Below are 125970 nucleotides of genomic sequence, written 5' to 3'. Positions count from 1 at the left end.
TTTCATAGTGGAACAAAATAAATTTTGTGGAACAAAATAGAAAACTGTATCAGGAACATTAATACAATGGTGTCCTTAAATTAAATCTAATTGTCAAACAATTTTTTCAGTCTACATTTAAATATTCCCAATTTATTTCACACACAACAAGAAAATATGGTATTTATTTAAACAATAGAAATCACAATCAGTCCTCGCCAAGGGATTGCTTATAAGCATGTTTTGTATTGGAATTTTCTTTATTTACACAAATGAGGCTTAATCTAATTAAATATGCATACAATTGCATTTCTAATAAACCAACTAAACAAAAACAAATAGAATCTTTGTTTTTGTTCAATCAGGCAAAGATTCGTATTAAAAAATATTTTTTATACCAGTATGAAATGCATCACTAATCCAACATTAAAAGTGATTTGAAATTTCTGTGTAATAGTTAAACTTCCGAACAGGGATAGGAATAAACAATAAAACAGGTCGTCTCTGATGAGCAAAGAATAAAAGCTAACCAGTTTAAAGAGCTATCTGATTTGATATATTTCGGAAAATAGATTAATGGAGTAAATCAGAATAATGACTTGTAAACAAAACAAATATTGCTTTTCTTTATCAATGAGTTAGTAGTAGTTAGTTCCACGTGCATAGCTTGCTTGTGCATACTGTATTTCCTGCAATTGTTGGCTTGACTTCAGCTGTTTTTCAATTCTGCTGGTGAAAAAACAGGCTCAGCCCAGCAACCCACTGTACAACCGCACACCCAACCCCTTCCCTCTCTCTCTTTCTTACTAGCCTTAGTGTCTCGCCTTACCCTCCTCCAAAAAGAGAACACATTTGTCCTGCACTCAGTGTTTTCATTAGGAAAAGAGGCGAAGTGTAGAGTGAAAAAGGAAGAGGCGCTACACTGAGCTACCTACTATAGGCCGCAAACATTTTTTGGGTAAGTTCCTCTCCCTGTTTCTCCCCCTCATTTTCACTCCATTACCTTTTCACTCATAAACGTTCTTTGCTAACTCTAGTATATTCTGGTATTGCCTGTGTTTATGATTTTACTGTAACCTGCCTTTCTTCTCTAGCTGGCCTGTGTATTTACTCAGAGCCATGGCCTACCGGTTCATCTGTGTTGCTCTCTTTCTCCTTCTTATTGGTCACATGTTGGCAGGTAAGAGCCGTGACTGGGTGAGAGTGAAAATGTATAAGAGGAGGATGGGGAAGGGTAAACATTTTCATAAGAGACTGCATGAATTTAAAATTAGAATAAGCTAAACAGTCTACACACTTACCTCTTAGTACAAATGATTTAACAGTCTGTGAAGAAGTTCCTGGAAGTTTTAGCAGTAATAGATAAAAAGTTAATGGTAAAGGTTCAAGTAGGCAAATATTGGATGCACAAAATCTATGCGTGCATGTACTGTTTTTACATGACAGAGCATCTGGTTTTGATTTGGCTTGTTCTCTTCTGAATGACAGAGCAGCAAAACCTTGCAAGAGACAAGACATTTCACACATCAGACAAAATCCGTCACTACAGCTATTACAGCACATTTACAGTTAAAGCTCATAATTTGGATTTAATGTAATTTTCTTTGTTATCTGTGACAAGAAACATGTACCATGTAAGATGATAGTGCCTTGAAACTTTCCTGGAGGAGAAATCCAACATAATTGGTCAAATGTGTGTGATCTCATTTCATAAGAATGAGAACAGAAAAAAGTCATAGGCAAATTGAGACGCTCTAGCTCTCACTTACTTTGTCTTTCTGTTTGTATTAATCAAGGAAATATCCCAAGAGGCACAGATAGTTGAGATTTACTAATAAGTTGGAGATTTTTCTTGGTTTTTTCCTTTTTTTTTGGAGCAGCTGTTCAGGCAAAAAGCTACAGAACAAGAACCTCCATATTTTTTTTATAACTACACCCTGAGAGTTTAATTCTGCTTTCTACATTATAAACAGTTGGATTCAAAATCTCTAGTGAAAGAGACCTCTAGTAAAAATGCTTCAGTTTTACATTGAAATGTTATACAAACAATGTTCTTTACAAATTGTATTATCAACAAAAAACATGAGTAAAATTATAAATATTTACATGCATTTCAGAATATCTTGATGAATAATGATCATAATCATGTAGAAAATGAATTTGCATTGCATACTGAACAATACTGAAGTGACATGCGAGATAAGATGATCCAATTCTCTCATGTATCTAGAGTGTACAATGTTATCTGTTAAACCACAGTACCTTGAATCTGTTTGGTCTGAAGGTTTTGGGGTGGTAACAGCATAACAGCACTCAATAATTAATTATTCATCATGATCATAATGTCTGATGATCCATGTTTAAACAAATGATAACAAGGCCAAATATGTGCTTACATTGAAATAATGAGCTTTTTGCAAGAAATAATAAGAAATGAAAACGTTGTTATAAAACTTAGTCTACATTTTTATAACCTCAAGTTTGAGATGTTCTGTTTGAAGATAATTTTACAGATTTTTAGCATTTACAGTATGTCTGGAAAGATGCAAAATTGAATGCCAACAAAATAATACAATTCAAATCTTTTAACAAGAAAAAGAATATAGCAAGTAAATAATCTTTTATTTTGTTTAAAATAACTTATTACTCAAAACACAAATATTTGGTCAATCTGACTATAATGAAGTTATGTTCACTCCCAAAGATGCTATTTTTTGCATTTCATAATCTTAATTAATCTAATTTTAGTTGTAAATAAATAAGATGTAAAGGTAGTAAAAATGTGGTTTTAGACTTTTGTGCCACACTGAATCAGTGATTTTCCTTCAATAAAGCATACAGTATGTGCCCTGTTTCATATGACGAATTCTTTTTTTTTTTTTTTTTTTGATCACATGACTAAGAACACCCAACTACATCCACAACCTTTTTACCATGTCCTTGCTTTAATTGTCTTTCACTGCTTATAAATCACCATTCCAGCCAGAGATAACTGAATCTAATTTATTAGAAAATAATTTATTATTAGAAATATATTAGCAGCACTGTAATCTGAGATATTTGTTTGGCATCGAATCAGTGTTCGTCTTTTCTACTTTAGATGGTTGAATCCAGCAGAGGCAGCAGCTGGTGATGTGAGCATTCTTCTGACCTCATGAGCCTGAGCCACCTGTGTTCATACATTTTCTCATGTCTTAAATACAGGACACGGCTATATTTAATAGTTATGTTTTAATTCTGCTTAATTTGCAAGTCACCTTAGTAGTGGTGGTTGATACTGAGCATAGCGAACTGTTTATCAGCTCAGATCTGTTTAACACAATATCACAATACACAATGTTAAATAGAAAGGGTGCAGAAACCCAAGTTAATTGTATTGTCCAAGCCATAGTATGAATAGCAAGAACAGAAAAACTCAAGATTAAAACAATACCTGCCAGACAGGAAAACAAAGTTTTAGGCAATGCATTAAATTCAAACCTACCCACCTCAACGCTTTTTTTTTCTTAACACAAAAGAGACATGATGTAAAGTGGAATAACATGAGCTATAGATGAAATGTGGTCCAAACATTGTTATGGGTCTAATGGGACAAGAGGTTATATTTACATTTCCTTCAGCCAACTTACGCTGTTAAGAGAGAAAACTGCTCTCATGTGAGTTGTAATTTGTGAGTTGGATTTATGTCATTTTCTTCTCTCAGCGTGTGGAAGGCAGTGTCAGGACTGTAATTCAGTGATGTCATGGAAACACTCAGTGTGGCAGCATGACATCTGGCTCAGCTTGTGTAGCCCTCCTGGTGTGTTTATGAGTGAAAATGCTGTAGCAGGAAACTGTATGCAAACATACAGCTTGCTTTCTTCAATCTTTTTATGTAGCACCAAGATTAATACTTTAAAGTTTCCAAAACAAAGAAATGACTGATATGGAATATTATTAAAGTGCAAATACTGCCATTGTGCCTAATCACCTGCTGCTGTGGAAATAATGCGCATTACCTTTTGTAGTCATTGTTGAATGTTGAGGTCATGAGAGATCATAAGAAAATCTAAAGCGAGACAAGAAAAATGCATTTCCTACCTAATTCTACTAAATTTACAATTTGATCTTTGGCCTTTAGACTTTTATTTTTAGTCTAACCTTTAATGCAGCTTTTTGACTTACCTCGATTTATACATTGATTTATTTGTTTGTTTGTTTGAATAATGTTTTTTCATAAATATTAAAATGTTAATTCACTCATTTTGTTTGTCAATTTTGTCATGGTTATTCTATAATTCACTATTGATGTGGGATACTTTTACAGAGAGATCAAAAGAAATAAATAGAGAAAATGTACTTATTTTGACTCGGATACAGGGTTTTTTTTGTCATGTTTTATTACAGTATTTAAATTCCTAATCAGGTCTGTGACAAAGCTGTGATGAACCACAAGGTTACAACCTGTTACACATTCTCTTAATGTTTTCCTTTTGTGTCTGTCCGATATATAAACACATGAGCTTTTCTATATCTATATATGACATTACCTGCAAGAAAAAGGAAGTCAATAAAATAGGGTTTGTTTGCTTTGAGCAATGATGATGATGATTTGCATTCTGTTTGTGATACAGTTCCTGAGATTGATCCTGAAAGCAGAAAAGATCACACAGCACCCTGCAAGGAAAACAGCAACAGCAACCTTAATGACAGACTGGATGCAGTGGAAAAGGTGATCTGTATACTTCTCTGAATTTCTCTCTTAGTCTCTTAAGTGCAAATTATTAATTAATTATTATATTATATTATATTATATTATATTATATTATATTATATTATATTATATTATATTATATTATGATACAATTATTATGCAGGGTTAATGAATGATCTTTAATAACCCATATTTCTAGCAGAAGAAGATTTTAGATTAATCATTGCTTTTATTGCCTGGTTTACTGTAAATATAAATCACTCTTTTTCTTTAGTTGTTCTGTGCTGATGTTGCCTCTGGCTGACTCATTACGCATAATCTTTCATAAAATTTTTTATCTGGATTTCTGTAAAGCTGCACTTTGAAAATGTTTATTGTTAACAACAATTTACAACCATCACTGAACCCAACTGAACTATTTTCTTTTATAAATAGCAAGAAGTGACAGTAAAGCAGGCTGACATGGCAACTAAACAAACTAGAATTTCCTTTCATATTCTACTTTAGAAATATATAAAAAATATGCAACATTAATTTTGAACATATGCTTAATTTTTACCATATCGGTTTCAATATTTGAGCAAGCATAAAAGAGAATAAAGCATGCCAAATAAAATAAATATTAGATTTTTAGATCTTGTGCTATGAAACAAGTATAAACAATTGGAGACCCTGTCTCCAATAAATGTTGCTGTATACCATCAAGTAGCTCCAGGTAATGGTGAAGACTCTGGTGCTCTCTCTATGTTTCTGTCTTTCTCTCTCTAATGGAATATGAGAGAAGTCACCCTTTTATATTCTTCAGCTTTCTCTCTATCTCCAGTCTTCTGTCCATTCTTTCAACTGATGACTCATCTTTGTTTCTCTCTAGCTCACTTGTCCTTGCCTCTCAACTTGTTAATCTTCTTTTTTTGATTTATGTTGTTGTTTGGTTCACTTTCTCCCATATTTTTGTAATTCTTCAATGCTTTACATCATATGATTTATGTCTCTCTACAGCCTCTTGTTGAAATACATCACTTTCTTTGACCTTGTGTTTAGAATTCTTCTATAAATAAAGTCCACTTCTGCTTCTGTAAATTTCTTCTTTTTGTCTATCTTCACATCTGCGTTTTTATTGTAATTTAAAATCTCTGTGCTCTTCCACATGTGCTGCTCTGAATTTGTCTCCAGCGTGTCGAGGAGACGGTACAAAAGCTGGAGGCTGAGCTCGCTGTGCTGCTCGATACCATCCAGGCCCCTGAATGGAGCTCCTTCCTGAACATTGACACTACTGGACCTGCAGTAGACATACTTGATGAAAGCAATATTCCTTCACAATTCTGAGGTCAAGAAAGACAGAAACTAAAAGGTACAAGACTGAAAGAGCTGTTGACTGTGATCTAAATGATACTCGTTTCAGGTTTACAGGATAATGCTGAAGTATGAAAGAGTGTTTGATATGAATGTTTTGAGGAACTGCTGGTGCAGATGGAGATTAGATTGAGTGTGAACTAATCTGGGTCTGAAGACAATGTAAGACAAAGTAAGAAGAAAGAACCATTATACAAAATATTACATATTTAATATGCAATCCTCTCCAAAAGTATCAGAATGGCAAGGTTTATTGTTTTTTACTATAGGACGAGGTTATTTAAGTTTGACATAAAAAAAAATGAATATGAGATGATGGGTTTCATTCCCTGATATTTGCAGGTAGATGTGTGGAATCCTGTTTGCAAATATGTTTTATTGAAGATTCTTACATTTATTTTAAAAAGTAATATTTGTGTAATATAATAATAATATAATTAATAATAAAGAATTATGTTTATATTTGACTAGAGTCTATTTGTTACTCAACATTTAAAGCACAGGGTCTCACCTTTTTTAATCACAGATTTTTCTTTTCTATCCCTACACTCCAGTGATCAGTCAGTTTGCATGGTACTCATGTAGTACTGCTCTGGACCACAAAGACCAGACTGGCTGTGATTGGCTGGGTAGATTCAGTGCCATTTCCCTCCAGACTCTGCTACTCCAGTCTACAGTATTCTTTCAAGACCAAACTAGAATCCAAGGACTTTCCTTTCTTTCAATGCTCTCACTTCTTCTTTTACAAGCTTTTCCTTCTTGTTTCTTTAATAGAATTTTGAAGTGACCTTGAACATGAGGAGGATGCTTTATGAATAGAAATTATTATAACATACAGAGAATGCATTAACGTATCTAACTGAAGAAAATATTAATCATGTCAGAAGAAAACTAAAGACAAACACATATTTAAGTCAATTTGATTCTTTGATTTCTTATGAACAGTCAGAGCCAGTTCCCTTAAACATTTTATTATTATTTTCAGTATCATTAAAACAAACTATGAGATGCCAAATTTTTTAACAGAGTCTATTGATACATATCATGCCATCCACAATTATTTAGAGACGATGCTTTGTAATAGAGTCGAACATCTTCAGCTGATAACGTAGTCCTAGAGTATGAAAATTGGATGGCAATACAGAGCACTGATGTCACTGGTGAAGATGTCAGCATCATCCTGAAGCTTAAGAGTTCTTTTTTTTTTTCCTTTTAGTGGTAAGCATTACAAAGCAACATAGCTACAACCCTATGCTGCCTTCTCCCAAAACACCCCATTCTAGTTTCTGTAAATAGGGTTCATGCAAAAAAATAAAAATAAAAAATAAAATAATGTTTATGTATGCTATGATATCAGTATAGTAATTAATAACTTACAGTGAATGTCCACTTGAGGCTAACAACAGAATTTATTTTTAATTCCAGAAACATTCCATGTTTTGTTTTTTACTTACCACAATAAATGCTTCTTTACAAATTATTACATTGGTCCTATGCACTACTTTCACACTCCCACACATATACACACACACATGCACACACACACACACACACACACACACACACACACACACACACAGATTACGCAAATTAAACACACACATACTCGCATACCAGAAAGAGACAAATGCAAACATACAGGCACTCATTTTTAGTTAGAAATAGCTATGCAAATGGTACAAAAGCTTTGGCGTTTTTTTTTTTTGTGTGTGTGTTTTTTTGCCTACAAGTTGTGCCTGCACACTTGGAAATCAAAGTCACTGTATGAAGATATAACTTCATACATCTTTTTATTCTATTACAACTATTTCAATTAGATATTTTATTTGTATTTTTGTAAATACTTAAGTTGGATATGCTGCACCCACATAAAACTGTGGAGGAAAGGTCCTGGTCCTAGCTATGTTTTACATTATTATACAACACAAAGTTTTAAACGGTGTTGTATAAGTATGTAGAATGCTACCCAACATGTCAATGCAGCTCGATGGAATTAATTTAAAACAATGGTGTATTTATATACTATTTAATGAAATGCTACTTTAAAGAAAAGCCTCATCCGGCCCACTAGGGGGAGTGCTTCAATGCAGAATGTAGACCCCAATGGGTCACCTAAATTGCTATTTTTAAGAGTATTTATATATTTTTAATTGACAAACAAAATCTTAAACTGGCATCCTATAGAGGTCAATAAAGCTTATTCCCCTGGTGAAGTGAAACTCATCAGTAGGTCCTAAGCAGCAGGAATGGAAGAGCACTAGAGTAGTGAACTGAACACAATGAACGCACACTATGTGTGTGACCTACACTGAACATCAACTCTTTCTGGAACTAACATCTTACATGATAAACACTAACAGTCAGAAGGAGAAACACAGATCAAAGAGCCAATCACTGAACTGAGTGCTGGCCAGAAGCAGCAAGTTTATCAAGACAGAGATACAGAAATAACCAAGCCATTAACATTAACACCTTAACAACTTCTGACATAAGGTTAAGGAAGTCTCTGAAGTTAGATTTTTTTTCAATGTATTTACTTGACATACCATGAACATTTTTTTTCCCCAGACATTCAAGAACATGACAGTTGTAGTCCCATGGTCACTCAAGTCATTTCTGTAAGAGTGACAATTTTAAATCTGGCTCTTTTTTATTTAGTTGCCAAGCAATTAATCCCAGATAGCAGATGATTCCAGGCCAAATGTTGGGTTTAGGCACATTAGAGTCAGATATGACAATGGGAAGTGTGTTGTAATCCAAAAGTGGGTTTGTAAACAGCCACTTTTAAGGTTTTCCTGGCATTTGTCTGAATGGGAAAAAACCCACTGCAATAAACTAGATCTAAAGCTTGTGCAGTGTTTCAGTTTTGGACCAAAAGTGGCCCAAATGCGCTATATCATGCCTGAGATACTGTACGGTGTCATTGTGTTTGAATGTGTGCTGGATGAAAGAGGTATGTGTGTGGGTGGGCACTGGATCATCACTCACTTGCTATCTGGGAATTAGATCTATAGAAATGAACTGAATGCTTAATGACTAGTAAATAGCAGGCCACTTTCAGAGGGAGCAGCTGAAAGAGCAAACATAGCAAGTCTAAAGTTCAGAGTGTTTTTACCTATTCATAATTAATACAGAAACGGCATTCTCATTTGGCCGCCCTTGTCATGGTAACATTCTTACGGCAGAGTCCTACTGCTCTGTGTTGTCTTCATGCGTTCTTGGTGCGGCTTGTTAGTTCTAAAATGTCTACTTTACATCATGCTGTACAGATAATGTTGCATAGAAGATTGAGCTTACTCTAGAGGTCATGTAGAGAAAGAGAAAATGGAGGCCATGTCGTAATGCTCGTATGGGCAGAGCCCAACCGTGCTGAGATGAATGAAACTGGGATGGAGAAAGAGAAGATGTTTTTGGAGCCCTAATGGGGTGCACATTTTTTGTGCCAGGTGCAGTTAGGGCTTTATAGGCATGGTGAGCGCAGTGACACCTAAGAGACCAGCAGGAGGTGCTGTGCCTGTAGATCTATGAGCTGCCTGGAGATGAGCACACCGAGCCGCACATGCTCAGTTTGGAGGTCTCGGGTTCGGGCTCGGTTTCTTCATCCTCTGTCCCACCCTCTGCCTCTTCTCCCTCTCGGTCAGGGTCGCCTTCTCCTTCAACTTCTCCCTCTGCCCCCTCTCCTTCTCCCACCATGCAGCCTTCCTCCTGTCTCCTCTTCAGCCTGACACATCAAACACAAAAGTGCAATTACTGGCTGAACATTACAGTATAGTGTAAAGTGAACAAAGTCCACTTTTGCATGTGCATTTACAAACAAAAAAGTATGAAATATTTTACATACGCTCTGTGACAGAGATATTACATGGAATGGATAAGGAGCCATAAATAATGGGGCAGAGCTAAAAATAGACATAGTAACAAATTGCAGGAGAGAGGGTGTGTTAGCAGAATATGCAGCCTCTACTAAATTATAAACCAGGTATAATTTATAGCAGACACAGTGTCTGCATTGTAGCACACAGATTCTCCTGCCAATAAACAAGTGCTCTATGCTTACTATATATAATATATAATTAAGGGTGGATTTATTTAAAAGAAGTAGGTTCTAAGCTATATAGAGTGGTACTCTCAAATCTTTCAATGGAAAATCTTTTAGGTGTAAATGTGCAAATAGTTACCTTAAAAACAAATGTCGTACTTTTAATTAGCTTATAAAACTACACTACCCAAGTAAAGACCCATACTAATGGTACAGAAATGTACCCTTAAGGTCCAACCTGGTAATAAAGAAAGTTCCAATTCAGTACCTTTTGTTTGAGAATGTGCTTTTGTTTAAACAGAAAGCATAAGAGGAAACAAAAACGCAATCAAGAAGATTATACCTCTGCAAACAAAAGATGCTAAGTGCTGCGGGAAGCTTAATGAATGCATCACACAAGTTTGTTTCTTAACATCAGCCATCTTGAAAAGTATTAAACACACAGTCTCACTTTTCTCGGTTGAAGATCACAAACTCTTGCTGCACGACTTCAAGGCACTCCTGTAGATAGTCATTCTCCTGCAGAAAGCACAAAGCAGACACAGGTCAGCCTGACACACATCAAACCAGCAGCATGTACAAAACCAATCAGCACTTTCCCAGATTACAGCAGCCTCGTTCTCGCTTCACAATGCTCTCTTTACAATGCTTTTGTAGAGTACAGACTGAGACCAGTGTTTAGCTTGTTTTTTGCTTGACGTAGGCTATAAATAACATCTCGTATATCTAAAAGTGCCAGAGGGCTTAACAGCAGTAGTGAAAGCTTCATAATTTAATCATCTAGGTAATCATGGAGGATCATCTGCTCCAGAGGCTGAGAAAGTCTTGCTAGTGAAGCTATCTGTACTCCTACATTAGCTTGCATATCAGGATATACTGGCTACATTTAATAAAATGGAGATCTATTTACTTGATGATAGAGTCTATAAATAGTCAGGACTGTAATATCATTGAGAAGATATGCAGCAATAGGAAAATAGGGCTGCTCATGATAAATTTATTCACAGTCCAGGGATTATGGTAATTTTTTCCCACCTTTTATTTTCCCCTCAATATAGCCACATGCCAATTCCCTTCCCACTGCCAGCTAATACAACAGCTACAATCCAGGGAAGAAGATAGATAACATTTGCTTCCTTCAAGGCTTCCTTTCGTTTAGCACACATGGAGGAAAGCAATACCAACCTTCTTCTGAATATAGTAGCTTTAGGAATAGCTCTAATGCCACTAAGATTTACAGCTGACAGGAAGCATGTAGCACAACCAGTTGGGCTACAGACCACAGTTGGCATTGAAATTGTTGGAATTCAGAATCACAAGCTCCTGATGGTTTTGAAATAAACATTTAGATTCATTTTCAAATGTACATTATTGCCTATAAGAGAAGTTTTTATTGTCAAGCAAATATACAGACATCTAAATTAAACTTTTAATGGAGCGAGTTGATTCAAGAGATGACACTTCAAAAGTACAGCCAGGTCAGAGGTCATGCTAACTCACAGATTGGGAATCCTTGCTGTTGTCTCTTGATCTGTTCTTGGCCAGACGCTTTTTCTTCTTATGTAGCGGACGAGATTCTAAAATCATCTCTTCCAGCTCAAAGGTGGGGTCACAATGCAGGCGCCCTTTCTGTGTTCACCCACACACAACAGACAAACCAGACTGTGATGAAGAATAATAAAAAGCAATTGATTCTTCAAAAACATGAATTTATAAACCTTGAAGTATGAAGATTTAGTCATCTTATTGAGTTTGTGCCCAACTGTGTAGGTAGAGCATAATTTTTTTGTACAGTGTTTGTGTTTATGTCTGGCTATCGTGTGAGCTGTGTACTGTGTGGATGTAATGTGCGGATGTGTTTAATCGGCTCCTACATTTGGAACAAATCCAGCCTCCATCTTCTTCTCGTAGACAGCATCCCAGTTTACATCTGAGAGGTAGGGGGCTGTTTGCATGTGGGCAAGGCTGCAGAATCGATGCTCTGGATTTACTGTCAATAGCTGAAAATAAACACATCAAGCTCAATTTTTTTCTTCTATTTTTCCTGCCTACACAAACACATTGACACACAAAGGTCATACATGGCCAGTCAGAAGCTTTGAATAAACTTTATTTCTTTCTATTGGAAACAAAGATACATTAGATACACAATAAGGCATTAGGGACCCTTCATGACAAGTAAAACAAAGACTTAGGTGGGTCCCCCCACGATTATTTTAGGAACAATATATGAATTACACAACAACTCTGGACCCCCTCATAGTATGGACATGGAGTTAGTGGTGACCCAGAGTGGTGGTGTGTATATTTATTGTAGGGCAAGGTTAAAGTTGGTCTAGGGTTTGGGGTTGCATTGGATTTAGGCTACACTAGGGTTGGAGTTAGTAAAGCATAAATAAAGAATATAAAACACACCAACAATTCAATCAACCAATCAACCAACCAATCATTCACATTTTAATAAAAAAATTTATTGAAATTTGATTGTTTAATAAATTGTTTTTATTGTTTATTTATTGTTACTTCACTTAAAAAATTTCACATCAGCTTACACCGAACTACAAAATCTTGAATGACCTTTCTGCAGTTTTTTTGAGAAAAAAGGGGGTCACTGGATTGAGCTCTGGGTTACTGATCGAAAAGTTAGTATTATAGTTCAAGCCCCAGCCCCGCTAAGCTGCCACTGTTGAGCCCAGTGATGCTAAAAAATGACTGACATGTGCCCTAACCCCAGCTTTCTAACAAGAAATATAGAAGAAAACATTTAACTCTGCTGTAATATATATTTGACAAGTTAAACTTTTTTCTTTCCTCTTTCTATTTGGCCTGATTGAGAGAAAAAACGCAGCTAGCATTCTTAGCGCTATCATTTTCTTTTGTTTAGCCCTTTAAGGAAGATTTAGTCTTTTAAGCTTTAGACTTTAGTGTTTAGCAATATTTTATAGCTCTCTTCACTGTTCTATTAGATAACTCTTGCCATTTCTGCACAGCAGCCATCACACCTAGGAAATTCTAATATCTACCTAGATTTATTCTAGCCTGTATTTATCACACCTAAACAAACATGAATTGTAAAACATTTTATAGCTATGTGTTATCAACATGCTCATTTGTGTGTGTAAATGACTGGAATTACTATTAATGTATTCCTCCAATGTTGGAAAGTAGAAGTAGAATTTCAAGTAGTTTATTATTAGACTGAAATGACTTAAAATATTAATTTTATGAAATATTTTATTAAGTCACTCTCTGACTTTGTCGGACAAGGAAGTTTTGACCAAAGAGGTTTTTAGTTCTTTTCTCACTGTACTTAAATTCATGTTTGTGGTAATTGCATGTCTGCTGCAGACAAAGTGGTTAAGGGTTATGATTAAAAAACACTGGATTAAATGAACAAATGAAATAAATATGTACAATGTTATATCAAGGAAACATGCGCTCTGAACCATCTTCCAAAAAAGTGGCTTTAGAGCTCTTCCATGACATGTCTTCCTTTTGATATGCAAATAACAAACGTCACTTCTTGCCAATTCACAGCCATTCAACTCAATCTGTCACCACTGGCATTAGTCAGACAGTCTTCAGGGCCAATTAGTTTTAAATAAGAGAGCTGGAGTGATAGAGCTGAGAGATAACATGGGCCCATCTGTCTGGGGAGTGATCATAAAAAGCTATTCTGTTATTAACGGGCAGATAGAGTTATAAAAGGATGACAGCTTTCCAGGCTTATCGGGAGATACTTTATTGCACTCAAATCGCTTAGAGACGTGATTCTCAGCCCATCTGATGGGTTGCGCTATGTTATCAGGAAAATCATATCTGAGCAATTTTTGGACATGTTGCTGCTGCTGTATCCTCAGAAGGCTGAGACTGTCTTCACACAGTCCAGACAGAAGCAATCGATCTACACAGGTATGGACAAGAGAAGTGGACAACCCAGCAAAAGTGCTAAGACAGAACCTGAGACCCAGTTATAAAGGAATTCAGTAAGTGTGTGTGTGTGTGTGTGTGTGTGTGTGTGTGTGTGTGTGTGTATAAAACCTCTCCAGCACCATGGACATCTCTTTGTTTCTAACACATTCAGGTTGACCCCTTCATATTCGCTTGCACATTCTCATTATTTTTGTGCCACATTCCCTCTCTTTGTTGCTTCCTGTTTCTTTTTCCAATGCCCCATTCTCCATCTCTCTCTCTCTCTCTCTCTCTCTTCAGCTTTCTATTCACAGCCTGATTATGTATTGTATTTCTCCTTTTTTAGGTCTGGTCACCTTCGCCCATTCCTTTCCCATTATACATTAGTCTTCCAACTCTCCAGCTTTCCATCATCGCTTGCTTGGGCTCAGCCTCACTCCTACATTGCCTCATTATGTTCCTCCTTTCTGTCTCTGTGAGTTTTAAACCCACTCGCTCTCTGCTGTGTACTGTGCGCTAACCTCCTCCGTCCTCACATCCAATTAGCTTTTCCTCTCTCCGTTTATTTCCACACAGCCTTTAACAAATCTTCCCCCTGTTTATTCATCACCCCCTCACACTTACACCTTTACATCGTTAATAAAAAAATACATTGCTACTTACTTTTCCAGTACCTCTCCCTCCGCTAACGTGACTTCTCAAATGTTTTATTTTGTGTCAACATCTCTCTCAAAAGACTTATTTATGCTCTCTCTCTCTCTCTCTCTCTCTCTCTCTCTCTCTCTCTCTCTCTCTTTATCTCTCTCTCCCTCCCTCCCTCCTATCTCTCTATCTATCTCTCACTCACCTTACGCAGCAGGGAGATGAGGTCTTTGTGCCAGGAGTTACAGTACTGCACGCTGACTGTGCTGAAGAGCTGCATTAGAGACTCCACTGAGTTGTTGGCATGGATGTCATATGGCCTCTAAATGATAGTATTAAAAAGAGAGACACATCAACATAGAGCTAATAAAAGGTCAAATGTTCAAAATGTCCCTCAAATGTGCAAATAAATAAAATCTGTTATTTAATGTCATTAAAAAGTCCAACTAAGCACATATTCTTTAATTTGTGCCATTTAAATTGATTACTCAATTTAATCAATAAGTATATTGTAATAAAAAGTATATTGTATTCATTTGATTTATTTAATTTTATTTTTATTACATTTTTTAAAATATTATTTTATATATTATTTATCCAAGTAGGCATTTTATTTAAAATTGTTTAAAAAATTTAAAATGTTTATGTTTACAAATGTTATGAAAAAAAAAAAATAATATTGTGTTAATAAAAAAACGACAAGTAATTTCATGTTTTTTTATTTCTTCCCGGTAAATGTGCTGAAAATGATTCAAACCATGACTTAAAACCATGAATTTTGTGTACAGTGACAACAAATTATCTCTCAAATCAAAACAAAAGTAGCATTAATGTCCTGAGTTCAGTTCCTGTTTGACAGTTTAAGGCTAGTATATAAGTAGTGGAAAGCAATCACAGAGAGAAACAGAACAAAATGAATGTGCTGGAGCAATATAACTACCATTATATGAACTGGGGGAGGGAGGCTCTTTTAACTCCACTTACCCATCCTCGCAGGACCTCAAATATGGTGACCCCTAATGACCACCAGTCCACTTCAAACGCATAGCCAGTGCCACCACTTACAAACGACTGGAAAATCTCAGGAGCTGTAAAGGACAAGTCTGACTGTAACTTTGTAGCTTATATTTGATTGAAATATGTAAATAAAATAGCATCATATGAACAAAATATTTCAGTGATAGAGAAATAAAAAAAAAATAAAAAAATGTAATTGCTCATAGAGGATTTTGTACCCATATATGGCTTGGTTCCAGCTAAAGCCGTTGCTCTTTCTCCGTCTTTGATAATTGTAGCAATATTGAAGTCAGTCAGATGGGCATGACCTAAGGCACGACACAGTACCAGTTTAAAGCACTCCCACTCAACAACTGTTCAGGACATTCAAACCTTCTATTACACTGGTTGAATAAAGACAGATCCTTTTTAATGGATTTTCATTTTAATTGCATCTCTAGGGCAATGTGTGAACCACTTGCTGATACAGGCAGGCAAAATACTAAGAGAAAAATTCATACAGTATTTGTATTTGTAGTGTATAAAAATATAGACAAGTTATTAGTTTAATTGGAACAACTTGTCCTTGAATTTGTCTCTGAAGTATTATGGGCTGGATGACCTTAGCATGGCTTACAGTACAGAGACAGACTGTGTTACCGTCGCCATGCCTCCCAGCCTGCGGGATTGCATCTCCTACATGTTACCTTGGACCACTTCCATATGTCTACCAAGAGGTTTAGCAAAACTCCCGGATGAAGGCACTCCTTACCTTGTTCATCCAGAAGAATATTGTCTGGTTTAATATCCCTGCAAAGAAAACACAGGAAAAACATTACTCTTACATATTACACATTACATACAAAAGCTTTTGATCACTTGCATTTTTTGCAGGATTAAGCGTTATTTCATCAGTGCAATGATGATAATTACATGGAGAAAAAGAAATGTGATCAATGACCTGTGGATAGAAATATGTCTAGTTTTTCATTGTTGTGTCACCAAAAAAGGCAGGTACTATATACCATGCAAAAAATATGCAATTTTAGAGGGTTTGCTATTTCAGTTAGGCTTTATCAAAACATACAGGCCTACACTAATCCCTGTATAAGACTTTTGCTGACAATGAATATATCTACCCTGCAGGGACAAACTAATAAAACAAAGTGCTTCTACTTGGATATGCTTTTCTTTTGCGAGTGCAGTAAATATTTGTGTGTGTGCACGTGTGTGTGCGTGTGTGTGTGCTTGTGTGCTTGTGTGTGTTATGAGTTATAAAACTAAAGTGCCTTGTTGCCCTTTCCTGGTGCGAATGTTTATCTCTGAGGGGGCCTTCATAGATTTCTCTACGCCTGCTAATTGCCTGGGACACACATGCATGCTTCTAGCACACAAACATCTCACTGTGGGGTCTCAGGAACACATTGCCAACACACCTCACCATGCTACCCACACGTGCACATGCATACACAGACACACTACAGTACTTCCAACACAACTAATTAAGACAATGGTCCCACACTGCTGATAGTCAGCCAAGATAATTAGATTCATGAACACAGGATTAATATTATCCTGCTTCCTTATACCTATTCGACAGTTCACATACACACACAATTATTGTAGAATATCTGGAAAACTAAATCTTTGTGCATGCATTAAAAAAAACAAAAAAACAAAATGTTTTTGGGGAACAAGATGGTAGTCTGGAAATATAGTTTAATAAACAGAAATGCTTATATTCTTTTTAGTATGTTTAATCATTCATTCAGTTATTTTCTTTAGTAGCTGCTTTATACTTTATTCAAAATGAAACCATGAAAAACTACCCAATCTATAACATAACAAAACCCAGACTCACTAAACATTTTATTTTGTGAAAATATCTTTGATTTATCAAATATAATTTATTGTAAAAAATATAATAAATGTTTATTATAGTGATATATAGTTAAAACTTTTCTTCTCTGTAGATAGAAATGCTTAGACTAAATTTACAATACAACTAGATTTAAGAATTTTACTATTTTATTCCTGTTATTCAGTAATAAAGATATTGATACTACAGTGGATATAAAAAGTCTAAATGCACTTATGAAACTGTAGGTTTTTGGAAAATATAAAGACAGTAATAACAACATGTCAAAATGGCAGACTTGTTACATTTGTAATGTGATCTAAAAAAAAAAATCCAGAGGAAAAAAAAGGAAAATTCAACAATTAGGAACATTTAAATAAAAAACCCACAGCACCCTGACTGCATAAGTCTGCACACCCTTTCATAATGAGAGCTTGAACTGTCCTCAGAGTTCAACTGTCACATTCAAAATTAGGCATGTAGGTAAATGTCATGCTCCTGCCACCAATTAAAGTGATTCTGATTAAAACCATATAAAAGTCAGCTGTTGCTATAGTATATATTTACTTGAATGTTTGGGGTTGTATTCTAAGAGCCATGAGCCAAAAACAGTTGCCATAGAAACCGTAAGCCTTAATTGTAGAAAGATTCCAATCAGGAGAGGGATATAAAAAAAATATCAAAGACACTGAATGTGCCATGGAACACTTTTAAAGTGGAGAAAATGTGGTACCACAGGGAAATTCAGGATGACCCTCCAAAGTTGATGAGATTATGAGGAGAAAATTGATCAGGGAGGCTACCAAGAGGCCAACAACATCACTGAAAGAACAATAGGAATTTCTGAAGATACTGGTCACTCCTTGCATGTCACTACCATCTCCTGTCTCAAGTCTGGGCTGTGGGATAGGGCGGCAATTCGGAAGCCATTTATTATTCTTAAAGTAGATAATGCTAGCCCGTCTGATTGATGTGAAAATATTGTGGGTAAATGTGTTATGTAACATTTTGGCCATAATTCTAATTCTAGGTATGTTTGGCATAAATCATTCGAGGAAGAGCTGCTGCTCTTCAGCTGTGCTAGTGGCATTTGTAAAGATATATGTGAAAATGTATAGTTTCAATACAAACCCTTCTGTTCCTTGTCAAAAAAAGTGAGAACTAAGAGGAATTTCATATTTCAACATGACAATGACCCAAAGCACACATCAAAATCAACAAAAACATGATAATCAAAGTTCTGGAATATATCATTAAAGATGTAACAAGTCTGACATTTATGTTGTTAATTTTGTCTATATATTTTAAAAACCTGCAATTTTAATAAGGGTGTGTGGACTTTTTATATCCACTTTAAATAAACAATATAAGTCTTTACCGGGGGATTTTGCAATGTCTTCAGGTCTGACTATATCCACCACATTTCCTTCTTCTGCCAAAATATTTTTCGTTACGTTGCTAAATGTCAAAGGATTTCGCAGCACATCAGAAATCTGACAGGGAGAAAATTGTTCAAAGCAAAGGCATCAAAAATCCCATAATCCCTTAACACTGGGCCAGAATGAAAATATGGTATATTATCTTTTTTTCATTATTATTATTTTGTTTTAGGAATATTTTGCATGGACTAATTTTACCACTTTGGGCAACATGACATGGCAGCTAGTACTGTTGCTAGGAGACACATCTCCTCTAGTTGGTGCAACAAAATAATTGCACTGTGAAACTGATTTCCTGTCAGGAGTCCAGAGTGTGGAACAGAACAGCACACACTCTGGGGACTACCGTATGGAGTCTACGGAGCCCAAATGCAGCCTGCTGGACACCACGAGTATCCCACAGGAACAGCTCATGAAGGGAGATTCAAGAGATGGCAAGAAACATAATAATCTCTACTGGTCTGATACTAATTTCAGTTTTGTCGATTTATAAAGACATAAATAAAAGGAGAATGCTTTGTTGCTGTGATTGCAATGTTGATGGTTAAATATTGGCCCAAGCTGTGAAGTTTCTGCTGCCATATAATATGCACAGCAAATTGTCTTTGTGGCTGTTTCTGAAAGGTCATGATGATATCAGCAGGATAACCTAGTATGCCCAGTAAGGGTGAATCCCTGCTGGCAAGACATACTTAAGAAAATCAGCTCTGGCAGCTCTGTCTTATACAATAGGGTTAAGTAAAAGATAATAACACATATGATACATCACATAATAATAAATACAGTACCATTATATACTTTTAGAATAATCAATCTTATGATTCCTCACATAATAGTTAAAACCAAATAGTTAAATATCTGAGTTAAGTAATTCTTTGTAATTCTTTCTTCAGATTTACTAGTAGCAAACCTAAACACACATTGTATACTGTTAAAATGTGAGGTAATTAATTTTCCAAAAACTTTAAATTGAATCTATGTCTGCGACACCAACATACTGTACTGTGTTAAGTAGTGCACATTCCTTTTTTTCCATACACAAATGGGGTATGAGAATCAGAATCAGGATTAATGACCAAGTATGTTAAAAGTAAATTCATTCAATCATCTTCAGTAAGCTCTTTTTAGGTCAGACCCACAATAGATCTCAAGCCTACTTTGGGAACAATGGGTCACACCATAGACCTTTACCTGGACCAGTCCATTTTAAAGCACCATATATAGATATACACACATTAATTTACACATATGGGCAATTTATCATAGTAGATCTACCTATGGGAATGTTTTGGACAGTGGTCAGAAAATAGAGGGCCTATAGGAACACACATGGGACCTAAACTTGGGATCAAACTCTGGAGCTGTGAAGTGGCAAAGCTCTTTATTGCCATATGCACAACAAGTACAGTGACTTAAAGTATAGTCACATGTTTTACCTCAAGGCTACATAATGTAGAAATACACACACTTATTTGTTCATATATAAATAGTTAAACAGGGCAGAACAGTGGCATAACACAAACTAAAAAGAATAAATGAATTCATAGTACAACAGACTCTTAGCCTTGGCTCTAACTTTGTTTCTGGAATAGCTAAAGCTTTAGTTAATTCACTGTCCTGGCTTGCACTTCACCCCACAATACAACAGATGGATGACTGTAATTACAATCTTGCACAGCATCCACATCTTTCAAAATGAAGAGTAATAAAAGGGAATCAGTACTAGAGCACTAATAATGTTTGACACCAATTATAAATCCAGACTGGCCTTCAGTAAATGACCGACAAGGGCTTTGGGCTGTTTTACAGTGCTAACTTTGAGAGAAATGCAATAGACTGGTTGCAATGTTTCTGGGCCTGAAGGTAACAGAGCTACAATGGGGGAAAAAGACACAGCCTTACATAATGTAGCTGATGGTTGATAGATTGTTGAAGCTCATGGTGAATCTAAACCCACTGCATTTATCTGTAGATGTGTGTAGTCAGGGTCACCCCTGAGTCAAAGTCTATAGAAGAAGCAGCATTGCCTGAGTGACAGACAGGGATTAGAACTAATCAATGAGACTGTCAGGTTGGTGGCAGAATAATAGATGTATATTCTCTAATAGTCTCATGCGGTAGCTGGAAGTCGGGTATGCATTGTCAGAACTGCCAAGCTATTCTCCAAGACAATATTTAAATTCATCACAGGTCTTAAAATCCCTTTTTGTCAAAGAGAGTACAGATGTCAAAACCAGGGGCTGTCACAGAGCCTGTGTGTGTGTGTATGTGGAAAAAGAATGTCCCAAGCTTGTCCAATTCAGGCTATTGCGTAGTATGTTTCTGTTCTATGAATTATTAATGCAAAACACTGGCCAAGGTATGGCAAAGTTCACCAAAATATATTCTGACAAATCACATTTTCATGCAGCAGCCATCAGTTTTTTTTTTTCAGTATAAATGAGATGCTCAGGAAGGCCAAGTCAATGTGACTGGTTTCATTATGCAAAATAATATCATGCCAATGCTGATATGACTGAGTGAAATGTGAGCATGCATACCGAATTGCAGACAATGCTTCAGGGATCAGCAGCAGTTAAAAACCACCCTAAAGTCATAACCAATACCAACAGCCTAAATGTGTCTAACATGCCTTGCCAAAGTATTCTAAGCAAAACTGCTTTACCTCTGCCAACTTAAATAAAGACCATTGGTGAGCCATATTTTTCATGTATTGCCGCAGTTTTTTGGAATGATGATTGCGCTTTGACTCTACATTTTGGGTTAATGGTTTTGAACCACTTTAGTATAGCGTTTTGCTCCTTTTTTGTTCAAAGTTGAACCTCCACCCCAGTTTAAGTTTCTTGCAGATTATAACAGGTTTTCTTCTGGCAATGCCTCTGTATTTGGCAAATAACCACCTTCCCCTGCCCAGCAGATTAAAACTAGTCCTTCAGCATGGTGCTAACACCACCACCACCACCACAATGAGCAGTGTTTGTTTTACAAACAGTTTACATTACAATACACAGTTGTAACACTACAAAATAAAGAAAAATTTAAAGCTGGTCAAATCCAAATGCAGGGCATTAAAATGATCCCAATGGCAAATTGTAATTTACAGGGATGAAGGTCTCTTTTTAGTCAGTAAGAATCTGCAGAGGTTGGTTGTCTTGTCATTGCAGTTTAAGTCATGATTAATGGCCACTTAATCACACATTTTTATCTGTGCTAAATGTAGCTTAAATTAGTACATTTCAAGTTTTTAATACTCAAATCAACATGGATGTGGATGCTTTATGCAAATGTTTATTTTTTGTGAAACCAAACTCAACATAGAGCATGAAGACAAAATATTTGTCTAAATGTTTTAAAGTAGTTACAGTGTTTTAAATGACGTAAATCATCAGGACACCAAACTTTTGCTATGTTTCCACATGGACGGTTTTAATTGTTGTGTGCATCATGGCGGATTTCGGTACTTGATTTGAGACTTGGCACAAAACAAATGTCTAGTGATTAAAAAAATTTTTTATAATAATGCTGACACGTTTTTTAAAAATGCAATCTAGTTGATTTCTCAGACCAGCACAATTTCTGTATCAGTCAAAAAAGATAAGGGCACAGCTGAAATCTCACGTCAAATATACCCCCTAGTGGTTTATTAACACACCTGTGTATGATGTGCTGGCTCTGCAGGTAGTCCAGTGCCAGGGTCATCTCACACAGATAGAGCTTAACCGCATCCTCTGTGAACTGGACATTTTGCTGCAAGTGATACCTCAAATCTCCTCCCAGTAACAGGTCTACTACCATGAACATGTCCTCCTCATCCTGGAAGGAATACCTGGGACACAAGGGTCAGAGGTCACAGAGCTCAGTCACACCCCAATAAGAACAAGTAATATGTACTTACTCAAAGCGAATGCAAAAGGTCATGCATCACAAATAACATGCACGAGGTGTTGCAGAAAAAACAACATTAAAATATTTAGAAACATGCCGATTAACATAGTATAGATTAACAGAAACAGTTCTAAAAAAACTGGACATATTATGATTTTGATAAGTATCAATGCAGATTTTACAGCATTTACAGTGTTGTTTTACTGGACACCAGAACTCCTGCTATTTTTTGATCAATGTTAGGCAAGTTAAAGATGACAGTGTTCTTGTCGTGCAGCGCATAGCATAGACTAGGTAGTCACATGGATTACCAAATTGCATTGGAGTAATGGGAATAATATCAATAATAATAATAATAATATCATGGTTGACATACCACATCAGAACTGATGAAAAGCGTATATTATATATGTATTTTGCTTTGTCACCAGTTTGACTGATTATATATATATATATAGAATATGGGCTTAGAAAAGCTTCACAACATCAGCATTTAAGAATTACATTATAGTCATGTCTCACTTGATTATCATCACATAAATGGTGATCAAACATCAGACATCAGACCACTTTGCAGCAGAAATAACATATCAAATAATTTCTGATCAGCACTCCAGGAAACCAGAGTAAATGTAATACTTTTCAGCTGTGACTTAAATTAAACACACCACACCTTAATAAAAACAAAGGTACATGTACAGCACTCAGCAAACAACTGTGTTTATGCTAGCTCTCATGTTTCTTCTCAAGCTGAACAAATCCAGAATTTTCATATTCAGATAGAACAAATCAAGACTTTAAGCAAGAGTGTTAGAAACCTTCGCCAAAAGTACAACAGACGGAGAACTTCGAATCTTCAGCTGGCTTTTTTCTTGACTAAAGCCTGGATTTGTTCAGCCTGGCCATGATACAATGCTTGAACATTGTTAGTGTATTAATATTCCTTATCTATATCATAAAAGTCAACTCATTGTCATGTTTCTCAAACGATTCCTAAACAATATTTGGTAGGAAGCATTAACTTGCTAAAAGGAGCCATTGCCATTAAGTAAGGGGTGTACTTGGTTTCCAATAATTTTTAGATAGTGGTACATTTTAAAGTTACATCCACATAAAAGCCAAGTTCCTCAGCCTTTTGAGAAGTATACTCTTATACTGATTTCCCTGAACAGAAATCTACTTTATTATTATTTTCATTTTTGCATGCATCTTCACCACAAATTAAGCCATAATATTTTATATTCTGCTCACCCCGATGAAAAAATTTGCTCAAGACTTTATTTTGAGATTCCTCTCGGAATAAAGATTCAGGAGCATCCCAGATATTTGGCACCCAGTATCTCATTATAAATTACTTAAGCTTGCGTACAAATGTATTAAGCTTGCGTACATTCTGCTACAGCAAATAGTTCTTCAAGAACTTGATCTAAGCATAACATTCACAAGTTCTTCTTTGCAGAAAAGTAGCCTAGAAGGGATAGAAAAGTAAATACAAATATTTTCATGTTGTTATTTATGTTGCTTAAGGTTGAAATGTCAAAATACTTTATAGGCATAGAATCTAGAATCAAACACCTATGCACATGTGCTCGCACACACACAACGTATCATCGTATATGTAAAGAGAGTTCAGGTCTACAAAAAACGTTTCAAGAATATTTTGGACTAAAGCTTTTTTTTATCAGTTATGCAGAAAATAAATGGAGGCTCTTTTCCTCAGATTATCTAGCATTATGAAAGATATTAGGGTTTATAGTTCAGGAACAATCAACATGTCTATAAAACATATCAGCTGCACCCAGCCAGCCAAAGCCATAAAGCCGACCCTATAAAACTCCCTAGCTAGCCACCATCTAGCATAAAGCCAGCTCTATAAAATACATCAGCTAGATACAATAATACTGACCATTACAGCCCACACAGACATTCACTATAATAAAGCCTTTTCATCAAAGCAGTGGCAACATGAAAACATTTGGACAACACAAAGTTACAGCAACTACATTATTGAATAAATGGTTTAAGAGAAACTAAATTGGATAAATGGATCATTTATCCTGAGCTATAAAGATGCTTTATATGTTAAATTGGACTTGGCTCTATATAACACATTTTGAGCATTTATAATTTACTTTGTATGTCTATTTATAAAAACAATATTGTAAATACTGCCTCTCAAACTCTCATCAGGTACATTAAACCATCCACCAATCATCAGTATTCATAAGCAGAACATTATTGTTTTGTAATAATTACTAGTGTGACAAATCATTTTCTAAATATTGCTACTGCATGTAAATGTAAATCTGACAAGATTTTAGGATGAAGAGAAGAAAAATATTGCATCTTAAGCCAAAAATGAATCTTTATAATATAGCATTTAATACAATACTGTATAACAGCATACTGTAAGTAATGAAAGTTCAAGGTCTAGCTCTTAAACTGTAGCCCCAGTTGTAAGTCTATTAGCTCACTTTAGAGAATTCCATACATCAAACCAAAGATTTATTGCCTAGATCACACTTTACCCCCTGCTTAAAGTCAATTAGATTACCCCATTGCTATAGGCCAACAACTGCTGCCATATATTTCTCTTCATTAGGACAGGGAGCCATATAAAATGTATAAAAAAAGACTTTGGAGTCAGCAATGCAATGTTAAATTGGTCTAGTACATTAGCTAGTTAAAAGCAGGCATGATTAAGGGACAGAAGTTACTACATAAGTAAAATGTATTATTTTGGAACCTACTGCTGTCTTAATTTGTACACTGATTTTACTTAATGCATTAAAAACAAAACACACTAAATCAATTATGTGCAATTGCACTGACCTGTTTCCTTAACATGATGCTGAGAAGATTAAACTGTGCCTACATTCAATTTAGAGAACAGCTAGAAAATTGCCAGAAAAAGACATTACCCAATACTTATGGAGTGTTTTGTCTTTGGCTGAAAAATAAATTTGGCAGTGTTTTGATGAATAAATAATCAATTCTTTCAACTGTTTGTATTTTTCATGTCTTAGATGGCAAAGAGGCTTTCCAGATGATTAAGGAAACAGTGTTAATTGTGTCAAATGAAAAGAAAGAATTCAAAGATTTTTGGACTATTTTCCATAAATCTATAAAATATATATAAAATGGAAAATAATAAAATAAAAAAAACTATTCATCCTAATTGAAAGCCTGTCTTTAAATCCCATGCAACACATTCATTTTTCAACTGATTTTATTTGTTTATCTGTGTAAGAAATTTACAGATCAACTGTTTTCAGTTACTTTAATAGATAAATAATCAGAATTTTGATATTTTGATATTAAGCTTTCAAACCAGGCCATTTATTCAAAGAGAAGCACTAATCTGGAGAAGAATAAAAAATACCATCTCAAACGTGCTGAACATAAATCAGCGCTAAGTTCAGTCTATAATAAAGAAGTAGAAAATAGATGAAAATAAATAAACAATATCAAAGTCTAGCTGCCTCTTTGAACATCAATTCAAATCAAGTCAAGTGGCTCTTATTGTCATTTCAACCATATACATTTGGCACAGTACACAGTGAAATGAAATGTTCTCCCAGGTCCAAGATAACACATAAAACAATATAAAGTTACATAAGACAACTTAGATATAAGCAGACCTACATAGGAGACTACATAAAGTACACATGTGCAAACAGCACAACACAGAACAATACAATAATTGGAATAATTCATAATTATAATCTAAAAAAACAGATTATAATGTATCAAAGAAATGAAACAAGGCCCTCTGAAAACATGGTCAGAGTCAGAAAGATAAAGCATGATTAGACAAAACAAGACAATGGATCAATGTGAAATATAGACAAACTAGTCATGGCCTAAACACCAAACAAGTGTACACAATGTGTGAAACAATCCAATTACGAGATGAGGGGCAGAGACAGGACCAAATCAAAAACCAAAACAAACACTAGCACATGGTGCTTGTCGCTATGGAAACTGCAATGTGAGAAGGGGCATGTGTGACACGTTACTGTGACACCGACTGCCACTCTGACTCATTTGCTGATGTCAGTAGCTGTAACTGAAAGCAATGCTCAGAGATTCTTTTGTCAGGACGATTAAACTAGAAAAGAAGTTTGTCCTTCAACAAAGAATAGTATGGGGAAAAAGCTACTCTAAATTATGTCTTTCAGTGGCCCAGTTAGATTCCTGATTTAACCTCATCAATTGTCTGTGGCGAGCGCTCAAAATTGCTTTTCACTACTGCCCCTCCTACAGAAGCAGAATTGAATAAAGAGTAATGAGCCAAAACTTCTCTGAAACGCTTGTAATATCTGTGCAAGATTGCTGGTGTCATGTAACATGGTTATTCCTATATTGTGGTGTTAATTAGCAACAACATAATATTGTTTTAGATTTGTACACAAAGCTAAGGGCCTGAGATGCCCGATTCTTCATTTGGAGAAATTTGTAGTTATTTGTATGTGGCTGTTTTTAGCCATCAATTACTGAGCTATTTTTCGCTCTGCTGAGGTTCACGTGTTTTTTTGCTGTCATCCCACCCACATAAAGAAAGCCAACATAGCTCTAATGAACAGCTACGATCTGGAGCCAAACAGCTACAGCATAACTTTTCAAATCTAGTCTTATAGTCTTAAAAACTATTAAAATCATAAAAAATAAATTTACCTATTAAATGGAAATTTTTGCTATTAAAAAATACATGCAAACAACTATCTTATATTATTATAAATAATACTCAGACAAAGAAAAGACAGACTGAAAATCATATTATTGCTTTAACACAAAATAAACAAAGTATAGAATATACTGTATGTTAAAACATTAATATTAGTATGTTAGTACATTATACATAAATAAACCTAAGCAAAACCAACATCATGAATAAATAAAAAACATGGAAAGCCATACATTCTTCAAAAAAGTGAGACAATACAAATGCTAATTACAGCAATTGTGATTTAGATATGATCAGAGACATGTGACCAATAATTTGAGGGTACAGTAGCTGCTGAGAAATAAAGACGCTGTCCATAATCCTAACACAATGCAAGGCCTTTTTGAGTTCTTTGGGCTTGTTTGGAGTTGTCTTCTTCCCAGAGAGTCTCAACATGTAAAAAATATCGTAAAATATAAATCACATTTATCTTTTATTTCCTATTTTAAGATTAAAATAAACCACATGAGACAATGAAATGTAATTTTCACTGACACAAGCTTGTAGTTATAATTCATCTATTGACAAATAATTGCGCTTCCTTCTAAAATAAATGCTTAAAATGTACTATGCAGAAAATAGTGTACTTGTAGAAATAGCTTAAAATAAGATTAATAATCATATTTATTTTACTGTAATCCTATAATAGGAAGCAAACTGACTAGATTTAAGATATTTCCATTTTGTAATTGGTTTTTTTTGCAATGCACACAACCCTCACTATCAACATGATGAGCTGAATTTTAAAACAAGTGTTTTTTTTATTTGTCTAACCAGATTATATTGCTTCAGGGGAGTTCTGATTTCCTAAATGCATTTAGATGGGCATATTTTGTTTTCCTTTTGTAGCAAAGCAGTTTTGTGTGGGGTGTATGTGAGAACACTTTTCAGATAGATTTTTCGTTCTCTTGTGCCTTTTTAACCAACACATAAAAATCTTACACGGCACACTTCCAGGGACAATTAAACAATTAAACGTATAGTGTATGTATTGTGTCCCCTGCATAGTGTTAAAGCAAATACAGGTTCTGTTTATCAATCTGCTCCTTTTGTAGGAGGCTTCTTCATGTGTGAAATCTGCGCAATTCAATTCTGTCATTATGTATTTCAGAATGACATCTGGAAAATTTAACATCTTAATATCTTACTTATAAATGTGTTTGAGGAGCTTTTGCTGTCCAATAACACAACTTCAAATTATCAAAATGTACATAACATCTATACACTATATAGACAAAAGTATTACAGTACGACACCTATCTTCTTGCCATATGTGGTGCTTCCTCAGACTGTTACCACAATGTTGGAGGCACACTACTGTATACATCTTTGGATAGAGTAGCATTACATTTTCTCCTCACCATATCCCAACATGTGCCCAACTTGTGCCCTTTGCACAAAGTGAGCTTTATGATTATAGTTTACATGGGTTGTAAGGGAAGATTTTGAGTTGATTGCTATAGACATCTGACCACAACCCTGAACAACCCCTCCCTCTACATCAATACCTTACTTTACTAATGCCCTTGTGGGAAGGAATGAGAACAAATCTCCACAACCACACTACAGAATCTGCTGAAACATCTCCCCAGAAGAGTGGATTACACTATAAAAGCAAATGGGGACTAAATGTTGGATGTGATGTTTAAAAAGCACACATGAATCCTATGGTCAGGTGTCCACAAACGTTTGTTTTTTATAGTGTATTTAGCACATGCATACACAGATCATATCAACCAGGGGTCTGCAGTCTAATACTTACGTGATCTGAAAAACATGAGAGCCTAAAAGCATCTTTGCTCTTAATCACAGTAAGAGCAGACAGGAGGAGGACAAACGATGGTGGCCGTTGACTATAAACTAAATCCTTCAAAGTGACCTGCACATCCTCACATTAAAGACAATATGAAAAAATTAATTGTGTCCTTTTCAGTTAAAAAGAGCATGACTAGACTGAAGTGGCCATGACATTTATTTAGGTCTAGGTTAAGAGTGGGTCAGGAATACATTTCTCCAAAATCATTGCCAATTGTCTTCAGGCACAGTAATACAAATTTGACCTCATCTACAAGGGCCATCACCAAGGTAATGTTTTACCAGCTAATAAGCATTTGGGCACATGTTTTATAAAGCAAAAAATAAATGATGTGTCATTTATTTTGACACAATGATGTGTCAAATATGGGACATAAAGACAAGAAATAAGCCACATATTTATCCTGGTTCCCCATGTTGGTGTAATGAGTATAATGAGGAAACATGTTGCACATACAAGCTTTATGTTCAAACCATCGTTGACTAAGTATAATTTAAATGTATATTTTTTTATATAATTTATAGCACACCGAAATAGGAACTATGTGACTTAGTCCACTTTTGTATACTTAATTTAAGATATGTATTACATGCCTATTTTGATGTATTACAATCACACAGCTTACATGTTCAAAATGGATCATTTATTCAAAATTGTGTTCTGCAAAACTGCATGAAAGGACTACACAGTTCTCAATGTGAACAAAACTTTAAAAAGTCAGGATTCAACATTTTCAAATCTAGTGGGGAAATCAAACTGTCAACGTTTATGGATCATCACGCTCTAGTCTGTTCTCTAACAAATCCCTTATGTGCTTGCTTACATTTAAAGGTTTACAAATAAGTGGGGTAATCAGGGACAGTGTGAGGCTTAAAGGACACAATATTGTTCGAGCAAATTTCTAGGTCAGGCTTAGAGACAGTCAAGAGGGTCTGAAGGGATGTAGTGAGGGGTCTTCTCTAGCAAGATACAGAGAGAGAAAAAGAGAGAGAGAGATATGGAGAAAGAAAGGGGGAGAGAGAGGAGAGAGGAGAGAGAGAGAGAGAGGGGGCTACTGGGCTGGAAAGAGTTTGAGAGGCAGACTGAAATAATAAGGACATGATGACAAATGAGCATGGGATGGGGGTGCAGAGAAAGTGAGAGAGAGAAAGAAAAGAGAGAGGGAAAGAAAGAGAAAGAAAAAGGGGAAAAAAGTAAATGTGATAGAGAGACAGAGAGAGGGCATTGCATTTGCCTGGAATATGCGCAGTGCCCCAGAAAACAGTCAGAGGAAGCTTGGCAATGGGCAGAGACGAGCAACTCGATCAGACCACACATGCACGCACCCACGGGCACACACACACACACACACAAAATAATTCCTTTTGGTCTTGCCCTCACAGTACTGTAAGAGGTTTCCCCTCCCACTTCCATCTCTCCTCTGGCCTTATTCTACAAGGTGCACTTCTAAAGCATCGTCCTGAATGATCTTCAAAACTAAAGTAGCCACTGCAAAGATATTAAATGCTGCAGAATTGAGGGCAGTGTCCTCTATGAAGAGCACATACACTACCTGATTGACCAGATCAGGTGTCCACACCATCCTTAACATAAAAATATATGACACAAATATACAGTATACCCTGTGTTACTCTCCACTAAAATAAACAGTAAATTTTATCTGACTAATACCATTTAAGATATCAGAACAGCTAACAAAAGGCTTAATGTATTTATCTTAAAGTATTTGCACAAATGGGCCACAGTTAAAGAAAAATATCATATGTAGTTATTGTAAAATATTTATGATATGCTCAGTGATTTTGTTGCAAATATGTTGGCTGGTCCTGTATTTCCATTATTCCCTTAAAAAAAGTTAGTGGACGTCAGAGATGACAAAAGTACATCACATCCTTCACTTAAGTAGAAGTAACTAACTAAAGTAGAAGACTAACCCATGTTTTAAAATACTCTGGTAAAAGGTAAAGTATTGACTATACTTTTTCACTCAAGATAAGGTGAAGAAGTTTGGGCTCTCTAAAAAATAGCCATTACTATTAACTGTTTTAGTGTCATGCTGGTAACTGGACCTCACATCATATTAATATTAGGGCTGTCAATCAATTAAAATATTTAATCGCCATTAATCACATGATTCCCATGAGTTACCTTACGATTAATCACAACTTAATAGCACATTTGTATATGTTCTTAATGTACCTTAAATTAATACTTTTTAAGTTTTAAATACTCAAATTAATATGGCCATGGACAAATATTGATGCTTTATGCAAATATATGTTTATTATTAGTGAAAACAAACATAATATAGAGCATAAAGACAAAATATTCTCGTTAATATTTTAAAGAAATAATGGCGTTTTAAATTACGGTTAATAAGTAAAGTACATGTCCTGCACCACCCTCACGTACTTCTCTGACACACCTGACTTCCTCATACAATATCACAACTCCTGTCTTAGCACCCTGATCACTAATTAACACATTTCTATGTGCATACTTTACTGCTCTAACTTGCAGCACATCATTCCCAGCTCAGTCCCTCTGCCTGGCCAATCGCTACAAATCCTTTTCTCCTTCTTTAGAGTCCAACTTCTCATACAGGTCCTCATATGTCTTTTCCTTAGCTTTTGCTTAATCCCTCTTCACCTGCTTCTGCATCTCCTTGTACTCCTGCCTACTTTTCTCATCTTTATGCTGATCCCAATTCTGTTTCACCAACCTCTTTCTCCTTTTGCTTTTCTACACTTCCTTATTTCACAATTATTTCTTTTTGTTTCTTCTGTCTCCCTTTATCACTTCTGCAGTAGTTTCCCAATCATCCAGCACCTCTTCACCACCACCAAGCCCCTGTCTGACCTCTTCCCTGAATCTCATACTACAGTCTTCCTCCTTTAGTTTTCACCATCTTATTCTTCTTTCTGTCTTCACACTCCTCCTCTTCTTTTTCACCTCCAAAGCCATCCTACAGACCACCATCCGATGCTGTCTAGTTACACTGTCCCCTGCCAACACCTTACAGTCTCCAATCTCCTTCAGGTTGCATCTCCTGCACAAAATATAGTCCACCTGTGTAATGTATATGTATAAGTCACACTGTGCTCCTCCTTCTTTTTAAAATAGTATTTACCACTGCCATTTTCATCCTTTTAGCAAAATCTACCATTATCTTCCCGTCCACATTTCTCTCCTTAAGGCCATAGATACCCCTCACCTCCTCATCACCTTTGTTCCCTTCACCAACATGGCAATTAAAGTCTGCCTCAATCAAAATCTTTTATTTCTAGGTTCACCTTCTACCAATTTATCTAACTCACTCCAGAATTTATCCTTCTCCATCAGCTCGAAACCCACTTGTGGAGCATAAGAATTTATGACATTTATAATCACCCCTTCAACTTTCAGCTTCACATTCATCACCCTATCAGAAACTCTCTTCAGCTCCACTACACTCTTACTGTACTTTTCCTTCAGGGTCTATTTCTCTTTCCATCCATACAATGGTTTTTAACCAACCTCCAAAAATCTACTTAAGTACAATAACAAAGTATTTGTACGTTGTTACTTCCAACCTCTGGTGGATGTGTGCCAGTCTAATGTCGAGAGAGGACATTGCAAATGCAATTACAATGACATTTAATAGGAGGTGATAACTAAGATTTTGCTGTTAGCTCTAAAACTAACAAACTAAAATGAAAAAAGAGTGTTGGACAGACTAAAGAACTAAAGCTTGTCTGTATCATTCTCCTAAGGTATATGTTTAGCAAGGGCTCAGGTTCCATTATCAACATGCAGTTGAACTGCATTGCTGGTAATGTAGGAGAATATTAACCAAGGTTAAAAGCAAACATCAGCCCAAACATGAAGTGTTTAGGCATGAATTTCTTAAAGCACATATCAGCCAAAACGTGAACTGTTCTGAACCCTTTTTCTGGCAGAATTAATACCCTCACCCTGCACCTATTCATGCTATTAGTCTGCCAGCCTGCTCAGTCCTATCAATACCAGTCTCAGGATTGTCACTGACATTCACTGACTCACACTGTGTTTGTGTGTGTATGTGTTTGTGTGTATGTGTGTAAGGGTACACACATGATGACACATTCAATGTGAATCCTACTGATGACTCACCCAGGGAAAACATTAAAAGCTCTTAAAGGGAAATATCACAATACAGGAATGTGCATGCACATGCACACGTATTAATTATATTACCACTTATTACATGGATTTTGGATTTATACCATATATGTTGCAGTTTTGGTTCAGAAAATTACTCAGACCTTCCACAGTTTTGCACACATTATTGTGGATTTAATTTTAAATGGATATTGTAGAAATGTTTGCACATTTAGTACAAATATGAACATAAGAAAAACAGTTAAAAAAAATACATGTATGTAATCTGTGTAAGTATACAGACCCTTGGTTAAGGCACTCCACTTTAAGGTCAGGTGCATCTTGATTATGTTGATTATCTTGATAATGGTGAGCCATGCAAAACATGATCTGGCCAAACTCATTAATTGTTGTTGGTAGCTTAGTGGTTACCATTTTGGACTTCTGATCAGATGATTTAAAATCCTTATACCGTCAACTTTAAACAAGTTGCTCACTTTCTAAAAATAAGAAAAACTTAAGTTGATCTGGCTAAGGGTGGCTGCCAGATGCCATATTTGTAATTGGGATAAAAGGAGGTGGCCAATCACCAATCTAATCACCAATCACCAATCTAATCTAATTAGGCTTAATGATAGACTGGCTAAATATCTTTCACTCCTGAATAAAAGGCATATGTCAAATACTTAAAAAATCGGAATTATCTGCTGTGATAAGACAAAAATTTTATTTTCTGGCTTAACGTTTAGCAAAACCAGTCTACTTCTAAGATACTGGCAACAACCATAACTATAGTGAAGCATGCAATGCAAAGATGCCACGCAAATCTCTCTAGACTGCACACAACTTCAGATAGTATAAGCTTCACCTTTAGAGGCTCAGTGGACAAACCTGACAATTACAGAATCTACGAAGAAGAATGTCAGAAACAAGCCAAAACCAGGTACACTATTTGTAAAGAATTATCCAAAAGTAAATCAACAAAATGCTGAAAGATTAACAAAGAGATTTTAGTTATTGATTTTTAATAAATCTACAAAAAAGTCACTTTGTCTTTATGGGTTATTGCTACAAATGTGAAAGGGAAAGTTTATAGGACTGTGTTGAGGCCTGCAATGTTGTATGGTTTAGAGACAGTGGCAGTGAGTAAAAGACAGGAGGTGGAGCTGGAGGTAGCAGAGCTGAAGATGTTGAGATTTTCTTTGGGAGTGACGACGATGGACAGGATTAGAAATGAGTTTATTAGAGGGACAGCTCATGTAGGGTGTTCTGGTACAAAGTGAGAGAGGTGAGATTGTGATGGTTTGGACATGTGCATGGGGTTTATCGGTAGAAGAATGCTGAGGATGGAGCCGCCAGGAAGGAGGAAAAGAGGAAGGCCAAGTAGGAGGTTTATGTATGTGGTGAGGAAAACATGCAGGTAGTTGGTTTTGAAATAGGCAGATGTAGAGGACAGAGTAGTATGGAGACAGATGATCCACTGTGGCGACCCCTAAAGGGAGCAGCCAAAAGAAGAAGAAGGTTATTGACACAAATTATAAAAGATTTTAAATTTCAAAATAAAATCTATGTCTCAATTTAAATGTATAACAGAATTACTCTGAATTTAATGTTATTTGTTTTATTGCTACTTATAATTATTTTCCTGTTGGTAGATCAAGAAAGTCATGAGCCTTTTGGCTTGCTTATGATTATAAACTCTGTGGCCATGTAGTCTGTACCAGTGGCTTATAAGTTTGCTGTGTTTTGTGGTGTTATCTGGCACAGGCCACATTCATTCACTTGAAGATGTACCGAGTGTTGACTTTGCAGATTTCTGCCCTGGCTATTAACTTCATGTCAAATTAAAAAAAAATGCACTCGTACAGGAATAACAAACATGTGCTATGTTAACTAAATACAGTATGTTTTCAGATATACAAACATCAAAGCTATCAAAATCTTGTCACATTCAAAACAATATCTGAGTCTGATGGAGTGGTTGATTAGGAGCTATAGAAATTCTTATATATTCATCAAAACATGCTGTTTTAGAACAACCTGCGACACCCTGTTACGTCTAGGAGTGGTGTAAATGGATACAGTAATTATAGCTTTCGGCATGCTTGACATTTTCAGGGCTTACGTTGTGTTTTTCTTGCAATGGAAAAGAGACACAGCCTGGTCTCCCTGCCTGAAATATAATAAAGCTTCTCTGAGGTGAGCACGTGGAACCTTTTCAAAGCAGTGTCTGTGTTCAAAGCTGCAGATAAAACAAGCTGGAATAAAAAGCACCAGGGAAAGATATGCTGCTTAAGTGCAGCCTGTGCAAAATGCAAATACTGTTTCTAAATGCATCCTCTGGGAAAGGTGGTATACACACTTTTAGGCATTCCAACTAACTATATGCCATTCAGAAATGATACTGGTCTCATTTTCAACATTGTGTTGGATTTAAATGTAGATAGTTTACACAATCACAGAAAAAAAGTGTGTGCTTGCATAAAATGTGGCCACAGTTATCCCAGAGACATCACCCTGAATCTAAAAATAAAGTGTACTTTGTCTTTACTGGCTGTGTCCCAGTGGAAAAAAGTCAGAGGTTATTGGTTAAAAAAAAAAAGTAACATTTGGTAAAGTTGTCTCACTTTGCTAATAATACAATAAAAAAGCATACAACCAGTCAATATAAAAAAAACATACTACATGCCCATTGCCATGTCATTTTGCATCTCTATTCAGATGTTCAGACTTAAGATAGCAGACAGTGGTGACTCAATGGTTAAGGATTTGGGTTACTGAGCAGAAGGTCTAAGGCTGAAGCCCCAGCACTGCCAGGATACTGTACAGGTACTGTATCATGGCTGAACCTGCTCCGGCACCAGCTTACTAACAAGCTGGGAAATGTAAAAAAATGAATTTGTCTTTAATGTATATGTGACAAAATAAATTATTCTTTTAAAATGCATTGTGTTTAAAGGAACACTAAAGGAAGAGCCTGTATTTGTAATTTAATATTGAAAATTTAACATCAAACATCTTTTATTTTTTAGCAGTGATGATCATGGATGTTCCCTCTTCAGATCTTCTAGTGGTCAATTTCCATGAGGGTCGCTGTGTGAACGCAAACCAGTTCATAGCATTCCCAATAAAAAGTTAACTTTTCTATATAATCAGTCACATCACTTGGGACATTAAACCTCCACATCTACAGAGGTCCTCCACTGAACATTAACTCACCAATCAAATGCTGCTTGTTTATAAAACAAAATGCTGGTCCATGTGATTTCTTTGCCTTTTTTTAAACACTGTTGTATTACTGAACTTTTTTTTCACTGCTTTGATGCCTTGTTTAACTGTTTCTCAATTTGATATTTGGGCTATTCATGGAATTACCATTGTGACATGATAGATATTTCACTGCATGCAAAATGCAAAATGGAGAAAGCAATGATTATATGATTATATCATCCTGTTCTATATAATCCAGCTGTGAAAAAATATTAAATCAACATTAACAACTGGATAGTATCTGTACAAACAAATTGTATATTTTTCCATTGATGTATGAGTAGTGTGATTGCAGCCTTAGGCTTTGATTACTAAATGATTAAAATGTTCAGCATTAAAGAAAAAGTGCTAGTATAATCCATGCCACAGCTGTGGAAAAAGATGGATAATTCAACTCTGGACAATCTTTCACAGATGTGTAGCACTCAGCAAAGTTCACACCCCAACTATTTCTCAAAATCTATGGAAAACAAAATATCTGAAACTAACTACCGTAATTTCCGCACTACAAAGCGCACCCATATATAAACCGCAGATGAATTTGACAAAGATTTTTATTTTAAACATAAATAAGCCGCACCGTCTATAAGCCGCAGGTGTCTATATTGAAATGAATAACCTTTACACAGGCTTTAACGAAAGACAGTATCTGTTACACAGTGTATCGGGTGAAATATGTTGCGCTTCCTTTTGGAGCATAGCGGTATTTTGGGAATAGCCTGGCGCCACATTTTTCCGCTATTACTGCATGTGTGGAGACCGAGGCATATGTCCTTATTATTTTCTGGTGCTCAGTTCTAAGTTTCTTTGACTAACCCGTACCGCTGTTGCCAAGAATAATAAAAAAGCATGAGTTTTGGAAACCTGTCAGTGCTTATATGATTTCTGTTGCAACTGGAGTTAGGGAGCTCTCCCATGACCCAGACTCAACGCGCTACAACGGCTTGTATCTAAACAGTAGCCGACCAAGTAAGTCATTGTTCACTGTTTTCCTCCTTCCTTTCACAACAATTTAATTATAATCGCATTATAAAAAAATTAAATGGCCTGAATTAGCTAGGAAAAGTCTAGGGACAGATGTTATTTAGTGGCATTGTGTTTTTATTCTCATCTACATGACGCTAGCATAGGAGCAATGCTAAGTGTGGTAAGCAAAAAGCATTTTTCTTAAACCCCTAAAAATATATTTAATATTATAAAAATGTATTCAACACGCTGATATCAAACTGAGAGCCTCATATCAAAGGATGCAATATTTCCTTTCAACTGGGAAACCTGCATTATCAAACCATGGACTTGCCAGAAACATACACTCTCATTTCTGCTGCTCTCCATTCCATTTCACTCTTTCTTCCTAATCATTAAGCAGACTTTATAGAAGAGCTGCATTGAGAATGTAGGATTGAATTGCATATAAATCATTTTTGTACTGCCTGAAGCTTCATTTCATTTTCTTAGATCCTGAGCCAACTCTATCTATCTATCTATCTATCTATCTATCTATCTATCTATCTATCTATCTATCTATCTATCTATCTATCTATCTATCTGTCTGAAGGGACAATACTATAGAAACAAAACTTGGACATATTTTAAAGTAGTCAATGTGCAGCTTGTATAGCAGTAAATATTTACTGTCCTCCGAAATGAACTCAACATACAGCCATTATTGTCAAAATAACTGCCAACAAAAGTGAGTACATCCTAAGTTAACATGTTAAAACTGTGTCTGAAATGTTAATATTTTGTGTGAGCATCATTGTTATCTAGCACTGCCTTAATCCTTTTGGGCATTGAATTCACCAGAGCTGCACAGGTTGTTGCTGGAATCCTCTTCCACCCCTCCATAATGACATCATGGAGCTGCTGGATATTAGACTCATGGTGCTTCTCTTCACCTTCCGCTTGAGGATGCTCCACAGGTGCTTAATAGGTTCAGATTAGCCACACATGCCTGACACCATCTGAGCCAAACAAGTTTATCTTAGTCTCATCAGACCACAGGACATTGTTCCAGTAATTCATGCTCTTGGACAGGTTGTATTCAGCAAACTGTTTGCAGGCTTTCTTGTAAGCCAGCTGCAGAAGAGGCTTCCTTTTGGGGCGATGACCATGCAAGCTGACTTGTTACAGTGTGCAGCATATGGTATGAGCACTGACAAGTGGCAGCACTCAGCTTCTGCACCTGACGCACAGCACAAGGACTTAACTTGTTTGAGAAAACCTTGTGAGGCCTGTTCCAAATGGAACCCGTTTTGGAAAACCTTTGTATGACCCTGGCCACTGCACTGTAACTCGGTTTTAGGGTGTTACCGATCTTTTTATTGCCTCGGCCATCTTTGTGTAGAGCAACAATTCTAATTCTCAAATCCTCAGAGAGTTCTTTGCAATGAGGTGCCATGTCGAACATCCAGTGGTCAGTATTAACGAATTGTATTCAAAGCACCAAATCTTAACTGCTCTAATGCAAGATACACAAATTTGTATGGTCCTGTCAACCAGAAAAAAACATGAACATGATGAAAAGGACATTTGCGTTTGCATGTTTAAACAACGTACAGCCGTTATCACTTAGGGTGTACTCACTGTTGGTCCCAGCTATTTAGATAATGGCTGTATGTTGAGTTATTTTTTGCTATGCAAGCTGTGCAGTTACTACTTTAAAATGTATCCGGTTCATTTTTATACAATTGTCCCTTGAAAAGATCTACTAAAATGGTTGCTGAAATGTGAGATACTATATATAGTACACACACACACACACACACACATATATATGATATAATATTAATAAATGGTTATCTGATAGAGACATGTTTTAGTCATCAGACTGTCAGTAAGAAAAAGTAAGAAAAAAGTAAGAAAGAAGTGTTTCCTTGCCAGAATTGCTATAAAAAGAATTTAACTTAAGTCATAAGGCAGTAATAATTTCAATTATAAAGGAATAAAAACCAGCACATCAGTTGAACTTGCAATGCCATAACCTCGTTACACTTCAGTACCTTTTTCAATATGCACTTGCAAAACTGAGCATAATGCTCTATTTAAACATCGCTAGATGTTATCTGGATTAAATCATGAGGTAATGCATCACAACACAATCCCTGTAATCAAGCCATGCTGCTGGTTTACAGTGAGGCTAGCATGATTAATAGACCCCAGAAAAGTTACATTAAACTCCTAAGAAGCTGACAGGATGCTAGGTAACAAACCGACTGACAGGTTTTCGAAGCCGTTCAAAAAGTTGAGTTTCGCAAAATATTTTTCAGAATTTGTCTGACAGCACGAAAAGCTGTATGTTTGAGCAGGAGGCAGTAAGAGGGTGGTCAGTCAAGCAGGTAGTGCAAATGCTTCTTTCAGTTTAGTCTGAGAGGAAAGACAGGTGGATGTTTGATTACAGAAATGTCTGTCTGTGTACCAGCTGCGTCTGTGCACCAATGCTGATGGGTTCGCAGTGCCAATCAGCCAGGTCTATCCATATGGTTTGTGGGATTGGGTGGCATTTAAAAAAAAAAAGGGGTGGGGGGTTTGGGGGGTTGAAATGTGTGCCCCTCATAAATACATGCAAACAGATGGAAAATTCCTCACTGCTGCCATGCTCAGAATTAATGTCATAAGGGTGGATATTATAATATTAATGAACATGTTTTTTGGGGGGTTTTTGCATGCAATGTTTTTTTAGCCAGGTGTCGATAGGCTTAATTCAAATTTTGTTTTTCTTAATGCTCTTGTAAGACTTGCCATCAGCAAGTGCATATTCGTAAAGTATTTAAAAGATAAATGCCTACCTCTTGAGCTTTAATGGCAATGTGCTATGGATGAACAACTTCAGTGGATGAGAAAAAGCTTAAGTGGTCTGGGGGTCTTGGGAAAAACTAAATACATTTCCCACTGTAGTGAAGAAATCCAATAAAATGCGCAAGAAAAAGAGCAGTGATGTAAAAATGGTTGTAGAAAATTAGAAAAAGTGTCTTATCACTTTTAATTAAAACATAAAATAAACATTCCAAAAGTCAAATGCAGGTAAAAATGGATATTTAAAAAGGCTACACACCCCTGTTGAAAATGGTGTTTTTTTGTGTTGTGTAAAAAAAGTAAAACCAAGATAAACCATGTGAGAACTTTTTACAACCTCAGTGCAAATATCTTTTGTTGTTGAGTAAAATGGGTAAAAAAACAATATTGATGCATCAAAAATCCTATGCACAGCCAGCTTTAGGTCATCAACAGATTTAGATGTACAGTATCTAGTTGTGGACTTTAGTTAGTTCATTCAAAAACGTTGATCTGCTTTTAGTTCAGCCATCCCTTTGTTGATTTTGATATATGATATTGGTGAATGATTGGTTTATTTTCCTAAAAGACACCTGATTGTTTTACAAACTGAATGGAATTTGTAGCTATTGATGTTTTCATCTACCATAATGAAAGCCCCAGTTCTGGCTGAAGAATAGCAGCTTTAAGTTATAATGCTGCCTTCTGCACCTTGATTTTTTTTTTTTTTTTGTGATATGCTTTTATTTCTGCACCAAACATACCTTTTGGAATAATGGTATTATTATTCCTTTTGAAATCAAACATGAAAATTCAAACATGAAAAATATGAGAGATTGTTGTTGCATGCAGAGAGTACTCAGATAATCTTGTCAGATAATCCTGCAGGTCCATTAATATTGCATATGGCCTCTTGTCAATATTTGTGCATAAGTGGAAGTGCTCATATATACAATTAGGTTAGTTTATTTTCCCCTAAAACATTTCTAATTGTTTTTCACTTAATTTTTATACATTGTAATTTCTCATGCTTTCTGAAATGCTTTATCTTGCCTTTATTTTTTACTCAATACAGTAAACACTAGCAAATTCCATTTCAAATTCTCTTTGAAAGTGAAACCTTCTGTTGTAAGGTTCTGCATACAACATTTAAAGGCTTCCACAGAGAGATAAAAAAATTTAGATCCTAGATGGAAACAACTTCTAAGAAGTCTAAGGTTTTGCCATCAAAAAATGGAACCTAGAATGAAAGACATAATAGAATAAAAGGTTTAGCCATTCTAGAATAACTGAAGCGATTTGAAAACCACAAAATAAAAATAAGTTTTTACTTGTTTTGTAATTGCAAAGGATTTGGTTCTTTGGCAACATGTTCATAAGTAATTTCTGTTTTAGTGCATTTCTTTTACGTCTGTCCTGTCATTAGTTCATAATCTAATCAACGTTGTCTGTTTTGCACATGTGATTAATCTGTATATGTACTGTTTAATTTATTGTTATTGTTTGGTTCCAAGCACTGCGTTTCCATCTGCCTGTGTCTCTTTGTGCTGACCCATGCCACCTTACTTAACTTGCGACTTGTAAGGGTGACTGGTACATTTAATTGTGAAAGTTTTGAGATTATAAAGGTTGTGTTTTTCTCAACTTTAGCAAACTGGGCAGGTTATTTTTAAATATGTTTTGAGGCTTCAAACAGTTCACCCACAGATTGAAGCAGGGGCTTAAATAAAATAATTAACAAATTGCCTGTACATGCCATGCATGAGACAATAATCATAAAATCTCACTTTAATACAAATGATGTCATTGTACTTGGTATTTAGGGAGCATACATCTGGTGAGACCACCAGCATGTGCCTGTGTTCTAAACTCTGACTATTAGTTTCTAGTTTGATCTTAAAACCAAGATTGAGGTAACATATATGATCTAGACTTTTTCCCCCCACATAGTATAGTAATGGTTTGAAAAGATATTGTAGGAGAGCGATCGGTTTGGGAGGTGGGGAAGGAAGAACAGTGGGGACGTCGACCAGTTTGACAGAACCAGATTCTTTATTTAATTTTCTCTTTCACACACGCACGTCTCTCCGTGTCTCTCTCTCTCCAGGCGCCCTTCTGTCACTCCTCTTATGATGAATGGTTATATGGATAGAACTACCTTACCGATACATTAACTAATATTAACTGTACTTTTAGGTTGCACAAGTCAGTGCAATCTTAGTGCCAGTCCCAAGCCCGGATAAATAGGGAGCGTTGTGTTAGGAAGGGCATCCAGCGTAAAACGTGTGCCAAAGCTAATATGCGGATCGCGAATCAGAATTTCATACTGGATCGGTTGAGGCCTGGGTTGAGAGTGGTGCAGGACATGTATGAGCACAGTGTGACAGCAGTGAAGTGTGCGGTAGAAACGACAGACTGGTTTAAGGTAGAGGTTGGATTGCATCAAGGATCGGCTCTGAGCCCTTTCCTGTTTGCAGTGGTGATGGACAAGTTGACGGACGAATTCAGATAGGAGTCTCTGTGATCTATGATGTTTGCAGATGATATTGTGATTTGTGGTGAGAGTAGGGAGCAGGTTGAGAAGAGCCTGGAGAGGTGGAGGTATGTGCTGGAGAAAAGGGGAATGAAAGTCAGTAGGAGTAAGACAGAGTACTTGTGTGTGAATGAGAGGGAGGGCAGTGGAGTGGTGTGGTTGCAGGGAGAAGAGGTGGTGAAGGTGGAGGAGTTCAGGTACCTGGGGTCAACAGTGCAAAGTAATGAAGAGTGTGTTAGAGAAGTGAAGAAAAGAGTGCAGGCTTGGTGGAGAAGAGTGGCAGGAGTGATTTGTGATAGAAGGGTGTCTGCAAGAGTGAAAGGGAAAGTTTATAGGACTTTGGTGAGACCTGCGATGTTGTATGATTTAGAGACAGTGGCATTGACTAAAAGACAGGAGGCAGAGCTAGAAGTGGTAGAGTTGAAGATGCTGAGCTTTTCATTGGGAGTGACAAGGATGAACAGGATTAGAAATTAGTTTATTAGAGGGACAGTGCATGTAGGACGTTTTGGAGACAAGGTAAGGAAAGCACGATTGAGATGGTTTGGACATGTGCAGAGGAGGGACATGGGGTATATCGGTAGAAGAATGCTGTTGATGAAGCCTCCAGGAAGGAGGAAAAGAGGAAGAACAAGGTGGAGGTTTATAGATGTGGTGAGGAAAGACATGCAGGTAGTTGGTTTGAAAGAGGCAGATGTAGAGGACTGGGAGAAATCACTAGGAGACTTTTTATCCTTACACAAAGTCACAGTCAAACTGTTCATCTGGATGAGACCATCAGTGGCATTCTACATTTATGGACAGCAGGCTAATGGCCCATGCCAATTTGCATGTATTCTGCAATGTTGGCTAAATGTAGGCATGTCTGTCTGAACTGTCAGTCCAAAATCTTTAAAGCTTTCACATTTTGAGTTATATATTTCTGTACTATGTATATATGGACAGCTTCATATCACAATACAATCTGATTTATGTTGCCATTATTTTGAGGATTGCTCTTCTGGCTGGTCGTCCAGCTGGCAACAGCCAATCAGATTGGTGCTACTGAAGCCAGAACTGAATACTGCGATTCACCTGACAGTTTACTATCACTGCCATCATCTTTATGGATTTAGCATAATTTGTGCCTAATTAGCATCATTTTAACAAGAGTGATTTTGGTTACAATCATACCCTGAACGGCGTTTAATTGCAGTATTGAATTGTTGTATGATTGCTCCATTCACTTTTGCTTCAAAAGCCCATGTAACCGTAATTAGAAAAAAAAAAAAACACAAATAATTATAAAACTTACTGAGACCATGCCATTGAAATGAAGTTTCACATTAAAATTGTATGAGACAGGAGAGAACCATACGACAATGCCAGGTTGTAGAGGTTACAGGGAGTAAATGTTTTATAATTATAATGATTTTCAGATTCACTGCACTTCATTATTAACAACTGGCAGCTATGTGTGTTTGTAGTACTGATGCACAAGTACTGAGAAAGCTTAAGTATTTTGCCTTGGAATATAAGTAATCACATTAGTGTAGTGTGTAGTCTGGAGTAGAGAGAGGGGTGAAGATATATGATGAGGTAAACAGTATGTAGTGTTGCTCAGTCTCTGTCAACAGCAAAATGACTATTAGCTGACCGTGAACACACGCGATGACTCTGTGATCTCAGACAGACGGACACACACTCACACACACTCACACACACACACACACACACACACACACACACACACACACACACACACACACGCACAAACACACACCTTTTAGTCCAAGCACCTCTGTGTTCCAAATCACAACAAAACAATCAACCATTATTAAATCTTGCTAATACCAGGGCTCATAATATATTTTTATAAATTGTAAGACTATTACTGTTTTATCATTCTACCGGTGCTCAGATTTTTAACAGCAGTTAACTACATTTAAATAAAACCATGGCCCACGGACTCAAATACAATCTCTTAGTTTGTTCATTGCATAAGAAAATTCCAAGAATGAGATTCATAAATTTGCCCTAGAAGCAAAAAAAGCACTAGCAGGAGAGTTAATTTGCGAGAGCTAGAATGAAGGTGATTTAATGGATACAAACATGCATATTTTATATTTAGCTTTTGGAAGCACTTATGCAGACAGGACAGACAGAGAACCATCATTCTGCATGCAGTACATAAAATAATTGAGGAAAAAACACAGGATAGTCACCAGAGGTTGACTAAAAAAACATGTTCAATGTCCTGTAGGATCTCTAGCTCTCTAAAGACGTTTCGGACCTCATCTCGCTCTATGCATTGCTGCTTGTTCATGTACTTCATGGCGTACATCTTCTCTGTGTCCCGCTTCTGCACAATACACACCTGCAAAGGAAAGCACACAGACATACATAGACAGAGTGAGACAATGTTACAAAGCTTGAAAGATATACCCAGCCATGAACTTTCTTTAGATGTTTGTATTGCCATTATCCTTTTTAGATATTTAGATTTTAAATTTTAAGATGCTAGATCTTCACGAATGCATTTTCCTTCAGTCAGAAGTGTTACTTCATTGGTGCCAAATATGTCATTATACAACAAATACAAAAAAAGAAAGAAAAAAGATCTGCTAGTAATGATCCATTTTTTTTGGAAGTGTGAAATTTAATCCACCTACAAATGTACATGGTTTTGGTACAATGTAAATTGACAAATGGTTTTATAATGTTTTATTCCTCTACAACAACAAAAAAAACTCTTGAATATAAAAATTGTTTCCAAAGCATTTGTACAGAAATATTGATATTTATATCTCTTTTGTGAGTTATGTCTTATGATTATTATTCTGATTAATTAATGTCTAGCATTAATGCAAATGAATATGATACCGGGTATAGCAACACAATCTCTCCTTCACTGTGAAAAAATATGGGAGGTAAAAAAAAAATCTATCAACAGCACTAGCTACACTAGCATTCCACACAATGAAGGATGATCATGAGTTAAAGAACAGGCATTGTTCAGTCAGGACAAGCTGTTCAGGGTTTGTGACAGGTTCCCTGGGGGTGCCAGATGTTTCCCTCAGATCATATGAGCATAAAATGTAAAGAACATTTTAAAAAATGTCTTTTTAATCTCATTGTTCTTGTGCTGCAAAACATAGGAGATTGCGATTTTGACAGGTAGTGTTACTACTACGCAGCTCCAGGGTTACTGGTTTGATCTCACATTACTGACATTGTGGGAGTTTTCTCTGGTCTCATCTCTAAATCTAAAAAACATGTTGGGAGGTGGATTGGCTACGCTATATTGCCCCAGGCTACTAATTTGTGTGAATGGTATGTTGTGTCTCGTGACTGACCGGTGTCCAATCCAGTGATGTGCTCCAGATTAATCACAACTTTGACCAGATTAAATCGGTTAATGACTGAATAAATACTTCTGTAATTTGAAGGCCCCATTCCATTGTTTATACACACATGCTGATTCTTATACACTATATGGCCAAACAAATGTGGACACCTGACCATCACACCCATATCTGGTTGTTCTACAAAATAATGCCAAAATTCTTGCAATTGTATATTAGTCCTTGTATGCTTTAGTAATTGCCCTACACTGGAACTAATAGGCCCAAGAACTAGAGTGCTGAAAGACTTTTCAGAAGGGTGGTGGTTGTTTTCACTCCATATAAATGTCCACAATTTGCCAAAGAAATGTCCTACAAGCACATTTGTTTGTGATGATAAGGTATCCAACACCTTATAGACAATGTAACAGTGTTTATACTGTAGTGATGCACATCAAGAACTAGAAAATAAAAGAACAAGGCCTATATTCACTGTCCCTGTCTCACATCCTGTTTTAATTTAGTCATGATTTATTTACAGCTGGTTCTGTCCCTGTCACCCATGATTTGTTTTCAGAGTTGTATATTTGGGTTTTGGTTTTCATGATAAAAACAAAAAGTGCTGTTGTGCTGCATCTAGAATGAATTTGGGGTCACAAGAAAACATTTAAAAAAGTATGTCAAGGCTTAACCAAGCCTGCAGATACTCTGCTTAATATATCTGCTGCTTGGAGGGGGCATCTTCTTGAGAGCTCAGGCAAGTTCTGCCCTCTATCTTTAAATTAGTTCACAGAGGTTAGGATAAAGATTATACATGAACTTGGATTGTGAGGCCATGTATGTTGCAACCTCATCCCCCACAGAGTTATTTATATTCTAGCACTTCAGTGGTGCCGGCTAAAATAGGGAAATGCCAAATAAACAACTTCTGGTTAGCATTCTGGGTGATCTCATCTCAACACTGTCTTTGCAGTTATATAAAGTGACCATAAGAGGCAATCTAAAATAAGCTTTGTCTTTCATTACCAGCTGAAAATGCACTAAATACACCAGGTTTAATAATCTAAGTTAGCCCTGCACCTCCTCAGAGGAAAGCTTCAATGTTTTGTTTCATTGTTGTTTCCTTGCCAACATTGAATTGTGGTCATTTTAAGTGCCACAGCTGAGCATTCCCTCCCCTTAGTGCCAAACTCATCAGTCTAACACTCTCTCTCTCTTTCTTGCACTCATCTTGCAGATAGAGCATTCCCTGTGGTGTGTCAGCAGAAGAGTTTCTATGTGAAAGATCAAATCCTTGCATGTTGAATCCACAAGAAAACATAATAAGGGCTGCTTGCTTCTCAACTGTAGCAGATGAGCCACACTATCATGTTTCACACTCCTCTGTGCCTGCTTGGCTAGCGATCAGGCAGTGAACTCTGGAGACAAAGACAGGTACAGAGGAAGGAAGGCACGCAGATGTTAGAAGATTATTTTAAGGGCTGCTTACAGGTTTAGTACAGCATAGCAATTCATCTAAAATTTACATTTTAGAAAAACACACAAATGTTTAATAGAAATACAAATGCTTATGCTGTACATTTAAAGGGATAGTGTTATTTTTCAACCTTTATCTCTGTATACAGAGCATGATCTCCAAAAATAGGGATTTTGACACTTCTTTCTTCAGCATTTCCTGTATTAACAAAATAACTGAAAACATGTTTACTTAAATCTTGCTCAGAATTCAAAGTTCTTCATTGTGATAATCAGATAGAAACTACAGAGACAGTGGCTAGAGATTAAGCTGCAAAGAAATGCATAAGTATTGGTTTAATACAAGGGAAATGCTATCAAGACAGAAGCTACTCCATGAGGAGTAAACCCATATGAACTGTATGTCAGACCTGATTCAGTAAAAGATGCGGAAAGGAAGAAACAGTGAGGGGGAGACTGGTGGAGAGAGACTGGGGAGAGTGAGAAATGAAATGAGGCTAAGGGAGACAAAGGGGGGAGGGGGTGACCTCAGAGAGGGACAGAGACAGAGACAGGAAGACAAAGAGAGAGATAGGGAAAGTGAGAGGGAGGCTGAGAAGAGGAGATAGAGAGACAGTGATGGGAAGAAGAAGACAAAGAGAAGGAGATGTAGAAATTAGATGGAAAGAGAGAACAAGAGAGTGAGTGAGAATGTGGACCTGTTTGGTAGTGATAGCTTTAGTTTCCTCATTAAAGTTATCCAGATGGCCTTTTTCCTGCATTAAACCCGAAGTGACAGCAGGAAATCTATTAGTATCACAAAATCAAACTAGTTAATTGCCTCTTTCCCTTTCTCATCTGGCAGAAACAGACCTGCACAGCCAATGTCAAATGTGCTTTCTCCCTCTGCTAAGTTATTTAGTCCAGTTGTAAGCTAGACATTCTTTTTGTTTGTTTATCACATCTTTCACTGTGTTCAGGACCAGCATTGCACGATACTGTCCTTCTGCTGAGTCAAATGGAAATGGCAATCTGACATAAAAAAGATATCATGAGTAACAAAATGAAGTGTTGGTTTCTGTTCCACTGTGACATTTGTTCTGATACTTCTGCCATTTACGAAGGGTCTAAATATCACACGGCTGGTTGTATCATTATATGGCTATGTCTACTGTTTATTTCGCTTGAGGTTGTAGAAACAGCACAAACACATTTGAAGAAAAATTCGATTATTTTTGTCTCGCTGCTACATTCACTGCCAAGACTATTGTTTTCTTTTTATATAATGTATGTTCAGTTTGACAGCGTTGCCATGCCTACATTTTAAAAAGCATTCTAAAATTAGCTGAGTACTCTAGCACAATAGCATTTTAATATTTTAACGGTATATCATGCAATACATTGCAATACGGCACCATTAAAAACACAACGTTTCCCATGACATCGGTTTGAAGGTAGGCCAGAGCAAGACTGCTCTGGAAACACTGATGTTATGAATACTCACTACTGTCTCAAAACCAGACTGTTCTAAAAAGACATGCACTGATTCTATTTTGAGCACACTGACAACTCCATGTTCATGCAGCTTCTTTTTTCCCATTTAGTTTTTTCAGCATTTGACGTATTCTGCTGTTTACTTCTTACATCTGCAAAAAGAAGGCGGTAGTTATTGTGGGAATGTGCCAGGAGAGCTCCTAAAAACATAAAGTGCATTTTTTGACACAAAAGCAAAGAGGGAAGTGGAGATTCATATATGGTCCTACCACCAAAACCCATTTTTTTCACCTTCAGATGGATCAGTGCTGAATTATTATTCTCTCACTTCCATCAGACTGCAAGTCTGCAAGTCAAGTTGAGATTGCAAGTAAGTGGACCAAGACCATGTCTTTCAAACATTCTTATTCTTGGATGTTTTTGTATGAGCGTTTGTCATGTTTGGCAATAAAGTACTTTGTCTGGTTGAATACAAATTTTATTACAGCCTTCACATCACTTTTTTTTGCATTCTCTATTCTCTTTTTTTAAACCTGAATTCCCCGCTTATCTTGCAATTCTCTGTATGCCTTTTCTTCAATTTCACTGTCCACCCATCTCCTCTCCTACAACCTATTGCTGTCCTCCTACAGAGGGTTACACAGCAGAATCCAGAGTTAATTAACCTCAGATTATTGCATTTCATATTTCCAGGCATTTAGGACCTGGCACACAGGAAGTCTGCAGTCCAGCAGGAGGGAGAGCAATCAGATGTTCAGTACTGCACTCCTGATGAGACCCACTTTCCTCTATGCTGCAGAGCTCAGAGATCCACTCAGAGACTCACACTGTAGCCTTGAACACATCTAGGAGCTGGCCTGGAGTCAGCGGTTCCTTTCTTTACAAGCATTGAAACAGGTCTTAGATCTGCAGTGCTTTGTGATTACAGAGGTTTGGGTCTCATCAGGACTCACTACACTCAGGGCATGGATGAAAGGAGCTGCACAGAAAAAGGAGCCAGTTAAACAAAAATTATTCAGTTTTTACACTGCTAGCAATGTCTACAATCTTCTTAAAATTGGTTTAAAGAAATAGCTTTAAAAAAAGATCACCACTATCCTATAACTTTTTTTTTTTGGCACACATCTTTATTACGCAAATGGGGTCTGTTAAATTAAAGTTCAATTTATTTTCAATTTATTATTTAACCAAGATGGCATTTTTAAAATGTAAAACTTTAAAATTTCGATAAGCACAAATGTTAATAATAATAATAATAAATAATACTGTATAATAATGTAATGCAAAAACAAGCAATTTAATGTTTTGCATATATATATATATATATATATATATATATATATATATATATATATATATATATATATATATATATATATAAACAGTGAGGAAAATAAGTATTTGAACACCCTGCTATTTTGCAAGTTCTCCCACTTAGAAATCATGGAGGAGTCTGAAATTGTCATCGTGGGTGCATGTCCACTGTGAGAGACATAATCTACAAAAAAAAATCCAGAAATCACAATATATGACTTTTAAACTATTTATTTGTATGATACAGCTGCAAATAAGTATTTGAACACCTGTCTATCAGCTAGAATTCTGACCCTCAAAGACCTGTTAGTCTGCCTTTAAAATGTCCACCTCCACTACATTTATTATCCTAAATTAGATGCACCTGTTTGAGGTTGTTAGCTGCATAAAGACACCTGTCCACCCCATACAATCAGTAAGAAACTACTAACATGGCCAAGACCAAAGAGCTGTCCAAAGACACTAGAGACTAAATTGTACACCTCCACAAGGCTGTAAAGGTCTACGGGGAAATTGCCAAGCAGCTTGGTGAAAAAAGGTCCACTGTTGGAGCAATCATTAGAAAATGGAAGAAGCTAAACATGACTGTCAATCTGCCTCGGACTGGGGCTCCATGCAAGATCTCACCTCGTAGGGTCTCAATGATCCTAAAGGAAGGTGAGAAATCAGCCCAGAACTACACGGGAGGAGCTGGTCAATGACCTGAAAAGAGCTGGGACCACCGTTTCCAAGGTTACTGTTGGTAATACACTAAGACGTCATGGTTTGAAATTATGCATGGCACAGAAGGTTCCCCTGCTTAAACGAGCACATTTCCAGGCACGTTTTAAGTTTGCCAATGACCATTTGGATGATCCAGAGGAGTCATGGGAGAAAGTCATGTGGTCAGATGAGACCAAAATAGAACTTTTGGGTCATAATTTCACTAAACGTGTTTGGAGGAAGAAGAATGATGAGTACCATCCCAAGAACACCATCCCTACTGTGAAGCATGGGGGTGGTAGCATCATGCTTTGAGGGTGTTTTTCTGCACATGGGACAGGGCGACTGCACTGTATTAAGGAGAGGATGACCGGGGCCATGTATTGCGAGATTTTGGGGAACAACCTCCTTCCCTCAGTTAGAGCATTGAAGATGGGTCGAGGCTTTGTCTTCCAACATGACAATGACCCGAAGCACACAGCCAGCATAACCAAGGAGTGGCTCTGTAAGAAGCATATCAAGGTTCTGGCATGGCCTAGCCAGTCTCCAGACCTAAACCCATTAGCGAATCTTTAGAGGGAGTTTAAACTCCGTGTTTCTCAGCGACAGGCCAGAAACCTGACTGATCTAGAGAAGATCTGTGTGGAGGAGTGGGCCAAAATCCCTCCTGCAGTGTGTGCAAACCTGGTGAAAAACTACAGGAAACGTTTAACCTCTGTAATTGCAAACATAGGCTACTGTACCAAATATTAACATTGACTTTCTCAGGTGTTCAAATACTTATTTGCAGCTGTATTATACAAATAAATAGTGTACATTGTGCACAATCACATACATTCTGATTTCTGGATTTTTTTTTTAGATTATGTCTATCACAGTGGACATGCACCTACGATGACAATTTCAGACCCCTCCATGATTTCTAAGTGGGAGAACTTGCAAAATAGCAGGGTGTTCAAATACTTATTTTCCTCACTGTATATATATATATATATATATATATATATATATATATATATATATATATATATATATATATATATATATTCACATATCCACATTTGAGGTTAATAGCTTAAACATGTATTCCAGTTATTCTTTGTCACTTGAAGTAATTAGTTGAATCAGATGTAGCAGTGTAGGCTTTCTGGGAAAGTTCTCCTTCAGCAGGAGGTTTGGGGATAAATGATTCAGTATATTAATCTATCATGCAGTGATGCTAAAGCTACATTAATCTACCAAGCAGTCACAGCAAGTGGAAGGCTGTAAAATGGATTAATATGATTCACCATTTGAGCCCCTGCCTGGCCCAGTGGTGATCTAGCAATCTCTGAGGCAATTCACCCCAGACAACTCTGACAAAAACAATGCCTCAGGATGGCATTCTCATCTCCTCTAACACAGATAAACACCTTCCCTATTAGCTGCAACACTGCTTTGGACATTAAACAGGTAGCTGGTTCTGTTCAAAGTGATCTCATCATCCATTTACAAACAAAATTGGAGGATAAAAATGATGTCTAGAGAACGATGCCTAACATTATTGAATTTACTCTGAACTCTGGAGCTGGATAATGAGAGGCTGTGTATTGCTCACAAATTCTAGGACATTTCCAGGTAACCTGTGCATTTGCCACAAGTTTCCAAATGTTTTTTTGGTGCACTAGTGGCATCAACATTAATATATAATCGTTCTTAAAATGTAATGTCACTATACTAAGGACTGAATGCAGGATTGACAACATTCATGTTTACTTGAGATCAATCATAGTGCTAGCAGTAATGTGAAAATAATCTATTTTTTAGCAGTACATATTCTGTTGTTTGGGTCTGTTCCTCTCTCAGGCAGATGGATGCACAGTGAGCCACTACTTGAGATAACGATCACAAATAGAAAAATCATTGTGCAAAAACCTAGGGTGCATGCTAAATTTATTCCACTGGTAAACAATCATTATGAACACCTGCTTTTCAGCCCCAAATACAGATTAGATAAAACAATCAAGAGCCGACTGATTGGATACAAAGGAGTTTGCCAGTTCACACACCACAGGAAGGCTAATGATGGCTTTTTTGCAAACAGAGCCAATGAGTACCAGCCAGTCAACAGACTTCACATGAACTCCAAACACAAGAATGCCATTTTGTACAGATGTATGTGATAGACATATGGACAACAACTGTAATCTGAGGCCACCAGGTGCAAAGCCTGCTTATCTTCCTCCCAAAAAAATACAGCAGAGCTGACAGCTTTGGCTGAATGATGCATCACACCATCATCCTGGCCATGGAAAATACTCTCCTGCATGCTAAATGATAGGGTTGTAGTCAGCATCCATGAACCTGCTTCAGATAAAGGAAGTAAACATCTTAAAATATTTCAATAGCAGTCTTATTCCCTTTCATTTTGAGCTTTTTCATTTTTAGATATTTTTTGAATGCATAAGACACCATATTGTCCCTACGCTGAATGCTGCCATGCATACGTGATCCAGCATTAGAAAACACCTAATGAATGTATTATTAAACATGGACAGGAATCCAAAGAAGGGCCAAAATGCAAGACAAATGCAAGAGAAATCATACATACATATATAAAAAAACTGTTAGTATGCAGATGGTTCATAGCACGTCACAAAGGGCCTGCAAATAAGCCATAAGTGCTTCTATTTATGAAAAATACAAATGAAGGCATAAGTAAGAGAATCAGCAGAATCCATCCAGACACGTCAAATCTCTCTGAGAAAGAGATGACCAAACAAGAAACATATTAGTTATCTGTTCTAAAAGGTGATGCCTGGAGGAGGAATAAACAGAACCACTTACTCACTCACTGCATTGGGTCCCAGTGAAAATTAGAAGAAGTTGGACACTAAGAAAGGAGAAAAGGATCCATACCGATTGGCCAGGCAGAGGGACCGAGCTGGGAAGGATGTGCTGCAAATTAGCACAATAAAGGATAGAGATGGAAATGTGTTGACTAGTGAAGAGAGTGTGTTAAGAATATGGAAGCAGTATTGTAAGCAGCTGTTGAATGAGGAAAAGATTTTTAAGCATAAGGGAGATGTGCAGACCGGCAGTAACTACAGGGGAATGAAGTTGATCAGTCACACCATGAAGTTATGGGAAAGAGTAATGGAAGCCAGGCTGAGAGAAAAGGTGACCATCTGAGAGCACTATGGACAGCATATTTGCTTTGAGGATGTTAATAGAAAAGTATAGAGAAGGTCCGAAGGAGTTGCATTGTGTCTTTGTGAATTTAGAGAAAGCGTACAACAGCATGCCAAGAGAGGAGTTGTGGGATTGTTTGAGGAAGTCAGGTGTGTAAGAGAAGTATGTGAGGGTGGTGCATGACATGTATGAAGACAGTGTGACAGCAGTGAAGTGTGCAGTAGGAACAACAGACTGGTTGAAGGTGGAGGTTGGACTGCATCAAGGATCGGCTATGAGTCCTTTCCTGTTTGCAGTGGTGATGGACTGGTTGACAGACGAAGTCAGATAGGAGTCTCCGTGGACTATGATGTTCACTGATGATATTATGATTTGTGCTGAGAGTAGAGAGCAGGTTGAGCATGTAGGACACCAGGAGGAAGAAAAGAGGAAGTCAAAGGAGGAGGTTTATGAATGTGGTGAAAGAAGACATGCAGGTAGTTGGTTTGAATAAGGCAGATGTAGAGGACAGGGGGTATGGAGACGGATGATTCGCTGTGGCGACCCCTAATGGGAGAAGCCAAAAGAAGAAGAAGAAAAAAGTTCTAACAGGTGATGCATTCCACCATTTAATTTGACACCTTTACTCCATCTTCCTCTCACTTTTCTTCTTACTCTCATCCTATCTCTGGCTCACACTCACCTTTTGGCATCAGAATGTTTTATTTACATATGAATGATTTATGGACATTGCAGAGAAACGGTGAAAATAAAAGCATACATATTAAATGTATACTGGCTATAAATTATATTAATACTGGATATATATTTGAAATTATTTGTGTCTTTCTATCAGGTGGTGGAGCGTTTCAAGAGTTTTAATTATAGGACACAAAAAAATTCAATAGAGGAGCAATGTGAAAAAATATATAAGTAGAATTTAAGTGTTAACAGAGTTTACTAAGCAAAGAAGAACAATTAGCCAAAGAACCGAAAATCATGATTGTAAGCATGAATTCTATCTAAGCAAGTGATACAGGCTTGATATCACATGTACAAGACACTGAGCGTGTAATTCATGCTGTAATGGTAGAATGAGTGCTTTTATATTTTTAATGAATGCAGAATGACTTTTTCGTGGCTGTGATTACTGTAATGAAGTCCAGGTGTGAGCAATCAGCATGGAAGTGAAAGTGTACATGATAGAGTTGTAGTCTCTGGTGGCCATGTTTGTAGGCTGCTCTGTGCTATTTGTAATGTGAGTCAATGCCAAATCTGGCATTTACTTCATTTCTGCATTCATTTTGGAAAAAAAAATAGAACATGTAATTTCAATATAAGTTCATAAAACTGCATCTCAGTGTTCCTGAGAACCCACAAATATGTAATGAAAAAGACTGCTCACATCAAAGAATGATTTGATCTTTTTTGTTTATTGCATATCAACATAATTTTTTTATTCATTTATTCATTCTCAGTAACGCTTTTATACTGGTCAGCATTTCGTAGATCTAGAATCTCAGGAACATTGGGTGCAAGGCTATCTTGTGGGTATCTAGGTGATGAGCGGGAGGACAAAGACAGAAGAAAAATATGCTCTGAAACACTGCACTAAGATTCAGTAAATTTTTCATTGAATTATTTTAAAAAATACTTTCTTTGCAGATTTTAATTTACTTTTCTTCCCAGATTAGCTTTTCTTTAGTCACAATCACAGAAAATTGCTTTAAGACACAGGATCTGTCTATTATATATTTAAGTACACTGAATATTTATTTTATTGGGTGAATAATTAGCACTCATTCGATAACAGACTTTTAACATGTGATTTTAAAGGAACAAACGGTAGCTTTGAGTCTAAGGGTGAGTGGGATTGTGGGAAGCTCAGTTTTCAAAAATACATAGTCAGGATGCATCAATGCTCCTTATGATGATTGGTGGACCATTTATAAGAGGTGGAACCTAATAATCTAGAACTATGTTATATGTAAATACTGTAAATAATCTAAAAGTATAAAGTACTGTTGAATTATATGAACAAATCTTTTGCTATTCGTTTATAGCTAGGCTATTTATTTTCATGACTATGAAAATTGTAGATTCACACTGAAGGCATCAAGGGCTATTTGACCAAGAAGGAGAGTGATGGGGTGCTGCGCCAGATGACCTGGCCTCCACAGTCACCGGACCTGAACCCAATCGAGATGGTTTGGGGTGAGCTGGACCGCAGAGTGAAGGCAAAAGGGCCAACAAGTGCCAAGCATCTCTCGGGGAACACATTCAAGACTGTTGGAAGACCATTTCAGGTGACTACCTCTTGAAGCTCATCAAGAGAATGCCAACAGTGTGCAAAGCAGTAATCAAAGCAAAAGGTGGCTACTTTGAAGAACCTAGAATATGACATTTTTCAGTTGTTTCACACTTTTTTGTTATGTATATAATTCCATATATAATTCCACATGTGTTAATTCATAGTTTTGATGCCTTCAGTGTAAATCTACAATTTTCATGGTCATGAAAATAAAGAAAACTCTTTGAATGAGAAGGTGTGTCCAAACTTTTGGTCTGTACTATATATATATATATATATATATATATATATATATATATATATATATATATATATATATATATCAAATTTTTCTGTGTGTGATTGAACAGCTATTAGATTTTGAAAGGCATGTCTTCCCTTGATGAGTGATTGAGCAAAGATGGGATTATGGTGTGCTACAGGCAGCTTCTTTCTGTCAAAACAACTTATACATTAAAACTCTTCAAATACTCTTCTGATGGAACGATTAATATTTTACACAGTACAGTTGAGCACTTCATTGCATACTCTGTAATATGTTATTATATAGAGGGAGGGAACGCTAAAGAGAAATCTCTCTCTCTCTCTCTCTCTCTCTCTCTCTCTCGCTCTCTCTTCCATGGTAGACATTTTAAATAGGAACATAAGACTGTGGGAAAGAGCTGCACATTTGTAAGAAGCTACAATCCCCTTTTTTAATCATTATCTTTTATTAAATTTTATAGAAGCAATCTATCGTGTACATCTCTTTAATTTATGTAGTCGATTTCATATTCAGAATTTTCATGAATTCAAACACTTTCCCATAAGTTGCTTGTTAAAAAAAAAACTTTTTAACTAGATATTTAAACATGATTATCATGTCTGCCTCAGTTCCTTCTAGAACACAACATTAGAGAACAGGAACACACATTCTGATTAAACTAAGTGTGGCAGTTACTGAAAGTACTTTCACATTATGCTTCAAAGCATGCTGGTCATGATTATGAATGAGTGGCCTGCAGTGTTTGGCGAGCCTGCTGGCTTTTTTGAGCCTTCTTTATCCCCTTGGTTCTGCTATACTTAGCAGCACTATTCATTGTTGTCACATTGCGCTCCTCGTGGGATGAACCGGCCCAGTGAAATAAGGCTGTTGTGCCGCGTTAGATCTAGTAGAGTCAGAAAAACGAAAGAATTTTTTTTCTGGGTCAAGGAACTGCTGAGTTTGGGCAGAGATCTCTAAAGTAAAAAAACACTTGAGACAGGAATATGATAACATATGAGTGTGCAGTAGTTTCTTCTTTTAAGTTAAGTTCAGGTCACATCATTTGGAAGTGACTGTAAACTTTTATTTATAGTTTTATATATATATATATATATATATATATATATATATATATATATATATATATATATATATAATATAATATAATAAAATGGACATATCTTTACCATAATTTACCTCAACCATTTAAATAATATATAACTGTACAATATTTTATAGAATAGTTGCTTTCTGTTTTCATCAAACTTTTTCATATTTTTCAAATTTTTCACATTTTTGGGACCACTTCTTTAAAATAAAATCCAGCTAATTGAGACAATTATAATACCTCCAAGCAGTTAAAACCTCTTTTTTTTTATAATTGTGTGGCTGACATAACTTTTATTTAATGGAGTTAAAAAAATAATAACCTCATATTAAAACAGTAAAAAAATTATTATTCTTGATTCAATAAAGGCAGACACACAACAGCACAGCTGAATAGGTACAGGAAATGATGTGAATCCCATATGAGTTAATTTAAATTTTTAAGCCCCAGTGTGCTTGTCAGCTGCAAAGAGAAATAATTTCCTCTGATTTAATTTGTCTTTTTCCTCAGGCAGTAGAAATGAGTGTTTCTAGGTCTCAGTTGCATTTTGCAAAGCAGTGAGGCATAGCATCAATCCAAACTCTCTCTCACACACACACACACACACACACACACACACACACACACACACACACACATTACTACTGATATGAAATTTTTACATCTCCAGCCTGAAGTGACCTAAACTTACTCTAAAAAAAGAAATAGCATATAAATGGAGAGAAATTTAACAAAGTTTGAAAGCATTATCTGATGATGCTGTATTTTTCATTTTCTTCACAATAGACATCTCTGAAAAGGCCTCAGACACTGTTATTATAAATATTTCTAATATGCCTCTTATATACACAGTGCATCAGCCGCCTGTCACTTCTGAATGTATCTTCTATGTGTTATGTAACTTCACAATAGTGTGTTGTGCAAGTGTGTTTCTGCATTAAAACATGGGTTTGTTTAGTTTGATTTACAAACAATGTAATTTTCATCAGATATTAACCTGTGAGCATTTAAGAAAAACACAACAAAGGCTTATATAACCACAATGTTCACACAAAACATGTCAGTCCCCTTTCAGGAACTTGAGCTGCGTCAACAATGCTTTGTTTAAGTTCTGGATCATGTGTGTAATCTGTCAAATGGAAAGGCGCAACGTCACAGGCGGGGTGACTTCATGACCAGGAAGCTATAAAAAAGCACATGCGGAAGCGCTCTCTTTTGTGGCCGCATGTCTATGCAGACCCTCAGTTCCCGCAGAGTGATCTTCAAGAAGGGCCCTCTTCCTTCTCGTGGCTCTGGCAAAGCGGTGTCTCATGTCGTGGGGTTCACAGTTCGATCTGGCAGAGTGTTTTGTGACGGGGTGTGTTTTGAAACAAAAACAGCATCCGCCGAGTAAGCTGGACGAACGCTTTTTGCGATCTACGTCAGTGCCTTCGTGCTGAGGTTTGCCTTTTTCACTGAAGTGTCAGGTCCTGGAGCAGCCCATACTCGGTCCGCCTCTTCAGTCATAATGTTTCCCTTTACACTTATGTAGTAGGACTGAAAGTTTGGTTATTGAATGTTGCCCTGGGTTGCAGAGACGCTCGCTCGCCATTTCTCCCTAGGTGCTGCACCGTCCCTCAAGGCCCCGGCACTGCCCACCAAACCGCTTCGAACTTCCTTGGCCTTGGTGGGCAAGGCTTACACAGTGGTTAGTCAAGCCACTGGCTGCCTGCACATTATTCAAACCAATCAGGCTGACCTGCTGCAGGAGTTGGATGAGGGAGCTAGCACGGGCACTGATGATATGCGAGAGCTTTGGCTCTGGCTCTCAGGGCTACTAAAGAGATGCTAGGGCCATTGCCGAACTATGTCAACCCTGGTGGCCACAGAGAGGCTTCTCTGGCTCAACCTATCAGATCTTCCTGACAGGGACAGAGCATTTCTACTGGACGCCACGTAGTCGACAGGTTTTAGGAGGCGAAATAGCAGCCAGTGGTGTTCCAACGCTACCTCCCTCGCCGCTCCCACAGGGCTGCTCGGTGGGCGCAGCCCCAGCCCAGCACAAGCGGGCGCCGTGAAACCCACAGACAGAGCATCGCCACTCGTACTCCCCCTTCCAAAAACAGTAGCGTTGCTCTAGGCTAAAGCCCAAAAAGCTGATGGATCTGAGGACCATCGAGTGTCTTGCCGCCTCTCATGAGGTCCCTAGAGCAGCTGCAGGGCACTGCATACCAGAGATCAGTCTCGAGAAACTGGTTTCCTTAAGAGACTATCTGGCAGCCTGAAAACGCATGCCAGATGTATCTCAATGGGTCCTGAACACTGTATGGAGAGGCTACTCGAGTCAGTTTGGGTCTCGTCCCCCCTGGTTTGACGGGGTGTGTCCCAATCTGGTGGGACACGAGCAGGCTCTGGTGTTGGAACAAGAAGTACACACAGTCTCTTAAGGAAGGAGGCCATCAAGATGGTCCCTCTGCTAGACAGAGAGTCCAGGTTCTACAGCCAGTATTTCATAGTTCCCAAGTAGGATGGGGGGTTGTGTCCCATTTTGGATTTACGTCAGCTGACTATTTAAACTCAGGTTCAAGTTGCTCACCCTAAAACAGGTTGTGTCTCAAATCACATCCGAGGACTGCGTCGTCGGAGCTCCTTGTCGTCGTGTAACGCTAATGATGGATGTTTCCTTCACGGGCTGGGTCATTAGTAACAGCTCCGCCCAAGGTCTTTGGAGCAGGCCCCATCTAATCTGGCATATCAACTTCCTAGAGATGCTAGCTGTGCTTCTGGATGCACTTTCTTTCAGACCTGAGAGACCTGGAATTCCTTCAGGAAAAGTTCACTGCAGGGTTGTCTCCTTTAACACTGAAATGTCACGTATCTGCTATTGCAGCTTATCATGCTCTGCTTGCTGAGCAGTCGATGTGCAGAGACCTGTTAGTGACAGATTTCCTCTGAATCCTTGGGTGCGACCTAGAGTGCCTGTGTGGGACCTGGCTGCCATTCTGGAGGCCCAGTCTAACCCTCCCTTTGAGCTCTTGCCCGAGGTGCCCTTGAGATTTCTTACAGATGAGACTGTTTTTCTTCTGGCTATCTCCTCCAACAGGAGGCACAGGAGACAACCTGTGAACTTGAGCCCTTCCGATCCAGAGTCCAGTTCCTTAAACACTGAGCTACCACCTTCCCACACTAAAGAGCATTATATATATTTGATGGCCCATTATTATCACAACTGACAGCATGCCTGAAAGAATGAAAACAAATGGAACTCAATGACAAGCCCATTAACATGGATACCTTCACCTCCAACACGTCTTGTCCTTCTTGGTAGTAATTTATATTCCTGAATTATATGTCAAACAGTTAAGCCAAAAAAATTTAGCTAGCCAGAACATTTACTTTGAGTTTTTGAATAAGAATATGAATGAATTTTTTAACTGTTCAGATCAATAAAAAACATCTAATTTGTTCATCTACAGTATTTTTGCTAAAGGCACAGAACAAAACCTGGACATACAGCAATATTAAAGAAAGCATTTTAATATTGCTGCAATATAGAATAGAAAGATAAGCACTTTACATTGCTTTAAAATTATCAAAACCCACAGCCAGGCCAAACATATTTTTATTATAGTTGTAGCAATCTAATACTAAATGATGCCCTATATTAATATTGAATATTAATATTGAATATTCCACATCCTTTAGGAACTCTTAAAAACCACTACATGCTACCACTTCAAAGATTCCAACCACACCCACCCAGCAGGTCAAGTTCAACAGGTAAGTACTCAGACTTACCTGAACCCCCTTTTACTAATCACCATTTAATACCTTTCAGCTTGGTTTGTTTACTTCATTGTTTGTCTTTATTGCTCTTCGATTTGTATTTTTTAACCTTTTAGTTAATATTGATTTCCTATATATGACTTTTGATCTGTTTTCTCATTTTTTCCCCTTGAATTTTCCAATGCTGTTGACACTCTGTTGAATGAATAGCTCTTTTGAGTTTTTTTAATTGCTAAATGCTGGCTATTTCCCTTTGATTTTTCAGCCTGACATTTTACATTTCTTGTTTTGATTTGCTGTTTTTATAAATGAACTATTATCCATTACAACACTTCTTCATCTCTGCTGGCCTGTCAAAGTCTGACAGCATCTGACACATTTCGAGCGGATCCAGTGATGTATTTAATGCTGTGAATGCGTAAAACTGCACTCAAGTTGTTTTAAAGCACACACCCATCTTGCCTGATGTGTAAAAGAGAGTAATGAAAACTTAAATTATGTAGTTCTTGGGAATTGACTCAGATTTCTAAATCCATTGCAGTACCCACTATACTTTATAAACCTTTTTCTTCAATATTTCATATATACAGATACACTCACCACCATGTTGGGAAGACCTGAACAACTGGTTAATTCGTGAACTTTTCCAATCAGCCAATCCAGACATCAATTTTCAGTGGTACAGGTGTTCATATTAAAGTGAATGGTGAGTGTACTGTAGATAATGCCGGCGAATGGGTCTTCGGGGGATAGTTTTTTATCACTTCCTTTTTTCACCACATCACATCAGAAATCTCATGCTGGTTGCTCAGAAATGTTTCAAAGGACAGAGTGCTGCTTTACTACTCTCATGTGTACTTAAAAAGTAATTTCACTACCATAACTGACAGAATGGCAATGTGATCTGCCCAGTTTACTTCTCAATCGCAGGAGCAGAGATAAGCCATGGCTGTGGAATCCACAGCAGGGACACAACATGCCCCATACATCACAGCAGGGTGGAAAAACACACCCACTGCTAAGTGATGTGCTGTGAGTGATGGCTGAATGGTGGGAAGAGAAGAGGAAGGATGAGCATGAGGGAGGGATGCATAAACACACCTCACATGCTGAGAGGAGCCCTTTTATCACCACAGGCAAACATGGCAACCTGTACCGCTTAAAATGTGCACATGTACAAAAACAAATATACAGTAAGTATATGAATACACACACAATGGAACTTACTCACTCAAATGTAATTTTTCCCTGACCCCTTTACTTTTTTAAATTTTGTTATTTTTTATTTTATCATTAAAATGTTATATTAAAATATTAAAATTAACATATATATATATATATATATATCACACATGTACATAAGTATTCAGACACAGTACTCAGTACTTAGTTGAAGTACCTTTGGCAACAATTACAGCCTCTAATCTTTTTGGGTATGGCTCAACAAGCTTTGCATATCTGCCAAATCTTCTCAAGCATGGATACATGAAGACCGTCGGTGGACAGACACTTACAGGTCTCTCCTGAGATGTTAAATAGGGATCAAGTCAGGCTTTGTGATGCGCACTCTTAAACTTTCAGTGTTATCCCTAAGCCCTCTCCGATGTTGTCTTGGCTGTTCGCTTAGGGGTGTTGTCATGTAGGAAGGTAAACTTTCAGCCCAGACTGACATCTCATGTGCTGTGGAACAAGGTTTTTATAGAGGATATCACAAATTGCTCTATTCTGCTTTTCCTCAACCCTGACAAGTTGCCAAGTCCCTGCTGCAGAAAATCGCCCCCAGAGCATGATGCTACCACCATCATGCTTCACGTTTGAGGTAGATTTTAGCAGGTGATGAGTGGTGGCTTATTTTCTCTAGACATAAGGTTTAGAATTAAGGTCAAATAGTTCAATCTTGGTTTCATCAAACCAGAAAATCTTGTTTACACAGACTGATAGTTTTCTGGGGGCCTTTTGGCAAACTCGAAGTGGGCTTCATGGGTTTTGCACTGAGCAGAGGTTTCTGTCTAGCAGTAAAGTAAAGCCCAGATTGGTGGACGGCTACAGTGGTGGCTGTCCTTCGGAAACTTCACAGAGGATCTCCTTAGCTCAGTTAGATTGACCATAGGGTTATTGGTCACCCCTTTTACTAAAAGCCTTCTCGATTGTTTGTCTGGATGACTAGCTCTTAGAAGACTCCAGGTTGTGCCACACTTCTTCCATTTGAGAATTATGGAGACCACTTTACTCTTGAAAATCTTCAGTGCAGCAGAAATTTGTAGCCTTCCCCAGATCTATAACTTGCAATAATCCTGTCTATGAGCACTGTAGGCAGTTCCTTTGACCTTGTGGCTTGGTTTTTGTTCTGATACGAATTGTCAGCTGTGAGGCCTTCTATAGAGATGTGTGTGCCTTTCAAAATCATCTCCAATAAATACAATTTTCTACAGTTCTACTTTAATCAAGGTCGAGTAACATCTCAGCAATATTGGTACTGTATCAGGTTGCAAAATAACACCTTCATAAGGGGGTCTGAATACTTTCAGAATGTGCACACACACACACACACACACACACACACACACACACACACTATATATATATATATATATATATATATATATATATATATATATATATATATATATATATATACACACACCCTGTCAGATGTTCCTGAAAGGGGAAGCGACAAAGCTTCTATTTATCATGTGGCTGCATTTCTCCTCTTCTGGCTCAATAAACCCTTTTCATCAAGGATGATATGAATTATGTAACACTTTGCTACATAAACACTAGCATAAATATGCAAACATGTCTCATGTCTAAATGGTTGGGCACATATGCTGTACAACCTTTTATATGGTCACAGAGTTTAAGCCCTGTCTCCTTTGTCTAGCTCCACATCAGTACAACTACTGTCTGAGTCATAGCACTCTGGATCACCTGTGGACACAACCAGGCACATTTCATGCTGACTCATGCCCAGGGATAAAGTATGTAGGTGCCATCAACTCACTCTGGTAACCTCCCAATTACAAGTTTCTGATTCTGGGTGACTGACACACATTTGTGTGGAGGCCTGGGAAAGCCTTACACATGGTCATTTTTTATATAGTTATAAAAAATATCAGTTATACTGATCTGTTTAATATAAATGTAAATGTTTATGTAAACTTTTGACTCAGTGAAAATCTAATATAATATATGGAAGGAAATTCCAGGCAATATTTGAAATTTATTGCAAATTGTATAATGCATTATTGCCGTTTGTGTTTTCGATTCCGCAAAAGCACAGTGACTGTCAAATTTCAAATGAAAAAGCAAAGTCCATTTGCAACTGTATTTTCCGTGTCTTACATAACACGTTATGACCATGTCATATTTAATTATCAATATTAATTACCACATTAGCTTTTTCACTTTCTCTGCGTATGCAGTCTGCCAAAATGGAATCGCAATTCTTTTGCATTAGAATTTCCAAAGCCTTGCACGGTTGCATTTGCAGTTGCGATGCCTTGCACTGAAAGTTGTCAGTCAAGTGTCAGGGGTGGGACTATATTATTGTTGTATTGGGAAGTGACGCCACTCACAGTTGAGAGCCAACAGGGGAAGTGCCAGAAATAAGATGATTTTGAAACGGTTTTGAATGTTTTGAACAGTGGAAGTAGTCAGTGAAATTGTGGAGGACATATGATGCTCATGCAGCAAGATAATGACAGTTCATACTCTACATGGATTAAGGTAAATACAGTTTTCATAAGTGTATAAGCAATTGACTCTTCGCAAAGAGCTGGATTGACAGGCATTTTTTTAATTCCGGCATGTCTTGTCGGACATAGCAACAGTAACTAAGGAGGGCGATGGGGTCAGTTGCTCATACAAAAAAGACCTCTTATGAAAATAAACATTTCCTCTAACATAAATTGGAAAAAAAAAATGTTTGCATATCTCTTGCTTGGTTGTATGTACTGTAAACATTTGGTCTCAAATATGTCTATCTTTATATCAGATTTTATTTATAGCCCAGTGACTGACAGCAGTCATTAAACCTCTGAACAGAATTCATTATAATTGCATTATAACCCAGTATTGGAGTCCTCAACAATTCTGATCTCCTTAGATTGCCAGCTAAATCAAGCAAGCACCCTGTCTACCACCACATTTAATCTATTTATAAAAAAACAACATAGTTACCCTTTATTATAAATGTATGCTGGAACACAAGCAATCACTTTAAAAATCAGCATCATCCCCACACTTTCTCTCTCTCATTTCCTGAGGTAAATGACAATCATGACAATTAACAAACAGGAGCCTCATCATTGCTTGACTCGACTGTTCACTCAGTTCTTCAAATGATCACTGATCACTTAATTAATTCTCTACTTAGTTCATTTTTAATTCTTAACATTTACAGTGTTTATAACCCCTGTGTATATCTTTATATCAACTATAAACAAACTGCTTGCATATGTCCATTTTGCTACACACTGTGACAAACAGCTTGCTCAAAGCATGACATTTGCTGCCTGGAACAAGCATATTTATCTAACAAGATAGCAGTTACAAGATCTTTAGTTACAGACACGTGTTTATAGTCACGTTTGTCTAGCATAAAAGAAACCAACAAATCTATATATGCAATGTTTTTCTTTCATATGCACATAAATTACCAGCTCATTTTTTTCATGATGGGTAATGACTTGATGGCATTAATAAGTATATTTTCTGATCACACTTTTAAAATATCCTGTTGACTGGTGTCAATCAGTTATTTATGTACACATTTAAACTGACTTATCATTAAGCAGAAAAACCTCTGTGAACGTGTACAAATCTATGACCACAGCCTCAGTATACTTACTCCCTAATTCCTCAGATCACTCTTTTGGATCATTACCATGGCCTGGTCCTGTTTTAAAGAAACACAATTACAATACAATGGCCTGAAGGGAAAAACGATGGAGCTGGACTGAAAATTAAAATGCATTGAAATCGTTATGTACTCCATCATGTTTGCTGACATGCTGTTCCAAACAGGCCACTCACTTCATAAACAATTTTGTAAGAAAGCATGAAGAAAAATACAAAGAAAACAGACTGGGAAGAGAAAGACAGAGAGAATGCATAAAAAGGGGAAGGGAAGAAAATTAAACATTCTCTAATAATGCAGAGAAGCAACAGAATCATTCATATTATTACATTCCCATGATTCTTAAAAAAAAAAAAAACACACAAAAACACTCTGCCAGCGGTTTGCCAGTGGAGGGCGGAGCCAGACAGAACGAGCAGCAAGAAACATCTGCAGTTGATGAGACTAATCAGTGCACTCTGTTTCAGTCCGGCGATGCCAATAAAGAGGAGCGAGACACCAGCCTCGGGGAGAGACACGAAGCAGAGAAGAGCAGAGCGGTCGCTCACCGCTGGCACACATACCTTTTATATTAAACATTAAACAATCATTATGAAGTTAATGATTCTTGTGTAAAAAAACAAAACAAAAAAAAAAAACAAGGATACAAAGCAAGATTTTTATTATATTATATTATATTTTAATTATATTATATTATTGAATAGTAGTTGAATCTCTGCTTTTTGCTGAGGGAAACACATTGAGTGAAAACTAACAACAATAGATAAAAGTAGCATTTGCATCACAAAAAAGTGCTGTCTCTAATTTGCATAAAATAAAGAACTGCACATCCCTCCTGGGTTGCACTAACAATACATAACACAACAGTTCACCCTATTATTATTAAGGATCATATTTAGCATTCAGCGGAATTCTTACTCACCCACTGAGGACAAGCACAATATCAGTTAAAACAAAACAAATATACAAATGGCAAAAAAAAAATCCAGTGATATTAATTAACCATGATGGTTCAGATTAATCGAAAATCCTAATGTAATTACACAAGGCCCAGTTAAGCAGGCCATCTCATTCAGATAACGAGAACACTGAAGTAATTAGACACTGAAACTCCCAGAGAGATGAGCCATAGTGACATTCTGCCAACAGCACAGATCTCAGTCTGTCTCTGTATGTGCAACTGACATAAAGAGAACACTGAGTCATAGTGGGTCTGCCCCCAAATCCCCCAGCATTCTTTTCCAGCATCTTGAGATGACAACAGTGAGGAATATAGTGGAACTCACCATCCTGTATTTTCACAATTAATCAGCATTAACAAATTCCATATACTAAGTAATATAAATTATATACTGGAAATATACCTTATACATACGTTATAACCACTGACCAAAAATTGTACAGGTTTACTGTGTGTCACCAAAACTCCACAAGACCACAGAAGGTGTGCTGTGGTATCTGCTACCAAGACAATAGTAACAGTTCCTTTAAATACCGTAAGATGTTCATTCAGATTGAGATCCGAGAAATTAAAAAGCCACCTGAACTTGAATTCTTTTGCAGTGTTACAGGGCATATTTTGTTGAAAAGGGAAAATGCCATTACTGAATACTGTTGCAATTAAATCTGGGTACTTGGACTGTTACCATGTTTAGGTAGGTGGTACATGTCCACTACAAAGCCTACAAATGCACTGTGTGTTTTGACACCTTATCTTTATTGCATTCTCTTTTTCAGCTATTTTTGCTTGTAGCAGCTCCTCAGTGTGATCAGGCCAGACAGGAAAGCCTTTGCACCCATGCTAATCAGCCTCGGGTGTTATGACTTTGTTACTGCTTCACCGACCGGTTCACCTTTCTTTAGACCAATTTTTGTAGGCACTAACCACAGGATATAAACATAACAGGACATAACAGGGACACCCTACAAAAATGGCTGTTTAGTTTTTGTTGCTTAAATCCTACATTTTTCCTGATTCATCTTATCTATAACTAACATCTATAACATATATCTATCTATAACTAATCATTAATAGAACTTAATATAGCTAAACCTTTACAAATGTGAGTTTTTATAATACTCATGTCCTAGCTAATGAGGGAATGTTCATTGTCTACACTGAATTTTTTAATACATCATATACACTGTACATATACAGTGTATAAATATACTCTGTGTGTGCGTGTGGTAAAAGCCAGACATTAGCTAAAGGCTTATAATTATAAGACACATGCTTATCCTAACTTACTGCTGTGTATTATCTTTTCCTCTCACAGTCTTTGTATTGGCACCAATGGTAACTATAAACACCAGTTTTCTTTCTTTTTTGACAAGCTGTAAGGTTCCATTGTTTCCTAATTGCATACTATTACTGAGTGGTCATTATTCTAGTGTCTATAGCCTACCCATTTCAAAAATAAAAAAAAATAGCTTAGGATAACTGTAGCTGCTTCACTATAGTCCATAACAGTGGCTACTGTTCACTAACTTTCCTTATACAAAAGAGAAAATCATACAGAAAATGAAATGGGTGGATCTTGGACTAAGTATGTAAATTAACTGGATATTGCCATGCTTACCTTCCCAAAGCTGCCTTTTCCAATGGCTCTGAGAATCTGGAAGTGATCAAAATTCACTGTAAGATAAAAAGAGGAAAACTCATAAATATAAAATTTGAATGTATTTTGAGTTTTTATTTTGGTACAACCTAGCATATAAAAGGTTACTTGTGATTTACTCCAATGACTCCTACATTTTTTACTGACCCCAAGTGACCTCTGTATTTTCCAGCCATGTATTCTTTTTTTTAATTATTATTTATCATATTATTTATTTTAACTCAATTATTAGCAGTATAAACAATCACAATTTAAAAAACACAAAATCTGGTCCACATGCTTGACAATCCTCCTGATATTAAAAAGAATTTAATAGACAAAACGGCTTTCTGATTTCATATTTACCTGTCAGTGTGTTTAAACAACAGATCGATATCACATGATCTGTATAGATATTACATTTCCATTAGAGAAACTAAGATCAGCATTAACATTTGGTAGAAATTCAATTTCAGGAGTCTTACTATTTGGTACGTTTTTACAAGGATACTTTTTGACCTGAAATGTTATTATATCTTTATATAATAAATATATTTATTATATTATAAATATCTTTATATATTTTAGTCTACATAATAAATGATGTGAAAGCTAACAGGCTTTTACTGCAGTACATGGTGCCAGAGTGCGATGATTTCTCAGAATTTCCTATATAAGAAAGTAACGCTACTGCAGTGCAGAAGAAATTTTATATAAGTGCATGGTGAGTGATGTGAAAAATATCAGGTGTGCATCAACTTGACATAACAGTGCTAAAACCAAACTGTTTAATTAAATGCCTACCTATTTGACTGAAAGGAGAAGGTGTAAATTGTAATAATCTAACATTAAAGTAATAAACATTCAAGCGTTCAAGTACTGCTGTATGGTTTACTTTTGTGTACTATATATACTTTCTTTGCATATATCACCAGATACCTCTCATGGAAAGGATGCACAAATTATTAGTAAGAACTGTACACAAAAATGACTCATTAGAATTGTTTAAATGCGCTACACTTAAGGTTTCATCATGCACAAAATATATCTAATTGTTTTTAGATACAGTATATTTGCCTATTTTGCCCATTTGCCTTACTGGTAGATGTGTTTGTTCTGTGTTAATATCTCACAAGCAACCTGTGTTCTAAACCGTTAGCTCTAAATACAGTGGGTATTGTAACTCAGATGTTATAGAAGTACTTCGGTGACCCTCAGAAACTTGTGAGCAATCAGACAGCGGTGTCAGTGGAAGAGTCCCTCTGGGTCCATGCTCCATATCTCGTTAAGCCATGCACCATCCTGTTACTTCTCAATTACACTGATTTATAATCAGTATTGTTTTAAGAGCACATATTTCGTGTGCTCCTCTCCCCTCATGCTTTTTAAAATCAACTAAACATTTTCTTCTTTATTTAAATCAATATTAAATGCGTTGTTTGCCTGGCTCTACTGCAGAGACAGGATTTCAACAGAAGCAAGCACTGAAATGAGAAGCCCGACTTTAAAGAGGATGTATTACAATTCTGTATGCTTCTCTTTTCTCTTTTATCTTAGAGGTCACTGCTTTAAGGCATCAATCTCAATAATACTCATTAATCTGACCTTTTAACTCTGCCAAAAGAACCAGGTCCTTCTTATTCTGGGGCAGGAATACAGTATGTTGTATAATGTTTATTTTACACGACTGGTTCCTAATGTCTTATTGAATTAGTACATTGTCATATCTAATGCTGCAAAACATCATATGTGGTTCCAACATCCCCTGCAAATGCTGGACTAATCTTAAATTGCCTATAGATTTGCTTGTGTAAAATATTGTGCTGAACTGCAGGTAATAAAAACCTAAGAAATATGCCCAGGTGATACAGGCTACCTAATGAGGCATTATGCATTCTTTTAATAGTAAATGGCTCCTGTGTCTTACAAACAGCACACGTGTCTTGGTAAACTACAGTTCCACATAGTAAAGATGTATAGCTGTCTGTAAAAGGAATCTATTTTGTGTCGCAAAACTTCGACCTTTTTGTTTGTATGGATCATTTCTTTCATTTTGAGACTTTTCATTTCACTGATGCACAATGCCTCACAGTGTACATTTAAAAAAATATATAAAATAGAGGAGGACTTGTTCGCTGTGTTCAAGAACAAAAACAGATACATTCCAGCCCTTACATTTTCACTATTTATTAAATTGAATATTTTGAATAATACAGCTTACCAATGACTTTACATAAGATAATAATAATATATTTAATTAGATATTATAGATATATATTAAAGATAATAATATCTTTATGTAAAACATCTTCATGCAACAGCATTTAGATTTCAGTGACCCACAGGGGACCAAAGTTAGACTGCTAAGAAGCTTTGTTGTAATAGCTGAAATACAAAATCAGCATTGTAAAGCAATTTGACATTTTAATATTTTACAGTTTTTTAAATATACATTTGTAAACAGTAAACATACAATATATTAGATTTTTGAGTGCAGGGACAAATACTCTACAGGACCCTTAGAGACATTTTGGGTTAAGGGCTTTGCTCAAATGTTAGCTACGGTAGCGATCTGTCAGTCCTGGGATTTGAAATCCTTTTCCAAGCACAGAATCAAACAGAATCTTTTAATCACTGAGATATAACTGACGGAGAGAAAACTAAGAAGAGTATTGGTAGTTAAAATCAAGATCGTTTGGGAAACTATTCAGACTCCTTTATATTTATAAGATATATTAGAGATGGATTAATTAAATCTACACACAATCATCGAAAATATTTTTTTAGCAACATTGAGCATCTTTATGCAAAAGTGTTAAACAGCAAAAACTGAAATATAAATTTAAATACAAAAGACTTATTGCAAGCACTTAAAAGACTTGAAAAAAAAAACCCAATCTGGTCCTCTGAACTTAAATTACTGAAGGGCAAAAACCAGGTACTGGTAATACGATTACCTACCAATACCATCCTTATTATGACACTACAAGGTGCCACTAAGCAACAGAGCTGGGGTGAAATCATCCAGTGTGGTTGAGCTTGAAAGGATCTGACAGAAATGGGAGAACCACCAAAGATCTAAGGCTTAAAGCTTCGATTACTGCCAAACATGCTTTTTAAAAGAACGCATTACTATATATACTTTTCTCCTGCACATTTTAGAGTGGCCTTTTAAGGCACACCTGTGCAATAATCATGCTGTCTAATCAGCATCTTGATATGCCACACCTGTGAGGTGGATGGATTATCTCAGCAAAGGAGAAGTGTTTAAAAACACAGATGTAGACAGATTTGTGAACAATATTTGAGAGAAAAGGCCTTTTGTGTACTTGGAAAAAGTCTTAGATCTCTGAGTTCAGCTAAAACAAAAGTGTTGCGTTTATAATTTTGTTCAGTATAAAATACACTGGCCAATTCCATTACATGCTCCATCGCTATCTGAGCTTCTATATTTCCATAATCAGGTAAATGCACTTCTTATACGAATTTAAAATGCATGGATGCTTGGCATAGTTGGCGAGTATCAGGTTCCAACCCTGCCGCTAAAAAACATCAGATCCTGCTGATTTTGCACCACTGTGTTACTGTTCAGAGGAAAACTGTGTGAAAAGGCTGAGGCTGCTGGTTACTGGCATGACTCCTACTGGGTTAAAGCCAAAGTGGGTTTGAATACAAGCATCAATTTCAACAGGACGCTAATGGGGGGGTCATCGCAGAGTGCTTACTAATGGAAGCTGCTGGGAAAGTTCTCACTGTGAAACAAATGCAGGGATGTAATTTGTCTAGAGGATCAGATTTATTACACAGGCACAAATCTGCATAAGGAGGATGCAATGGTAGATCATATGTCATTTGACTCAATCTTTTAAAATAAAAGCCCTTATAACTAGATAAAGCAGGGTAAATAAAGCTATATTAGTCTGTATTCAAAATGAATACAAAAATTGCATTTCTAATTTTGGGTATTGAACAAATTTTATAGATGATAGAAGAAAACGGTGTTCCTCTTATTTGTAAGTGAAGAATTAACAGAAAGCTTGACTCAGTTAAGTCCTTTTAATGATAGGCCAGAGTTCAACTTTCAGATCATTAAATGTTATACCCAGCACAAGTGTATCTTGAATAATACAGAGTAAATATGTTCTGACACCTTCTTTGATGCTGAAATTCAAGGAACAAATCTATATTGTGCATGATAGAGATAAATTACATTTCATTAAGTGAAGAAGGCATCTGAGCATCCATCAGCTTTATATAAAATATATAAAGTATTTACTGTAAGATGGAGATTTATACGCTCTGCCTGTGTCCATTTGAGTTTACTCAAGGTGCTCTGGTTTCCACCCATTCCCCGAAACATTCTGGTAAACATCCTTTGCGTACTATGTTACCCCTAGTTGAGGAAGAGTATATGCCATGCGTGCCTTGTGTTGGACTGGTGTTTCATCCAGTTTGTGCCCTGGGCTGCACCAGAACAGGCTCTAAATCTACTACATTCCCTGGCCAAGATTAAATCAAATAAATTATTGAAAAAAATAAATAAATTAATGATTAGGAAGGCTTTTGACCTGTAAAATAATTTGGCATTAGATATCTCCAGTTATCTTCTTCTTGTCATAGATCCAATGGATTCATTTAAATTAATCTAAAACAAAATGCGCTTGATTTAAATGTTTTCTTGTCTCTGCTCTTCTGGTCTCTGCTTTCGATTTCGAAAATGTGGTTCAGAACGGAGCTCCATGGATAAGTTTGTTTTGTTTCTGGAGGCACAATGAACTTTCAGGTGCTTAGATCCAAAGCTGGCACAGAGGATACAGTCAATTCTGATAGCACTTCTGTACACTGCTTTGGACTCACTATTGGTGCTTTGCCATTTTATCTTCATAAACAGTTAAATGTATGTGAGACGCATATCAAGTACAAAGCTAAAATAAACATCAGACATCAGAGACATCTGTAAATGTCACCTCTTCATTCCCCTGGCTCCTGATCAGGATCTGATTCTGCATTTTAAACACATTCAAACATGAATCTGTTTAAACCATTTGTTAAAGTGCAGGTGTAAAACCTTATAATAATATTTTGAGAGACCAGTTACCCTGCTTAAATGTGAAAATAGGCTGTATACCTTCCATTAAATATTTAACATGTAATGTCTGTTTTCTTTTACGGCAGAAGCCTATGTGGTTTAACTTGGGCTTTCATCCTAAAAAATATATTTTGGCTTAAGTGTATTAGGACTTATTAGATTTATTATAAGCACTAGAAATGTTTTCTTATTGCATAGGCTACCTATCCATGAGACATCAAACATGGATCAGAGCACAGGCAGACAGCAACAAACTACGGTCATCCATATATGTAAGATGGGAACAAACAAGTCAGGGTCAAAATAAGGAAAAATCAAACTACAAAACAAGGCACATAGAGAATACAAGATAACATCTGATGAGGCTTTACAACAAAACAATTAGAAAAATACAACTGGGTATACACTGACAAGCTAACCAGTGAAAAACACAGAACAGGTGAACACAACTAGATATCTCACTAATGTCAAGACTGGGGGTGAAAACAGGACTAGAAACAAAAACCCATGATGTGAAAAAATAAGCAACATGAAAGCAACACTTATCACACTGCAATATGCAATGAAATAGGACTTTCTTGACATTAAGCATCACCTAAGCCTTTTATAACAGTGCAATCATAATATATTGGGGGAAAAAATCCATAAATATTTGAATTGAGTGCTGGTGGTCCATTTGCATTCAAAATTATTATAAAAAAATAAAACACCATTGTAATATATTTTCACTTGTTTACTATATCAAACCTGTATATAAGCCAAATGAATTACTTTAATAACTACAGTGTGTTTGGAAGAAAAGAGAGATAGAGAGAGATATAACCAGATCATAGTAATATGTTTCTCTGTAAAAAAAGAAATATTCCTAACTTGGTTAAGGTACTGCCATAACAATAAAAACGTGCACACAGTTTTTGAGATTACCTTGACATAGAGCATTTTCATAACCGAACCATCGACAGATGTTGCTGCTTATTTGTTCTTGCTGTTTGTGTGCTAAGCTATTAAAACCACACTATCTCTGGGGAAAGTAAACATGTTGCAATGCTTCTGGAACATTCTGAATAATTCTGTAACACTGTTTAATCGGAGACTAAAATGAGTTATGCAACATTAATGGGAACTGCCTGTTTGTTTCACTAAACACAACTCCCTTGACACCAACATCGTTTGCTGTGAATACAGTTGCATTCAGTTACACTAGAATGTTGTTTGGAAGAGCTCATGTCCTAACATAACCGACTTTACAAGATAAAAAAAAATAATAATAATAATAATAATAATGTCCACAATCTCCTGTATTGTATTAAATCATATGACCAGACTTAGAGTGGAGAATTGGTATTACGGACATTACGCCAAACTGTGCAGAAGTATCTCATGTTAATAACCGTAAAAAGAAAAGTTTTGGACAGATTCCAAAAACATTTGCTTTAATGAGCTTCGGCTTCCAACTGCTTGACTCATGAAACTATTTGCAGCCCAAATATGAACGATCTTTGAGGGGAAAGAGCCCACAGCTTGAAAGCCCACATAGGAAGTCATTACAAACTATCCAGGGAGGGAGATGGCGAGCTATGTTCTACCCTGAAGCTTATTCTGACTAATGATAATGGCCACATCAGGTCATGCTCCCTCCTCCCTGTACAAACAGACACACACACCATCAAGCAGAAAACAGCTCTCAGAGCTACACGAAGCTGCCAATTTCCCTTGCTCCTCATTCCCTGTTCATCTTTTATACAGGTCATGCACCGAGAACCATGAGACAAGAAATCAAATGCAGCATTTTTGCCATGCAGTAATTAAAGCAAGGGTCTGACAAGCTTAAAAGAAGAGTAGTGTGTTGTTGTTTCTTTTGGGTTTTTTTTATCAGATAATGAGTATCAACAGTAAATATTGTCTGATTTGTCCGATTTACAGAACATTGACAGATTAGATAACACCTAAGAGTGTCTAGTTCAGCAAAGAAGAACATGGCTCCTGTGGTGAGGATGTTCTAATGAGTACAGTATGTGCTGTTTTTTTGCATTTCTGGCAGGTGCTTCGAATATAAAACATTTAAGAAGTACTGGGAACTGTGGAAGCGAGAACAAAGCAGAGCACTTTCTAATGTCTTCCTGACAGCACTAATAAATGTTCCCTTCCAGAAAGCACATCCCTCTTAAAATAGGCAGAGTTCTACAAAACCGGACTAAAAATCAATCAGCGAGCACCTGGTGAGAAAATTAGTGCCAGGCAGTATAGCTTGAAAGACAATGTATACCATGGTACAGCATACCACCTGTGAGAGTGTTTCATATGACATAATAGCATTCTATTAATATCAATATGATTTACATACATTATTTATCATGTTATCTTGGTATTTTAATATAAGGTATGTGTTTGTGTGCATGTGTGAAAAAGAATGTCACATGTCTGGTTCATTCTCAGACAGTCAGAAAGTGTAAGGATTGTCACTGAATAAATGTGCTGGGAGGTGCAGTCATATTTGTCATTAATTATGCATACTGAGGTGATGTAATTTACATAAGCTCTTCGTTATTAATCACAGTCCTGAGCAAAAATGCCCACAGATACAAAAGTGTGTCATGCCAGTGCATGATGGGTAATCTGAATGCAGTGACTCGTGAACATTCAGCCTGGCTCACATGCATTTGTGGTGCTCTGATGCTTAGATGAACACAGAAAAATGGCATGCAGCTGCAAAGAAAAATCATTTGCATTAATGAATCAATCTATAATTCAGTTTTTAAACAAGTGATTCAGTTTTTTTTTACAAGCTATATTATATTAAAGAAGAATCCTTTTACTATATATATGCAGTACAGTGGCCAGGGTCATACAGAGGTTTTCCAAGACGGGTTCCACTCAGAACAGGCCTTTTAAGGGTCCATCAAAGAAGTTGAGTCCTTATGCTGTGCGTTAGGTGCAAAAGCTGCTTAAAAAAACAGATGCATGAGGTTGCAGAAAGGGAAGGTCGACAGCCGCACACTACAACAAGTCGGTTTGCATGGCGGTCTTCAAAGGAGAAACCTCTTCTGAAGCTGGCTCACAAGAAAGCACACAAACAGTTTGCTGAAGACAACCTGTCCAAGAGCATAAATTACTGGAACCTTGTCCTGTGGTCTGACAAGTCTAAGATAAACTTGTTTGGCTCAGATGGTTTCCAGTATGTGTGGTGATTTCCTGGTGATTAGTACCGAGAAAACTGTCGTGCCTACAATCAAGCATGGTGGTGGTAGCATCATGGTCTGGGGCTGCATAAGTGCTGCTGGTGCTGGGAAGCTGCGGTTCATTGAGGGAAAATGTACTGTGACATTTTGAAGCAGAACATAATGCTCTCCCTTCAGAAACTGTGCCGAATTTTCCGACATAAGGGATCCAAGCAACAACCAGTGCAGCTATTTAGACAACAATGGCTATATGTTGAGTTATTTTCAGAGGACAGTAAATCTGTACTACTAAACAAGCTGCACACTGACTACTCAGAAATATATCTAAGTTTCATTTCTATAGTATTTCCCCTAAAAAAGATCTACTCAAAATGGTTGCTGAAATGTGAGGGTTGTACTATATAGAATTTTTTTAGAGTATATATATATATATATATATATATATATATATATATATATATATATATATATATATATATATATATATGTGTGTGTGTGTGTGTGTGTGTGTGTGTGTGTGTGTGTGTGTGTGTATATATATATATATATATATATATATATATATATATATATATTTCTTTATTTCTTTATTTTTATTAAAGTTTTTTCAGTATAATGTGAAATCTGCTACAATGAGACCATTATTACGATGATTACTGAGTGGTTTAATAAAGCAATGCAATTGTCTCAGCATTGTTAATATCAGATATTATCTTGATAATTCCACAGATTTGTTTGTACTTTAAAAAGGACACACAGTCTGATGCAACACTTGAAAAATGCTTGGCAAATAAAACTTCATGGGCGAAAGTCCAATCAATCTGGCATAACTAACGCTTTGTCAAATGCCGTTGCTGAGGTCTTTTCTCAAAGTAAGCTCAGCCATTGCTATTTTCTTTTTAAAAAAGTTTTCTTTCTTTCTTTTTAATAGTTTTTTCTTTTTCTTTTTGCTCCAGTATTGCATGTCGCTTGCCTTTTTAACAGAAAATAACCATGAATAAGTAAAAAATGTCTTATACAGTAAAATACAGTGTCATATCTTTTCTAATATATCTGTCCCACATTTCATTAGACAATGTCCAGTGTTTTAAAGCCAAACAAGTTTAGTTTCCATGGAAACATAAGATGGTAAAAGACTACAGTCACCAGAATGTGGAAAACATTATCTAGTTGACCCTGGATTCACGAAAAAGACAGAATGTAATTATCAAATTTTCATATACAATATTTCTCTGTCTGTACTCTAGAGCTTATGATTAACATGTTTTGAAATGAACTTTCAAACGATCAGATTTTCCTGCTGAATTGAAATATATTAGAACTGTTTTGCTAAATCTGCTGTGGCATACTGTTTATTTGTTATTTATAATTACAAACACTAAAAATGTCTGTAATACAACAGATCAGAGTGTTTAGTCATTTGGCTGGTGTTACAGTAAGGACATGTAAAGGTTCCTACAATCAGACATTAAAGTGTCTGTAGTTGCATCAGTATATTGTATGACTCAAAACATATGTACATGCTGGAGATTATTATACAGGGACGTGGTAGCTTAGTAGTTAGGATGTTAGAAGGTCATTAAGTTGCAATTATATTTTTTGGGGGTATTGTCTAGGTGTGTGTTTTTTTCAATACAGCCTCACTAATTAGGAACAGTGTCTGTCCATGACACTATATTTGAATTAGCTGTTCAACTGCATTTAAAGCAAGATAAGCCTCCATCTGTTTTCCACCTAAAAAGGGGAAAGGTTCAACCTTAAGTCTACAAAAGACAACAAAGGAGCTGGTGAAAGAGACACCAGGTACCAGATATATAAATACAGACGCTAACCATGTTCCGAACGACCATTTGTACCATGAATTTGTTTGTAAGTTGTTCCTGTGTTTGTTATTGACTACGCATATCTCCTGATTATGTAAAAGTTATAAATATTATCAAATAAACAATAAAATATACTAAAACAAATCAAAATAATCGAAATGCTGTATACGATATTTTGTATTTAGTAATAAAAAATTATAAAAATTAATTGGAAAAAAATGTTACTTAAAAAAATTCATTCGCCCTGTTCAGTGTTCATCATGTACACTCGTTACGGCCGACAACTAGCTAGCGGCGGCTCTCCTCCGTTTAAATTGTTTTTATTTTGAACAATTTTCACTTTGAGGACAGGTTTGTTTGTATCCACAAAAATTCGTAAAGGGGGAAGAGTCTGTACGACATAACACTGGCCCTAAAATGCAACCCTATGCCTGCTGATTTAAATTTACAGCATTTGACAGATGCCCTTATCCAGAGCAACTTACAACTGAGCAGGGGAGGGTTAAGGGCCTTATTTAAGGACCCAGCAGTGGCAGCTTGGTGGTGGGATTTGAACTTGTGACCTTCTGATCCAAATGCCAACACCTTAACCACTGAGCCACCACCTCCCTACATGCTGACCACCTCCCTATATGCTGATCACCTGCAAGCTGCAGTCTGGCTTTTTTAGGCCAGTCTATAGTTTGCAGGTGATCATCAGGACAAAGACCTAGACAGGACAAGGATCATGTAAAACATACTAGCTTTTCTGCTAATTAGAATCAAAGCAATTGATTCGACTCAACAATCAGTAACTGTCAATTACACTATATTTAAAACTGTTGTTCCACTGCAGTCAAACCAAGACATCCCAAGCCTCCCATTCCCCCCCCCCATCCCCCCAAAAGACTATATGTCTGAGAGTTCTGTGTACTCAAATTACTATCATCAGCTAACACTGATTTCTCCTTGTGTGTGCTGAAGAACAATACGGTTTAATGGCTGGCCTTCAGACCACACACTCTTTTCGAATTTGGGTAGGGACGCAATCAAGATGATCAGTCATTTTCTCCCTGAATCGTTAATGATGCTTGGAATTAAAATGTCAACATGAATACAGAGATCAGCAGCATCACACGGCATTTATTAAAACAATAAGGCAGAGGATAATTGTCAGCTCTGTGTTTATTACATAAACATTCAAGTGTGATCGCTTTATTTTAATGTCAGTGTGAAAAAAGGATCAGGTTACCGAATATTAAATGCTGAATATTGTAGCTGAACTGTATGAGAGTGCTGGTGTTTGTAGTTTGGTCTCTGCAGTAGATTTTATTCGCATGTGCAGTTATTGATATACTTTCCTAATGATTTTAAACATGTGTGATTAGTTGTTATACTTCAAATCGGCTTTTCTTAAGCTCATCTTTTTAAAAAAGTTCCTTTATTTCCTTTATATTATATTAATCCTATAGAGTTTCTTAATTTTTGAAAGAGCTCCTAACAAAATAGACATCTGTGATCAGTGAGCATGATCAAAAACGCATGCTTTATTTTCCAGTGTTCCCCTGACCCATCGACGTTGCATGGCTGATTGCATTAGAATAGGCCAGTGTGTTATGGGAGTGAGTCAGATCGATAAAGGACACGTAGCAGATGGGTTTTTCATTTAAAGATAGCTCATGTATTTCAGCTTTACTGTGTGTTTTAGAGCCCAAGTTGACAGAATAACTGTGCTAATTTTTCTGCACAGCCTAGTAGTGTCTGTTTATTTTAGGAACTGTGGACCATACATACATTCACCAATGGAAAGCTCTATAATCAGGTTTCACTGCTTCTGTCTTCACTGGAAAATGTCTACTCCCTTTTGTTGGTAGTGCACAGCCTTTGTTTTTCTGCAATTAGTGCTTTGGGAGGCTGAAAGACTCTTTAATGTTATAGCACTCAGCCATGAACGTGAGTAAGTACATCCTGATATCATTGTGCAGGAAACCATTCTAGCACATTTTCTATCACCCCTCATCTTTGGTGCTTGTAAGCTGTTTTTACTCATGTCTTCAGAAATATATATCAAGATCTATGAAACAAGAACATTTCAATAATACTTTCATGATTCATATTTAGATTAAAACTCATTTACACTTATTTATGTATTTATTTGTCAATCACTTAAACAATACAGAAATTCTGGTTCGACAGACTCAACAGCAAGTGCAAAATACTAAGATAAATATAACAGAATAAAAGCCATATACTGTACACACAAAGGTGTATATAGGAACACCTGTATACTTTCTCATTCATACACATATCCAACCAGCTAATCATGATGCATATACAGGCCATAAGATTCAGTTAATGTTCACATTAAACATCTGAACAAGGAAAAAGTGTGATTTCTGTGACTATAACCGTCGTATGGTTGATGGTGCCAGATGGGCTGATTTGAGTATTTCATAAACTGCTGATCTTCTGGGATTTTCATGCAGCCTTGAGTTGCACTTGCACATGCATATAACCATGCACTCATACAGTCACATAAGCACATTTACATGACTGCAATGGTTTAATTAATCGCACATATAATAATTTAATTGGTTTAGTCTATTGTGCATGCATTTATTACACTAGTTGTGGTGTACTGCCTATGTATTTATTGCACTAGGTAGGTGTTTTGAACATGCATTTACTGCACTATTAAAATGCACTGCACATGCATTTACTGCAGTGGTTCAGTATATTGCACATGCATTTTCTTGGATTGGTTAAGTGTACTGTGCATGTATTATTGCAATAGTTGAGTGTTTTGCACATGCATTTACTGCACTAATAAAGAGCTTTTGCACATGCATTTATTGTACTGGTTTAGTATATTGCACATGCATGTATTGCATTGGTGCAGTGTATTGGACATTTATTATTGCACAGTTTAGTGAACTGCATATGCACTTATCACAAATGTTTGTACTGCACATGTAATTATTGCACTTGTTAAATGCAGTAATTATCTACACTATTTTTTCCCTAAAAAGTTCCAGCAAGTACACCAACAATAATTTGATTTGTCGAACTATAGTATAGCGATATGTTCCAGGTTGAACCCTTTAAGGGACCATTTTAGGAGTACTGAGAATAATAATCAGGATTTCAAATAAATAATTGCACTAATCCATACAATTTCATAATCCCTCTTTCAGTCTTATTGTAGTTTATAGAACTGTATTGGGCTCTCTACAGTTGCTGCAGCATGTTTGGCCCTCCTGTTCTCCTGACGACATGTGCAATATAGAGTGTCATCATGCTCTCAACCTTCACATCCGATCTCCTAGACAGATCCTTGTTTACTGCTGTAGGGGTAACAGAGCACAGCATACAGATGCATCAGGAATGTGAGAGTGAATGAGTGTGTGCAAGCTGTTAACATCAGTGGCAGCTTTTTGTAGCTGTTGACAAGCTTTCTGAACCAGGAGGCTATGCCAGGAGTATTTACCATATTTATTTCTCAATAGTTCACTACACCTCTTATACAGATGATTCCCTGACAACGACAAAAGACTCTAATAGAAACAAAATAGAAATTAGAAAAACACATGCGCATCTCTTTTATTCTAGTCCTTAGAAAGCAATGAAAATTTTAATGTAAATATATAAATATGAATATGTAGTAAATATGTGGTTTAACATCCTTTCAGTGCATATAATCAACATTTATTTATGTATAATTTATTTTAAATTTTACATATAAATTTAAACAATAAAATATGTTTAGAAACCAAATGTACTAGAAAAATTCAAATTAAATATTTTTTTTTATTTTTGCAGCATTTGCTGGTTCAACTTTGGCCCATTCTTTTTACCAAATCTAATATAATTTCTCAAGATTACTAGGTTCTGAGAGACTTTCAATTTCAATGAATAAAGCCAATATCAGTGGCAGGCCAAGCATTTTACACCTAGGCCTTCAGTGGTGTCTTGCCTGAATCAACCCACCTCTCAATTGCATAATGACTCCATGGCAATAAAACTCTTCAATATTACATAAAAATGCAGTATAACAGAGTTCCAAATCACAAACAGGTATCTCACGCAGTGAGAATGAATGCCATTACTGAACCAAGAAACCCAACTAACACAATTTAACAAATCTTACTTCACTGCAGCCACAGCTGTGCCACCCACATACATCATCTTTTACCAAAGCATCAATATTAACCTCATTTGAATTCCACTTTGAGGACAGTTGAAGTCCTATTGGCTAAACAAAACAGCCTTCAAGCAGCATAAACCTTGTTCATTTTTGAAGGCCTCATGAAAGATTTTGGCCCTGACAACATGTACGGGCTAAAATCTGATTAAATTGAAACTCGAACGTAAACATACAAGAAAAACTATTGGGGATCCTTATATATATATATATATATATATATATATATATATATATATATATATATATATATATATATATATATATATATAATGATCCCCAATATATATATTAATGGATGAATTTAATTAAAACTAGAGTTAGTGATTCTGCTAGAGTTTAGGCCAGCAGAGAACAGAGAAGGCCTTGACAGCCTGCCACTGGCCAATACATTGGTTAGGTCATTCAAAAACTGTTACCTTTTTTAAAAAGCTAGTCTTAAGTCAATTTTACTATATGGTTGGAGCAGCCTTCACCCAGATTTGCTTCCTTGTCCAATGGGATGAAATTTTTTCTAATATGTCTGTTTCTATATCACTCCATTTATGTTCTCTTTAATTCAGTAGTGGACAAAGTACACAAATCATGTACTTGAGTAAAAGTGGAGATACAGTAGGTAAAATATTACTCCAGAAAGGTGCTCCCTTTAAACTTTTACTTGAGTAAAAGTACAAAAGTATTTGCCTTCAAATGTACTTACATATTCAAGTACTATGATTTATTATGGCTATAATCATTTTTATCACAAGACTGTGGCTTAATCAACTTAGTTTATGTGAAAAGACTCTAATGTTACTCTTAGCACATCAATCTATTAATAGAATGATAATAATGAGTCAAACACTTATTGATATCTATTAAAATGATCATAAGTCCAAAACCTTCTTTTCAATGATTAAAAAAAAAATATGCAAAAAAGGACATGGGGGTTGTGGAGAGTCAGGAGTTTCTTCCATCATTTATTCCTCTCCAAACTGTCTGTTCGTGCCAAGTAGCAATGTTGGTTCTAGCTTGAATGACCCACGTGAACCACGCCGTGACCCAAAGTCTTCGGCGTTGATTAGTTTCAGTTTTGAAAAGCTCCTCTCAGCTTCAGCTACCGACAATGGATGAGTAAAAACATATTCTCAGAGCAGTCCACAAATTTGGATACATTTCTGAGAGCTCTATTTCATGTAGAAAAATCACCCTTAATGGATTTATTGCGCAATTAAATACAAAACAACAAATCATTGTGCACAATTGATTAACCTCTCAGAACCAAGAACCTTGGGTAATTGTAGACATATAACACATACAGCATCTACATCCTTATAATATTTGTCTTTTAAATTAGCCTTTTAAGCTGCACTGGTGATTCCCCCTTACTGAACTCAGTTCAGGCCCTTTTCAGTACAATAAAACCTTCATGACATCACCTTAATTAAAGGTACCCAACTCAAAAAGTGCTAGTTTAACTACAGTAATTGTTTTGTTGCAAGATACACACATTATGATAAACTAAACACTATAAATTATAATTTTATGAAAACTAAAAGAAATATTCTTGTTTGTAAAAGCAGAGCAGGCAACACAGCATAGATTTGATATAGATTTATTACTCTATTTTATTAAATGCATTAGCCTATACTATCCTAATAACAAGATAAGTGACAGAGCTGCATACACAACTTTATCTTTTGCACCTTTATCTTTTGCATCTACTTCTTTCCTCTTTTTTTCTGAATTGGGCTCCTGAGGGTTTAGACCTTTTTTAAAAACTCCTTTCTGAGTGTATGAGTGAGGGAACTTCTCCAGGGGGTGGGTGCACACTCCGAGTCCTGACCAGGTTCATTCACCGTGAATTGTTATAATAATTTACTTTTAAACAAACCAAAAAAAAAAAAACAGTTGTTGGGAAGAAATGCCCGATGCTGCCCCACGTCAAGATGCCTCCCTGGGCGGCTGCACATGATGCCTAAATCCACCATAGCAGCAATCAAAACAAGTTTAAAACAGAGCGCGTGCTCTACCCTGATTGGTGGCTTGCTGCATGATTGACCAGTTAAGTTTTTATCCACTCATAAATAAAAAGGAACCACTTATTTTGTAAAGTGTAGTTGAGTAAAAAGTGAGATATTTGACTGTGGAATGTAGTAAAGTTAAAGTCTCCCCAAACGGAAATACTTGAGTAAAGTACAGTTACGCAAAATAACTATTTAAGTACAGTAACAAATTACATTTACCTCCTTACTGTTCACACCTGCTTTAATTACAAATAATGCCCTAGTACTGTCATCTGTTCTGTAGAGAAGCATCCCAATACCATGATGCTCCCACCTCTGTACTAATACTGTGTGTGTATAGTATTTTTGGAATCATATGCACAAATTTTTGTTCCATCATTTCCAAAAGAATTCTGATATACCTAAATGCCTGTGTGCAGATTGTATGCACCTCTGCTTTTTTTTTTATAGCAGAGTTCTGCATATGGTGTAGGAATCAAGCTTGCAATGCAGTTGATTGTGTATTGTTCTCTGTATAACTGTATTCCTGCTGCTTTCAAGTCATCCTGCAAATCTACTACAAACTACTTCTACAAAATGGTTTCTCTTTTATGATTCTTTTCATAAAACATGTTGTTTGAACTATCAAAATTATCTATAGAAAGCAAAGCCTTGCTGGTTGTTGCAGACCAACAAGTAGGACTCACTGTCCTAGTTACTAGGATCTGTGCAACGTGGGTAAAATCAGCAGTTTCCACATTTTTTCAGTTATTAATGACATGCTGTATGGAGCAAACCAGGACACTCAAACGGGAGAAATTGTGACCCAGTTGTTGGTCCCAAAAAACATCAGAAAACTGCATTTCCACATAGTTCATTATAACCCCATGGCTATTCACACATGGACAGATAAAACAGTGCACTAGTTAAAGACCTGTTTATATTGATCTAGGCATTCACCATCATATTTTTCAGTGGTGTGATTCTTGCAACAAATCAAAAACATCAGCTAGTAAATCTGATTGGCCACCCAATACATGCCATTCAACTCTATGTTCATTAAAATAGCATTCAAAAAATAACACACATCTTTTCAAGCTATAAGGTAACAGGACATTTTCCCAAGTTAGCATGTATAAGACACAAGAGGGATAATCTCTTGAAGAGCTCATGTTTTAGGGCACATCTCTCATCTGTTTCAGGGAGCAAAGGTTGCTGTTTCACTTCGTTGAACATAGAAATGTGTTTCAGAACAAATTGGGGAAAAGATTGACAGATCCAATTTTTTTGTCATGGGCAAATGCATTCCTAAACTGATAATATTGCTTTGGTTACAGCCAGCCCATAGCCCGAGAGCAAAAAATAAATCAATCATCAATCATCATAATTCCTTAGTATGGTTTGTTATTATTACATGTTCGTGCCTTATAATTCACAATATTACCGACCCCCTACTTCAGGTTAACTAATGAAGTGGATGACTACCCTGTGTTTTTTTTTTTACCTTCCACTCAGCTCATACTGTACTACCATGTACTGGCTCCAATGCTAGCATGCTAGTCAATCTTTGCTATCTGCTGTTACTGCCATCACAGTAGTCCATCGGTTGTGAACAAACATTGAAGTGTGACTTTTTCTTTCTGATAAGATGATGGGTTGTTGGTTACAGGCTAAACGGTCTAAGATCTAAATAATTGAAAGAGATAGATCCAAAGGTGAAACTGACCCCAGTGGTAGAGTAAGAGTTGAGTGCAGGTACTGAGTAACCACACAAATCAGTAGTATTACCTAATAATAAAACATGAATGAATGAAGCTGACACGACTATAAAACAGTGAAATCCACCTTGATGTTGGTGAGAACCACATATAACAAGGAAATGTTGTTGATAGAAAAGTATAGAGAAGGTCAGAAGAAGTTGCATTGTTTGTGGATTCAAAGAAAGCGTATGACAGAGTGCTATGAGAGGAGTTGTGGTATTGTATGAGGACGTCAGATGTGTCAGAGAAGTATGTGAGGGTGGTACAGGACATGTATGAGGACAGTGTGACAGCAAGGAAGTGTGCAGTAGGAACGACAGACTGGTTTGAATTGGAGGTTGGATTGCATCAAGGATCGGCTCTGAGCCCTTCCCTGTTTTCAGTGGTGATGGACAGGTGGACGGACGAAGTCTCTGTGGACTATGATGTTTGTGGATGATATTATTATTTGTGGTGAGAGTAGGGAGCAGGTTGAGAAGAGCCTGGAGAGATGGAGGTACACGCTGGAGAGAAGGGGAATGAAAGTCAGTAGGAGTAAGACACAGTACATGTGTGTGAATGAGGGGGAGGGCAGTGGAGTGGTGTGGTTGCAGGGAGAAGAGGTGGTAAAGGTGGATGAGTTTGGGTACCTAGAGTCAACAGTGCAAAGTAATAGAGAGTGTGTTAGAGGAGTGAAGAAAAGAGTGCAGGCAGGGTGGAGTGGGTGGAGAAGAGTGACCAGGAGTGATTAGTGATAGAAGTGTATCTGCGAGAGTGAAAGGGAAAGTTTATAGGACTGTGGTGAGACCTGCGATGTTGTATGGCTTAGAGACAGTGGCATTGAGTAAAAGAAAGACGGTGGAGCTGGAGTTAGCAGAGCTGAAGATGTTGAGATTTTCATTGGGAGCGACGAGGATGGACAAGATTAGAAACGAGTTTATTAGAGGGACAGCGCATATAGGACATTTTGGAGAGAAGGTGAGAGAGAGACACGATTGAGATTGTTTGGACATGTGCAGAGGAAAGACATGGGGTATATCTGCCAGGAAGGAGGAAAAGAGGAAGACCAAGGAGCAGGATTATAGATGTGGTGAAGAAAGACATGCTGGTAGTTGGTTTGAAAGAGGCATATGTAGAGGACAGGGGGGGATATGGAGATGGATGATCCGCTGTGGTGACCCCTAAAGGGAGCAGCCGAAAGAAGAAGAATTCTAGTAAAAGGAAATGTTGGCTGTATGACAGGTGTATTTCTTGTAAATACTGTGTCATAAGTTGCTGTACTAGAATGTCTTGACATAAATGTGCATGCAAATTAGAACTGAATTCAGTTCTCACTGCTCTGTTCCTGCTGTTGTAATAGAACATTGCTATAGAAGGCATTCTAAAATGCACGTATACAAATAATCAACAGTGAGTTTAGGGTGCATATAAAAAGTGTAATCAGAATTTGGAATTAGAATGAATGCTTCTGGCTACATAAAATCTTTGCATATAAACAAATACTTTGAGCTGCATGTTTAATGTACAGCTTAAACTGCAAAATCCTAAACTCCTCTACAGCAGCTGCATCCTTTTTTTTTTTGTTGGCTCTATGGTTCTATCCTAGATGGCACATCCTAAGTTAAACACTTTTCATATCCAGCTTTTCCTTAGCTAGCAGAGACACAAAGATATGACTGCAGTGTTCTTGCTCCACTGGCCAGCAGCAGTATATTATTTATTCATTCTGTTTTCATGCTCCCTCTGCTGCCAGGGGAACACCCAGCCCCCAGACCTGACATCCTGACCAGCATTAAATTTTAGGTCACAGAGCGGGAGAGAGAAATCGCTCCTGTCACGCAACATGAGAGGCGTTTAGCTCACAAAACTGCTATAGAGAGAGTAAAGTACCTCAGTTTCATTTCCAGTCTCTGGGAGGTAAAGATTTTTATAAAGCAGCACTTTAGCTGCTGGGCCACAACATTCTGACCCTTAAAAATATCCTGTACTTCACGTGAGCACAGAGAGCTCATTAAGCCACAACATGGCCTGCTTTCAATCACTCTGGACGACTCATGACAACTACGTGATGGTGATGCCTTTCAATCAGCAACCCTGAAGTGGAGGCAATTACAGCATGGCAATTACAATTTATTGAATGAGCTCTCTCATCAGCACCCGAAACGAAAACCATCATCGCAATAAGTGTGGCGATAAAAATATTAATACGTTTGCAGTGAAATAGCAGCCTGTGGTGTCAAAGCTGCCTGAAAAAGTAGGAGGAATGAAGCACGGAAGCACAAAAACATCTCAATTCTGCTGCAGTCTTTTTGATTGCACAGCCATGTTCAAATCCCAATCATGACAACAAGGTACACACTTTAATAAACATTTTTAACCATATATTGAGCATATATTTTTAACCATATACCATACCATCTTACAAATTCAGTGACTGATGCATGGTTCTATTAACAATTCAATTTAATACAAACTTCATATATACCCTGTAGGTCGTAAGTAATTTTGCATAATTTCTTTACTTGTTATCTGTATTTTATTTTATTTTTCAAAGTAAGCTTAAAAGAATTATGTTTTAAAACCAGGTCTCTGCAATCATGGTCTTTGCACTATTAATACAGCATTAATAAATATATCTGCATCCAAGCAACTTGCATGTATGTTATTTGTGGTCATGGCTTTAGTAAGAACACTGAAGGCAGGGGCTTGTATGTGCATATTTTTGTCCGTTCTAATTTTAGTTTTAAATGATTTAAAGGCACAATCTGTACTTTTAAAACTAGGACATACTTGGGAAAAACTGTGTATCATGTTCTTGGTTTCTTCTTAATTCCAATACAAAAAAAATAAAAATAAACAATACACATATGGACCAAATATAAAAAGATATAAAAAATGTGTATTATACAAATTTTTAACTGAAGTGTAATGTGTTTTTCCTTGGATTGTTGGAGTTAATAAGCCTCATTTCTGCTGAAGCAGTCTCATAGGGATGCATTAACGATGTTCAGCCTCGAAGACCACTGGATGAATTTCATTATAGGATAATTGGCCTGCAGCACAGTACCCTAATGAAGTTAGGAAAAGAACCCCTTAAAAATACACATTGTTGCCAGAGTAATTACTGTATATAAACTGTATGCACAAAATCGGCAGATTTGAAATGTTTTAAAAAGAACAAAATAACCATGGTGGAGGTCAATATGCTTTTAAATTTGGTGGGTTCTGCAATGGCTGGTAATGAGGATTAGACGGTGTGGCTGTAATAGCATGGCTGAAATAGCAACATGCATTTATACCTTTGTAGTTTGGTATACTATTTTTGTGGTTTGGTGTGCAGCCATTCAGAGGCCAGCCTAAACAGAGCATCGCAACAACAAACAGGCAGGAGAAGATAACACCATCACACTGTGAAAGAAAGCTCTCTCTCTCTCTCTCTCTCTCTCTCTCTCTGTGTGTGTGTGTGTGTGTGTGTGTGTGTGTGTGTGTGTGTGTGTGTGTGTGAATATCTGTTGTGTGTCTCTGCTTGAGTGTTAGTGGCAGAAAAAAGAGAAATCCAAGAAGGCAGGAATAGTGAGACAAAGAAAGTCGTTGGGTGAATTAATTAAAGTTAATGCGAGAGAGAAGGAGAGACAGAAAAGGGAAAGAGAGAGCAATAGAGGGTGAGAGAGAGAGAGAGAGAGAGAGAGAGAGAGAGAGAGAGAGAGAGAGAGAGAGAAAGATGGGCAGAGAAAAAGAGAGTGAAAGTAAATGTGAGCACACAGCCGGAAGGTGTCAAAGAACCCTAAGTGAGATGTTAACAACTCCACACCTGACCCATGGTAGTCAACACCTACATATTTCCGCTTTTAATAATCCTTTATGGCAGAGACTCTTTCCTGATCGTGACACCAGATTTACTCTCTGGTAAATCAAATCAGGAAAAATTTCTCAAATTAAACAAGGTTTTCCTTTGGGGCTTTGTCATTTAAAATTCTTCAAACAGGCAACCTACATTTTTTATATACATTTTTCTTGATGTATGTCTTCTGTTTATTAGGTCAGCAAGAAAGTGTACTATGTATAGAATTAAAAAAAAACAAGATATCTAAACAATCTGAAAAAAATTAAGAATTCTGCTAAGAAAGCTAGTTACATAATTGATATGTGCTCTAATGCTAGCTGCAGTAGCCACTTGCTTGCCAAAGTAATAGTGGGCTGGCATTACATTATATTATAGCTTAGCCTAGAGTTATCATCTGTAATTATTAAATTATTAGATTATCTCCACCACTAACCAAAGATCTGCTTCTTTTTTCCCTCTTCCTCTTTCCCACCTCTTTCTTTTCTATATTCCAGACAGGTAAATTCTCTGTTATTCTGCACTTTGACATTTTCATTGATTTAGTGTGGGCCTTCAGAAGACCCCTAAAAACTCAAGAACTCAAACAATTGCTTGTTGGTCTTGCCTTGTAGATATGTCTCTGATTAAAAGAATATTTTATACAACACTACAGAATTCAGTGTAGTTTTCTTGGTTTCTTTGTGGTTAGCTTTGAATTGTTTTTTTCTATTGCTAGAATTATTAGCCTGTAATAACAATCATTCGTGACATTGTTCAGTACCACATTCCTGCAGCTTTTTTCTATTTATCTATTTCGGTATAAAGCCTTCTACTCCCTAGTGCAATGGCTTCTTCCTTTGTGTTGTCTCAGTGTCTCCTCTGAGTATTCACACTGTATAGCTAACTACTGGGCCTGTGGACACATGCTGATAGCTATTTCCAGTAATATAAAGCTTATGAGTTGGAGTCAGTTTTTCTTTTATACATAAAACCCCTTGATTTTTTTTTTCACTTGGTTGAGAAGACAATCTAGTCAATTTATATGAACCACCAGATATTGCAAATTTCTTCTTTGAGAAAATTGGCTTTTTCTAACTACAGAATCTACATTCATAGCATTTGACAGATGGCCTTTTCCAAAATCAATTACATGCATCTTTTTATACACCTGCGTAGTTGAGAGTTAAAGCCCCAATTCTAGTAGCCTAGGGTTGATATGACACAACATTCTGAGTAATAATCAAATATCATAATCACTTAACTACTAGAATCTGGTTAAGCCCTTTTACAATATTAACTTATTACTAGACTTTACTACTTAAATGCTAGGCTCACTCTTCACAGTGCAATATCTCCGCTACAAAGCTTTCAGAATACTGCGTCTAGTTGTGATTTATAACCTCTCAAGGTTCTCTCATGTGACCTGAGGTCACACTACTGTTTTTCTTCAAAGTTCTTTGCATTCCAAGCATCAAACAGCTCTGAACTACACTATTTATGCACTCATGCATGCCAACTCAAATCTTTCCTACTTTGCGGTCTAAACATGACTGCAATGCAGGATTGTTGCTTTTAGTGCCTAGTTTCTCAGTGGTAGAATGAGATTCCCCCTCGACTCTATCTCCAGAACGGCTTACTATTTAACAGAGATCTGAATGAAAACCTTCCTGTTTCTGTAGCTTACATTTCCATGGTTTCAGATAAAGGTGTGTAAATTTGATGGCCATGGGTCTGATTATATGATTAGTATATGTGTAGCAATATCATCTATACGATCGTCCATATTATAATTATCTACAGTACTTTCAAAACTTGTTCATTTAAATAAAATGTACTTACAATCTGCATGTAATTAGATAGCAACACAGTTTTTTGTTTTTTTCTGTAATCAGACCTTTGCAACTGTAATTCAAGGGTTCAGCAGTGTGTCGTTAACATTTCTTAGAAAGATATATGATATATGAAAGTAATCCAGATATCAAGATATATAGAGCCCTGGCGTCTAATGAAAGCACAGCATGTACCAATTCGCCCACTTTTATCATGGTGCATATGATGTAATAAGTATGTGTAAGTAGTGTAATACGGAACAGTTCATCTTCAGAATTAGATTTTGAGGAGAATAAAAAAAATAATACATTTGCAATGTACTGTGATTATGAGGTCTTTTTCTCAGGATGCAAGTGAAAGGGTGGAATCAACACAAGCCTTTAGCAGAATAGATTATTTCTAATATTTATATGATTTTCACTGTTTATATTGTTTATTAGAACTCAGTGGATTAGCCCAGAGCACTTTTAAATTGAACTAATTCCTCACTAGCTAACCATTATGACCAATTCTGACCGGTTCTGCCTGTTTCTTTTGTTTTGGGTTAAATTTGAAATGTTGAAAAACCAAAGTTTTGTGTTTTAGATATATTGTGTACCATTATAAATATATTATATGTATGTGTGTGTGTGTGTGTGTGTGTGTGTGTGTGTGTGTGTGTGTGTGTGCGTGCGTGCGTGTGTGTAAAGAAATACTGAAGTTCTGGCAGCTTATATGTATACTGTATAAACACAGAAAACTTTTTCAATAAATTTTAATAGTCAGGAATAACTTTGGATCTACACTACAACTAAATAGGTCATTCCATTTCATCACCCCATTTATCCTACATCCATATTTTCCTCTTTCCTGAGGTTTCGCATGATTACAAAACTGCTAATATATATTTCCTTGTTTTGGTGAGGCGACTTTTGAGGGAAAATACAAATTCTAATCAAGAAGCATGCACACAGGTCATTGTAAATGCAACCTAATTCAGCAGAAGGATTTCACTGGAGCTCATGACGAAAAATCGCTCGACTCATTCAACGCTCAAATATTCTTTCTCAGTATAATGAAATCCCCAAGCTCTTCAAGTGGCTCTGTTTTGACAGATTTAACTAATCCCTCTTAATTAATCAGTTAGCAGCCTAATAATTTATGGTACTATGCATATGAAAAGAATGCAGTATAGATCAGTTCGAGAGACATCACAGGATAAATCATGAAGTTCCTTTATTCCAGAAAGCAGTATGTCGAGCATCTTAAGTGACACAACAGACATACAGTATGGCTCTACATTAGAAGCCTGATTGATCTTTTCCAGGATTAATAATGATCTTTAATCAGGGAAAAATAATGATTAAGCCTGGAAACATGAACAACATGCATGTGCTTCTTTAAAAAAAAGTATTCTAATGTGTTGTATGCTTCAAAGTTATTTCTGAACCATTGTGAGATTTGTGAAGAGTTTGCCAGGGCTCTGCCAGAAAGACGTGTTGGAAAAATGAATCTTGCATGTCAACTAGATGTCAATTTGGAAGTTTTTTGCATCCTCCAACAGCGCAAACCCAAAGAGTGCACCGCACGTGCGTGTCTAAATGCGTCGGGGTGCACGGTGTTGGATGCAGGAGTTCAGGCTGGAGATGTACTACTCACCGTCCTCTTTCTCGTCGAAGACCGGTCTCTTAGAGGAGCTATTCGCGCCCATCCTCTTCTTCCACTTGGCCCAGTGAAACATTGAGGCTCAGATGGCATTCCTCGCCCGGTGCGGAACTAAACAGCGCTTTGGTGCCGCTACAGTCCGAGCCCGAGCATCTCTTCTCCACGAGCGGAAAAATAACGCCCTGCTGCCGAGTTTTGTGGAACAAATAAATGAACTGAAAGAAAGGAAGAAATGCGAGCGGAGAGAAGGGAAGAAGACGAGCATGGATGGAAGTGAAGTGTAGGGCTCGGGTGTGTTGTTCTGCTTTCTCTGAGTGAAGCGCTTCTCCTTTCAGCGACACTCAGCCCCTCCTCTGCTGCTCCAGCCACTTTAACCTATTACAATCCCACTTCCGCCACTGGCACAAAGGCAAAACATTCCTCTTTTGCATGATCATTCGACATGTCAACTCTAATCTTTTGTCTTATTTACAACAATTTGTTACGTCTACATTGTGAATGGTCCGATTTTGTTTCTACAATGGGCGTCAATGGCTCTGTAGTCATCAGCTACACCAGTGATTCTCCAGACTTCCAGGAAGCACAGACAGCAAATCACAACACTAAAATATAAATACTGTATTCTGGAGTACATTTTTACACAGGAAAAGTGAAATAAGCATTCCTACGCAAACACACATTTTTAGTAAATGTGTAAATTATTAATTTACAGGGTTTCTGAAAAAAAGCAATAGAAACCCTTTACAATCTGTTATGGTTCTAAGAGTTATAATAGATATTGTACTGGTTTTATAGATCTGTGATAGTGGCATGTTATAAACTATAGCATTAAGGACCAATAGAGCAGCAACTTGTAGATTGACATGTTGGTATCTACTGGACACCAGCGGCGATCATTGGGACATCATTTGAGATGGAAATGTTACTATGGCAAAATATTCACACATTTACCATCTTCACAACAAACCATTGGTCATAAAATTTGCAAGAATTACACATATACTGTAGATCTGTCCCTGTTCTGTCAATCCACTTATCAGCTCAGTTTACTGTAGCATACGTAAATGAGCAAATAGTGTTAAGTGAGGTCTAAGAAGTGTGTTTGTTTAATTCTTGCTTATTTTCTGCCCAATGATTTGTTAATAAAAGAATGAAAAAGCTTAATGTTTGCGATTTTGAGCTCCGCCCATTTGTTCGCCCAGGAGTGCACTTACACTCACAGACCTTTCATTTGTATAACTTAGTTCAGTGCAATTTACCTGCAATGATGCACATTGTTAAAATGGACAACAAACCTCAAATTAGACCCTTATAAATGGTTTATTCACTAAAAGTTAGACTTTATTCATCAATTGGTTTATAAGTGGTGAGTTTATAATGTAAATAAAAAAGTGTAATAAATGCATTGTTAAAGCCTTGTTATATTTAGTAATATGCAGGAATTAATCTTCTAAATTCATTCCTCATTAGTTTGAAGATTGATATATTATTACAAATCATGATGAATATACTGTAATTTATTGTGTATAATATATTTAAAACAAGTTACTTTGGACCTGTTATTCGAAGATCAAGACCGTAATAACCCCTGTATAGTATAAAGTTCTCCACAAGAAACTCAAATTCTCAGAAGATGAATGGAGGCCTTCTGAGTATCGAGATGGACATTTGCTGTATGAATATAGAACATGCAGGTTGCTGTACATACACTATATAGAAAAATAAATGTAAACACCAGATCACACCCATATATGCTTGTTTTGATAATCTCTAATCTCCATTAAAGGATTTCACTACATTTTAGAAATGTCTGTGGAGCTTTGACTATGCAGCCTCAAGATACTAGTGAGGTCATGTGCTGATGTCATGCAAGGAGGACCTGGGTGCAGGCAGTGTTAAGGTTCATCCCTAAGGTCTCAATGTGAGTTAAATGTTTTGTGCATGACACTTAAATTCTTACTTTGTGCTTTATGTATATGACTGCTGTCATTGTCATGTTTGAGTTACAGTGAAGTGAACTGTTAATGCTACTGTACACAAATACATTTACAATATTGTGCTTCAAACGTTTTTAGGAAGGAACCACATATGGATGTGATGATCAGGTTTCCAGAAGCCTTAGGGCTTTTGTATATAGTTACAGTTAATATTGCCGTAAAAAATTAAATAAAAAAATTATACAAATGGCTTTCCAAAATCTGTGATAAAGGAAAGAGAGGAGCCGTGACACTAACAATTCTAGAAGATGAACTGGTATTGTCACAACAGAAGCCTAAAAGTGTGGTCAGTGAACAATTTGGGTTTCTTTGTATCATTGTCATACTGAAAGATTCAACCATTAACGACTTATAGCTTTTTAACAAAGAAAAGTCAGATTTTCATTTATGTATTCTGTCATGTATCGTTACAAAGTTTTTAGGACATTTGAAACACAGATGTTCACTATACATAGCATAGTTGTTGGGGTTTTTTTTTGTCTTATCTGATCATAGGACCTTTTCTAGCTAAATGTATTATGTGTATTGCAAACTCCAGATGTTTATACAGTACAGACCAAAAGTTTGGACACACCTTCTCATTCAAAGAGTTTTCTTTATTTTCATGACTATGAAAATTGTAGATTCACACTGAAGTCATCAAGGGCTATTTGACCAAGAAGGAGAGTGATGGGGTGCTGCGCCAGATGACCTGGCCTCCACAGTCACCGGACCTGAACCCAATCGAGATGGTTTGGGGTGAGCTGGACCGCAGAGTGAAGACAAAAGGGACAACAAGTGCCAAGCATCTCTCGGGGAACTCCTTCAAGACTGTTGGAAGACCATTTCAGATGACTACCTCTTGAAGCTCATCAAGAGAATGCCAACAGTGTGCAAAGCAGTAATCAAAGCAAAAGGTGGCTACTTTGAAGAACCTAGAATATGACATTTTTCAGTTGTTTCACACTTTTTTGTTATGTATATAATTCCATATATAATTCCACATGTGTTAATTCATAGTTTTAATGCCTTCAGTGTGAATCTACAATTTTCATAGTCATGAAAATAAAGAAAACTCTTTGAATGAGAAGGTGTGTCCAAACTTTTGGTCTGTACTGTATGTGTTGGAAGAAAAAACCTGCAAAGAGATGACACTAAATTGTAAATGTGCAATGCTACAATTATCTTCAAATCTCCAGTTTTGCCTTTGATTAACCCGCTAATCAGCAATCGCATTTTGCAGCTTACATCTAAAACTAAGAAAAAAGGGTGTTTTGTGAACATCTGTATCTTATATGGGTTTATTGCTGTATCTGATTCGTATCTGATACTGGATCATTGTATAAAAAGTTAGAAGAAGATCTAATGTGACATTGTTCATTACTGAATCATCATTGCTACATACGGTTATTAGTAATATATATATATATATATATATATATATATATATATATATATATATATATATATATATATATATATATATATATATATATATATATATATATATATATATATATATATATATTACTATTACTATGTATTACATACATAGTAATATATACATTAGTAATATACAGTATATATATATATATATATATATATATAATAATATATATATAATATATATATTACTAATAACCGTTTGTAACAATGATGATACAATAATGAACAATTTCACATTGGACCTTCTTCTAACTTTTTGGTTAGAAGGTTATACTAATAACCGTATTCAGCTCTTGTTCGACGAAACCGAAAACGATTAGACTGACCTTTTTCGGCTCCATCCGCACGCCGTAGTTTTCGTTTCACTTTCTTGACCTGTTACCATAACGATACTTCACAACATCCTATAAGGGCAGAGAAGACGCGTTATGAAAGGGACAGCAGGCATAAACTTACTTATAGCTTTTTAGTATGGACTTTCTAGGTTTGAATGGTGATTATAAATTCCTCGAAATCGCTTATATAGATTTGGTAAAAAACAACAACTTTATTGTGCTTTAGGTACGTAAATGGTTAGGCTAACTAGTTAGCTAGTGTCTTTCTAAATAACTGTAATTTACCTCGTTGCATGGCTGAGTTATGCCATTATTCTTATTTAGAACATTATATAATAATAAGTAATGACAGCACTGGAAGAGGACCTGTGTGATCTCCATTTGAGTCTTGATTGCGGTGAGAAAGCGCTAAAATCCCCGAGCCGAGGATTTGCGCGTCCACATGATGATTCTCTTTCAAAGCATCAGGTGAATCATGACTCATCCGACATGCTTTATCTAAGCAGACAGAAGTTGAAGGTCATCCCAGATTGTGTGTGCAAGTACACGCCACTCAAGGTACGCAAGAACAAACTTTGCGTTATGAATTACATTTAATTATGAGTAAGTTTGTCATGCTTACATTTCACTGCTGCTATTGCGTGTCTTGTAGTTTTGCCATTGAGGTACATGCAGTTATAATCAGTTTATAGGGCAAGCGTGTCACACATTTTATTTAACATGTTTAGTATTAAATCTAAATTTAAGGGAATTAAAAAGGGGAGAGCTGATGTCTGTTATTCCACTTTGGAGCAAAACAAAGAAAGACTATAAACTCAGCTACTGACAAAATGTACTAGTCTCCATTAGTCTCCATTAGTAATCTAGAAATTTGACACTGTATTCATGAGAATACAGTAAAAGATAAAACTAATGTAGATGTTTTGAAGTAGTCTAAAAGTGTATATATATATATATATATATATATATATATATATATATATATATATATATATATATAATTTTCACTAATAAATATTTACTCCCTGAAGTAAACAGATCAGCACATAATATAAATCATCTGGTCCTTAGTAAGTCTTAGAATTGAATAAATACAGTATTAAATGAACAAAATTAAATGCATATTACACCGTTTCATTATTTATAAAAATAAAAAAAAATGGAGAAACAATATATAAAAAACTAAGCACGCTTTATGAACTAATAGCTGTACCTTTAGCAGCAATAACTTGAAGTAATCACGTTCTGTATGAATCAATGTGGAGAAATTTTGGCTCACGCTTCTTTGCAAAGTTCTTTTATTCCTTTGGGGTTTGCAGCAATTTGTTTTCACCACAACCTTGGGTTGAGGTCGGGACTTTGACTGGGCCATTGCAACATCTTGATTCTGTTATTTTTCAGCCATTCTGTTGTAGATTTGGTGGTGTGGTTAAGATAATTGTCCTGTTGCATGAACTAATTTCAGCCAAGTTGCCTCATATTTGAATCTATAATACTTTAGTATACAGAGCAGTTCATAGCAAACTTTAAGTTGCTCATGTTCTGTGGCTGCAAAACAATCCCAAATCATCACCCCTCCACCACTGTGTTGACAGTGTGTGTACTGATTTGATGTATTGAGTTTTTCCAAATGTGGTGTTGTGTCATGGCCAAACATCTCCACTTTTGTCTTTTCTTTCTAAAGGAGAAGTCTTGTGCAATAAGTTCTTCTAATGTAAATTTGCAAGCCTAAGCCATGCTGCCATGTTCTTTTTAGAGAGAAGAAGCTTTCTCTTGACAACCCTTCCAAAAGACCATACTGGTTCAGAATTTTTCTAATGGTACTGTCATGATCTTTCACATTTAACATGCTAACTGAAGCCTGTAAAATCTAAATTTATTTTTTGCAATTTATCTGAGCATTGCATGGACTGACCTTAAGATGAATTTATTGGAATATCCACTCCTGGGAAGATTAGCGACTGTCTTAAATGTTTTCCACATTCAAACAATGTTCCTTGCTGGAAATGACCTTTATAACCCTTCACAGATTGATAGGCAGCAACAATTGCTTCTCTAAGATTTTGCTGGTGTCTTTTCTTCTTGCCATTGTCTTCACACACCTGAATGTTCCAGATCAGCAAACTGATAAATCTTGGGCTTTTGATGATCAGTTAATCAAGGGCATTTAATTAGCAGCACCTTGCTTCTACTTAGCATATTAATTAATATGGAAGCAGAAAATCTTGTACTTAGTTTTTTACACATGGATTTCTATTTTGGATTTATTTTTGTAATATAATTAATGACTGTGTAATATGTCATGTGTGAATCCATTATGCTTTAATGGAAGAGATAAGATGAACTAAAGAAATCAAAGAAAATAGTCAGAGATTAAAATAGTTTAGCATCTTGAATAATAAATAGTCAAAATATTGAAAATGTCTGTTAATTGTAAAGCTTTCTGTTCATTTTCAGTTTTAAATGAGAGAAATGAGAGTTTAGGATCTTGCTGTATATACTGTATGCATAAACAATTGGATCTCCAACATTATTGTGAGTGAGGGCTCCCTGAAAAAATAATCTTAATCTAAATAATCTTCTTGTTTGATGTACTCCAAAAATATATCAAATAAAATAATTAGAATTCTTTTTTTAACATTAAACTGCCATCATGTGAAAACTATAAACATACTGTATATTAATATATATTCTTATATATGAACTTAACCATTTAACTTTGTTTAGAATGACTTTATTGTTCAAAAATAAATAAAAGAAAATGTGTTTGTGGAAATGCCTAATATACATTTCTAACAGTATATATATTTTTGATAATAAATTGTCTTATAGGTATAAATGCTCAATCAGTTTGTGCATACAGAATGTAAATGCTAATAAATGACACGTTTTAAGAGGATCTGTTGATGTGTAATTAGTCTAAAGCTGATTTTCCTTGCTGTACCTGAAATTAGTCTACATGATACAACATGACAAAAAATGAGTTGCTACACTTGTGCTAGAGCTACATAAACTTACTGTGGTATTGAAGGTATTGTACAGATTTCTTTCTTTATCACTTCCATTTCAAGAATTTGTATCTTGAAGGAAATGAGTTGTCCAGTCTTCCAGACAATCTGTTCAGCTGTCTGCCACTTTTGCTTTGGCTGGACCTGAGAAATAACCAACTCACGTGTCTTCCTGCTCATATCGGTCAGCACAGGTACAGCATTTCTGCTTAAGTCCTAATGGAAACAACTTTGAATGTATTTATTTAATGTTATCTTAATTACAGTCATCATATTGTTTTTCGATCTCTTCAGACGATTGAAAACACTGTTGCTGGAGAGGAACCCTGTTACAAAACTCCCAGTAGAGTTAGGTAGGTTCCACATGGTACTATCACTTTTCTTCATCAAGGTAATTGATTTTCCCCTTTAAATTCAGATTGCATTAAATTATTATTACAATATAAATAGTGACACAGGAATCATGGCTATTAAAGTTTTCTAATTAGTAAAAGGTGAATGCACAGGTTATTGCACAGGTTACTTTGGTGACTCATAGCCAGACACATGGCCACAACAAAAGAAAAAAGATTTATTCCATTTTTATTTTTTATACAATCACAGAAATTATTTAATTATTATTAAAAATTGAGAATTCAGGGCAGCTATTAATACTAATTCACAGCCAGAAAGAAAATCAACAGCTTTCTCATAGCAGGAAAGTTGGAGGCTGGGTGTATTTCCACTCTATCATGTCCAATTTCCTTTAGACCATCACTGATAGGATATGATGTCTATAGAATGGGCATCCTTTACAAAAGCAGCACTTAATAGCAGCAATAAGTTGTCAATTAACTTGTAGACTGGTCCTGAGATGGTCTGGAATTCAATTGCTCCATGCACTCTTTTCTTGTTGCCTTTTCCTGGCAGGTAATGTGATCACACTACGAGCCCTGAGCCTGAGGAACTGTCCCATCTCATTCCCACCGCAGGAAGTTCTGCAGCAGGGTCTCACACACATCCTGCAGTTCCTGCGTCGCTCAGCCATGGCTCAGCGGCCCCTCAGCATGGACGTTGCTGACACAGGTCTGCATGCCAGCCAAATCAAAGCAAGCATTTCCTACCTGTGTGCTTGTGTCTCTGTGTGTGTGTGTGTATGCGTTTGCATATGTTTATGTATATAAATGACTGTGTGTGTTTGAGTGTGTGTGTGTGTGTGTGTGTGTGTGTGTGTGTGTTATCCCTCACCATCTGTGGCTTTTGCATAAAAAGGATGGCCTGCTTCAAAAATAGCTTCCTGCCCTGGTTCTGCTTCAGCAGTGTGATATCTTTTCCCTTGGAGATGATGCATGTGGCTCAACTGGCTCATGGCGCAGCATGACCCTATAATATTTTTAGCTGGATGAAAATGATGGGTAACCTCTGGCACTGCCCTGTGTCCGTCTCCGGGGCTGCACGTGCTAAATACACTTTTAAACTATGTTAGAAAGAAAACATGCAGGAAATCAGTTTGGTTTGAAATTTGTTTGTTTGTCCCGATACTTGTGGTGCTGTTATACTGTAAATGTATTTGATTTACAGCTTCCTGTAGCTCGATATTATCAATTCATCTTGTATTACCGAATGTCATCTTGCTTGCTTGTTTACTGTAACTAATTCCTGAGATAGTTACTGTATGACAGATTGCCTTTCCTTCACATTTTAGCTATAACAAACAGGTCTCTGCTCTCTGGTGACCTTAAAGTGTATGATGTGCCATAAATCACTTTGTGGGTGAGTTGTCAGGAAAAAATCACTCTTGCTGGTCTCCAGCTTTAGACATTCCTGCTGTGGAGAAGTTGCCGCTGTCTGAGATTCTCCAGTCTAGCCTGGATCTGTGTGAGGTGGATGACAACGAGGTCCAGCGCTTCAAGGAGCTTAGGCAGCAAATGATCCAAATGGACCAGGCAGATCTTGGACACATCATGCCAGTCATTTCGACGCAACATCACCTAAGAACAGCAGAGGGCGACAGATCCCACAGAACTGGTCTATCGTCCATCAAGAGGTGTATAAATATCCCAAAAATCCAATTTGGCCTGAAAAGAAGGCTGTTAATGATAATAAATAAAAATAACAGAGTGGAAAGTAAACCACAATTGTGAATGACAATAAAATCTGTGATGTTGCTGCATTTCAGAATGAAAGAGTTAACAAGAGGAATGCTCCCAGAGCTTTCTTTATCTGATGTGGACAACAGGAAGAGATCAGAGGAGAGAAGACTGGCTGCCATGAGGGAGTTGACAGAGAAACAAGCCTTACTAGAACAAAAAAAGAAGTATGTTTGAACATGTTCTCTACACTTCAGAGGAGTAGTCTGAAATATTTTAGAGCCCTCTAAGATCCTATGAGGTGACTTTTTGGTCACTTTTAAGGAGATTGAAAAGAGCCAAGCAGATTTTTTCCATCTGGGGCAGAGCAAGAGGCATGTATATACAAGAATCCAAAACAAAGAAACAATACAGAACAATAATATGACAATACGGTGTATCACAGTTAACTTACAGTAGGTTTACATTATATAATGATTACTATATAGAAACAAACATACAAACATCTACCTCAAAGCAGTTGCTTTATAAAAGTTATGAAGAGGGATTTGCACAAAAAAGTTTTTTTCTTATTAAATTTATATAATCAAGTACAGCATACCAAAACTTGAATAGAATTGACTCCCGCTCCAGACACAGTGATGTTACTGACAAATGAGAGCTGGTTTCAGTCCACTGATGACTTAAGCCCAAGAGTTTGTTGTATCTCATTTTGGCAGACAGAGAGCTTTTAGCTAATAGCATTGATTCATCTTATCTTACTTGAGTTATCTGTAGTAAGGTTTAAAAATTCAGAAGTATATAATGATACATTTGATTATTAACTGAAGAAACTGTAAATAAATAAATAAATAAATAAATAAATAAATAAAACAAACAAAAAAACATAAAACAAAGCTGTTTAAGGATATTTAAAGAAACACTGCAGCAAAATAAAACTTAGATAGATAGATAGATAGATAGATAGATAGATAGATAGATAGATAGATAGATAGATAGATAGATAGATAGATAGATAGATAGATAGATAGATAAATAACTTCTCACCTCTGGGGTTTGCATGTCTCAGAAATGAGGAGCTGCTGAAGAAGTGGAGAAACCAGGCCAAGATCATGCAGGAGAGAAAAATGCTGGAATACCAGGAGGACAAGCATCTAAAAGAAGAGGTAAAATGTTCTGTTCTAATGTCAGAGCAATAAACAGGGAGATTGTTTCTCCTACTGAATATTTATCAAATGTTCAGCTAATGTTAAAGATGCACTTTTCTTTAAGGTTTAACATCACAGTGTCTGTAATGCACTTTTAAAATTTTCCATGCAAACACTGTGACAGAGTGAATGTCGCAGTGTTCATTCCCATATATTTACTTTTCACTTTTGATTACTTTTTAAAAGATTTTCTTTTGCTAATGAGTGTCATTTTAGTATAAATGAGAAAGGCATACAATAACACTGCTCCTTGTATGTATATTGTGTGAAGAACTTCTCCAGTAATCCAAACAACACTGGTCAAACCCCGAATAACAACTCAAGCAGTGAATCCCATCTCACTCAACAGACATCATTAAGAAAACAGGAGGAAATGGAGAAGGCCAGGTACAAATTATGTATTTTGTATGTTGGTATATATATATATTTATGTACATTGTGCTACAAAGAGGACCCTCCTTCCTGTATAGTTTAAATACTTAAATACCACATCAAAAGGAATGTGTTTAGAATGGCACTTTTTCTACCTGCTTGCAATGTCACATCCATTTAATAATTTAAATCACAGAACTTAGTATCACATCAGTAGGAAACATTAAATAATACTAGATCTGATATTACCATAGAGTAAAAAATTAAGAAAATACTATAAGTGTATTCCTAGACACATTTACATAGTTTAATACCTGCAGCCTGCTCAGCCACTGACACTGAACTGTATGTTACTAAAAACAATGATCAAGTTATCTTGTCAAAACAGATGGTATGCGTTTGGGATGCATCTTGAAAGATTCTGGCTTTCTACCAAAAAACGTTGCCAATTTCTTCTGCATAGTTAAACTTAGTCCTCATTTGTATGACTATGGACAGCAAACGATTTACAATACTGACATCTAGTGGTCATAGCTGGCGCATGTCGTCTCATTTGGATTGATTAATCCATTTGGCCATTTTAATTTAGGCTGCTATAGAGCTTAAATGAACTTGAAATGAACTCACTAAAACGCACCTGTTCAAGTAATGAAGGTAACAAATTTACTAAATTAGCTGACCTGCTTTGAGTCAGTGAGGTGTGTGTTCATTTGTATTTCTGGCTGTTGTGCGTGCCTTTAGGAAGGCAAGGGACCAAGAGCTTGAGCAGCGCATCAGGATTCATGTTCAGATGATGCAGCAGAGACGCAAAAGACCTCAGGGCTCACCTGCCGAGGAGGCAAAGGCAGCGGCCCAGGAGATGGATGAGGTGAAGAAAGAGCTATATTTTAATTTTAAAAATCAAAATTCTTTTTTATTTACATTTTTATTATTTTTTATCAAACACAAGTATACAGAAAGAGAGAAACATAATAACACAAAAATGGCCCTCATTTGTCAGAACAAATTTGCATAGAAACAAGCACAAATGTGGCTACACAGAGTAGAAGATCCAATACATGTAAATTGCTTATTGCAATGCTTTGGGTATGATTCAGATGGCTGCAATAAACATTCTCTTTTTAGAAACCTCAAGTAACAGAAATACATGGTTTCAAAAGAAGAAAGAATGGTCAAATAACAATCCTTTGTCCATTTTTCATCAAATGTATCATTACAATAATGCTCTGCTCCTTCCTCTGCACTTTATAGTGCTTTATGTACATGAATAGACCTCTTACTTACTTACAGGTTTAATGCGCTAATAAAAATCCATGTCTGCACATTTCAATTCATGTTTACAAATAAGGTTAAATGCAGACACCAAAACTTAATACATATGTTCTTGTATCTCTAGTAATTCTTATATTGTGTGTGTGTGTGTGTGTGTGTGTGTGTGTGTGTGTGTGTGTGTGTGTGTGTGTGTGTTTGAGTACATATACAGAAATATACCTCCCTTTTAAATGTGTATTGTAAGCTGGTATGGTTGGCTGAAATGTGAGAAATTTACTTTGATTCTCCAGCACACTTTCTTTTAAAAATGACAAAGTAATCTCCAATTTCCCAATGTTTCCAAATGTAAAGTTAAAAGGGAAAAACAGGACTAAAATTACAACTTTCTTCTTTTCTGTTCAAGGCCAAACAACTGCAAAAGGAGCTTGCAGAAAGAAGACGGGTGAAGGGTCTGGAGTATCGTTTGACCGCCTTTACTGGGGAAAGTGAATATTTATTATAATCTGTGCCTGTGTTAATTAACATGGAGACCCACATTTTATTCTACATTTCCAGCTACCACAGGATGCAACAATTCAGGCCATTGGAATGCACTGAATAAAAGTAAAGGGTGCACTGGCTATTATTATCATTACTGGTGGTCTTGATAAAGATTTTGAGTTTGACCATACGGTGGCGTGGTTTTCATTTGTGTTCATTGTCGTCTTTAATCAGTGCTTTAGGAGTCAGCCATTTTATGCTTAGGGCCTACTGGATTTATGGGGGAACTATCGTGTAAAACGTGTGATCACATCACACTTGTAACTATAATTAGACAGGATGAATACGATGTAGGATTTTACAGGTTACTGATTTGTTTGGGAGTTTTTGTTTTGCCTTGACAGTAGATTCCTTCAATGTAATCAATGTGAATTAATCACAGTTCTTGATGGATCAAGACAAGTTATATGTAGGTCTAATTTCAGCAGCCTTGAAATAGTGAAGATAATAAAAACAACTATGTGTAATTATAGGTTATGAGCAACTAAATAATTTGTGCTATTGACCAATGGGCAAAAGTGCTGGATGTGTTTGACGGGATAGGGCACGGCTGGGGCAGAAATGAACTGAAATGCGCGGTGATCTTTAGATTCTTAACATCTTCCCCTCAAAAAAAAAAAAGCGCGGATGAGAAGTGAACGCGAGTAGAAGCGGAGGCTCGCGCGCTCACGGTTCCCTCTCTCGCCTCTTTGTGATGTCACGGCTGGCCGCGCGGCTGTAATTGCGCCGGTGGGGTTGATGGCGTCATTCCGTGGCCCCGTGTAGCCTCCCGTGCTCGCTAGCAGAACGAGCGAGGATCTGAGGCCGACGCGCGCGGCTCCGGCGCCCGGAAACGAGCAGCGCCACGCCGGACACTTCTCCCAGGAAACATGGAGGCCGCCGCCGAGGAGCTGCGGGCCGGCTCCCGGATTCCGGTCACCATCGAACAGATACTGAATGACACACTGGTGGTGACGCTCACCTACCGGGAAAGGAGCTACACCGGGATTTTGCTGGACTGCAACAAAAAGTGAGTGTGTTTCTTTATCACATTTCTTATTATTTTGCTTTAAACGCGTTCAGGCCCATAAGCTAAGCTATGATACATTTGGCTAACTAAGCAAACGCTATCCATCAAGAAGAGGCCAACCAAAGCCATGCAGGCCACCTATTTATCCAAAGCCAAAGGAGGATTATTAGCATTATAAGCGTTTATTCCACACACTGTTCACGTCTCACATACATGTGCATCAACATCATTAAATATTACACCTCTAAATATTTTGTCAGGTTCGTATATGATTGAAAAAAAAGATCCATTCAGTAACATTACCCCAGGTTAGCTTCTTAGCCCCTGTAAAATATGTGTAACTAATCATCCTACAATGCAGCGTTCACATCATATCTATAGTTTATCCTGACTGCTTGTGAACGCACTGCCGGATTTATTTATAATAATACATGTTTATTATTTATTCTTGCTTATTGTCCAGGGTAGGAGAATCTCTCATTGTTGTAGCTGGTGGCTGCTAGCTGAAATGGTTCTCATTTAGGTGGAGTAAAAACCCTGGTTTATCATGTTTGACACAATCTTACAAATTAAAAATAATAAATAAAAAACATCGCTCCTTTAATGTGCCATTGAAATATCGTGGCGTTTCAATCCAGGTTTTTTACAAGCAACCAGTCCATAGTCACATGTGAAGCAGATTGCCTGCGGTGTGTAACCCTGTATTAATATCAGCCTGTTACACAAAAGCTTCTTTACAGCTCTATATTAGGTGCAACCACATTATCACATCATATATATTGTGAAAAGAAAGCAAGTTTGCGTATTAATTTCGTAGTTCTGTAAAGTAAAGAAGTTGAACCTGCTGAAAAGGCCATCTTTCTCTAAGACAAAGACAGGTGGGGTGTCACTGACCAAATCTAGTGACCTTTGTTGAACTTGTAGCAAATTGTTATAGTTAATATACACCTTTAAAGTGTACTACTAGGCAGGATTTATAATATGGAGTATTCTAGAACTGAGTTGTTCTGCAGCCTTGCAATATTTGCCCTGTGTCTTGCATGTTGTTTATAGTGATCATTGTGCTGCTGACTTGGCCGTTTGTTTCTCTTTGTGCATACCTTGCTTGAGGCTCAAAAATTTTCCTTTGCTGTATATATTACAGAAAAACAAAACTAATGTATAGCTACGGTAGAATCTTCTGCTTCTCCTTCTCCTTGTTTTTGGCCTTGTCTTTTTGAATGGATGGAGAGATGAATCTGTTTATGCAAAAAAAAACCTCAAAGTTTTCAAAATTGCTTTCTAAATGGTGTTTTTGTTTTCTTTTTGTATTTTCTTTTTATCATCACTGTAGAACTATTTAATGAGCAAAGCAAGATGAAACCTTAGTTCGACATTTAGACCAACATTGACCGGTGGTTTTATTAAAGCATCAGACTCTGATACTCAATACACATGTGTATCGTTATATTCGTATATCACAATATCAGTGTCGTATTTCCATATTACCCGAACCAGGTTTTTAAATCGGGTTCCTGTTTTAATTGTTTTTCATTGTATCCTCATTTTCAACCCCTGAAACCATGATTGTGCAAAGCAAGTGTTGTCAATGTCATTATCTATTTAATCACATGTGCTCTGATCTTTGTTCTGGTATTGCTACATTTCATTATGCCAATAATGTGTGCATGGTCAATGTATTTTTCAAAAGCCTTCCCCGTTATTTCCTTGTTCTCCATTGTTGTATCATTTGTCATTTCCTGTATTTTGATAATTGATGTCGTGTCAGCAGCATGGGTTGAATCATAGTGATGCTGAGTCACTGCTGCTCAGAAACGCTTATACTCTACACGGTCAGGACAATTTGTTCAGTTTTTCCATTTTAGTCCGGCTGTTCTAACTTTTCCCAAATAATCACTTCTATTTCCTCAAAAGTAGGATGGCTCAAAAGATATCACAAATGTCAGATCATTTAAAAAAAAAAAAAAAAAAAAAAACAGCAGCTAATACAGGAGATTGGCAGTGTTTCTGGCCTACATATCTGTATTCATGGCTTATTTTTCCCCACAGACACACTAGACAGGTATTTCTTCTATTAGAGGTCTCTAAGGACTGCATGAGGGGAGGGAAGCTTTTTATATAGGGATTAATTAATAATCACCACACAATCAAATATCAAGCAGGATGTGAAAACAATCAAATCTCCAGGCTCTCCCTTGCTGCATCCCTGGTGGTTGATGGGATTGTTTTTGTTCAGTGAGTGCGGAGGGGGGATTGATATGAACCAGGCCTGTTGGCCTCTTTGTCTGCTGTCTTTGACAGAGTCGAGCCACTGAGTGTGCTGTCTTGACTACAGCCACTCTTCACCAATTGTGACAAAATGGTTTGAGTTCCTGCCCTATGCACGTCAGTGCCTTGCTTCACAAAGGGGACGTGTGAATTTATTTTTGGAATGAACAGCAGCACCAACCTGAGGTCAGACTTCTGTTCAAGAAAGACAATGGCTCAGTGTTTCATCATGCAATGTGATTTACTGTTCCCCTCCACACGACTTTTAGATGATTATCTAACCATTAGTATAAGTATGCAACATTTTATAACTAGGTTCTAAAATAGAATATTCCAAAAAGGTATTGCGATGTGGATGTAAAGTTCCTAGTAGTTTTATTATTAACTGAGTTCCTGACAGATTATGTTTTAGCACCTTGTAAGCATTAAGACATGGTGTGTATTGCTATCCAGATCAAAGTGGCCAGAGCTTTACTTGGAATTTCAGTTCCAGGGACTAGAGGTAACCCTCTGCATGCTATGACACTGTGTCAGTAGGAAGCCACTGTTAGATTTTCAACTTGATTAGTGCTATTTGAATCTGGTTTAAGGTGAGAACTATTACAGTAACCATTGCTTTGAATTTGTTTTTAATATATCTTACAAATGAGTTGAATACATTATTCAGACATGTACCTGCTGTAGTTGAATATACATTTTAACTTGTCTGAGAGCTTGTGATTTCTTCAAACTGCTTTTAGAACCTTTTTACCTTTTCACTGCCCTTACTGGCTTTTTCTTTTGTTCTGTCTAGGACTGGGTTGTTCTGCCTGCCAGATGTCGTAGGAAAGTCAGAAGAGTCTCTTATTTCCAGACAGGAATCTGACGTGCAGAACGAGGAGCCATGCTCCAAGCCTCCATTTCAGTCAGCCCCACGACCAAAGGATGAGAACACTGAGCCTGACAAGCCACCTGTCGTCCCCTTACCCATACCAGTACAGCCAGGCCAGCCTACCTACCCTCCCTACTTTGAGGGCGCTCCTTTTCCTCAGCCCATGTGGGTACGTCATACCTACAGTCAGTGGGTTCCTCAGCCTCCACCCCGACCAATCAAAAGAAAGAAGAGGCGGTCTCGAGAGCCTGGCCGCATGACCATAAGCACGATTAGACTAAGGCCTAGACAGGTGCTTTGCGAAAAGTGCAAGAACACAGTCACCAGTGACGAGGACAGTAAAGATGGGTCAGCTGTGGCCAAGCCTTCCAGGAAGGAGAATGCACCACAAGGGGAGGAGCATACCAAAGATGCCCCAACAAAAGGACTCAGGAAGGAAGACGGAGATGCCACAAGAGAATCCAAGAGGCGAGATGAGGCTCCATGCTATGAAAGCAAGCGTTGTCGAAAAGATAGAAAGGAGGATGAGAAGTTTCCAGGAGGTGATGTAGTGCCTCACAGCCCAGTAATAAAGATCTCCTATAGTACTCCACAAGGGAAAGGGGAAGTAATGAAAATCCCATCCAGAGTTCATGGTTCTGTGAAGCCCTTCTGCCCCAAGCAACTGATGCAGAATGGGCTTGGGGAGCACGACAACAGCCGTGAGCCCAGAAAAGACACACGATCTGCTATTGAGTCCATCCGGACTGGCCTTACTGTATCTATCCCCAAACTCAAACTCCCAAAACTGACAGATCAGGACATCCCATCACCCAAAATCCGCTTAAAGTCCCGTGGGGATGGTATGGAGCGTGTGTCTGTATATGAGGCAGAACTGGTGGGGGAGGCAAGGCGCAGGAGTCCCAGGGTTCCTGGTTCAGGGCTGACTCGACCCGAGGACTCTGGGGACAAAAATGCCCTGGAACTGTGGTCAGGTGAGGAAACGGAGCGACACGGTGACCTCACACTCCTTATCAACTTTGGCAAACGCAAGGCAGACTCGTCTAGCCTTTCAGTGTGTAGCAGCGATAGCCTGGATGAGTCCAAGTCCTTCAGCTCGGATGGGACATCACCAGAGTTGTGTGAGCTGGCACCTGGCGAGCATGTTATTGGTGTATCGTCGTCGGTCTCGACGACATCGTCGGCATCACGGGGTGAGGGTAGGACTGTGCCACCACTGACTGTGAGATTACACACGCGAAGCATGAGCAAGTGCATAACCGAGGAGGGCCACGCTGTAACCGTTGGGGATGTAGTATGGGGAAAGATACATGGCTTCCCCTGGTGGCCAGCCAGGATCCTGAGCATTAGCGGCACACGGAGAGAAGAGGATGAGGCAGATGCATCATGGCCTGAAGCAAAGGTGGCCTGGTTCGGCTCGCCCACCACCTCACAGCTTTCTGTGGCTAAACTTTCACCCTTTCGAGAATTCTTCCGACTGCGATTCAACCGCAAGAAAAAGGGCATGTACCGGCGCGCAATCATCGAGGCAGCTAGAGCGGTGGGTCACATGAGCTCCGAGATCACTTCTCTGCTCTCACACTGCGAGACATAGGTAAGGCAACATCGCTACTATTGTTTTCTTTAGATCATTTTAAATGTTTAGATGTTCGTTTATAGCGTACTTGTCTAACCGTGCAGTTCTCTGAGCAACATCTTCGTAGTCCTCACCTGAGACCTCTCAGGCAAATGACTGTTGCACGATGATGTAATGTGCCTCGCCGTGTAGCAGCAAAGGTTCGTCAAATTCGACTTACTTATATGAATAAGTCTGCAAATAATACATTTTGACTTTGCTTCTAAAGAAATGAAACGTAAATTCTAAGTTAGAAAGGCTGCCTGCTAACGTTAGCTAGGTTGCTTGCTAGTGCTAGTTGATTAGATGCTATATAACTCTGGTAGTACAATGTAACACAGTACACAGAAGGTGTGAGAGGGCAGTGTGCAGGTTTAATTAGGGGGTAGTAGAATTTGGCATTCACAATGTTCAGCTATGTAATGTGGAGAGAATCTCAAAATCTCTGGATCTCAAAATCTGATTTGTTTCAGTATTACATAAGGATTTTATTCCCAGCCATAGCAAAACCTAATCAGACACTGCAGTGTGTCAATGCACTACCAGCAGCAGAATCTCCAAGTGGACACAGACATCAGTACTTTTGTAGGTTTTCCCGCATAGAAATGCCGTTCCATAGACCTGCGCATCATATGTTTTTCTATCTTGCATTTTTGTTCAAAGGTGCCTGGAGTCATGTAACTGTTTATTGCGGTCTGGTCCTGCATCAGAAATATCATCTTGCACTAGAAGTTCCTTAAATCTTATTCATGTTACATTCTGCAGTTAATTCCTAAACTTGTTTCCTAAATAATCCATAGCTGACGTGATGGTGGCTTTCACAGTAAACTCAAAACATTGTTGTAAAAGGACAATGAAAATTAAAGTATAGCCGAAATTGTTCGCAATTTCATGCTCGAAAAAATGTTACCTAAAAGCTGGTAATTTTCAAACGACTAATTTAATAACAGCCCGGAGAAGGAGTTTTAATCACTACTTGCAGATGATATTGGCTTCTTATCTTCACGTCTAATAATAATAATTTCCATGTGTAGAATAGCGTTTGGTATGATCTCCAGTGCTATTTGAGTGCACTTTAAAAACAGTTAAGCACTTAAAAAAAGTAACACCCCCTCCCCCCATTTTGCTTACCTGTGAACTCCCACCAGCCAGACATATCTTTCTGTCTCATGACTACTAACAACCATGGAGGGTGAAAACTCGTGAAAAGACTTGTAATCACAAATCCATAATATTGCCTGTGGATTGGGAGGAATGTGAGCTTCCTTCATGTTTTTTTTGCGAATGAGCATTTTGAATGCCTTTGTCTGGTCTGCAAGAATGTTGCTGAACGTTGTTGAATGAATACAGGAGTTAACACAGATACTTGCGGTGACTTTTCAGTTACAACACTGCAGTCTATCACAATACCTATGTAAAGCTTGCAGTCATTGAGATATTCAAAATGCATGTATGTGTTTGTACTATTAAATGTTGTCAGCAAACCTTTTCAATTATTAGTTTTTAACATGTTTAGGTCCTGCATTTAGTGGTAAAAATGTTTCCGAAAACGTGCTCTTGTGTGTATCTTAGAGGGTTCTTTTAGCCTAAGGAGTTCTTTTGTGAGTGCTGTCCCTGATCTTGCTAGCATTAAATATTGACTCAGTGTCTGACTGTTCCTATCTAGCCATTTTAGCTGGTTACAATATATGTTTTGTCTGAATGAAAGGGAGCATAAGTGGGTTGGTAAGGGTTTTGTTAAGCTGTCTAGTCGGATGATCTCACTAAGTCAAAACATTTTTTTTTCAATCATAATTTGCTCCTTTTTTCTATGCTTCAAAGTGTAAAAGCTGGACAAGTATGTAATAGAATAAATAATAAACTCCTGTAAATAATATTTGCTAGAATAATGGCTATATATGATATTGGTTTGGAAGCTAAAATTGTATGTGGTTTTAGTTAAAATGGAGAACATATAAATTCAGGAAGCAATAAAGAGATGAACACGCATACACTCTGCCATATTGTTTCATTAAACGCATTAAGAATAATTCAAATTGGCATTTCTGTTCTTTCCAAAACACTTGCTGTGAAAATGGCTTGACTGTGATGCCCATTGCCCTGAAAAACACAAACATATACATAAAAATCCATAAAATTGGAGATTGTTGAACGAGGTGCATGTTTTGTGTTTCAGTAGTGAAAGAGGGGAAGGCTGGACTCTGGCTGGATTCAGGACCCTGTGCTCCCCTCCCGTCATTCCCAATCTGGACGGAGTGCATTTACTACCGATCTCATGAGTGATGGTGCTTTTTATTTTTCGCCTGCACTGAAGGAGAAATCAGTCACCATGCAAAGCAGTCGAGGGCTTGAGGGAGCAGGCAGGAACATCTGGGAAATACAAGAGAAGAACTCTTACTCTCCACCTGTTTTTCTACCCTATCCATTTGTTCAGGACTTCTGTTTTTAGTATAAATGCGTAGCTCAACACTAAATCCGAATGTATTTATTGCCGATTGAAGCACAGACTACCTTGCTACAGTCTCATACGATCGATCCCACCGCTGCTGTTTGTTTGTTTGTTTTGTTTTGTTTGTTTTTTTTTTTTTGTCAGTGAGGAGCTCCTGTCTGTCAGGAGAATTACAATAGCTAATGAATTCATCATGGATGCCATAGCCAGCCTGCTCTAGTGACATTCACCTAGTCCACTATAGCAGGAAAAGATGGACATCTATACGATGGTAAATAACTTGGCCTACTCTAAGGTCTCTTCTTTTTTTTTTTTCTTTAAAAACAGAAAATGTGAAACACTTTCATTTGTATCCTCTGCATCTAGCGATAATTGTGTAGGTCTTAAAAACATGCAGTATGTCGTCATTGATGGATATATTTTCACCAGAGGGCCGAAGTTCTTTAAATGGCCTGTCCCTTTGAGGAGATGTAACTTGTTTTTCCATTTTTTTCCCCCCTAGTTTATTTTTCATTTTTACGATGTTATTTTGATGCTCTTGGTCTGAGGGCTTTGGGAACGGTGTCATGATTCTTCTGAGAATCACAGAGTTTCATATGTACTTGCTTTAATTATTTAATGTGTCATGTAAAGAAAAGCACTTTATCTGTACCTTCAGTGGCCTGCTGGACACTCGTACAACGAACACTAATTTAGAGTTTTACAGCTGTGAACGGTGGACAAGCTCTCAGCAGCCCTCTGGTTCTGACTATCACACCCGGCGCCTGGAAAGTGACTTCTTTTCTATCAGGTTTGGACACGGACGAGAGAAAACAAGACGCTTTCAGGAACTAGTTGTGTACACTGTATTATTGTGGTTAGTCTTTTTTTTTTTTTTTTTTTTTTTTGGCAACCTGCGTTTGTTTTTCCTTCCCACCACCGTCTCCCACTAAATGAAAATTTCCACTGGAGAAATGGACAGAAGTGTAAACTCCTATGCATCACATCTTTATTAAAGCTTTAAAAAAAAAAAACGAATACCTGCTGTTATGGTACTACGATTTCCATACCTGTGTGCCCCGAGCACTAAGCAAAATTGAGATTCTTTCATGCTGCAGGTTCGACTTTTCTATCTCCTTCAGGTGGAAGAGAAAAAGGTCTTTCTGGTCCACGATTGATCTTTTAGGGCCCTGAGAATTTAAAGAGCCACTTTAGTCAGGGAGCAGGCATGGAAACCAGGGAGGAAATGATGTGGGGGAAGGGAGCCAAACCCGAGCGGAGGTGTATTTTAAGCTCACTGCAAAGCGCCTCACCACTGCATTTCAATAGTAGGTTCTTGTACTTTTTAAGGATCACATTTTTTTTCCCCCCTCCTTCCTGAAATGAATTTAAAGGAGGACAGTTGTGCGTGTGCCAGTGCAAAGACACTCGACCGCTGTCCTCAGATCAGTGGAATTTTTTTACATGGTGTACATAAAATAAAATCTACAAACAATGCTCTTGCTTGCTGGCGTGTTCTTTTTCATATTTAAAAGCAAAGTTGATACTATTATGGCAACTTGCTGGATATGAGATTTTGGGATTTTACCTGCTCTGGTATATAGATGCTATTACAGGCAACTTGTGGGAGAATGTTTCATAATGTGGGTTGCTGTTTGCTTCTTTGCTGCAAGGATTAATCCCATTGCTGAGCGTGCCAAGTCAGATCAAAGGGAATTCAGGGCTCCATCCCAAACCACAAAATCCCATGCTAAGTAGTTTGCCCAAGTGGTGTACTGACAAGCTATTTAATATGGCAATTTGGGGCTTCACAAATTATTGTTACTTGTTCTTCAGTATTATAGAAACATGACCATTTAAAAAAAAAAAAAATGCAGTTTAAAACTCAGTTGCTGAGCATAAGGTGAAAGTGCAAAACCTCTGCTGTAATGATTGTGTGCTCACGTGTAGGCTTGCATTAAACTTATGAAGTGGTTAGGTCCACAGTTCTCACCTGATGGAGCTAGCTGACTAACTCTAGCTGGCTAGCTAAATATTTTGCATAGAACAAACCCATCTATGGTCATTTGTGTATTAAATCTGTATTATTTTTCTAAAGGTTGTTGAAACGGTTAAGGCATCGACCCTGACGTGTGGGTAACTCGACATCTTTTTAAAATCAAGAAATCGTGGCTCTAATTAGACTATTAAATATTCATTTTAGCACTAGTTTGTAGAATATCAACAAACATGTTTTCGCTCAAGTCCTAGTGCTTCTATTTCTATATTACAGCCTTATTTATGGCTCTCCTGTTATGCTTGTTGGATTTCTCTACTTATTTGGATTGTAGTATGTGATTGTAGGGATGTTGATTTATCTAGGTTTTATCCAAAGAGGGATAAGAAACTAGCCAGACTTAAAATAGTGTCCTCAGCCTTGATCTCTTGGGGAGCTTAAACATCGGGTTGCACAGCTTTCTTTGGGCACATTTGGTCATAGTATATTTCAGTACAAGTGTCTGAAATCTGTTAGTCTTGCATACTGAACCTAATGATGGACGTTATTTGCTTCTTTTTGCATTAGATGTAGTGTGATTTTAAATGTTTGGCACTCTAGATGAAAAGGTAATGTAATACATTATTGGTTATTGTAATTGGATTTGAATTAACGATTGTTTCACCTTATGACAAATTTAAAGTGTAATCTGCTAGTCTTTGCATTTTTAGGCCAGTGAGTGCTTATGTCAAACTGCAGTCATTTTTCCATCTTATATATTTTGTCATCTGCATTAAACCCGATGAACCGGTTTGCTGACGAACGATTCGTTCTGGCTTATTTGCTAAATTTCTCCATGAGCGGTTAGTACAAGTGGTGGCAAGTATTTAAGTTGTAAGTGAGCTCTTCTCCCAAGCCTTCGATTATATCAATGCCATCAACTCTTCATAGTAATACTTGGAAATTCCAGAGCCTCTCGGATTGGTAACTGTCAGCAATGTGGGCTTCATAAGCATCAGCACTGAGATTCCCTTTCCCCCCTGAGCGAGGATGAGTGCAACTTGACACTGCGAGCTTTGGGACAGCAATGATCCCCTGTCAAGGCCCTGGGCCATCTGTCATATCGGCAAGGGAGGAAGCACTGATTAAATCAAGCTTAATATTCCTCTCCCAAGCCTGTTCCGTCTCTCCCACAGGTGCTGGTCTACTTTCTTTGAGCTCACCTTCCTTTTGCTGATGCATAAACATACACTGCTAGACACACAGCCACTCAGACCACTTGGCTCCAACTATACTTCCTGCCACCGGAGCTGGCACAAAGCCGTGTGTGTGTGTGTATACCACAAGTTAAACCTTAAAAGTTAGGCCACATGTACATAAAGACAAACTAAGAGGCAGTGTCTGCACAACCCTTTCCTGCTCTCTACAGATTTCCGGCATGGATTGAAGATCTTCGTCATGACGACTGAGTTCCTTCACATTGATCTTAGTCTGGCTACATACCTGGTGTATTTTCCCCCCGGCATTAGCGCAGTGAGGTCTCTTGGTCTCAGTACAGACGTATATAGAGGTGTGCTAATGTGTCGTCCTCCTAAAAGCGTATTGATTACAACCGATATTCAAAGATGGAAATGTTGAGACTTTGGCAGAGTAGTTCATTTATGAAAAAAGTTCAGAAATATCTATTTTTTTATATATTTATAGTGATGACTTAAGTTGTCTCAATTGTTCACCTAGAAAAATAAAACTGGTATTTTATTTTTTTACATTTTCATACCAAATGATGGTTTCCAGCTTCACATTGAAGGTAAATTGCCTGACAAGCAATCAGTAGCATCCAACCAACACGAACTGTTTGACACGAATAAAAAAACTCCACTGTTCCTTTCCCTTTTTTCTATTATAGTATGAACACTCACTCTAACATGCTTCCATTTGGTTAGTTTATTCTCTCATATTGTTTTATTTCTCTCTTGTCCTGACTGGTTATATGCATTGATGTATCTGGTGTGGTGTATGAAGCCATTTTCAATGCTACACCCCGATACAGGACTGGCACAGAATCACAGTAATTTGAGGGAAACTCATAGTGTAGGTACACGTTTTTATTTATATATTGATTTTTTTTTAATTATTATTATTATTTTATTATTTTATTTTATTTTTTTTACAATTTTTGTTCATTTTTTAACAAAAAAATATTTGAATGTATATTTAAGACACCAAAGTCTATTTAAAGGGATTTTGTCTTGAGATTATACAACTGCTCTTTATTATCTTTACTACATAATAATGTGTGTTTCTGGAGCTGGCCAATTAATGCAGCAGTCAAGCTTTGCTGTCTGCTATTTTTTCAAAACTCCAGTGAAATATATATATATATATGTGTGTGTGTGTGTGTGTGTGTGTGTGTTATATAGCATCTTCTGTTTTATTCAGACCTGACCAAGTGATTCCAACTTACTGATTACATGTCAAGAACTCTGGGAGAGGGCTGTTTGCTTGATGGTATAATTTCAGAACCTGAAATCAAGATCATGATGATCCACTTACAGATGAAACTGAGCTACTGAAGAGTCTTTTTGTTGAGTCTGAAGAGTTTCTTCCTGGTGCATGCATCAGTTTTCATAAAACCCTCACTCACAATTATATGTTTTTACAAGTCTTGAATCAGACATTACAGAAATCAGGGATTGCAGGTTAACAATCTAGAAGTTTTTATCTTTATATGTACTGTTGTACTGCTTAAAAACTGTGGAAAATACTGCCCAATGTGTTTCACAAGTAAATGAGTAAAGCAGACTGTGGCCTAAACAGTGCCAGAGCTTTGGCGGTGCTCCAAGTCTCTTGACGCAACTGTCTTCCTTACTCTTCACTTACTTCTTTGTCTGTATCCAAAATGGCTGCCAAGCATGCTTTGCCGATCTGGCGTATAGATCCGGACGATCTTTGGGGCCGTATTGAGCCTGCCTCCAGGAGCCACTGTGAATGACGCTAAAACTCCTGTCTTGAGCTTAATATACTATTAATCACTTTCATCTCAATGCAGATGAGATGAGATAAAAAAAAAACAATACATGAATATCAAATAATTCCTTTTAAGCAGTTGCCTGAATCTCTATTCCGTATCATCTGAATATGTTAACATAGCAATAGATAATAGAAACAATAAAAACAATGTAGAGGGAAATATTACTAGTTGTTTCTATTGTGCAAGAAGGAATTGTACAATTGAATCTTGCCTAGGATCCAGTTGTTAAGATACAGAAGTAAAATTAGTCTGTGTGCATTTTTTTGTGGAATGTCAGCTCTGGTGACAGAAGGTAGTAAGTGATGTCTCTGAGACAGCTGGAGGAACAATGACAGTTACCCAACTGTGTCTTAGAAGTGTGCATCAGTGCTTGCAGCCAGTTCAGATTTTATTTTTTTTTTTTTTTGGTTCTATTAAACTCGTACACACCCACACCCCCCGTTTCATAAACTCTGACTTCCATTTCTGCATCACAAAAGTGGGTCGAATATAACGTACTAGAAGATCGGGTAAACAGCATAGGTTGCACCTTAACGAATCGCCACGGGTCATGCAGGTTTAGTTGCAGTCCATGTCATGGCTTCTTGTTGCTTACTACATTGTCCTGTGCTTATGAGCCTGTGTGTGTTTAGTGCAATGGAGGAGGAGATGTATTGAGTGATTCACTCTCTTCAGCACAGGCCTGCTGCCTTAGGCCACACACAACATCTGTCAGTATGTTAAAAGGGGCCAGAGAAAAAGAGAGAGCTCTTCCCAGCCCCCGGTTTCCCCAGGGTGTTGCTCCAGCTTCTTTGCGGGGGATGGGAGCTTCTTTGGGATGTCATTCTGAACTGCATGTTTATAAAATCTCTCTTTGCCACCTAGTGCACATATACCACAACCTTTATATTTTACCACAACTCATTATAGTTGTGCTTTTCTTTTTTCTTTTGGCGCTGACATTTTCTCACATCTCGGAAAGGTCAGTCCAAAATCACTATCTATCGCTCTCTTTCCTTGGTAGAGAAACATGGCCTTTATTTAAAGATGTCTCCTCATCTTGGTGAAGTATTTTTCCTTCGTCTCTCCTTTCTATTTGGCGCATGTTGGTGTTGGCAGTGTTCCTGTGTTTAAAGTCGAAATGTCAACATGCAGGTCACTTCATCCAACACACAAAGCAGCTGATGGTTGTTCCACTTTTTTATTTTATTTATATGAGCACTAATGCTTTACATTTCAAGTGAAACATATGTAAATTTCAATGGCTTCATTACTTTATATGAGCCATCTGTATCCTGCATTTGCACTAATGAATCACACTTTATTTTACCATGGTTGAAAAGCGCTGCATTTGATGTTTAAAACACAAAGTCCGGTGTCATTATGTGGTTTATGGAGAAAGCCAATAAGATGGGGAAAATTTCCATTTCCGTCCACAGACATGAGCTCAGCACTTCCATGGGTAGAGAAACTGATGATCTTTTCATTAGGAATGTAGAAAGCTAAGCAAAGTATGTATCCACATGGGTGGGAAGGTGCTGCTGGATCAACTCTGATATATATTTAGTATATATACATGGTCAAAAGTCTGTTTTTTCTTTTCATACCAAAATAATGCAGAATAGCAATTATTCATTTCTTCACTATTTTTTTTCCTGGTCAGTGATGCAGAGGATCTGGAGACTTGGTCTTTAACATATGCTAATGTGATGTTTAAAAGGAAGGCACATGCTAAGCTGTTAATAAAAAACCTTAAATACAGTCTAGTACAAAAGGTAAAAGGTTTTTAGTTTCTGATTGTTTCAATAAATGTAATTTCAATTAGATGTTGTCGTTAATAATAACAATACAAAAAATAATAATTATTAATTCACATATAAACTATATCGACCAATTATTAGAATTCTCAAGCCAAATATGGTCCTTTCCTAAACTGTTACCACACGGTTGGAGGCACACAGTTGTATCGGATTTCTTTGGGTGTGGTAGCATAAAATCGTTCTTTCACTTGAATTAGGAGTCCAAACCCTGTCAATGCCCCTATGCACAAAGCAAGCACCATGAAGATATGCTTTTTTTCTTCTCAAAGTAATGCAGATGATTGCCTCATGCCTAACCTCAATCTATGAATCTTTTTTTTTTTTTTTTTTTTTTTTAATAACACTGAAGTCATGTTCTGTAAGTGTTCAGGTGAGGTGTGAGATTATTTTGAAAGACTTCAAGTCAAAATATGTTAAGTCATTATTGAGTGGGCATTTTTGTGCAGTGAATAGTGATATTTCTAAATGATAACCATCAGCATACTGGATTGATTCCAATCTGTGGTGTGTTGGCGGTGGTTTGGTGAGACTTTCATGGGTGGAGATGAAATGCAACTTTGGAGGAGCAGAAAATACTAATGGAAAATCAGACCCGCCAAAGCTTACATCAACATCAGTCACAACCAAATAGCTTCTACACATAGGCACACCACATAAGATTAGAAATGACAAGTCATATATAAATGATATTTAAAGTGAAATTGTAACTTAATTCTGAGGAAGCCATTCATTAGTAATAATAAGTTCATTTATGATTCATTGACTTATTTCCAAAGTGGTTATTGTTAATGGCTAATTTGTATTGTGTCAAAAGAATCTGGGAGATTCTGTTGTGTTTTTTGAGTCTATATGAATACACATACACACACACATCTGCTGCAGCTGGTCTGTTCTCCTTTTATTTAACCAACAGAGCAGAACAAAGCTGTGCATGCCTATCAAAATCTGCCAGACAATAGCAGGAGCACACCACGATGCAGCTTCTCCATTGTGACTAAATAAAGCATACTCACCAGGTAGTCAATTCAAAATGATCGAACCATGTAGCCCCAATCACTAGCATTTAATCAGCCTGCTGTTTAGGCTGTGATGAGTGTAATTAAAGAGGCATCTCAACAAGTCAAGCATCAACAACCACCATTGTTCTTTGAGCATCATGCACATTGATTACTCTGATCACAGCATTGGCCTGTGTAACTTTGTATACTACAATACATTATTTTGGGAGTGCTATGAAATAAAAATATATGAATTACTACATCACAATTTAATAACGTAATATTTGTTTAAAAATCATTGTGAATTGGTCATAAAAGAATGCACTAACTCTCTAAAAAGTCTCAATAACTTTCCGAAACTGTCAATCAACCTACTGGCGTTTTTTTGGGAAGTGGGAGGAAAACTGAGAATCTGATGCAGACCCACAGCGCATCGATCCAGCTGTGAGTCAGCAATGCTACCCTCTGTATCACAGATCCTAAAAATATCACATCAAAGCTTATTCTTCAAATGGCAGAAACTACAGCAGAAACGTTTTAAAAAGAACCAGATTCCAAGTGCGGGTTTTATAATGTAGGAATTATTGTGGAAATACAATGAGATTTATGGTTCAGTTTCCCATCATAGGTTATGTTTACATGTTAAACAACAAAGGAAGCATATATTTTTATCTTTAGTTTGTAGAGCGATGGTATTCTCAGTTGTGTCCTAGTGAACCTGTTTCTGGATATATTTATTTGACATCAACCAAGAGCTATAAATGTAATGTGTAACATTGTCCAAGTCCAGGCTGGGAAGATGAACAACCCCCACTGTGTTAAAAATATAGATTTGCGAATGAGCATAACAATATTTTGTATTAACTGCCACCATGTCAAATCAATACTTTATGAAATTTGAGTTGTATCAGAAAGAGGAATTGTAGTTGTAGTAATCCAAATCTGTAGTTGAAAATAGAAAGGTATAGGGTAGATTTGTAGAATCATACACCAGTGTCATATCACAAAGGTCTAAATTTCCCTGCCCTGACAAATCGACAGAACTTGATAATTAGCTGGATAGATGAATCAGATTAAGAAGAAGTCAAGAAGCTTTTGTTGTAATTTCAACCATATATAGCTGACGCAGTACACAGTGAGATAAAACAACGTTCCTCCAGAACCCTGATGCTACATACAACAAAAATCAAACAGAAAACACAGGGCTAAGGACAAGTAAGTGTCCTCACATAAAGTGCATGTGTGCAACCTGGTGCAAACAGTGCAAAGACAACACAAGACAATACACAAAACACAAAATAGCTCCGCCAGTAAAACTGTATAAAGAGACAAAGGGAACAGTAGCAAAAATGTAAACAAAATGTGCAAAAGAGCAAATAGCAGCAATCCAGAAATCAGACGCAAAGAAGTCCAGATTAGTGGTGTGAATATGACCTCTGAGTCCTGTGTCACACCCTGCTGTTGATGTGAGGGTCCCAGCTGCCCCATCTGTAAATCATGGTGCCTCCTGGGTGGAAATCAGGACTGCTCCTGCTCATCTTCTATTATGTGATTATTATCACATTTCTTCTGCTAGAGCTAGTCGCAAACGCACCTTTTCCCCTCTCACTCTGCTTACTGCTTAGCGGTGAATGTTTCCCAGGTTGCACTAATGCTGATCGTCAAATTTGATCTTCAATCAGTATTTTACTATTGTAACATTTATCAAAGACCAGAAAAAGGAATCTGTATATAATATAACAATATACACTGGGGAGTGGTAGCTCAGTGGTTAAGGCGCTGGGTTACTGATCAGAAGGTTGAGGTTTCAAGCCCTGGCATCGCAAAGCTGCCACTCTTGGGCCCTTGAGCAAGGCCCTTAACCATCAGTGCTCCAGGCGTGCAGATCATGGCTGACCCTGCACTCTGCCCCCAGCTTCCAACCAAGCTGGTATATGCGAAGAAAGAACTTCACTGTGTTATAATGTATATGTGACAAATAAAGGATATTCTTATATTCTATATTATATACAGTGTTAAACTTTATAAAAGCTTTATATGTCCTCTCAATTTCTGTATCAATGCTATTGTGGCGAGGTGTGAGCTGTTTTTCCAGCAGGGGCTTACACTCCTCCCCTTTCCCATTGCCCTGCTCACCTGCAGCTAAGCCATGATTCACTATATACAGAAACATAGCAGTGACATCCTCTAACAGACTTGCATAAATATTGAATGTTGAATGCCACTGTACTGCTAGAAATGGTTAAATATATAGAGCATCTCATTATCTGATGAACAATGTTACCAATATTTAATTGACCTATGTGAAAATGCTTTCACACGTTTTAGCAGTAATAATTACCAGATAACAGTCATTTTGCCAGGTAATAAAATCCATTGTCTTTCAATGAAATGCAATTTCCATAATACAAAGATTTTATATACAGTATCTCACAAAAATGAGTACACTCCCATTTCAGCAATTATTTTATTATACCTTCACAAAGGGCAATACTACAGGAATAATACTTGGATATATTTTATAATCGTCAATGTGCCGCTTTTATAGCAGTACAGATTTACTGTCCTCCGAAATTAATTCAACATACAGCCATTATTGCCAAAATAGCTTCCAACAAAAGTGAGTACACCCTAAGTGAATATGTCTACATGTCTAAATTCTACTCTAGTTATTTTATCTTTATTATTTCGAATCCTCCAAAATTTAGAGAAGATGGTTCTGCATTTATCTGCATTTATACATCTCTGCATCATTTTCCTCTTACAGATCAGTGAATATAAGAGTTGTGCATGCCTTTAAGCTGAGTCTGGGCAATGTCACTCAGATGATTAGAGGCTATTAAATCAGGTACGGAAGGAAATGCCATAACAGGGAGTCATCTGTCTTCTTGCACTTTTCCCTTTTCACATAGTACCACCCACACACTGACATGCATATCATTTTTGTAAAGGAAGGTAAATACTTTAAGTCTATTGAAAGGTGAATTTACCACTAAATTCATAAATCCACACAAAGGAAATTAATCGAGAACAAGGCAAATTTACGAAGGTGATGTGAATTGCTACCACGTATCAGGAGTGATATACCAGCTGTTTTAGCTCA

General features: G+C 37.0%; 3 protein-coding genes and 1 long non-coding RNA gene across 10 annotated transcripts; 3 read left to right on the top strand and 1 right to left on the bottom strand.

Annotated features, from left to right (window-relative positions):
* Positions 1-8416: 8416 nt before the first annotated feature.
* LOC124395243 (serine/threonine-protein kinase 32C-like) lies at positions 8417-95128 on the bottom strand. Of its 3 annotated transcripts, none has more exons than XM_046863740.1 (12): positions 94642-95128; positions 69338-69393; positions 45239-45390; positions 22564-22737; positions 16387-16424; positions 15854-15943; positions 15603-15706; positions 14824-14940; positions 11939-12064; positions 11565-11693; positions 10516-10583; positions 8417-9746 (listed from the first exon to the last, which is right to left on the bottom strand). In XM_046863740.1, exons 1-12 carry the CDS (start codon positions 94721-94723, stop codon positions 9548-9550), a joined length of 1335 nt encoding a protein of 444 aa, XP_046719696.1. In that variant the 5' UTR covers positions 94724-95128; the 3' UTR covers positions 8417-9547. The 3 variants fall into 3 exon arrangements, with proteins under 3 accessions (XP_046719696.1, XP_046719698.1, XP_046719697.1); XM_046863742.1 differs by lacking the exon at positions 94642-95128 and adding an exon at positions 75369-75418; XM_046863741.1 differs by lacking the exons at positions 45239-45390; positions 69338-69393; positions 94642-95128 and adding an exon at positions 33762-34004.
* Positions 34147-37072, top strand: LOC124395295. 2 transcript variants are annotated; one of them, XR_006927606.1, is made up of 3 exons: positions 34147-34400; positions 36179-36286; positions 36493-37072. It is a non-coding gene; the product is annotated as an uncharacterized LOC124395295 (long non-coding RNA). The 2 variants fall into 2 exon arrangements; XR_006927605.1 differs by having other exon boundaries at positions 34149-34400; positions 36490-37072.
* Positions 95129-98449: 3321 nt separating the features above from the next.
* On the top strand, positions 98450-107003 carry LOC124401546 (leucine-rich repeat-containing protein 27-like). Of its 2 annotated transcripts, XM_046873939.1 has the most exons (10): positions 98450-98962; positions 101476-101606; positions 101707-101765; positions 102322-102477; positions 103204-103438; positions 103571-103708; positions 104551-104647; positions 104961-105076; positions 105803-105929; positions 106737-107003. In XM_046873939.1, the coding sequence occupies exons 1-10, from the start codon at positions 98750-98752 to the stop codon at positions 106833-106835; spliced, it is 1371 nt and encodes a 456-aa protein (XP_046729895.1). In that variant the 5' UTR covers positions 98450-98749; the 3' UTR covers positions 106836-107003. The 2 variants fall into 2 exon arrangements, with proteins under 2 accessions (XP_046729895.1, XP_046729904.1); XM_046873948.1 differs by lacking the exon at positions 105803-105929.
* Positions 107004-107103: 100 nt separating this feature from the next.
* Positions 107104-116561, top strand: pwwp2b (PWWP domain containing 2B). Of its 3 annotated transcripts, XR_006928582.1 has the most exons (4): positions 107104-107882; positions 110944-112615; positions 112702-112797; positions 114813-116561. XR_006928582.1 is itself a non-coding variant. In XM_046873930.1 (3 exons), exons 1-2 carry the CDS (start codon positions 107743-107745, stop codon positions 112613-112615), a joined length of 1812 nt encoding a protein of 603 aa, XP_046729886.1. In that variant the 5' UTR covers positions 107104-107742; the 3' UTR covers positions 114816-116561. The 3 variants fall into 3 exon arrangements, 2 of the variants coding, with proteins under 2 accessions (XP_046729886.1, XP_046729874.1); XM_046873930.1 differs by lacking the exon at positions 112702-112797 and having other exon boundaries at positions 114816-116561; XM_046873918.1 differs by lacking the exon at positions 112702-112797 and having other exon boundaries at positions 107106-107882.
* The last annotated feature ends 9409 nt before the right edge of the window (positions 116562-125970 follow it).

Source organism: Silurus meridionalis, chromosome 2 (assembly GCF_014805685.1).
Source record: "Silurus meridionalis isolate SWU-2019-XX chromosome 2, ASM1480568v1, whole genome shotgun sequence".
Lineage (NCBI taxonomy): Eukaryota > Metazoa > Chordata > Actinopteri > Siluriformes > Siluridae > Silurus > Silurus meridionalis.
The sequence above is the reverse complement of the archived record's forward strand: the minus strand, read 5'-3'. Positions and strand labels throughout refer to the sequence as shown.

Coding starts and splice junctions, on each gene's coding strand:
- LOC124395243 (XM_046863740.1), bottom strand. CDS start 94,723: ATGTTTCACTGGGCCAAGTGGAAGAAGAGGATGGGCGCGAATAGCTCC. Junction 16,425..22,563: donor AGCCAGCACATCATACACAG/GTGTGTTAATAA, acceptor TTTTCTTTGCAG/GGATATTAAACCAGACAATA. Junction 11,694..11,938: donor AGGCTGGATTTGTTCCAAAT/GTAGGAGCCGAT, acceptor GGGTGAACACAG/AAAGGGCGCCTGCATTGTGA.
- LOC124401546 (XM_046873939.1), top strand. CDS start 98,750: ATGACAGCACTGGAAGAGGACCTGTGTGATCTCCATTTGAGTCTTGAT. Junction 101,766..102,321: donor AAAACTCCCAGTAGAGTTAG/GTAGGTTCCACA, acceptor TTTTCCTGGCAG/GTAATGTGATCACACTACGA. Junction 103,709..104,550: donor TTACTAGAACAAAAAAAGAA/GTATGTTTGAAC, acceptor TGCATGTCTCAG/AAATGAGGAGCTGCTGAAGA.
- pwwp2b (XM_046873930.1), top strand. CDS start 107,743: ATGGAGGCCGCCGCCGAGGAGCTGCGGGCCGGCTCCCGGATTCCGGTC. Junction 107,883..110,943: donor TTGCTGGACTGCAACAAAAA/GTGAGTGTGTTT, acceptor TGTTCTGTCTAG/GACTGGGTTGTTCTGCCTGC.